This window comes from Aythya marila, assembly GCF_965140915.1.
Source record: "Aythya marila genome assembly, chromosome: 18".
Lineage (NCBI taxonomy): Eukaryota > Metazoa > Chordata > Aves > Anseriformes > Anatidae > Aythya > Aythya marila.
This window is the reverse complement of record NC_139059.1, coordinates 1,458,571-1,598,388: the sequence shown is the minus strand read 5'-3', so window position 1 is coordinate 1,598,388 and position 139,818 is coordinate 1,458,571. Positions and strand designations below refer to the sequence as shown.

The window sequence follows — 139,818 nt, the reverse complement described above, 5'->3', positions numbered from 1 at the left end:
AGGGAGAGCTGTGCCCATCGAGCTCCCCAGCTGCTGCCCTCGCTGGGCACCCATCTCCCCACCCTGCCTCTTGGATATCTCCTCGGCGCATCCCCTCTGGGGTTTTGCTACCCACCCCACGGCCCCACTGCCACACAAACATGCTCTCATTCAGCCCCCAGGCTGCAAGAGCCACCCCAAACCCCACAGCTTCACTCCGCAGAGGTTATCTTCATTTACTGAGCCAACCATCGGGTGCGGAGGCCTTGCCAAAATCCCAGCCGGCCTCGGCATAGGTGTCATTAAAACTCCTTCGGCTAGGGGAAGCGAAGCGGGCGCGCTGTTCCCATGCCGCCCTTTTCTGGGAAGGCGTTAATAAATAACCACATCCCAGACAGGTGCTGTCAGCTTTGTAGCAGAGCTGCTGCTCGCCTGCCCGTGAGTCACTGCCCTGACACCCTGCGCGGCGCCCTGAATCACGGGCACAGGGTGCCTGTACCCAAACACAGCTCGCCCCTTTTGGGCGCTCCACCCTGCCCCCGGGAGGGGGATGCTCGGTGCAGCAATGGGGTCAGGCTGCAGGAGACCCCCCCTCTTTGCTCCTGGCTACGTACCCCAAAGGAATTGAAGGGTATTCGTTGCTTAGATCCCCTTAGATCTTAGATTTATTGCTGTAAGATCCAACACCCCCAAAAATCTCACAACATTGGGGTGCAGCAGCCCCGGCTTGCAGAGCGCACCCTGCACCCGTTCCCAGCACTGTGACCTGGTCCCAAATCAGGGAAAGGAAAGGGAAGGGCTGTGATTGCAATGTGTCCCCCAGAATCCAGGTCCCGGACAGCCACTGCTCTTTGCCAGCTGGGTAGGGAGGTGCTCAGCCCCCCGGGATGCTCTCAGCACCACCGGGAGCACCGGGGCCACGGGGGCTCCATCCCTGGCTCTCCCTGGCAACTTTTCCCCTCCCTCCCAGCAATTCTTTCTTTAAGGCAGTCGAATTGTCACGCTGAGACTGACAGGAGGCTGAAAGCACGCAGCGAGTCCGATTCTCCTGCATTTTGGAAGCACAAAACGCCGTCAGGGCTCGGAAAGCACCAGCTCCCGGGGGAGGCTGGAGGCAGGTTTCACGCAGGCTCTGGCACCCGCTGACAGTTCTGGCTCCTTTATTAAAAGCATCCCCAAAGTGATAACCCTCTGACAGATGGATTGATGGGCCTAAGCAGCAACACGATGTTCTCCGAGCGTGAACTCTGTTCACCTCCCTGCATTTTCGCTTCTGCTGCCGGCACACCGGCAGTCCCCCACGGCAGGCAGGAGCCGAGCAGATGCCAAGGAGCTGCCTTTGGGCTCTGCTGCCCACGGGAGCCCCCGATGATCCCACCCATCCCTGGGCTCTCCTCAGAGCAAGCTCTCCACCCGCTGCATGCTCCTGCGGAGGAGCAGCAGGGACTGCAATTGAGGCCCCGGTGCATAAATGCCAGGATTAGACCCCATCCCAAAGCCCTGGGGCTCATTAGGGGCGTCTGGTCCACGTGATGGAAAGCAGGAGCTCTCCGGGCCGTGCAGACAGCTCTGAGCACCTCGGATCCGAGCCTGAGCACCCAGGGGACCTCACAGTCCTCACAGCGGGGTCAGGATGTTTTCTGGAAAGCTTCACAGCAGGGAGCGTCCCCAGACAAGGGTGCCAAAGCACCCACACTCCCGTCCTGCCCTCGCTGGAGGCAGGATCCGTCCCGCCAGCTCCTGCTCTCTGCCACCTGCCCCGCCGGGGAGAGCAGGGAAGGGAAAACCACCGGGCTGCACATTTATTATGCAGCCTTGAGCTGATTTCCATCCCCGGGGATTACCAATTTAAGCAGTGTTTTTTCCTGTGCTGACCCTAAGCTGATTAATTCCCTTCTCCCCAGCTCCCCCCTTCCCTTTGTGTGCGCAGACAGGCGTATCGAACGCCGGCAAAGCGTGCCAAGGCAGGGCCGGGGGGGCCGGGGGACAGAAGGACCACAGCCCCCAGGACAGACACACAGCCACAGCCCCCCTGCCAAGCACCAGTGCTGAGCAGGGCGAGGAGACAAAGGACATTCGTGGAGACGCAGCCAGGAGCGAGGGAACCTGCCCTGGCACGATCCAGCCCTCGCCTCCTCTCTCCGGCACCGGCGCTCGCGGTGGCGCACAGCCCAGCACGATGCCCGGCACCAGGCTGAGCTCCGAGCCAGAAATTGGGGGGTTCAGGGGGCTGTGAACGCTGCAGGGAGCCTCCAGGGGCTGAGAGGGGCTGAGAGGTGACACGGAGCTCAGGGAAAAGCGAGGAGAGCCCTCACCACCCGGCTGCAGCAGGCAGGGAAAAGCCACGCAGGCGCCTGGTCCATCAAGGAGACGGGTCCCCGGCGGGGCTGCCCCAGCTCCTGGCAACCCTCTCCCAAAAAAAATAAACCATGCTGGGGTTAGCTTTGGCTCCTGGAGTGGTGAGAGCTTCACTCCTTGCCACCCGATGGCAGCTCTACAGCCACTCATCCGTCCCCACCACGGCTGGCCCCGTGCCCGCGGCCCCGCTCTGCCCTCCCGCTCCTCCTCGCCGTCCCTTCCCCTCCACCAGAAAATTTCCCAGAAAATGAAGCTCCAGTGATTGCCGCAGCAGGAGGCAGCTGTGCCAAAATCACTGCTCCCACGCACGCAGACACGGGCACGGCCGGCCCCGGAGTACAGCGGGACAGCCCCGAGCACACCCAGCCCTGTAAAAAGGTAATTATCCCATGCGTGGCGGTAAATTAGCGCAGCAAAACACCGCTTAATTCTCACAATGGACTTCCACGCCGGATCAAGAGGTAAAATTACCTCTCCGCTGCAGGGAGACAGGCCCCCGGGTCAGGATTAGGGGTTGCTGCTGAGACGGGGTGGGAGGTTTGGGGGAAGTGTCCTCAGCCAAAATGTGGCTTTGGGGGAAGTTGGGCAGTTTGTCCCTCCTGGATGCTTAGCACAAAGCTGGAGAGGAACAACAAAAATGCTGTAGGTGCATAAATCAGCGCAGAAGTCAGAGCCATGGGCACGCTGGTCTTTTGTTTTCACGTGGTAAGGCGTAAAAATTGGGGATTTTTTTTTAACTGCTTAATTTAAATGACTTCCCCGCAAGAGGAACAAAAAATGGCCATAAAACAACTGGGCCTTGCAGTCCCTTCCACCCCAAGGACACTCAGCCGAAGGAACAAAATAGCCCCTGCTCCAAGGGGCTTGAGATGAAATGGAAGAAGTTTAAGGAGTCCTTTGTATCTTTAAATTCAAATTTGCTGAAGGCGAAGGGAAAAATAAAAGCAACCTTTTCAAAATTAATGTTGATACACTTCCAAAAAACTAATTTTTTTTTAGTCCAAAAGCCCCCGACTGAGCCAAACCCATCGCTGATCATTCTGTAAGTGACACTGAGCCATGCGTGGTGGGGTTTGGGGCTGTCTGGCCTCGACACCCCCATCACACCACGTTTCCCATGGGTTATGGGATGTGGTGGGGGCCCCACACGGCCGCCTGCACACCGAGGCTCCCCCAGCCCTGGGCATGGGACGGCAGCCGTGTAGGGCTGGCAAGGAGCTGGGTCTTTCCCTTCACTCTCCACAACTCAGTCCTGGGGTTTGGAAGGTTTAAGGCACACGTGGTGACCCCCAGGATTCGTGTCAAGGCCCCTGGGCACGTTCCCAGCAGAAAGGGAAGGGAGCAGTGCGCTCCACCAGAGCCTCAGCGGTGACCTGGAGAAAGGGCAGGCGGCGCCGTGCTCAGCCCAGCCTTTCCTAGAACCAGGCAGGGATTTTTCTGAAACCTTTTCCCGCTGGAAAGCGCCGACCGCTCGAAACTTTACGCAGGATTATAGAAATGTAGGTCAGGCAAAAAGTGGCCGAGTGAAAAGCTCCTTGTTCTGCGCCCGACCCCACCACGCTGCTCCTTGGGCACCAGGCTCGGCGAGGGCTGGGCTCCAGGGTGATGAGCACCACAGAGCACCCTGATCTGATCACCAGGACGAAACCAGGCTGGTATTTCCAACCTGATCTGGTGCAAGGCAGGGAGAGGAGAGCCAAAAGGCACCAAAAGCCGAGGTTTGAGCGCCAAGCAGTGCTACCAGCACCCTGACAGCATCCCGGTATTTCACCACAACAACGAGTGCCACGTGCCCTGCTAAGGAGTCCAAAAGCAATGCAGAGCTTTGGTTTTAGTCCATAAATGTGAGGACGTTGCCCTGGCAGGGGGGGTGCTGAGCAGACCCTTGGGATGCGCCCTCAGCTCCCAACCTGCTCCCTTCTCCCTGGGGGGATCCCGGCAGCACCAAGCCCTGCGCCATGAAGAGGGACGCAGGTCTGCATGCCCTGGGAAATATTTCCAGGCACAATGAAGACTGTGCATAAAAGACAGCCAGAAACTAAAACCAAGGCTGGATAAAAAGAGCTGCTATGCTCGCACGGCCAAGAAGCCACGGAGCCTAAGCAGCAACATCTCCCCTTCTTGCTGGCCAACGTCACAGACACATAAAGGCAGGTTTTCAAGGAAAATCACCTTCCAGAATGGCTGAGTGCCCCTGCCAGAGGAGCCCAGGCTGCCCTCTCGAGCTGTGGGATAACTGATTCCTTTTCAACACCTCCCCGTATCGCGGCTGTAATTTACGGGGCTCGTTTAAGCGCACGCGGCCGTGCCTGAGCTCGGCGCCCACGGCGCAGGCACCAGCACCGGGCTCGGAGCTCACGGCCCCCCCGCAGCCACGGCCACGCTCTGCAGTGGGGTTTTTTGTTTGCTTTAATTGAGAAAGGACCAGGGGAAAAAAGAAAAAAAAAAAAAAAAAAGAGAGAGAAACCCTTCTCCCAACCCCTCGGTTTCGTTTTTCAGGTGCCATGATTTATTGATTGGCTCATTCCCTTTTAATAGGCTCTCCCCACCGGAGCCAGGGCGATTCCTGCAGATTTTTTTTTTTCAAAGCTACTCCCATTTGGTGCTGCTTTAAAATCCAACCCAGGGTGCAGGCGGGCCCCTTACCCCCGCTGCTTACCCCATCCTCCCGTTGTGCCCCACGGTGGAAGGCACCCAGCTGGGCTTCGAGGGGATCCCAAAAGCAGAACGACTTCGTCTTGGCCCCATCCCCGGGGCAGGGAAGGGGAGCAGACGCCCCCCAGGCAGACCAGAGCCAGAGGAAGGCGAGAGGAGCCCAGGCTGTGCACCACTGCCCGGCCTTCCTCCCTGCCCTCCTCCTCCTCCTCCCCTGCTCCCACGCCTTGGCCACGATCCAGGGCACGGTGCCCACGGGGACAATTCCCAGCAGATGAGATCGATGTCTCCTTTCATTAAATTTTCCCTTTTAGGTCAAAATAAGAGGACTCAGGGCTGGAGGATGCACGAAAACCCATCCTTTACTGATGGTGATAAGCCTACAACCCAGCTGAGCCATCCCGTGCTGGGAAGGGCTCGATGAAGCAGGTTGTGTGGGGTCAGACCCCGTGGCTTCCCAGCTTTCTGGTCTCTGCTCTCCAGTTTATCCCCAAAAATCTAGTTTGGGACCAGGCAGTCATTAAGGAGACAGACTCCCCACCCCATTACCAAGAGGAGCCAAAAACCACATCGCAACGCACCTCAAGCAACAAGAGTAAGGGGGAAACTGCAAATCCATCCCCTCCTGCATCCCTTCACCACGCCCTGTAAGAAAAGGGACAGCCAGCCCAGTCTCCAGCCATTCAAACCCCCTTAAAGCCCTCCTTGGGACGATGCTAAACCCCTTTGGATACCAGAGCAAGGCTCTCGAGGAGCAGAGAGGGCACGGAGAAGGGCTGCGTCCCCCCACTCCCTCCTGCCCCCTGGCCCAGCTCCACCGGTTCAGCCTGGGTAAAACTGCTCGAAGCCACGTTTTTCATCAGCACGGCAAGCAGGCTTGGCCTGGCGACAAGCAGGGCTCTTTTAAATAATATATATACCAGCCTCGCTCCGCCGCTGGCTGAGCCCCAGCTGACTGCAACCGGGGCCAATCCCCAGGATAAACACAGCCTACCTGGGTTTGGAAGTGCCAGAAGCATGTAGGCACCGTGCGCGAGCTCTTATATAAACAGCGCTGCAAAAACAGCCCTGAGCGCTGTAGGAACACTTGTAGTACGCACTGTACACAAGATGAAGTGTTTGGGAACATTACTGCAACGGGTCCCCCGGGGGGGAGACGCTTTCCCTCCCGCCCGCCTGCCCCACGCTTCAGCCTTAAAGGCAACCCCGAGCTCGGCACGGTGTTCTCCTGCCGGCCTGGGCACGCTGCTCGGTGCTGGGGGATTGATGTCCTGCAGCCCGGGGTGCTCATAGCCAAAGGGGTGCCAGGTTGGGTGCTGGGAGCAGTCCCCATGCTTTTGGGGTGGGGGCGGATGGCGCAAATGGTGCTGGGCGGCCAGCACGGCGAGGAGCAGTCCGTAACATGGATAGGCAAGGGGCAAAGGTGAAGAAAAAGCTAGGAGATGCCCGAGAGCGAGGGGAAACATGGCACTGAGCCCACACGAGGGGCAGCAGCTCGGTGCCCCACTCGTGGAGCAAACCCTCCTGGCTGCTCTGAGCGCTCCCACGGGGCTGCAGCCACGCGGAGAGGTGCCAAAAAGAGCGAGGAGAGGTTCCTGCAGAAACTCCGCAGGCAGGTGCAACGATGGGGGCAGCACCAGTCTTGTCCCTGAGCTATTTCGAAGACCCGTACATCCCCACCCTCCCTCCCTCTACCCGCATTTTCCCTCTAAGCCCGGGTTTCCAAGCAGCTTCCAGGGGGTTAAAAAGGTGTGCGCGCCCGCGGGGCTCCGCTCCCCTCCCTCCACGCCCCCCGCCCCGCTCTTCCCGGCATGGACTTGGAGTCCGGGGGCTCTCCAGATTTAATCTCCAAGACAAACATACCGGAGCTGGAGCCTGCTCCATTTGCACTTCGACCGCAGATATTAACCAGCAGCAGGCAGGCTCACACCTCTGCCCACCTCGCCCCCCTCCCCGGCAGCCCCCTGGCCCCCTCCTCGTCTCCTCCACACACACGGTGACAGCAAATTGCCATCAGTTTTGCAATGAATCCGCGATGGGTGCTTTGCTGGTGTGAGCTGGGAATAAAGCAGTACCCAACACGTGGAATAAAAGCCACCCGGGGGTCCCCTCCGCCCATCCTGAGCCACCAGCGTGGCTGGAAAGATGCAACGAAAGAGGAAAGGGGGGGGGAAAGCAGCACCCAGCAGCATCCCCGGTGCCCCCATGCACTCCAGGAGGAGGTACAGGAGCTGCCGGGATGACTCCATCCAAGCCAGTGGCTGGTACCTCGTGCAAAGGTTCAAAATCATTCAGGCAAAGGTGAAAATCTCATTTCAGAGCAGGATGTGCTAGGCAGCGTCTCAGAGAGGCGGTTAACACCTGGACGGCCTTGTTCAGAGAGGAGGAAGGAAAGGGTCTCCAGGCTATTTGGCAGCCGGAGCCTTCGGTAAACACTTATCTCACATCTTACGTTTCAGTCGGAAGCGGAGAGATTTGCTTCGTTTTCCACAGGGAACAGGAGAGCCGAGCCTGGCAGCAGGGGAGCTGCCGTGCCCCCAAGCCGTGCCGCAGGACGGTGGGAGCAGGAGATACAAAGAGGGACCTTCTGCCCTGCCCTACAGCCTGTAGGTTAAATAAAACCTACTTTCCTCGAAGCCAGCCTGGTCCACAGCCCGCGCTGAGCTCCAGCTTGCTGGATATTCAGCTTCTTTCACCCCTGGGAAATGTGTTTTCATGTGGCACAGGGGGACGCGCGAAGGGAAGCAACTGCGCTCTGTGCTAACGCACCCCCCTCCCGAGCTCACAGCCCTCAGGGAGGTGGAATTGGCTCAAAAAGGGCTGAAAAGCACGAGATCAGCCCAGCCCCACAGCCAAAGGGCCCCACAGCAGCCGGGAACCCAACGGGCAGTGCCCGAAACCCAGCTGTAAAATCGCTTTCTGAAGATGATGCCTGGCTTAATCCCCCACACATCCACGCCGAATTTCTCATGAAAAAGGTTATTATACAACATTTTCGGGAGCAATAAAAATATAAATAGGCCTAAAGGCACCGCAAAATGATGCCATTTTAAGTGCATTTATTTTTTTCCTTTAAATCTGCGGGGTGGTATTTAAAGATGAAGGGAAGGGGGGGGAGGAATACGTGCTGCTCTGTCCCGGTGCCAAACACCCTACAAAGCTCTGGTGGTCTCCCGAAGCCAGCCAGGGGCTCCAGGTCCCTGCTTTAACGACCTCTCCACACCTTTTATGTGCCACCCCGCTGGAATCCATCAAGTATTTCATCGTGGCTGCAGCCTGCAAGCGGTGGCTACCAGCGCCTGAGGAGTGCCCAGCCCTCGGGCTCCCCCCCCTGCAGGAGGGTTTCTCAATATTTGCCCTCGCCGTATCAAAAGGTGGCCGCAGCCCGAGTCCTGCGGTCGCCGGCAGCTCGCTGGTGGTCCCTAAATAAGCCTCCAGCTGATCTCACCCCAAACATCCTCAGGTCCTTGCGGGCTGCCCACAGAAACCTTCAAACGAGCCCCGTGAACAGGAGAGCCACAGTTCCCTCCAGCCACCCTCCTGCTCCGCCAGGGTCCACCCAGGCGGACGGTTCTCAAAGTAAACTCAGTGTTCTTGGGGTTTGCCCAAAATACGAGCCAGCCAGGACAGACAGACGCTGGAAAGGCAACCGAGAGGGAAAGAAGGAGAAGCCGCAAGCCCCGCCGCGCCGGCCAAGTCACGAGCCTGGTGAGCTCCCCGTGGCTCCATGAAGGGGAAGAGGATTTTTCCTGGATTGTACAACTCTCAGTTAACAGCCTCCAGGGACTGAGGGGGCGGACAAAGGTGACAGTGTCCCTCGCTCCCCCATCTCCTTCCATGCCAGGAAAGGTGGGACAAACCCCAGCACAAGCCGGGCTCCCTGGTGAGATGCCTGGCAAACGCTTTCCAGCAGCCTGCAGCAGGTTTGGGGACAGCAGCGGGGTGCCCTCCTGGGGACGTGTGGCTTCATGGACCAAGGTGCCAGGAGAAACAGAGTCTGCTGTCACCTCTGTCCCACGAGGAGGGGCAGTGAAGGTGTCTCAGGACGGTGCCACCTCCTGTCCTTCAGCTTGGGACGCACGGGGGAGCAGGCTGCGCTGTCACTGGGTTGTGGTCCTTCAGAAAGAGCCAAATCAAAGCCCTGCAGGGTTAGCACCGTGCTTTAGGGGGTGCAACAAGCATCTCTCTTACCCACTGCTTTGATTCCTTCTGTAACACTCAGTGCAGCCTCCTGCCCTGGTGGGGTCTCTGCACCTTCCTCCGCTCTCACCAAATTCCCTGGGTTTTCCATAGGGTGAGGGAGGAAGCTCCAGCTCCCCTCTTGCTTTACAAGGCAGCGGTGTCCACCTCCACGTTACGCAGATGGGGAAACCGAGGCCGGCACGGGCCGGGGCCGAGCTGTGCTGTAGGGCTGGAAGCGCCACGGCATGCGCCAGCCCCACGCGATGGCTTTGTTTGGCCCCAGCTCCCGGGAGAGCTCCGCTTACCAAAGCAAACAGCTTCACCTAATCCCACCCAGCAGCAACAACAACGGCTTGTTAATTAAACAGCTTCCCTGCTGCAGCCGCAGCGCTCGCCCAGGAGCCGTGCTGGCTCCACGCACGCCCCGGGTGCCCTCGGACACTGCTCCTGCTCCTTGCCATGGCCGTGCCCTTTCCCAGCCACTCTGCTCTGTCATTTTGTGCCTGGGAGCGCTGCAGCAGCGCCAATCCCCAGGTGACAGCAGGGCAGAAGTCCCTCCTGCCTCCCCTGGGCTCCTCTGACAGCGGGCTGGGGTGACTGTCCCCGTGCAGGACCGACAAGGAATAAAATAAAACCTCGTGCAACCGGGGGGCATTCACCAGCTGCTCAAGCTGGAGGCTTTTTTTTATTATTATTTTTTTTTTAAGGCCAAGAGAGCGCAAGAACAAGCTGCTTTTTTTTTTTTTTTTTTCCATCTGAAGCCTCGGGAGCTGATGAGCCGGGAAACAAGAGTTGCTGCACCAGGCGGAGGGGACAGCGCTGCGGTCTTTAAACATCTGGTTTGCAGCACCCGGGAGCCTGCGTTGGCTGCCAGCCGCACGGCCGGAGCACAGGGGGGTCTTAAAGGCGCTGCAGCCTCCCGTGCTGGGCTGGGCTGGCAGCACTGCTCGGCTCCAGCAGCCCCCAAACCCCACAACTCCATCCTGCCCCAGCTCGGGGAGCCCTAGGGGTGCCCCGGATCAGCAGCGGGAGGTGTTTGTGTCCCCCAGCTTCTCCTCCATCCCCGCCGGAGCCTCCAGCGCCCCGAGCTGCTGATGCTCAGCGAGATTTGCCGCCCTGCTGCCCAATATTCCTCGCTGAAATAAGCTGTCATCACTCAGGGCTTAGCGAGAACTCCAGCCCATGGGGCAGGAGGACACCCGAGAGCCATATCCCTGAGTTTAGGCCCCACGGCAGCCAAAATGAGCCCAGACCTGATTCCCCTGAAAGGGCACAAGGGCCCTGACCCAGGCAGCCAGACTCAGGCAGCCCAGCTCCACATCCCTGCTGCCAGCCCAGGGACAGGGACGCACCGAGCTCCTCTGCTCCCGAGAGAGAAATATTGGGACAGACATCACCAGACAGGACCCAGAAGGCAAAAATGCCCGTGTTGCTTTCCCCACTGCTCCCGGACGCACGGAGGCTTCCCAGCTCCGTGCACACCCACACGGCCAGGGGCCGGTGGTCAGCAGGGACCCCCGAGCATCCTGCACCCCTCAGGTATCCAAGTTTTGGTCTTGCTCCTTCCTGGCCCGGGGACAGAGCGGAGCTGGATCCGCGGATCCAGGCACTTTCCCTCCTCACCTCAGGGAACACGCATGAATTTGAGAATTTCCTTGCCAAGTATCAATTGTGCAGATGTTGAATTCTTGGCAAGCACCACCAGCGTGCTCCCTGAGGTAAGAAGGAAAACTCTCCAGAGCACAGGCTCTGGCTAAACACATTTCTGGAGCCCTGTACCCACACACCGGGCTTCCAGAGGGGTCCCTGTAAGCCAAACCATGCCTGGGAGCAACCCCATAGCACGAGGCAGGGCAGATCCGTGCCATCTGTGGGATTTCCACCTTGTACTTTGTTTCCCAAAGGTGTGCGCCTGCGAATTATTTTGGTCCTGGCCCCACACGAGCAGGGATGATCCCGAGCCAGAGCATCACCTCCGGGGCTCCTGAGATGAGTCACGGGCAGCTTCCCAACAGCACCCATGGGGAAAGCACACGCACGTGAACGCATCCCCCTCCTGCTGCACGGTGAACCCAGCTGAGATTTCGGACCAGCAGGAAAAATAAGAGGAGAAGCACCCTGCAGTAAAACAACCTGCTTGGCCGGGTGATTTAGCACACATGGGAGCAGCTGATTTTCTTGAAAAAGCACGGAAAACAAGAGAAACCCCACAAAAACAAGAGGGCAGAGGTAACACGGGTGAGCTGCACCCCGCGGCGGTGCCCGCCAGGTCCTCCCGGAGCCGGCACACCGCAGAGCCCCGCAGCCATCCGTCGGAAGGGCAGAACACGATCCTCTCGTTATGTCAAAGCCTTGGCAAGCTCCCCCCTGCGTCGCATCCTGTTCGCCGCTTCGTATCCGGCTTGGGAATTCCAGGAACATCTGCACGCGCCTCCCGCCCGGCCGCGCAGCTGCGTGCCCGTACCTGCAGCGCGGGCGCGCTCCCCTTCCACCCACCGTGCCACCCCCGCCCGGGGCAGGCAGCCCCAAACCAGCCCTTCCCCTACATCCCGCTGCCCCCCCCCGGTGCTGTTCTGTCCCCCGCCAGCCCTTTCAGTCCGTAAATAAATCAGCTCAGCCGTAACCCTCACTCCCCCTGAAGCACGGCGCACGCATCCGGAGAGGAGCACGGATGTTCACTTTCTTCCCACCCCCCCAAAAAACAGAGCTCGTCCTCCCCAGGTCTGTAACAGGCTGAGATAGGAGCATCGCTCACAAGTCACCAGTGAGGAAGATGAGGGTGGCTGTGGGTGCTGCACACACGCAGCAGATGGGTGTCAGCCCACGGGTGTCACCCTGCCAGGGCGCACGGGGTGCTCGCAGCCCCTGCCCCACGCAGGTTTTTCAAAGGGCAGCTGGAAAACGCAACAGACCCCGCGCTGAGCACCCCGTGGTGCTGGGCAGAGCAGCAGGGCTCTGCAGGTCACCTGCTGCCACGGCTGGAAAATCCTCCAAGGGCACCTGCCCTCCCGTCCTGCCCCTTTTCCAAGAGCTCCAGCAGCTTTCGAGGTGGGACAAAGCTCCCCGTGGAGATGCTGATGGAAAAGGGGCCGGAGGAGAACAAACGGCCCCCCTCCGACCCTCGCCCGCAGCAGACGGAGCTGGCAGGGCCGTGTTTTCCTGAGTTTTATGAGGATCAGAGCTTACCTGGCATGTGCAGGCTGAATAATAACCCCTTGTGGCGGTCTGCTGCTGGGTGGGACCATGGGGGAGGCAGGTCCCAAACCCCACAGCCAGACACGTGCAGACACCACCGGGACCACCAGGCAGTGGTTGCCCCGTGGAGGGGTTCGGTGGCCCACACTGGTCCTGTTTGGAGCTCAGGGCTGGCTTCACCAGTCTTCCCCCCACAGGGACAGATGCCCCTCTGCACACACTTCCATTCCCCTAAGGCGCACGCCTGCCCCAAAAACCTGACACTGTGTTTTCTATTCTCTTTACACAGCAGCTGAGAGCGGCTCCATGCGAGCAGCAGTTACCCCGTGTTTATTTTAGCGCTGCAGCAAAGCTCAGTTTTTAAAGGACGGGCTGGTTTTGGTGGCTCTGACTTGAAATTCTGTTTAGCCGAAAAGAAGGGGAAAAAAAAATGAGGGAAGAGGGGGGAAGAAGAAGGTTGGGGTGAAATTTAAGAAGCCCCGTAAACTTTGCTGAGCCCTGCTGAACATCCCCTAAAGCCCTGTGCTCCCAAAGAGGCAAACAGACCCTGGTGTTATTGGGCACGGTCAAGCTCTGTGAAAACCTCCACTTGCAAAGTGCAAGGGCTCAGCCGGGCACCACAGCCTCATCCTGCCCCAAAACTCCCCAGCAATGGGACAGGCTGCCAGGACAGCACCTACAGCCTCCCTGGAAGGAGCTGGGTGAAGCTGTGGGGACTGACACGAGGACAGCAGGCAGCCCAGGACGGGGCACGCGTGAAATGCCTCCGAGCTCCTTCCCAAAGAAATCCTCCTGGAGCAGCTCAGCACAGCGGTGCTGAAGCCATCCACATCCCCACCATGTCCCACTCCTCGCGTGGACCACCGAGCGTCGGGCAGGATGCAGCACCTCCAGTGAGGATGCCAGGGGTGGGGGAACAAAAGGTGAGAGAAACTTTGCTTAATTGAGAAACTGCCTCCAGGCCACGCTTGCCTGAGGTCATACAGAGGAAAGCAAGGTTCCTTTACAGCGTGCTCATTCACCTGAAACGAAAGCAAATAGAGAGGGCTCCAAGGCAGGAGAGGAAAGGAAAAATAAGGATTCAGATGACCTTGGCTGGAGCTGGGATATGATGACTGCCCAAAAACCAGAGCGGGTGCAGACTCCTGCCCCATCGCCAGAGCAGCCTCACTCGGTCTGCTCAGCCCAAAGCCTCGACCCCAGGCACAAACCCTCCTTGGTCAGCAGCACCGAGCTGCTCGGGGAGGAGCAGCAGGAGCCGTGTGGGCACCTCCTGGGCAGGTCAGGACAGCCACATCGTCTCCCAGCTGCTTCTCCTTAACTCCCCTCGTTCACGGCTGGGGACGCGCGGCGCACAGGCTTGGTGCGCTTGGGGACACCAAATCCCGCAACCCCTGCGCCACATCCCCCCGGAGCAGCTGGGCTCTTGGCTCCTCCTTTAGCACACAAGCTCCCAAGGAAATCGGTGAGCTGCAAGGAGCCCAGATCCTTCTGTGGATCTTGGCTTTAGCAGTGGTTCTCCTGGCTGGGATTTGCAGGCACGAGGCCCTGCGCCCTGGTGGGGAGGGCAGCGCCGCGCAGCATCCCCCAGCTGCCAGCCCCTTCCCGTGCCCCCGCCTGCCCCCCAGGGCTTCCCGGCAGCAAGGGGAAGCGACCCCAGGCTGCTGTGCTGCAGGACATGCCCTGAACATCCAAAAATGCCTTTTGCTCCTCGACCTCCTGCCCTTTCATCAAGCACAGCCTCCAAAGCTGCCTGCTGAGACACGGTCTGGGGCTTCAGGTGATGCTAGGAGGGAGGGAGGGGGAGCACGCCACGGGACTGCGTTTTGCTGCCGTTCACCTGCCCTCTGTGCTACCGAAAGCCCCTTTGGGTCCGTGTAAGCACATCTGCAGAGATTTCCCTCCTGATAAACTGCCTCGACACCAGCAAGACTCCAGTGCCGAAGGCAGGGTGAGGGCTCTGCCACTCAACCCTTCTGCGCCCTTCCTCGTATTTCAAATCCGCCTTTTTCCTCCAGGAAAAAAAAAAAAATCTTCAAAGAGCAAGGACAAATCTGGCCGTGCACTCCAGCACCAGGAGGGAGGGAAGGAGGGAGCAGCACACGGGACAGCATGAAGGAGCAGCAGCACACGGCGAAAGCTCCAGGGCTGCTGGGTTTGGAAACGCAGCACAGCAAAGCCCATCAGCATTTGGCACTTGGTGCCCTGTGGTGAAAACAGACTGGTTTGGGTTTTTTTTTGCAAGTTTTATTCTCCTCAGAGGGCGGAAGGAAGCTCTTTCTGTGCTCAGAGCAGCACAAGGGCATCAGTAGCAGTCAGTGCGAGGTCCCTCCCGTCCCATCTGGATTTAGCTCCTCTCCTCAGCTCTCGGAAAAAAAAATGCAGAATTGTCCCTAAAAACAGCAGCTGCCCAGCCACATTTCGGGGCAATGCAAGCCCCAGTGTGGAAGCGAAGCCCGTTGGAGACCCTTTTCCCTACCATTGGCCACACTGCACCGCCGCACATCTCCCTCGAACGCCACCTGCACCGGGATAAAGGCGCTTTGTGCACCGCCGATCTCTCAGCACGTTTCCATACAGGTCGCAATCACGCTGGACTTATCTGAACAGGGCTTTGAAACCCTCCACCCCTCAGCTCCCAGCACGACCGCAGGTGTCAGCGTGACATTAACGGGAGGCTGGCACCCGGGCACGGCAAAGGACGGGCACCCATGGGTGGGAGCGGAGCAATGCGCACAGAGCTCAGCCCGAGCTCAGCCCTCAAGGCTGCAAAAAAGCAGCAGGACAGGGGCCTGGGGTGGCACACAGCCCCTCTGCAAATCTCAGAGGTGGCAGAGCAAGGAGGCTGCTCCCACCCGCACTCACACCCCTTCCCCACCTCCCGAGGGAGCGGGATGGCGGCCCGATGCGTGCGGTCCCCGTGGCGCTCACTCGCCGGAATATAAGGTTAAAGGACAGAAAGAGAAAGCAAGCGCGGGTCTGTCCAAGAGCAACACAATTTGGAACCTTGTTTGGAAAAATTAATCATTCTGCAACATTTCAAGAGAACGGAGGTGGATGGAGAGAGAGAGAAAAGGCAGTCTGGAAACACAGAAACTCCCGTCAGCTTTCTATCCACAATCAGAAGCGAGGCCGGGAAATACAGAAACACAACATGTTGTTGATGACTTTTCCATTAAATACGAACATTTAAACCCCCTCTTTGTATTCAGGCCTTTGCTCGCAGCCTCAGCAGGCCCCACTTCTTTTTCCCTTCCCTCCCTCCTTTTTAATAATAATAATAATAAAAAAAAAAAAAAAAAAAAAGTTATATGACTTTAATTAAATGCACTTATTAAAAGGGTGAAATATTTGGAGAGGCTGTTTTTACGCTGGAGGCACATTTTCCAGCATGCTGCAGAGTGTCTGCATCCGCCCGCCCCAGGCAATTTTTAATGCACAAATAAATCCCCACCTGAAGTGCTGACAGGTTATTATGCAGCGTGGCAGCCAACTAAAGTAAACACAGGGGCAGAGTTTTAACCTCTTGCAGGCGCGGAGCCTCTCCCCCGCCGAGGCGGGCTCAGGTGTAAATGACCAGCAGCAAAGCCCTCTTCCTGCAGCTCCTCCCCGTGCTCCCGACGCCTCCGTCCCCGACCCCTTTGCCACCCGTTGGGGACGAGGTGTGCTGGCACCAGAGCATCGTCCCGGGCAGCCTGTTCCTGCCTCTCCAAGCGTTTTTGGCTGGCACATCCAGCAGAGCTGCCCGCATCCAGCAGTGGCCACGGCGCTGCAGCCTCCCAGTGGTGCTGGGCACGTTGCAGGGGTCTGGGGACAGCTGGGGACCCTTCCCCTAAGCCATTTGCCTCTTGCTCAGCACCACAGCAGCCGTCCCCAGCCACGCTGCAGAGGAGAGGACGGGCGATGCCCATCCAAGCACCCCAGGACGAGCCACAGAGGCAGCGTTTTCAAATTAGCTGCATCCGATTTGCATTGATGTTTCCAAAGGCAAGCCCAGGGTTTGCAGGTGCCCTTATCAGCACGAAAGATCGAGCAGATAATCACCAAACTGCAAACAAATAATCCTCCGAATGGGAAGGGGATGGACAGAAAGACCCAGGGAGGGCGGGTGCCAAACCTCAGTCAAATTGCTGCTTTTTTGTTAAGATGACACCAGGGACACCAGGCAGCTCCCCCAGACGCAGCCAGCAGCCCTGCCGGGCTCTTGCCACATTTGGGAATTAAATCCAAGCGTCCCCATCCAGGCACCCAAACGTGCTCAGGTCGCAAGCCTCCCACCACAATTAACAGCAACTAAGAACCGTGCGCTCGAGCCCTGCGAAAGCCAAACCCTCGGGGTGTCTTCAAAGCTGAACTGCCAAAAAAAAAAAAAAAGGAAAAAAAAGGAAAAAAAAGGCAACCCTCAGAGGCAGCGGCTACCTCTTCAAGTTGATGCACTGAGCTCTTCTCTTCCAAGGCTGGCAAGGTGCTGCACCAACCCGCTCCTACAGGTCACAGCTTCAGGACACTGGCACAAAGAGCCGCATCCCAATCTCTGGCACGTCCCCGCGTGAGGGACCCTCTGCCAAAATAATTGATTTACGCAGAAGAGCGCGAGCTGGAGAGAGACCAAGAGGCAGGTCAGCCACCTGCAAGGCTTCGTCCCATCGTCACACAGCCCAACAGCAGCGACTCCTCTTCCCTGGGCAGGCTGAAGGACCTCAGCACCATCCTGCCCGTGGTTCCCGCACGGGTCACTTGGCCAGCCCGCGACGGAGACAGGCTGGAACAGAAACGTCTCCCTTGTCTTAAAAAATTAAGGCTTCGGCTTTGCTTCCACATCTGACAAGACGCCGCATGCTTTGCTAATCCTTGGAGGAGATTAACTTTTTATTTAGAATTCTTTCCTCTAAATGTGGCAATTATGAAGGTGTTTTTTTCTTTTTTTTTTCTTTAAGCTCTTGGCAAAGAGAACACTTTCTCCGAGTTGGCTGCAACAGTTTAGTTAAACGGGGATCCTGGTCTTCATTTCCCTTCCCGAGCAAACCCTTCTTGTGCAAGGGATGCTTGCTTAGGGTTAGCTTGTGGGACAGGGGCACCAAACGCCTCCATCGGCGGGGCTGCACGCAGGGCGCATCTCCACTGGGGGGGGTCAGGTTCAGGTAGGGGAAGCCCCCATCCCCAGGAAGGTGCCCACCCCATCACAGGGGATCGAGGAGCCCCCCGTCCCCCTGCCAGCCTGCACACACGAATCCACAGCTGTGCTCTGCATTTGTGAGGGGAATGAAGATGCCAATGCCCGGTGGAGATGAGGAGGCAGAAATGTGCACAGCCCCCAGGAGATCGCTCTGCTGCTAAAAAGAGGAGCATCCATGGAGACGAAAGGTGTCTTCTGCTGCAGGGAATCCCCAAATCCCACAGTCACATCGAAGAGAACAGCTCTGCTGAGCCTGGGGACAGCCCTCGCCTCTCCATGGGCTCAGGAAGGACGCAGAAGCAACCTCCTCACCACAGGGGATGCAGAGGAGCTGGGAAACACGGCTTTTATCAGCTGTACATAAAGTCCCAGTTCTCATAGATGGTTTTCGGGGCCTGGCATCACAGATTCAGCACTGACAGCTGCTCAGAAGGCGCCTCAATGCAGCACCTCTAACACAGGGAGACCCCTGGGTGCAGGGAGCGTTTGGACACATGGGGCTCTTCAGGACTCAGCCCGCACGTCGATTTCAAACAACAAAAAAATCAACGCAGCCCCCTTAGGCCATATACATTTATACGTGCACATAAACCTAAAACCCATGAGAGCGGCTCCAGCAGCGGCAGAGCAGTTCCCATGAAACTGGAGGAAGGATGCCCCGAACACAGCCCAGGCAACGCTCGCTGTATACAGACACCAAAAAAAAAACTGTATCGGGCGCCTGTAAGCTGTCAGAAAGCATTTCTGCAGCTTTGGCAAGACAGACACAACCAATTTAGCGCGGCCTCGCGGAGGTGTATTAAGCTGTCAGTCTGGATGATCTGAATTTAATCACTCGGAGCAGATCAAAGCGCCGCAGCACTATCGGTGGCGGGTCGGACACGCGGGGATCAGCGGAGGACGAGCGCGCACCGGCAGCGTGCGGGAGCACCAGGAGCCTCTGCACAGGGTGCAAACACCCCGGTGCGCTCCCGGGATGCCCCCTGCCCACGGGGACCCTCCCTCCATGGGGCACCGGAGCTCCCTGAGCTCCCCTGGGGGGCACAACGGATGGCCGGGCACCGCCGTGATTGATCCCAGCTCCCAGGTTAACCATGTAAGCTGCCCTCTGCCAGGGAGCACGGACACCCCAGGAGCACGGACACCCCAGGAGCATGGACACCCCAGGAGCAGCTGCAAACAGGCAGAATTTGTCCCCCTGTGGGCTCAGCAGGTGGGTGTTCTCCTGGAGGAGACCTGCTATTTCCAGACCTGCCCTGATCTGCGCCCCCGAGGGTCTCACCAAGCTCCCACCTCCTCACCAAGCTGCCCGGGGGGGGGGAAGCACCACTTCCACGAGGATTTCCCCGTGGTGCCGCTCTCTGCAGCCCGCTGAGGTTTGCAGCTCCCCACCCAGCACACCGCAGGCTCAGGATGAAGCAGGACGCCCCTCGCTGCATCCCCAATTTGTGCCCACGTGCCCAGCCAGACCTGCAAGCTGCACGAGTGTCTCTGCCCCTCAGACCTCAGAAAGCTGCCCCTGGATGGGGGGTCCCAGCAGGACCCCACTCGTGGCTGGGAACAGAGCCACCAACCAAGGGGTGCCACCTGTGGGACTGCTCGTGGGCACGTAGCGGCACACGGGGCAGCGCCCGGGGGATTTCAATCAACCCAGCAGCAGGAGGAGAAGCTGGTGGGACAGCTGCCTGCCCCCCAGCACACGGCCAGGAGCAGCAGCATCTGCCCTGCCCATGGAAACGGCACCGGTGACAGCAGGAGAGAATCAGGGACGTCTCCAGTTGCAGCAAAAAAACAGAAAGCAGCAGCAGCGTGACAGCACGGCGCTCATTCCCGGTGCTGGCAGCGGTGCTGTGCAGTGCCACCGACTTTTTGGAAGGTGCAGAAGCTCAGCCCAAGCTCCGGCAGCCACCCGGGGCTGCAGCGAGCTTCCCACCCAGCTCCAGGCCAGCCCTTTACATAAACCTAATTAGCAGGGCTCCGCTTTCCGCGCGCCAAATGGCTCCGCTAATCCTGGATTTGTTCTCCTGGAAACTAATTTAAGCGCACGGTGCCAGCCAGGCCGCTCACGTGGCGCGGGGCGAGAGCAGCCCCCAAATCTCTCTGCCCCCAGGAAGGAGCCGGTGGAGGTAGGGCAGCCTCGCGCACGGCACTGCCCGTACGCATGGGTGGCACACACTTGGGATCCTAATCCCCTAAAATGGCTCCAGAAAGATCTGCTGCTAAAAAAAAATATAAGAATCTGAAGAGATTTGGGGAGAAAGGCAGCCCTCTGCTCCTCGCCCTCCTAGCAGCCAGGTCGTCACCAGCACTGGAGCACGGTGACACGAAACTGGTTTGTAAGAAATAAAAAGTCCCCAAAATTGACCATACAGGCAGTTGTGTTTACACTCCTCTGCATTTGTTGGTGGCTTTTGGAAATTCAGGGCTGCGTTTTCAAGCCTGACTCTGCACAGAAAAGGGCTACAGTCGCTGAAAAAAAGTGAGACTACAATGAATTGACTCCGGTGTCTCCAATTTTAAGAACAAATAAGCATCTCCAAGCTTCTGCTAAACATACAGGTCCAGAAATTGGGGTCACTGGGGCTTTCCTCACTGGGGCTTGGAAGGATGCGGGGTGTCTCACGCCCACCCGGGAAGCCTGGCGGTGCCCTTGGGGTTAACCAAAGCCCTTGGACCCCCTCGCTCCCCCCTGCTGCTGATTTCGGAGGCAGGGAGCTGAGCCTGGGCTCTTTGGCAGCCCGGTCACGGAGCGGCGTGCCGGGTGCTGGCCCAACACCCCCGGCTTTCATTTCCTCCTCTCATTTCTCTGTAGTGTCCATTGAGGCGCCCTGAAGGAGAGCCTTTGAGCCAGCTCGAGAGGTAACACAAGCCCCAGGAAGGAGAGACAAAAGGGATCCCGTCCGGTCAGCAACTTCATTTCAAGTGCACGGGCTGGGGGGGGGGCCAGGAAGGGCCCCCTGGAGATCTGGTGCCCCCCCGGGATGCACCGTGCCAACCTTCATCCCCAGCCCCTTACCGAGGGCATAAATCTCACCAAAAGCTGAGCTGTGAGAGCAAAGCCCCATGAGCAAAGCCCCGTAGCCAGGCTCCAAAGCTCAGCACATGTAATTATGGGCTAATTATCTCACGGGAGGAGGAAGGGGGGTGTTCAACCTCCCAGTTCCTCGCAGCTGGGGAAGGGATAGGGGAGCACAGGGTCACCGTGCGCATCTGAGCGGCTCCTTTGGAGACAGGAGCAAAGCTGCTCCAAATCCTAAAGGCATGGCTCTGGCATTACAGGACAGACCTCAATAACACAATGCAGAAATTGATTTTAACTGAAAAATCAGCAGCTCGGGAGAGAGAGGTGGTCTTAGAGGGAAGCAGCCCCTCCAGCACTGCTCTGATTTACCCGCAGACCCCAGCCTTAAGAGCTGCGCACAGCAGCTCCAGCCTGGGGCAAACCCCTCCGGAGCAAATCCAGCCCTGCCAGGGCTCAGGATCCAGCCCCAGCATCACCCAGAGCTGCCACCAGCCCTGCACACGAGGAGGGTCCCGGTTCCTCGGACTGGACCCTCTCGGAGGTCAGCCCCAGCGCCGCCCCCGTGCCTACGTGATGGGTTTCACAGGGCACCAGCTCGCTGCTCGGCGTTTCTCGAGCCAAGTGCGAACGTTTTCTTTCCTCCTCTGCGGAAAGGTGAAGCAAGGACAGCTGCAGCCAAGCGTCATCCAGCCTCGGAGAGCTCTGGCAGCGGCGCTCAGTTCTGCAGCAATTTTTAATTTATAACCGCGCTCACGGTAACCTCGGAGAAAGGCAGAAATTGGACTCCTAATCCCCCAAATTAAAGAGGATCCAGAAACCATCATTTGGGAGCTTTCTTCCTTCTGAGCTTTCCACTAGAGGACTTTGTTTCTGGCTAAGGAAGGTTGGCTTTCCCAGACAGCCTGAAATAAGTGTTAAATCCAACACTTCTACGCGGCTCAGCATCCCAGAAGGATCCCGAAGGCCTCTGTGAGGGAAAACCCCACCTCCTGGGCAGGCTGTCTGCGTCTCCTGGGATATTTCAGATCTTTCAGACCCGCCTTGCCCATTCCCTTGAAGCAGCAGCAGCTCTGCAAGCCTCCTCCCGCTGCCCGAGCACGAAGCCATCCGGCACCGGGGCGTTTCCAACAGACCCAGGGGCACCCGAGCCCCGCCACGGGCTCCCAAGGATGCGCTCTGAGGATGCTCCCTGCTCCTGGAGCCGTGCCTTATCGGCGGCGGCACAGCAAACGGGCAATAAACGGGCCCCCGCGGTGCCTCTGGTGCGCCACAGCTCTCACCCATCGCCGCTGCCCTCCCCGGGTGCACCCCGGGCAGGTCGGCTCGCTTTCATCCAGCGGCACCGGGTTTTGCTGAAAGCCTGGCGAGGGCTCAGGAGCGGTGGCAGAAGTGCAGGTTCAGGAGGTGCTTGGGAACTTTTCGCTCCCCAGCATCCTCCTGTTGGGCACGGGAAGGACAAGGTGGGTTTTCCGCACGTGCTCCACCCTCGCTGTCCTTCCAAATGGAATTACGATGGCTGTCAGACCCCATCACCAGTTCTCCCAGGTTCGACCAGACCAAAATTTCCAGCACGGGCTCTGCAGGGCGCTGGGAAGTCAGGACAGGGGGGGCTCAGCCCTGGCTCCGGGTGTGGAGGTGTTTCACATGGATGGAGACCACCTACCCGTAACTGCTCCCCCGTGACACGCACGGGGCCAGGTTCACCACCCGTGGCCACTCCAGGAGCTGCAGCAGAGCCCCACACATCATCACCTTGACCCTGGTGGGTGCTGGGCTCTGCTTCCTCCACCCAGAGCCACCCACCAGAGCTCTCAGGGGACACGGGTGCCAGCTCTCCCCTCTCCAAGCAAGCAGCGACCCCCAGGAAAAAAAATAAGCCAAAATAATTAAACAGCTTGGAACAAATCAAGAAAAAAGAGAAGGAAATCAGAACCTCCTCTCACGGCCAGACCTTTTCCTTGACCAAAGTTTCTGAGGACGCAGCAGCATTTAACCCATTAGGCTGTCCCCAAGGGCCACCTCTGCCACCAGCGTCACCCCCTGGGCCGGTCGCACGCCCTGGCTGGGCAGGGGCTGCCCGCGTCCTTGGTGCGCACAGAGCAAGCAGCGGGTTATCTGCCCTCAGCAAACAACCAGGCCGTTAAGCACCGGGGCTGAGACAATATTTAATTACCCCGACCGTGGGAAGGGGGCAGCGAGGGGGAGGCAGAAACTGCAGGGGAAATTCCACGGCCGGAGATTAACCGGAGCTGAGAGCCAGCGCTGACAGGCTGGCAGACGGGTACGGTGCCAGCGCTGCTCGGTTAACCCGGAGAGCTCCCCGGCAGCCCCGAGGAAGGCCGGGTGCCTGCCACATCCCAAACGCCAGTAGGTGGAGAGCACAGCACCAAAACCAGCACGGGACAGTGGGGTGCTCCTCCTGCGTGGGGCTGGATCCTATTTCCCAGGAGGGCAGAGCTGCTCTGTGCCTTCTCCTGCCCTGCTGGGGGGGCTGGAGCTGTTCCTACAACACCAACCTTCAGCTCTGGATCCCCACAGCTCCATAGGGCCAGCCCAGACTTCCCCCAGACCTGCCCTTTGTCTGTGGACACCCCAAAACCTCTCCCAGTATCTCCTCCATCCCCAGCAGGCAGACAGCCTCCCCGGGCTGTCCTGCCCCACTACCAGCCCTTGTGGGGTCCCCGGGGGAATTTGGCAGCCCCGGCTCACCCGAGCGATTAGGAGAGACAGCAACAAGGTTGCATCAGACAGACAGGAATGTGCTGTGAAGGGCAGCGAGCACAGACATCAGCTGAAGGTGTTAAAGAGCCCGGCAGGTTGTTTATAACCCGCCGCCAGCGACCCATTACCCATTAATCCCCTGCCAACGCTGCTCGTTATGAGCCAGGGCTCCCACAGCCGGGTCTGAAGGGAGACCCCAAAGCATGGGGAAACCCAAGGATCCCGGTGGCACTGCCCTCTCCTCACCCCCAGAGAGGCCAAGCAGCCCTGGTCAGGTCATGGAGACCCCAAAGAGAGCTGAGGGACCACGTCCAGGGGAGGAACCCACAGCAGGATCCCGCTCCGAGGGGACCTCCTGGTGAAATCCGGGTGCTCCGTCCCAGGTCCCACCCTGGCCAGGCTCAGGACGATGCAGAGACCCACGCAGCCTCCTCCACCACCCCTGTTAGGATGCTCTCGGCAGGCCCCAACACGTTTTAAGATCAAGGTTAGATGCATTATAGAAGCAGCTCTGCCCACATTTCGGGTTGCAGGGGAGCAGCGGGAGGCTCTGCTCCTTCCTGCGCCCTACGGATGGTGCTGAGCCCCCGGGGCAGGGCTGCAGCAGGAGGGGGGGAAGCCCCCCAGCCACCGCGCCCTGTCGCCTTGCTAACTCTCACACCTCCCAGAAGCAGCCAAAACCTCCTGGGACAGGTTTGGGGAGCTGCAGAGAGCAGGTTTTATTTTACGAGCATCCGGATGAGCGCGGGCCAAGAAGGGGAGGTCAGCGCCGAGCTCGCTCCACCTGTACTGACATCACAGCATCCCTCGTCTGCCAAAAAACATGGAAACAAAACACAGCCCTTACAGGGACACCCTGAGCGTGTCTGGGGCTGGGAGATGCCCCTGCAATGCTGCTGCTCAGCACCCTCCTGCCTGCATGCTGTGCTTTGGTTTCACCCCATAGCCCACAGTTACTCGCCAGATATTCGGTTCCCCTGCTGCCAGCACCAGCTGCTTCCCCTCAGCCAGTCCCAGCATGAGGCCACACACACAAAAAAAGCCAGATCTGCCTCAGCAGCGATGAGCTGAGCATTTTCAGCCCCCTCTGAAACTGCCCAAGCATTTTTGGGCATTTGCTTCTCACCCCCAGCGCACCGCTTCCAGCCAGGACTGATTCACCTCTGCCCAGCTCAGCCCCCAGGCAAACATCAGGGAAGGAGGAAAAAGGACAAAGCCTCGCCAGGTGGAAGTCAGGGAGGAGAAAGGGATGCTCTGAAAGGAAATGTCTTAACGGATTTGTAGTCATTGTGGTGCTTTTCTGTTCTCCTGAGGAGCCTGGATGTTCCGGATTGTCCTAAGACCCGAGCCCGATGCGTTGCAGCCACAAGTTTTACACGGGGGCTCTTGAGCAACTTCTGTGACTTGCGAGTCCCAGGCTTCTTAACCAGGAGGCTTTAGGAAATCCCACCTCTAATCCCTGTGCTGCACTAGCTGCCTTTCCCTTCTGTAAAAAGGGGCTAACGCCTTCCTGCCCCACAGCACCGTTGTTAACCCAGGTTTGGAGCCGCAGGTTTGGAGACGAGCCCTGCAGCACCCAGAGCTCTGGGACTGCTGCACGAGCAGCTGCTCCCCCTCTGCTTCCTTGGCATCCTCTGCCTGAGCAAACACAGGGTTCCCAGCTCTTGAGAAGGGGAAAATCACATCCAGAGACACCTGCAGGCACCGAGAGCAGGGTCAGGGCTCTGCCCGTCCTGGCCACGGCGCAGGAGGAGCAGCGCAGTCGGCTCGGGCGCCCGGCCAGACCTCGGAGGGGGCAGCTACCCGAGAAGCCTGCAGCTGCTGCAGAAGTTTTGCATTTTTATCTTTTCCTTCTCTATTTGCCATGGGAAATAAAGGCCCAACCTCCAGCTCCCACTGTTTCCATCCCCAGGTGGGAACCCAGGGAGCAAACCGCCCCGCCAGCACGTGGGCACGGAGCAGCCGCGCCGCTCCCCCAGCTGATAAAGCCCTGGGGTCCTGCAGGGCACCCCCCAAGTGGGTTTTTGTGCTCCCTGGGACTTTGTGCTCTGCTCCTGGTTCCCTCCATGCCTTTGGAGAAGTTGCTTCATCCTGCAGAGCCTCCGTTTCCTCTCTTGAAGAACAAAACAGAGCCAGCCGCCGCCGTACCTGCCTGCCCAGAGGGGTTACCAGGCTGCCAGGGCTTTACAAAACTCTGAAACCGTGACACAGAAAGCGTGAGAAAAGCACAGCACGAGGTTGTTTTTACGATTAAGAAACTCGGGCTGACTCACAGAGTCGAGGCGGCGTATTCCCAGAGCCCAGAGCACACATGGGGCACCCACCAGAGCAGGTCCCAAAGCAGGCACGGGGTAACGGGGACCCCGGCACCTTGAGGTTCCCATTGGCACACCCCAAAGCATCCCCTGCAAGGGGGGCAATCAGGGGAGCAGCACCCCTCTGCACATAGCAGCCCCACAGCTGAACATTCCCAGCCACATCCACAAAATGAGTTATTTTATCTCCTACAGAAAGATATCCTCAAAGCCCAGCTCGTCCTTTAGCATCTGGGGAGCGCGCCGAATTTTCCTTGCCCTTTAAATCACTTCTTCTGCCTCCCCTCCTGCCCACACCCACTCATTCAGCGCTATTTATTATTGCTACTGATTTCCTAATCTCTAGCACATGATGCAAGAACAGGGCTCGGGACAATGTTACACATTAAGACCCAGGCACAAAGCAGCGATGTGGGAAAGCTCCGCTCTGCACAATAAATAACTCGGAGAAGCAGGAGCGGGGCAGCAGGTCGCCCTCCCCCAGACAGGGGCATTTGCAGCAGGCACAGCCCAGATGGGGATGGGGAAGATGCTGGGGGTAAAACCCACATTGCTTCTCCCTGCTCCTCTGGGACCATCTCGCATTTTCCTAATGCCCATGGCAGGGGGAGCAGCCAAGTTGGACACCTCAGGGGGATCTGAGGCAAGCTGGAGCTTTCTGCCCCTCCACAAAAAGGATTTTTACCTAAAATTTAGAGGATGGTGGGACAGATAAAGGGCTTGCTGCATGCAGGCGAGTCCAGCTCTGCAGCAGCAGCCCCAGGCTCCAGCTCAGACACCAGCCCAGCACCCTTTAGTTTTATATTTATTTTATTTTGGTTTTGTCATTTACCAAAATTTGGTCCAAACCCCAACCTGCCCAGGAGCAGAGAAAAGCCTGAAAGTAAAGCAAAGGACCTGCAGAAGACGAGGTCAATAAAAGGACCTGCAGAGCCCTGGTGCCGTTCCTGCAAATCCAGCAAAGCTTCAAAAGGGACAGCGAGCCACAGAGCTTGGTGGCCAAAAGACAACGACAACAAAACCCCTGGAAGAAGCCAGGCACGGCATGATGAAGGAAAACAAAGCAGAAAGAACAGAGGGAGGGAGAGGGCAAGGGCACAGGATGGAAAAGGAGAGCAGGCTCTGCTTGGAGCACGCTCTGCAGCCCGCTGCTGAAACTTCCCGCTTGTGTGCCAGGCACTCACGAATACTAATCAGAACTGAAAAAATACCAAACAATTAGGAAGGAAAGTCTCTTGGCAGGGTTTCTCCTGGAGACGTCGGGCTGGTTTTGTTTATGAGCTAGAGGAAGTGGTAACCGCTCCTGTTTGTTCTTCTGAAGAAAAGAGAAAGCTTCAGTGCTTTAATTTCTCTGCTGAAAACCCTGGAGATTTCGCCTTAAACGGATCGGAATGGCCGATCTAGATTCGCCCTCCGCCTTTTGTTACGAGCAAATATTTTAGTCATTTTCTCCCTCCCCTTCTGCGTGGGGAAAGAAAGGGACGGCGGGCACAAAGCAGGCAATTTTGCTCCCGGAAAATATCAATGAAAAGAGCATCCCAGGGGCCGAGGGCGCAGCGCAGTCCCGAGGAGATGCCCTGGGCAGATGCACCCCGAGGAAGGGCAAATATATACACCCCAAACCCCCTCTGCATTATAAAGGCATGCGAGGGAAGGCACGGAGAGCCGAGATAAAGGTTGCAAAGAGGCGCAGAGCAAGGCCAGGAGGGTGCCAGGACGGATTTACCCCAGGGCACAGCTTCCAGCTCAGCCACTGCAGGGTGCCCACACAACCACTTCATTTAGGTCTCAAGAAAGTCACATCAGGAGGGTTTGAGCTCGCGTCTGGGCAGATTAAAGCGGGTTTATCGCGGTTTGTAACAGCAAGCAGAAGGCACGAGGCGTGCAGGGAAGGAGCACGGCGTGGTGGGCAGAGGTAGGTCCTGCCTTGAGGAAAAGCAGGTCCCAGGACAGAGCCACAGCCTGGCCTCGTGCCTTCCTCACCCAGAGGCAGAGGGGTGCTGGAGCCCACGGCAGCGTGAGAACAAAGCTCGTGAGCCTGTCCCCAGGGGCATCGGCTGTCAGGGGCCTTGAAAGCCTCTGCTCGGCGGCCAGGGGACTGCTGAGCATCACAGCACCACAGGCAAGCTGTGAAACCCGGGGCACAAAAAGCCCAGAGCTTTTGGGAAGTTGGGTGCAGCACCAAAGCGCGCTCGCCATGGAAACCCAGCCCTGGGGCCAGTGGCACCGCTGGAATTCGCCTGTGGAGGAGGCAGCCCCGACAGCAAAACCTTTCGGTGTGAATGGTGCCCACCCAGCAGTCTGTCACTGCTCTGGAAGTGCTTTTCCAGAGCCAAAATGTGCGGGTTTGTCCAGCAATAACTCACCCATTTCCAGAGAGCATGATGTGGAAGTGCAGGGCCAGGCAGGGCTCCCCACCCCTCTTTTCCTGGGGAGCTGGAGAAGGCAGGGGAGGGAAGATGAGGAGGGGAGAGGCAGAGCAGGAACCTTTTCAGTGGGTTTTCTCTGGGGGACGCAGTATATCAGGCCATCCCTGTGTCAGCAGCACAGCTCCAGGGATGCTGTGCATGGTCAAACCAGGTTGGGGTGGCCGATGCCTCCGCATCATACCCCAAATTTGCTCATTACCCAAGCAACAGCCGCTTGCTGTCCCGGTGCCCTCCTGCCCTGATGCCCTGACCCAATTCCCAGGGCCATGCCCCGGGGAAAATCCCAAGTTACCACGCAAGGTGTCCTCAGGACCAGCCCTGCCCTCGGCACCCACTTTTCCAGGTCTCACTCAGGGATCTGAAGCTTTTCAGACAAGAAACCTGTTAAGCTGGATGTGCCAAGAGGTTTTGACTAAAGCCAGATTCACAGGGTCACGCTCACAGCCCCAGAATTTTTTGCTCCCCAGCCTCATCCCTCATTGCCCTGACACCCTGCTCTCCGTGTACTGGACATGAACAAGCACCCCTGAGGTTAGGAACTGCTGGTTGCCCCCCGAGCTTTAGGCAATGAGGCACAGGGGTCCCTACATGGCCCTGCAGAGCCCCATTTGGGCACCCACAGTCACTGGAGAAGCGCTCTTGAAAGATTTACTTTGGGTCTCAAAGCACCACCAAGCAATCCCAGCAGCTGCCCACCACCCATCACACCCTGCAGCACAGTGCAAGGAGGATGCTCCCGGCCCGCAGTCCCCTTTCCCTTATGCCCTGCCTCGAAAAAATAATAATAATAATAATAATAAATAAAAAAAACTTTTCCACCCCAAACCAGGCTCCCGGGGCAGCCTCGCTCCCAGCGGCGGAGCCACAGTGCCACCCAGCGGCAGCGCCGCCCTCCTGCTGCGCTCCGGGCACGGCAGGGGTGGGGGGCACCTCGCTGAGACCCCCCCGGGCCGGCCCCGTCCCTGGCTGGAGCAGCCCCGACACCCCCCGGCGCGGGGATGCTGCGCGCCCCCGGGGGCGCACAAGGGAACGAGGGCGCACGGGGTAGGGAGCAGAGGTGGCCCCTGGTAGGGGTTGGGGGTGTCGTTTTTCCTGCCCTAATAACCCCCACACATCTTACAGTCTGCCCTGCTTCTTGCTCTGAGCATCCGGGAGGAGCTGGGGCGATAAAATCACCCCTCGAATATGCACCAGGGGTGCGGGGAGCCCCTCCGGGCAGAAAATGCCCTCTCCCCCAGACCAAACCCCCCGAGTTACTGCAGATATTTACAGGAGGGGACAAAAAGCCGAAGAGGGAAGGACCAGGACTGCCCCAAAGACGTTCTGCAGCCACCCAGGGTGATCCCAGCTGGGGCTGGCTGTGTGCAGCCCTCCCCGAGTTTGGGCATTCAGCACCTGCAGCTCTTGGGGCCCAGCAAACAGCCCTGCCCCAGCAGAGCCAAACCAACCTCCCGAGGCAGAAGGAGAGATCGCAGGAAGGGGAACACGAGAAGAAGTTCTCCCACCTCCCAGTCAAGCACCAGTTAGCATCAGACACAAGAAGCCTTGCTCACACTTTCTCCTAACCTCCGTTTTGTTTGCGTGGGTTTTGTACGCATTTATTTTTTTCTTGGAGGTTTTTTGTGGTTTGGTTTGTTTGCTTCGGGTATTTTGTTTGATATTCGGGTTTATTTCTTTGGGGGGCTTTTTGTTTGTTTCGAGCAGAGATTCACCTTAGAAAGCTGCTGGATGGAATTAAATCCATGCTGTTGTTCCCTTAACATGATCACGTTTGACCGGGGTGAGCATGCTGTGGTCACCTCCTCCTTCCTCCCACCCTCTGAAGTGCCTAAAATTGACCAAACCTCCTGAGAACCCCACATAACCCACCTCAGATAACAACCCCAGGCCCACACCCCACTCATTCCCTCTCCCCTTTCTCCTCCGACCCCCCAGCACCGCACCACCCACAGCAGCAGAACCCAAAGGGGGGGCACAGTGAGGGTGCTGCTGTCCTACAGCCCACCCTGGGAGCCACACAGCCGGGGGGGGCTGCAGAATCTGACCCTTTCCGAGTCTGGGACTGAGGTTTCCGAGCCCCGTGCGGGGGGGGGATGCTCGGGGGGTCCCTGCCCTGCGCTCCGCCACCGGCAGGCGGCAGCGCGCACCCGAGCGCAGCGCCACGGGACGGGTCCGGAGCCCGCTTGTCCCGGGATGTGCTGGCCCCGGAGGAGGAGAAAGGTGAGGAAGTGTCCCCCCCCCACCAAGGGACAGGCCACGGGTCAGTGTGCGTGGTGGGGTGTTGTGATTTAGGTCACGCTAAAGGGTTTGTGCTGCTTGGAGCTGGAGGAAGGGATTGCTGGAGTAGGATTCCCATCTGTCCTAGGGGATCCAGAATGTGCAGAGCCAAAACAGGGCCAGATACCACCATGAGAGCCATGAGGACATCACCAGCGGCCTCCCAGGATGGTGACAGCTCCCCAGGGCAGCCACACTCCCAGCAGAGCCAGCAGGACTCGGTGCAGTCACTGTGCACTGAGGAGAGCCACCGAGCTGACAGCCGGGGCACTCATTCACATTCATCCCTCAAACAGAAGAAGATGCCACAGCAAGGCGAAGCACCGAGCTGCTTTGTGCTGGTTTGGGGTGGAAATCTCCACCTCACCTTAGCCCAGGGAGCTCAGCACTACCAGCAAGAGGGCGTGCGTGCTCATCCCTCCTCCCCGTGCTTCCAAAGCAGGGATGCAAGCAAGAGCTTGGTACTTTCAGATGCTCGACAAGGGAAAACTCACAGTCCCAAGGGCCTGTGGGGAGGCTGAGATGTGTAACAGCTCCACTCAGACCCAAGGGAAATTGATTTGAACAGCCCAGCCCCGTTCAGCTAGCTGGGAGGTCGCAGTGCTAAACAAATCAGCCACTTGCCTCCTCCGGTGTGCGTTTTCCTTCTCCATCCATCCTGACAAGCACCCAGCTGGCAGAGCCGTCTCTGGGGAAGGCTCAAGCACATCCTCTGGGGTTCCCACTCAGCAAGAGGGAAGATCAGCACCTCTACACCTCCGCTGCTCCCTTTAACCACCCCGGCACAGATCACTGCTCGGGTGCTGCAGGACACAGCCACAGCCACACCGCCCCTGAACGGAGCCCAGCACAGACCCCACAGCCCTGCCAGCCCCCACCAGGCTCTTTTTGGGCTGATCAAACACCAGCAAGCAGGAACACAGGAGCCCTAGCCCAAAACAGAATTGTGCTTTAAAAAGTCTGCTTTAAAAGTCTTCCACAGCAGGAATTTTCCTCTTGTTCATCACATTTCTCAGCCTCATTACCCCAGGCCAACCCCCCCTCCAGGAAAACACACCAGAAAGCAGGCCAGGCAGGGCAAGCCACAGCAAATCCCCAAGAAAGTCACCCTAAGAAAGCCATTTCTGCTCTGTGCTCCAGAAATCAGCAGACCCTGAGGCTGGAGCCATCCCTCCAGGATAACACCAGAGGGAGAGGTGCTTTGGGGCGCAAACCCCCAAGAAAACACCAAACTGCACCCGCAGTGCCCCCCAGGACAGGACAACCTCCCTCTTCCCCAGTTCATTCTCCACCCAAGAGAGAAATGACCACACTTATTCTTCATCCTCCCAGGCTAACACAGAGCCACAGCTACTCCACAGAGCCCCTGGGGCATGATGCTGAGAGGTGTGCCCACAGCATCAGTGCAGATGCAAGCCCCCCCCCCTCCAAAAACATAAGCTCTGGCATCATTTTCCAGCAGTCCCCTGCCTTCCCCAGCATTTTTGGTTTCAGGGAGGCTCACAGCTCCCCTCCACGGGGAGCGTGGCCACTTCCAGCTCATCCCCTGCACCAGCTCAGGACCGGGATCCCCCCCAGTACCCCTGAGACAGGCTGCACATTGTTCCCAGTAAGCCTCACAAACGGCAGCTCCCCTGCATGGCCCAGCACCGGTGGCTTCAACAGGCTTTAAAGTGCAGAAAAGCAGCGGGGTGCCTCCGCTCTGGGGAAGGAAAGAAAGAAAAACCTGCTTGTGGGCTGCCCCACTTCAACTCCCTTGTCCATCAGTAACTCCAGGGAGAAAGCTCTCATTTGGGATGAGATTCTCTTATTTGGGATGAGATTTCAGGCTTTAGATGGGGCTAAAAATTGGTGGCTTGATTGAAATAGGAGGGAAAAGCCAAATCAAGCTTCCAGAGCTATCCCCTACCTCCTCCCCTGTTTACCCTCAAGCAGCAGGTAACTGGATTTGGCATTTTCCCAAATGTGGGGAAAAATACACCTTAAAGAAGCCAGCTTTAGCTCCACAGGAAGGCTTTTTTCCCCTTAAAAAAGAAATAAAGAAAAGCAGGTATTCTTCACTCACCTAAGACCAGCGGGACTTGTCCTACACAGGTGCACGGACTCCATCCTCCTCCAAAGAGCCACGATGCTGAAGGAAGCAGCCCAAAAAAAAAAAAAAAGAGAGGGGGCTCTGAGCCCTGGGCTGGAGCTGCTGCTTCCCCACATCTGGGCAGTTTCATGCAACAAAAGCAGCTCCACGAGATCCACAAAAACCGCCGCACCAGCAGGACGATGCCAAGAGCAATAATCCACCAGATTTGGGGAGAAGCAGGTGTCCGTGGCCTTCAGGCAGCAAGGCTCGCTCCCAGACGGAGGCAGAAGGGAGCATCCAAACCCCTCCACAGTCCACGAGGGCTCCAGACTCTTGAGATCCCAAAGAGAAAACATCCCAGGGCAAATCCTCCTGCTCAGGACTGTCTGCTTGGTCGAGGAAAGTCCCAAGCCTGCACGTGGTCAGGCTGATTGCTCCTTCTCACTTCTAGGCACGAAGACACTCCAGCAGCTATTGCATCTGCCCCTTTCAGCAGCAGAAAGGTGCCAAAACGTGCAGAGAAACAAGTGTCAGGACAAGGGAACGGCTCAGCCAGCCTGCACCTTGTCCTCCAGGCGTGCTGCCAGCTGCAGGAGCAGGGGGGCACCGAGCACATCCCACGCACAGCCGAAATATTCCCAAATTCAGTGTTCAGAGGGGCACAGCACAGGACTTCCCGTGGTGGAGAGCAGCTCCATCAGACGATTCTCAGCTCATTTTCCTGTCCCAGTTCTCCCAGTAGCCATGCTGGTTTGACCTTCAGCCGAAATCCACGCGCAGGAGGGGACATCGCATCCTCGCAGGGCACCCCATCTCCATGGCACAGCAGGGCAGGGAGACGAATCCTCCAGTGCTGCTAGGATTTCCTAATTAAATTAAATAAGCACCTGCAGCCGGGAACCAGCCCGCAGCAGCTGTGCTGAGCTCTCCTGAAGGTCAGCTGGAAACCAGGAGCCCTTGGAAAGCAGGAGGTGGCTGAGCACAGCCCCCCACTGTGCCTCACCTCTCCAAAAAGGGAACCAAAAAAAAAAACACCAAAACACCATCCCAGTGACCAGCAGGCATGCAGGATGGGGAATGCTCTTTAGGATATATTCTGATTTACAGCTCGTGCACCAGGTCCAGGCTCGCCCAGCGCCGCCTGCGCGCTCACAGCCCCATTAGGGCCGCGTCAGCCCCGCTCCGTTTAGGGCGCTGCTGCTCGCCGGCACAAAGTCCGTATTTGTTTCCCCCGCAGGGGTGGAAATAAAGGGGGTTTTGTGTTTTCTTCCTCTTCTCTTTGCAGGCTGGAGTGAGTTTATTTGACACTCCGGCACTCTTTGTGAGCTGAGTGCCCGGGGATAAATGCTACCCTTAAGAGTTACTTGGCGTTAGACAGAGGGACCCTCTTCAGAGGAGAATGGGGGCTTGTTGGGATGGGGCGGGGGGGGCGCGGGGAGGGGGCCTATGGAGCCCTCATAGAAGGGTCTCTGTCCTGGGCCACAATAGAGCGAATTCTTAAAGATACCGGGAGCTGAAAGGAAGGAAGGAACTCTCCTCCCTTTTAAAAAGGATTTTCAGGAACAATTGAAGAAGCTGTAAGAAGGGGGGCATTATTCCCCATCCAGGCTGCCCGGCTGGCCAGCCCCCCTCCCCCTGTGACACGGGGACACCCAGGAGGCAGTGCCACTGCCACCACCACGACCCCAGAGATGTGACCCCAAGCCAGGGGCCAGGAGCAGGACACCACTGTGCTGCCAGCAAATGCTGCTGGGGAGCTGCAGCTTGGCACCAAGCGACCCCAAACACTTTCAGTGACCAATTCCAGCTCTTTCTACCCCATTTCTGCTCCAAAGCACAGCTGGGCAGGATGCTCATGTACATTGCAGCACCCCTGGCATCTCACAGCAGCAACCACAGCCCTTGGAGGCCACCCTCCAAGGCTGCTTTCGGTGGAGGTGGCAGCACTCGGCCACAGGTCCCACCTGGGACACCCAGCGAGAGCCGAGCAGGGTTTTTCTTGTCTCAGAAGCACCAAAAAAGCAGCTGCCAGCTTTAATTCCTGGAGCTTACTTCCAGACCTGTTGTATCAGAGGCAGGCATTTGGCCACACCACCAGGGAACGAGCCCGATGGCCTCTTGGTGTCACTGGCACCCCAGGTCCCAGCCGCTGGCAGCGGGTTCCTCCCCAGCAGTGCCACCTACCCAGAGGTGAGCAGGGGGGTGCCACCTGCCAAAAAAAAAAAAAAAAAAAACCACAATCCTAAACCCACAGATCCTAAAGGAGAGGTCCCTGCACCCCCTGGCGTGAGCCCACGCACAAGTGACTTTTCCCCCATCAGCTTAGGAAAAGGTTTCCAGAATTGAGACCCACTCAGCTTCAGCTGGGAGACCTGAAGGGGACTCCGGTGCCACCCAGGCAGGAAGGGATGCTGCCACCCCAGAGCAGCCTCCTCCTGACCCGACACATTCAAACCATTCACAGCAGCACTGCAAAGCTGGACCAAAGCCCTCAGACACCAACGTGCACCATGCAGCCACCTTTTGGCCCTGAGGGCCCACTGGTGTTGCCTTAGGGGTTGTCTTGGAGTGCAGTGGGAACAGAGCCACTGCTGTGCGCTCCCTTTGCGATACCACGGGTGTTGCAGCTGTACCAGACACGGCTCCCATCCCCTTCCAGGGAGAAGAGCTGGGAAAATAAAAAAAACTGCAGGAGGAGCAGGAGGAAGCCTGGCTAGGTAACATTTGCTCCTGATCTGAAACCCATTCCAGGCTTCATTTTTGCAGGAAAGCTGCACAGCCACCCAGGGATCCAAGAGATTTATTTAAAGGCTTAGGTTTTAGCCCTCCAAAAACCATCTGTGGCTTGGCAGCCAGGGCCAGCCAACTGCAGGAGAAGCGTTACCTCCCTGGCATGGGGCTGGGGTCCTCAGCATCAGCTCTGCCTGGGAGAAGCCACTGGTGGATAACCCAGGAGCAAGAACCACCCCAGCCCCATCCATCCCAGCCCCTTTTCCTCTTGCAGGCAGCTCTGCCTGCAATTCAGCTGCTGCCACAGGGGGGAAAAAACCCAAAAGGAAGACAGGAGAACCCTGCAGCTCCGAAACCAGGCTACGGAGCAGGACACGAAGCCAGGCTCTGTCCCCGGGGACTAATAAGGCACCGCGCTGTAAACCCTCATCTCCTGTTAAGAGTTTTCATCAAAACCGAGCAGAATTTATTAGGGAGCTACAGGACATCATAAAAGTGTTTTCACGCCATGTTTACACCATCACAGGGGGCTTTATGCTGCCATTTGCCCCTTCATTACTTTTTTTTTTTTTTTAAATACATCTTTCTGATGAAATAAGCTGTCCCGAACAAGGCTGCCCTTTGTGAGGCAGTTATAACTTTCTGGCCAGCCTCGGTAACTGGCAAAACCTTGTGCTTTTCTTGCCCTCTCTTTTGTTGCTTCTCCCTCCTGTTCGGAGTTCAAACAAACAAAAAAAAAAAACACAGCAAGCTGCATTGTGCCACTGGCATTATCCCCACATTGTCTGGGGCGACGGGAGCTAGAGGGAGGGGGAGCCCTTGTGGCCAAAGACATTTGATCTCCTAAAATTTAAGGCTCTCATCATTCCCGTTACAGAAGAACTCCTAGACAGAGAAGCTGGAGTCTAAAACCCTCCGCAGGCCAGATAAACCAGCCGCTGCTGGAGAAGCCCCATCAGCAAGGAGAAGCGATGCTGCTGCACTAAATAGATTTGAAGCCAGGCACAGGAGGAATGCACACCAGGGTCCAGCCCGCAGAGGAGGCAGGGCCGAGCCCAGGCTTCCAGATTTCCCAGCTGCACTTCACAGCAGACAGCAGCATTGGCTTCGGAAAGGCTCAGGACCCAGCACCAGTCCACAGCACCCCCCAGTCCCAGTTCTGCAGCGCGCTGAGCCCCAAGTCGGGCACATACAGATGAGACGGGTACCCAAGCCTTTCAGGGACTACCCCTAAAAACCCCACAGCACGCAGTTGAATTTAGAGCTGTTTTCTAACAGCTTGTGATGCCCACTGCCATGCCTGTGACCGCCAGCCCTCCCTGTCCCAGGGCATCCCTCCTCTCCCAGCCCCTAAGGAGCGATTCCACCTTCCCCAGCCCACAGCTCCCGCACGGGGTCCTGCACTGGGGGCAGCCCCAGCTGGTTGGGTGAGCCTGGGGGCTAGGAATTAGGTCCTGGCAAAGCCCAGAAGACTTGGGGTCGGATCATTAGGTCACCTCTCCCACATCCCCATCGCTGCAGGCAGGCAGAGCCGTGCCAGACCCACCAGCACCCATTTACTGGAGGCTCAGAGGTGGCCACCAGTGACACCAGCATCCCAGCACCTGAGCCCTGCAGAGAAACAGGAGGACACAGACCCCATCCCAAAAGCTGGGGGCTTCCCCGCGCCCCCCAGCGAGCTGGTGCCGTGCAGAGACCAAACGCCCAGGAGACACCAGGAGAGGAATGCTGCCGGAGATAACAGAGTTCACTTCCTCCTGCCCGTGAAAGGAGGGGATTGTACTCCTCTCCGCGGCTGTTAGGCTCGCAAAGTGCCTTTGCACTTTCGGTTCCACACCCTCAGCCCAGCAGAAAGCCATCTCCCCATCACCGGGGGGCTGCAGAGCCCCCGCCAGAGGAGCTCAGCCTCACCGCCAGCTGGGAGCACCCCACAAAAGGCTGCCTCTGACACCCCAAATTAAATATATGGGGGTGCCACATCTCAGGCTGCTTCCCATTTTACACAACTGCCTTTAAGTGAAGGGCAAAACCAAACAGTTTCAGCTCTTTTTGCAGCAAACCCTTTGAAAGAGGAGAGCACAAGTGTTGCAACACCCCCCTCACCCCACAGCTCTGCCCGGTCAGCACAGGTGGGACCCCACAGCTGCGGGGGGGTTGAGGTGAACAGGGGAAACAGGTGAAGGTTTTTCCCACCCATCCCTTATTTTTTGAGGGAACTGAGAACACTGATAACCCAAAAACATCACCCCGAAACATCACCTGCCTGGCAGCAGGCAATGAATTTGGGGAGGAAGGGGTCCCCAGATGGTTTTTCAGCCTCTGGGAGTTAATTTCCCCTGGGAATTGCCCCCAGAGGCACAGCTCCCTCCTTCCCAAGTCCTGAGCCACCACACACAGCCCTCTCCCCCTGCTTTCATCCCCCCCAGCTGTGACCGTGCTTATTAAAAGATGTCTCAATTAGCAAGGGAGCCGGGCAGCCCCTCCGCTCTCCAAACCCTTCTCAGGGAGCGCGCTCCAAGCCGGCAGCGAGCAACCCCAAAAACATCTGGGCACCAAAAGCACCTCCCGGTTATACCAAACCTCAAACATCCTTCCCCAAAAGGAGCATCCCTCCTCAGGGCAGCGCTGTCCTCCCCGTGCCGGGTCCCCAGGAGCAGACAGCACCGATTTCTGTCTCACCTAGTGGGGTCTTTTTGTTGTAGCAAGCAAAATTATTATGTGTTTTTTTTTTTTTTTTTTTTTTTCATATTTTTTCCAGTGTTTTCACCAAAGTGCTGTTGTGCATCACAGGTATCTCACATCACCACCCCCCAGGCAAGTGTTCCCCGCTCAGGGCAGGCAGCTCCAGAGGCTGGGGAGACCCCCAGGGACCCCCGCTAGGACTGGGGAAGGGGCTGTGCGCCCCCAGGACCCCCCCCCCCCTTTTACACCTCCAGGCACCTGCCCGCAGCGCGCCCAGGGCGCGGAGCCGCCGGGAGCCTTTCTAAGGAGGGTTTCCAAGGAGAGGAGAAGGGGGAAAAAAATCATAAAAAAAAAATAAATAAAATCGGGAAAATCACCACCCGCACGGCTTCTCTTCGAGAAAACACAACCCCCACCCCCACCCCCCCAAATCCTCCGCGATCGTCCCCGAGGAGCAGCGGGCGGGGAGGGGGCGATGGGGGGATGCTGGGGGGGGACCGGCACAACGGGGGGGACCCCTAGCCTGGCTCAGCCCCCCCCACACCCGATAACAGCCCCTGGGGGGTGCTCCGAGAGGCTGCCGATACCCAACCGGACCCCCCCCCCCGACCCCCCCATGCCGAACCTACCTCCTGCGGGCCGAGCCTCCCGGCATCGCCATCCTCATCTTCATCATCCTCATCTTCATCCGTACCCACAGCCCCCGGGGGGTCCCGCTTCCACCTCCCTCGATAGCGGGGGGGCTCTGGGGTTATATTGGAGGGGGGGGGGGGGGAAGGAAACCAAGCAGGGACCCGGGGATGCTCCGACTGCTGCGGCCGGGCCATTGCCCCCCTTATAAAGCCCGGCAGCGGGCGGCGCGGCTCCACGGGACTTGTAGTTCCTCCCCCCGGGCTGGGAGCCGCCCCCCTCCCTCCCCCTGGCCCTCCCCCTGGCTGTCCGTCCGTCTGTCCGTCTGTCCGAACCGGGGGGGTGCCCGTCCTGCACGGGTGTTGGGGTCCCGACCCCAAAGCCTGAGGGTTTTGGGGGGTGCCGGGGGTCGCATCCAGCCCGACCCCCCCCAGGTTATCCAAGCCCTCGTGGGCAGGATTTGGCCCCAACCCGCTGGGTAAATGAGTAACCCCCCCCCCGGGGGCTTAGCACTGAGCCCAAGCGTTATTGCTCCGTTTTTGCTCCAAGTTATTGCTCCGTTTAATTATTGTCCCAATTATTAATTTGACTTAATCATTAACCCGCCCGCGGAGCGAAGGGGGCAATTAACCGCGCCGCTGTGACATCCAGGCTCATTTAGGGCCCCTTCTCGCAGGCAAAGTCACCTGAAGGTCCCCAAGGGCTGGGTCCTTCCCTGGGCTCTTCCCTGCAGCCCCATTTCGCAGCCCCAATTTTGTAGGGTGCAGGAAAATGCCCCAAAGGAGACCCCATGCAGGTGGCAGCAGGAGGGCGAACACCTCCGTGCCCGGTGCCGGATGACTTTTGGTTAGGGTGAAGGGTACAGAAGGTGCTGGGGGGGTGACCCCACACTCCCCTCATCCCAGGGGTTTCAATTTGGCTCAGAAATCCCCCATTTGGCTGCAGGATCCCAGCACCTTCCCACCTGCACCAAGCTGGGATTTTTCCTCCCACCCGCAGGAGTGAAAACCCCAGGAGTTTTCTAGGACAAGGGGGCTGCGGGAGAAGGAAGGCGAGAGAAGGGAGGAAAAAAAAAAAAAAAAAAAAGTCCTCCTGGCAGGTTTTCAGCCGGAGTGGAAATGCTTCCCTTCCCTAAATTGCTTCGAGGCCAGATGAATTTCTTGAAGAAACCACAGCCCAAAAGGCTGCACAAGTCCCATTGTTGTGCTTGTGCTGGCTGCGCGCTGAAGGAGGGAAAAGGTCATCGTTTGTGGTATATTAAAAAGGGGGAAAAAATATTATTTTGGTGCTGTGGAGGGGGCTGTGCTGTTTTTTCGTCCCCCCCTGTTCTGCAAATTCAAACCTGTTTGGTGAGCACCCGGCTGCAACAACGCTGGGAAAAGGGCTTGTGCGTGGCTCTGCTGCAGCCCCCACGTCCCCCCCAAGTGTCCCCAAGTGTCCCCAAGCCCCCTCGTGTCCCCTTGTGTCCCCCAGCCCTTCTCTGGCCCCGTTCGTGGGGTGCAGCCGGTGCCGAGGAGCGGCTCCGGGTCCCGGTGCCGTGGGCGAGCGCGGCGCTGCGCCTCGGCAAGTCCCTGCAGATTCGGGGCCGAGCGGGCGAAGCGTTGTCTGCCTGGCGGTGGGATGGCTCCAGAGCTCACTGCTCTTAGCCAAGCACGGGATCTGGGAGCTCTTTCCAGCAGGCAGGGTCCGGCCGTGCTGTCACTCAGCTGTCCCCGCTGGTAATTCGCCCCAAAAAGCAGCTCGGGGCAGAAAGGGCTGGAGAGTGGATGGACAGACGGACACACGGACCCACAACCAGCCCTGATGATCCGTAGCGAAGACACGTCCTGCTGGGGAGGATGGGCTGGGAGTGCTGGTAAGGATGAGACCCAGAGCTCCTGAAGGAGATGGAAAGGCTCCTGCTGACCCCACAGAACTGGAATGGGGTTTTTACAGAGCCACTATCAGCCGGACAGGCTGCACAGAGACAGTTTTTGGATGGCTCTTGGCAGCACAGAGACAGTTTTTGGATGGCCTCGCATTTCTCAAGGCAAATCACCCTTTTGGTGACTTCACTGGGCAGCTTTGCTTCCTTCCCTGCCGCCGCTGCCCTCAGAGCCACGCGCAGAGGACGCAGCCCCGTGAGGCATCGCTGGCATCCTAAAGGACGGCCACAAGCCCTTAGAGCAGCTTCTGCTGCTGGAAAGGAGGGTGAGAAATGCCCCGGTGCCCCGGTTCCCCCAGCCAGGAGCTGGCCTTTGATTTACGGGAGGATCCCTACCCGGTTTTGCAAGAGCATGACGTGAGCGCGAAAGGTTTTCAAAGCTGCTGAACTCCGCGGTGCCGCTGCCAGGTGAGCCAGCACGCGAGCACGAGCCGGGGCTGGAGCCTGCAACACTTGGGCACGGCCTTGCGTGACTGCAGCAGACACAAAGACATTGTTTTTCGGGGGGCGGCCACCTCCCCTCCGAGGCTCCTTGCGAGAGGACAGCATTCCTGCCTCGCATTCCTCAGCCTCCGCTGAGCTGGGGAGGGGAAAAGAGCGAGAGGGGGGGGAGCGAGCACCGAGCTTTAATTAGCAGAGTGGTGGTGGCGGTGGGTGGCGTGGGCAGGGAGCAGGAACAGAGTCGCCCATAAAGCAAGATAAAGTGCACGCCGATCAGGTAATAAGGGTAATTACCCGAGAGCCTGTAGACTTAAGAATGTCAACCAGATGTTTCCAAGTCGCTGCAAATCGGCGGTTTCCCGACAGATCCATTTAGGGCAGCTGAAAGCATCCTTTATCCTGCGGGGGCAGGGGCTTTGGGGCACCTGGTGAGAGGAGGACAGGGGAGCTTGGTCCGACGCCTGGGTGAAAATGCTCCGCAGCCCCCGGCCACGCTGCCTCCGAGAGCTTTGTGAAAGCTTTTACGCAGAGGAAATCCTCCCTGCAAGGGCACGTGGAGAGGGGAGGGATTTGGGGGAGGAGATGTGAAAAATCCTCACCAAAAAAAATAAATAAATTGTGCTCTGTGATGGGCACCAGCATGGATAAAATGAGAGAGAGGTAAAGAGATGGGAAGGGAGAGGTGGGAATGAGTTCCCGCAGGGTGCCTGCTCTCCAGGCCTGGTCAGCACAGAAACCTCTGAAAGTCCTCTGACCTCCAAATACCCTCCCCAAACCGGCTAAATATATATAAATGTAGTGAAATACGGAAACAAAAAGCTTTTTATTCCATTCGCTGAGAGTGCCAAATGGCTGCAGGAGCCAATAAAGAGCTGTTGCTCCAGGGAACGGGGAGCCACGTCTCAGGTAAAACAAAAAATGACCTGAATCTTTGCCCAAACCTTGAACTAATCCCAAAGTTCAAAAAAAAAAATAAAAAAATTGAGGTTTTGTAAAAAGGGAGGAAAAACATGGTGACATATTTTGGTTTTCTCCCCGTTTCTGGACAGCAGCCTGGACCACAAGCGGAGCATCGCTGCCTCCCTGGAAGAGCTGCCTGGGGAAACAGCGAGCGAGACGGGAAAGCTCCTCGGAGGGGGGTGCAGGGAGCCTGTCCCTAGCAGCAGCTGCAAGGGGGGGCCCCTATCTTCTCTTATCACCCTGGGAGAGGCTCCTTCCCCTCTGCTCCACCACTGACAGGACAAGTGAGATTTGCCGTGGCTCCGGCAGCATTTCGTGGTCTGGGGACCCCGGTCCGTGGGGTGGCTGCCCCCAGGCCAGCAAACACACATCAGGTCCTCCAAGGTGCACGGCTGCCCGTGTTAAACTCAAAGGCTGACGGAAATCCACGTAGCCAGAGAATTTAGGGACCACTGAGAGGGTTTCAAGGCACCCAGGGGCGATTCGGTGCCGTGCTCCTGCGCCTCGCTGTGCGCTCATGCCCCCTCCACCCTCTCCAACCCTTCTGGCACAGCGGGCACGAGAAAGCCGCTGCCCTGGTGGCTGCGTGGCCAAGGACACGGCCGTCACCTGCCTGTGCAGTGACAGCAGCAAAGCAGGGACACGAGGAGGTCCCAGTGCCATTGCCAGGGGCACGCAGGAGCCCTGGGGCACAGCAGAGGCAGGACCCGCTCGCACGTGGTCCTCGACCTCCCACCCGGGGAGCCCAGCGAGGACAAAACGCCCTGACCCAGCCTGATTTGGGGGGGTGATAAAGCCCCAAATGTCTCCGTGGGGCAAAGGCGCTGGAAGGGCACAGGTAAAACTACAAACCCCGAGTGCCAAATCTGCTCCGCGCGGGGACTGGGAGGAAGAAAATCCACCCTCATGTGACTCCAGCCCCATGCCGGTGAATATATGGGCTGTGTGTTTTATGCTGAAGTTACTTAAAAAGAACTTTATAGCTGAAACGCTGCTAAAAGCACATGGAGCGCTCCGCTGCGAAGATAAATTCATGATTTAGACTCGAAAAGGTGACTCATCTAACATCTATTATAAAGAGGACTAAAACCACACACACACTGAGCAAGATTTTCAAGGAGCCCAATGATTTAGTGTCTCTTTCTTTCTTTCCCCACACTTTTTGCCTCCTGCACAAGGATCTATTGAGAAGCTGCAGAACAAACGTTCCCTTATGCAGCTCCAAAAAAGTCTCCGTCAGTTTGTCTGAGACAGCTGCCTCCAAGCACGCTATGGTTACTCATTAACCGGGTCTCCCAGGGCAGGGGAAGAAGGAGTAAACTTAATAGACCCTAAACCAGAAGGAAAAAAAAATAAATAAAAGAAAATAAATAAATCAGGTGTCCTGGAAAAGAGAGGGGAGAAAACAGGTGGCACCGTGAGCACCTCGGCGGGCAAACGCCGAGGGTCCCGAGCTACCGAGCAGGAGGGAGCAATGGCATCGAGAGCAAACGTATGGGGACAAAAGAGCAAGATTATTAAAGGGAACGAGAAGAAAGAGAGGGGACAGAGAGGCACTTGTGCTCCGCGGTGCTTTATATGCTCCGGGTGCCGGGGGAGGATTACTTCATTGCGGCACAGCCGCCCGTCTCCGCTCCCCAGTGGCCGGACCCCTTCCCTCCCCCTCGTGCTCTCTGCATGCGAATGAGGGGCTGCGAGGGCTGGGGGTGCTCCCCAAAGTCCCCGTGCTCCGAGGTGCCCCAGCTGCCAGCAGCACTCGCACCAGCCCCGTGGCAAAGCCTCCTCCTGCTCCTGCGTCCCCAGTGCGCCCACGCTGCCTTGGTACTACCGGTGTTGCAGAGGGACTGCTGCTCCTCGTGCTGGGGGCTCACCCAGCACAATTTTGGGCCAGATCCTGCCCCGTCCATGCCAGGGTGCTGCCCTGGCTGTCACCAACCCCTTCAGCCCTGCCCTGATGCCCTGTGCAGGCACCATTTCCCCGGGGTGGAGGAGGGCAGCCTGCACCCCGGGGGCTGCCGCACCTTGCGGCCTCATTTTCCACAGCCCCCCGATTCTGGGGAGGAAAGCAGCAAGGGGAACACATCCCAAAAACACGGCCCCGTGAATTTGGTGGCTCTGCAGCAGGGCAGCATCGCTGGGGACAGCTCGGGAGCATCGCCACCCCTGTGCCCCTGGGGAGCCAAGGCCACGAAGAGCACCGGGAGCCGCTCTGCCCTCTGCACCCGGCAGTGGGAAGCACGGTGCCAGCCTGACGTCTCCGCCAGATCCTGATGGGGAACGATAATTAGAGATGCAATAAAACGCCGAATATAGCTGCGAAGAGCGGCAGTAAATCAGCCCTTCCTGCCATTCGCAGCCTGGGCCACGGAGCCCCGGTCACCACTGCCAGAATTAATTCCCCGCGCTTTATTTGCCCAACATGCTCTCCCCGGAGATAAGGGGAGGCAATTGACTGTAATTATCTCCCTCTATTTTGTCATGTGATTTTTTTTTTTGAAACAATTAAGGGATTGCAGTCAAAGGAATGGGGTGGGGATGGAGCAGAGCCAGGCAATCGCTCTCCCGCAGGACCGTGGCCCTCGGGGCTGCACAGGATCTGCCCCAGCACCCGGTCCTGCACCCCAGTGCTCCCAGTACAGCCCCCAGTATGGAATCTTCCAGCTCCCTACAGCACGCACTGCTCTGCCCAAGGCATTATCTCCCACCCAAGGGTGCCCAATTCCCTCGAGCAGGGGGCACAGGCATGGAGCAGGCATTGCACGGCCCCTTGGCACCCTCCGGCACCGCCGCTGCGCCCGTAGCCACGAGCCCACTGGGCAGAGCTGCTCTCATCCAGCTCTGCCCAGCCCCTGCACCCCCCAGCAGCTCAGCACCAGCAAACCCCAGGGCTCTGCGGGGTTGGGATCTGCCGGCAGCTGCTTGGGAAAGGCAGGAGAAGGCTGCGAGGCGGCTCTCCCCCAGCCAGGTCAGCTGGTGCGCCAGCGGAACAGGTACCTTACGATTAGATTTTTGTGAAATGCTAAACATCTGGAGCCCCGCGTTACAAGGCAGCCTTTGTGCAGCTGGTGAATTATCGGCAATAAAACAGCACTTGTTTCTGAGAGCTTCAAGGAGAGGGGGAGGGAAAGGGAGAAGGGAGGGAAACCACCCCCGCCGGAGGAGGAACCGCGGCCACTTCTCCGCTCTCACCAGGGTTTTCCACGCCGTGCAGGGTGCGGGCAGCTCGCTGCAGCCATGGCCAAGACCTTGCCGAGACCTGTCTGCGTCTTAACCCTTGGAAAGGAGCAGCTCCCACCCTGCTTGGAGTGGGGGCTTTTGCTGGATTGCGCTCAGGGTGTCCGATTCCAGCACGGGCTGGGAGCCCGGCTCCTGCGGCACAGCTCTGCGGGAGAAACGAGCCCACGCAGCTCCCCGCACAGCCAGCCCTAAAACAGCGACCCGAAAGGTTTTTGGAGAATTAGTGGTGCTCCTCTGAGTGCGGTGATTTGTCACCCCCTGAACGCCCTGCTGAGAACCGGGGGCTAGCAAAGTTTGCCCCAGATCCTGGGTGGGAGATGGGAGAGGCTCGGGGAGCTGCGTCAGGAGCAGGGCTTCACCTCTCCGCCTGGGGCAGAGCAAAAAACTGACCCCAGGAGAGAAATGCCAGGCTGCAAAAGCAGCTCCACAGGCAGCGCTGAGCACATCCAACCCCACTGCACAGTAAAGATAAGGCTCCTTGTCACAGCGCTGAGCACTTTCCTCTGGTATTGCTACGAGAGAGCCCAAAGCTCCTGGGCACAGCGCAGCTCCCCAACCTGGTCTCCAGCCCAGCTCCCACGGGACGAGCTGGGGAAGGTGCTGAGCTGGTGGCTGGAGAGGGGAACAGCCTCAGAGCTCAGCTGCCCCACTTCTTGCACCTTTTTCCAGCCCTTCAGAGCAGGGACCCCACGTCTCCTTAGGCACGGAGCCCGGAGAAGGCTCCTGCTCCCACTCGCAGCTCGCCAAGGCTGATTGCAGCGCGGCGCCTTATCAGCTTGTCATCTCGTCTAAACACGGCGTTGTCGAACGCTGCGAAGGAAGAGGCAGCTCGGTTTGGGAATTTTGCATCTTTCCTTGGAAAGCTGCCGCCGCTGCTCCTCCCAGGTCACGCTCGCCGAGGTGCAGCGGGCAGGGAGGCTCCCGCGCCACCTCGGCGGTGACGCTGGGCTGGGGCAAAGGGCTCGGGGCAGAAGTTCAGAGCTCCAACCTCCTCCCGGGAGCAAGGCAGCAAAGCTGACAAGCGCAGCAGCCCCGCTCCGCTTCCCTCTGGAGTCACGGAGGGTTGAGAGCCACCTCTGCAAAGAGCAGCAGGGAAAAAGCTTTGCGCAAGGAAGAAAAAAAAAAATCCCCTTCACTCAGCCTCTTCTGCAGCTCTGCAAGGAGCGAGGCCAAGGATGGTGTCAGAGGCAGGGAAACCCCTCGGGGGTGGAAGCCAGGGTCCGGTTAAAGGAGTGAAGCTCTCCAGGCCTGAGCATCACTTGGGGCTTCCAGCTGCCCGGGTGGCCGAGTCCCCAGGTGCCCCAGGAAGCCCAACCTGGAGCTGGGAAGGGGGAGAGGAGGCAAAAATCCCCCCCTGGCTCCTCGGCTCCCTTCCACCCACCAGCGCTGCCTTCACTCAGCAATTACAGAGGCCCCCCGGGGGCTTTCACACCCAGTCACCTGGGCCTCCTTGTTCTAAACAACTTAATTTGTTTAATGACTCGGGAGGCCCCGGGGGGGGGGGGGGGGGGGCTCCCTTGTTGTTGGAGACGTTTCCCTGGTCTCGGGAGGGTTTTTGCGCAGCGGCACAGCCACCACCACCCAGGAACAGAGGGCAAAGAGGGGCTGCTGTGAAACCTGCACCAAGACAAGAGCTCCCCAGCTCCCCAGGACGGATCCCCAGCTCCCCAGGACGGATGGATGGACGGATCTATCCATCCATCCATCCGTCCGTCCATCCATCCATCTATCCGTCCACCAGGCCCCCAGCAGCACCTCCCTCCTTTGTTCCCCAGCACGCCCTTTTCCCTATGAGCTAATCTTCCCTTGGCTCTCAGAGGTACTTTTATGGCAGGGAAATTGTTCTGCAGCAACAGGGAAGCAGATCCAGGCCGTTCTCTCCCATAATATTTCCATCCACGTTTTGTGTTCTGCTTCAGGCGCAGCAGAAGGATTGCACGAGATGAGATGGGGAGAGAGCGTGTGTCAGGCTCTGTAATAGCTTCATTGTTCGTGTAAGAACACGAGAATGCAACAGGCCGAGAGAGATTTAGGCAATTCCCACATGCAAACCAGCTCTGGACACAAAAGCTTTTTAGTTATCATCAGCATTTTGCAAGATTATATTAAAATAACCCCCCGGGCTCAGCTTCCTGCTCTCAAGAGCCCCCTCACAGGATTGCAAAGCACAGAAACAGAGCCCAGAAATCTTAACCAAAGACATCCTGAGAGCCTGACAAATAGGCTCTCCATCCTCGCCCAGATGGCTTTCCCTTGGTGCCATAAAAGCCTTGAGTTAGGGGAAGGGACGCTAAGGACGGAGCCACACACAGGTCCCACGCTGCCCCAATTTCTCTCTATTTCCATTAGGAACAACTTCCATTAGGAGGCTTTGCAACAGAGACAGACTTGGGCCGATGTCACTTTACCCTGATTTCGCTCTCTGACCCCTCAGACACCTGCAGGGAGCAGGAGGCAGAGGGTCCCCTTCCCACACAGCCACCACCGTGCCGCTGGCTCGCTGCCGTGAGGACTTTCAGCAACCCCAGCTGGAAAAGGCACCCAGGGAAATATCCGAGAGCTACAGCCCGGCACGGACTAGGGGCAGAGTTTTTCTAGGGCTGGGTGACCACGCAAGACTAAACACACACCCCTAGAGCGTGGCACTACATACCTAAAAGGGAGACTGGCATTAGCTCAGCAAACCCCAGCTGGAACCCGGTGACCCCAGAATATTTGCCCTAGGGAAAGGGCAGCTTGGGACCTAAGTTCTCTTCTTCCCTCTCCTTCCTGAGGCTCAGGGGTCTGCGTTGGGTGGAGAGATGCAAGGCAATGCTGCACGGATGGGCCAGAGATGGGTTTGGGGTGCCCGAGCAAACTGGAAGCAGGAAGACAAACCCTGCACTCGCTCCAGAGTTTGGAGCCAGGAGCCTGCGTGTGTGCGCACAGGAGAGAGTCTCACTTTTAATTGCAGCCCCGTTGCCAAGTACAACAAAGTCCGCACACAAAGAATAGAAGTCATTCTGTTGGAAGGTTTGAATTGTTTCTTTCCTACGGGGAGGGGAAGGGAGGGAGGTGAAATCCACTCCTTTATAAGCAATGACTCAGGTGCTGCGATCTACCCCGGGCGCGCATCTCGCAAGCCCGAGTAATGCCCTGTGCCGTGTTTTGTTTTACGGCACGGGCCCTAAGAATGGGATTATTGTTCGCTTGCGTGCAAAGCCCTTGCTTGGGGTTTGCCGTCCCCGCCCAGCCCTGCAAACCGCAGCCGCCTTCGGGTTCGCCTTCACCCTCCCCAGCACCCGGCGAGCACCCGGTGCCCACGCGGGGGCCACCCCCCGCAGCCCCGCGCACCATTCCTGCGCCCTGACTCAGCGTGAGCTGGACCCGTTGGGGTGAGCCGTGCTTCCCCTGCCCTGCCCCGCCTGCAAAACCCTCCCCGAGCAGCAGGAAGAGCAGTGACCGAGGCCGTCCTGCGTTCCCCGCTGCTTTCGTGGTTGTGCATCGCTGGGGAAGGGTCCCTGGGGTGCTGGGAGCTGCAGGGAGCAAGGGGGGAGCTCTCCGAGCAGAGCCCAGCGCCTTCTCCTTGCACCCTGGCTCCAGGCAGGATGGAGCAGCCCCAAACCAAGGGGACAAGTCCAACACACAGCCTTTGGACCGGCCACACCAAACCCAAGCTAAAGCCACCAATTTCCCAGCTGCTGCGGGACGAATCGCCTCCGCTGTCCCAGGGTGGGTTGGCACATCCCCGAGTGTGCCAAAACCCTTTTCAAAAGCCCTTTTCAAAGCCCTAACCCCAAGACAACCGCGTGTAGCGCCACACACCTGAGCGCCCGGCAGCCTCCCCGTGCCCCCTGCAACCACGAGCACAAGGCAGTGATTGTCTCAGGGCAGGGCTGGGGTTTGCAGAGGAGATCCCCAAGAACTCGTACGCCGTCTCCTTGCGAGTCAGTCACCGGCATTATTGCACAACGTGGGACGGCCATCCCGCAGCCCTGCGTCTGTTTGCTCCAGCCTCTGGAAGAAAAACCCAAGAAAAGCAGGAAAATACACCCAGGGCAGCACTGCCGAGCTTTTTCTGCGGCAATGCAGCTTGGAGAAGGTCTCCGAGCAGGAGCTCCGCAAGGTGTGCCTGCACCCGCGCCTTCCTCGTGCTCAGAGCCTCACCTGCTGCCAAACGCACCCACCTGGGGCGCTGGGAGGATTTGGGGATTTCTGCTTTCTTAGCTCAATGGTCGGGCTGCTCGTCTTCATCAGCACAGTTTGCAAAACCCCTCCAGGAAGCAGGCCACAGACTTACACGAGGTATTTTTAAACCCGAAGGCAAGAGGACATACACGGGCTGTTTAGGACCGGATCTTTGGCTTTACCTTTTGGGGTTTGGGGCACAGAGTGGGATCACACTTCATGTTTTTCTCCAGCCAGAGCAAAAAGCCATTACTGCTCTAAGACAAACCCCAAGGATCTAAGGTTTTTGTATGCATGAGGCTTTACTGAAGTCATCAGATCCTCTCACTGCTCGAAACCCAGGGAGGGGAGCAGCTGGCAGCAAACCCCAACCCAAGCACTCGCTGCTGCCCTGCCAAGCGTGCCTCTGGGGCTGGGCTCACGACACTGAACTCGGAGCAGAGGCTCGGTGCTGAACCCCAGCCTCCCGAAACGAGGCTTGCTTGGAGCTGTGGTTCCTCCCCAAAATACAAAGTCACAGCCCCCAGCCCAGGGTTGCACCCTCCTGGGTCAGAGCCTGATGCAAAGTGTCTGGAGGCTGGGCTGGCAGCTGGCAAAGGCACCCCGAGTGGCACTCACAGGGCTCAGCTGTAGAAACAGCAAGAAATCTGAAAGCCAAACACTGCTGAGGTTGTTCAGGGCGGGCTGAGGCTGTTCAGAGCAGGCTGAGGTTGTTTTGGGCAGGATTTGTCTTTGCCAGCTACCGCAGACAAAGCCCTGGGGGCTGTTCTTCCACTTTGGTGCCCTGGCTGGTCCGAGTGACACCACAGCGTCCTGAAGCAAAGGAATAGAGAGAAAGAAAAATAAAAAACCAGCGTGCCCCACACATTAGGTGAGCTGGAGTCACTCGGAGTGGGATGGTTTTCTCTCCATTTCACCAGACACGAGGCAGAGATGCGGGGCATTTACCAAAGGGACCCCGGGATGGGGAGGGACCCCCTCTGCCCTCATCCCCAGACACAAAACCATCACCAGGCTGCTGAGCCCCCAGGACCCCTCCTACACCCCAACAAGGGCACAACTTTCCCCTCTTTTCCCTTGCCAGAGCCACTCCTGCTGCTGCAGCCCCAGCACCTCTCCGTGCCACGCAGCTCCTGGCCGTGCGCTTATATTGCATTTGCTCCCAGCTCCACCTGGTCGCTGACAGCTATTGTTTCCACCTGTAATTCCAGGGCTGGCCCCCAGCCAGCTTTTCAGTCGCCGGTGAGAAGCAGAGAGATAATTTCATTCCCCTCCGGGGTACAAACAGAAAAGGAGGGATTTTCAGCCGTGTTTTCGGCATCGCCCTCCTGCCCTCCCCGCTGGCTTCCTACGGGTCCAATGTACATAATTACCTCGGCTGGCTACATCTAAGCAGGATTAAGTGCATTACGCGATATTATCTCCCAGCAATCTGATTACGAGGCTGCCTTTAAACGCATAATGTGTTTTTCGTACCGACTTACGCCACACGCCAAAAATCAAACAAGAAAACGCGGCTTGCAAACAAGTCCGGGAGAAATCCCCACCCGCGGACGCCCGCGAGGCTTTCAAGCCTCTCGGGAAGGATTTTTGGGCTGAATGTGGCAGGCTGGAGCCTTCCAAAAACATCGAGTGGCCAGGACGAGGTGGGCAGGGGTGGTGATGGTGATTCCCTTCAGCTCTGCCTGGCCCTGGGCGAGCGCTCCCGTCCCCGTGCCCGCTGCTCCTCCACCGGGGACCCGGCAGCCACAGCTGTTTTTAACAGGATTTTTTTTTTCTTTTTATTTTTTCCTCGAGGGATTTGTTGTGGTTGGGTTTTTCTGAGTCACAAAGCTCCAGCCGGGGTCGGGAGCTGGGGCTGGGCTGCAAAACCCCCGCGAAACACACCCGTGGGTGCCTGGGCACAGATGCCTTTCTTCATCTTTTTCTTCATTTTTTCCCTTCTCCATGCTTGCCTTCTGGTCGAGAAGCAGGACCTTTGAGAAGCTGAGAACCATTAAATTAAAGAAAAGCAGCCGAACGCAGGGAGGAGAAGACAAAGCAGGGATTTACTGCGTTGAAATAAATCAGTGCAAACTCAGAATTTCCCATTTATTGAAACCAATCACAGTAAAAAGGTCAAATCCATTGGCAAACAGTAGTTTTGTATCATCCAGAGTGACATACAAACGAAGTACAAATGAAACCCAACCGAAACGACGAACTGAACAGAAATGCATGGCTCTGACCGAGTTTTCTCCAGCCTCTTCCCCCGGCTGCCCTCGTGCAGCCTCTCCAGCAGGACCCGCGCTGGCTGGCACCCCCTGTGCCCACAGGTACGGCCGCAGAGGGGCTGAGATGCAAGCAGCAGCCAAGAGATCCAGTTATGCTGCTGAAAAATCTCATTAACCCCTTTTTCCTGAAAATTTCCCGAAAAATGAAGCAGCCTTGGTGGAGGGCGAGGCGTGCCTTGCACCGCCCCACTCCTGCATTTCGCTCTCTACTTGAGCATGAAGCAGGTTCAGCCGTGGCACGGCACGGGGAGGGGACAGGAGATGCTCCAGAGGAAGACAGCAAAGAGGCAGCCACATTAATGAGTGTTTAATTAGGGTAATTAGCTCCCACTGATGAGCTATCGCATCCCGATGCTGCTCGGGAGGACGAGAGTTTCTGGCACCCTGGGGTCCTCGGGGAGGTTAACTCAGCACCGAGCTGGGCAGAGGGGGCTGAAGAGCCCCCAGGGCCACCTCCGGGGGCTGCAGGAGATTGTCGGGGAGCTGTCACCGATTTGAAAGAGCAGCCAGAAAAAAGCAAATTCAGTAATGCCCCACGGCCGTGGGCCCGCGTGGAAATGCGTCCTGCTGCACGACAGGCACGGAGCACACCACGGGGACCCACACCTTGCCTTGTCACCGAGTGCCTGCTAGAAAACACAGAGGTTCTCCTCTCCTTATTTTTTTTTTTTCCCCAGAAAACCCTCTGGGTATCGGACAAGCCACAATGCACTGGAACAAAGCCCTGCTTAGGAAATAAATTTAGGAAAAATCAGTATTTTCCTCTAGCAGAGATACCAAGAAAATTCGTTTTTATTTGCTTGGACTACTTGCATCCATCAGAACAACGAAAGCCCTAAAACATTGCCCAGGCCCAGCGGGATGTGTCAGACCTGCTGCCCCACAGGGTGCTGCACGTGTTGTCCTAGCCCTAATTCTTCCCCCTGCCTTCCAGGACCAGGGGTGGAAATTGAGGAGTTTACCTCATTATATGCCTTGGGACGCAACCCTAGAGCAGCTTAAGCATGCGACGGTGAATTCCTGCCCTTCTGCAGACCAAGGATGATCAAAACCCACCTGACTCAGAGAAAACACCCCAGAGCTGAAGGAAAAGTCAAGCAGGACTTGCAGCCCGGCCGATGTGTCTCAGCCCTCTGGGGGAAACAGAAAATCTGGTGGCGAAAGGAAAGCAGGACCTGCACCGAACCCCCCGCGTTTGTGCTTTGAAAACCATCGACGTGACGTTGGGGGGAGCAGACAGACCAAATCAGAGGGAATTAACAGCAAACCGGATCCAAAAAAAAATAGTCATGTACAAAAAAAAAAAATAATAAAAAATCGAAGAGGCTAAGGCGTGCCCAGTCCCCAATGCCACCACGGCCGCTGGTGAGAAGCCTTCCCGCGGGGAGCAGCGAGCTGCCCTACCCCAGGCCGACGTCCAGGGACATCATCACCACGAAGCCGAGCACGGAGGTCCAGGAAGCCAGCTTCCCGTTGCCACTGCAGGGAAAAAAACGAAGGGGTGAGCTCCTGGGGTGCTTGTAGGGTGGGTAAAGCACAGCTCGGAGCCTCGTCGGGGAAGGGAAGGGGTCTCCCGGAGCCCTCGGTACCTCCCCGTGCCGATTGGGGGCTCACCTGGTCTGCGCCTCGGGGATGATATCGTCCATCACCACGTAGACCATTGCTCCGGCTGCGAAGCCCAGGGCGTAGGGGAGGAGAGGCTCTGCCACCACCACGGCGAAGGCACCGAAGACGCCAGCCAAGGGCTCCACCATGCCGCTCAGCTGCCCGTACCTGCAAGGCAACGAGCCTGAAAGGTGCCACGCACCCCGGGAAGCCCCCCACGGGGGGCACGGAGGGGTTGCAGCAGGGGGCACGGGGTCCTCCCCGGTGCCACCGTGTCCAGGAGGAGGTCAGACGCTGTCCTGCACAGACCAAGCCCCCTGGGTCACTCTCGACAGGGGATGATGAGAGTGATTTGAGCAAACCCCGCTGATTTTTCCAGGCTGGGAATTGAGGCACCATCCGGTTCCTTCCCCCCCCAAAACATCTCTGCGGGGTTTGGGGATCCAGGTCGCAAGCAGGACTGTGTCAGCGAGGAAAAATTTGCAACCAGCACAGCTCAGTCCCCAAAAGGACACCTGGCCACAGCCTCGCCGCTCTCCCCCCTCCTCGTTTTCTTTCCTTCTGGGGCTGTTTTAATGAACGAAGCTCCCCCAGCCCAGGGGAGCTCCCTTCCAGCAGCAGCCCTGGTGCAAGTCCCAGCCCTGGCTGCGTTGGCCGAAATGGAGGGGGGTGGGAGGGAAAGAAAACAAAGCCCCCCCCCTGCCCTCCCATCCATCACCCGGCCGAGCACACGTGCACGGGCAGGAACGCGGCCCTGCGCCTGCAGAGTTCATGCCCTCGGCTTTTTCACCTCAGGGGAAAAGGAGAAAAACAAAGTGGGTTTGAAACGCAGCCCAGAGCAAAGTGAGAGAAAAACCCAAACCAAAACAAAACCCCCCAAAAAAAAAATAAAAATAAAAATAAAGACTTTTGGGGGCAGGATCTGGGAGCTGAGCGCAGGCACTGCTCAGCCGGCCGAGCTGGGCTGGAGCAAAACCACGGGGACCAGGGCGAGCTGGGGGCTCGGGGCTGAGCTGGGGGGCACCGGGCAGCACCCCCTGCTCCCCTCCCAGGCTGCTGGCAGGTCTGCAGCTCAACATCAGCCCCAGAAAACCCTCCACGTTGAGCACAAAGACCATGGGAAGAGGCTCTTGGCCAACACAAACCCATCCCGAGGGCACCCCCAGGCAGATGATGAGGGGGAGCTGCTCGCAGGGTGCTGGTCCCGTGGGCTGGGGGCAGCTCTGCCTACCAGAACGCTTTCCAGGTGGAAAATCCCGCGCCACGTAAAGGCAGGCTGACGGCGAGGCCTTCGGGGAAGTTCTGGATGCCGATCCCGATCGCCAGGTTCCTGCCAAACAAAAGAGCACGCGTGGGGACCCGCAGCCCCCTCGGGTGGAAAGGACGGGCTGGGAACTGGAAAGAGAAAGGTGTGGTGAAAGATGTGCCTCTCTAATGCAAGCACAGCTCGCCCTGGGGCTGCTCGGGTGAATATTTAAGGTGAGCACTGCAGTGCACGGGGCCGATTCTGGGTGCGGAGCGGACTGCTGAAATAAGGCGAGCTCTCCAAACGATGCTGGAGGGGTTGGGGGCAGCAGGGAGGCACCCCAACAGCAGCCAGACCCCAACACGGTTGGGAAAGGGAGAGGGGAGAGGTCTGTCCGTCCGTAACGTAACCCAGGCTGCTGTGAGGACCAGTCCTAAGGCACAAAAGATAAAAAAGCCCGATAAAGGGGCTTACACGGGGAGGCACGGCAAACTTGAACTGCTGCATTTAGAGCCCCGCAGCCCCAGGGGCAGAAAACACGGGTCTTGGAGGGTTTGAAACCCAAGGGCAGCCAGGAGAGGTTTGGATGCTGGATGAGGATTTGTCCCTGGGGACCCCGAACTCGACCACCCCGGGGGGGCTCGGGCTGGGAGCCTCAAGGAGCCCCCGGCCCCTACCCGGCCCCAGCGGCGCCCTGCGAGGTCGGCGATTCCTCATCCAGCAGCTGAGAGCTCCCTTTGCTGCCCCAAACACTTGTTTCCCATTAGTAAAATAAGACTGGTGAGAAAAAGCTCTCCGGGTTGTTTAAACTTCTACCACGGTTTACAGAAGAGGGGAGGGGAAGGCGGGGGGGGGGGAGAGGCTGTGGGTTTCCCTAAGCAGGACAGGCTACTACAATCAAAAACATTATTCAAGGCAAAGAGAGAGGGAACGGAGGGGGAAAAACATCCCTTTTAGAAAACACTGGGGCCGCTGTCTGTGTGCTGGTGTGCTTTTTTTTTTTTGCTTTTTTTTTTTTTTTTCCCTCCTCCTTCCCTCGCCTTCACACAAAGCAGCTATTACCAGCCCCAACCACAACAAATTAATGGGGTGGGAGAGGGAAGTGTGAATGGAGGGGTCTGTACGGGAAGCAGCCCCGAGCTCCCCCCTCGCTGACCCCTTTGCTGTGGGGCTGCCCGGGCAGAGAGGCAGCCCCCAGGGGCACGAGGGAGGGAATTTAACCCAGGGGGAGACCCAGCAGGAGAAACGCAGCCGGGTGGGCTCGCCCCTGCCCTCCTCCTCCCCTCTCTGCCATGCACACCCCTTGGCGAACCCATGGGGGCTCCCTGAAAGCAGGAGCCAGCCCCAGCCCATGGCAGCACCGATGCCCACGGGGTCTGGGGCATCCTGGGGGAGTGGGCTCGGGGGTCATGGGCCTGCCTGGGGGAGGTAGAGGTGCTGGCAGGGAGGAAGGCTCGGGGAGAGAGGTGCTGCACCCACGGGGAGCAATGGTCACGCACCGCGGGTGCTCCGACCCCAAAAGGGACATGCCAGGGCCAGGTCACCCCCTTCCACCACCCCTCTGCGGGAAGCAGCCACGTGTCCCCTGCTCCAGGCCAGGTTTTAACCTGTTTTCCCAAAGAACATGGGTTTTCCCAAGGAATACAGGTGCAAAAACCCAAGGAACAGGGGGTGCAGGCATCGTGCCACAAGGGTGCCAGCCGTCGGGCGCAGACACAGCTCAAGCACGAGGCACTGCAGGAGGCAAAGGCCACCGGAGCCCCAACACCTTGCCCTGGGACATCCATGGGGGAGAAAGGACCTTCTGGGCTCAGCTTCAGGGTGACACTGTCCCCATGATGGCACCGAGCCCCTCAGAAGGGCTCCTGCTCCCCCAACCCACGCTCCCCACGTGTCCCAGCCCCGCGTTCCTCCAGCGCTTCCTAGCACCGCAGCTCTGCCTGAGCGCTTCGTGGGTTTTCGGGCTCCCTGAGCCTTTCCCAGAGAGGCTAATCCCATCAGGATGAGAAGGGCTCCGTGACAACACGGGGGCCAGGAACACACAACCCTTCCTATTTGCTCTGCCTCGGTTCGCTGCACCAAGGGCACCTCCGCTCGCCGCTCCGGGGCCACCTCTGTTTGCGCAGCGCGGCGGCTCGGAGATGTCCGGGTGCTCGGGCGAAGAAACCCAGCTCTGATGCCTCAAGCTGCGAACAAAACCCATCCCAGGAGACGTTCCTCTGGCCCTCGGCCGCCGATCCGCACACACCTCACACCTCGGCAGCTCCCGGCTACGCGCTGGGGAAGAAAGCGAGGGAGTCGCATAAAGCTGCATTGTGCGCGGGGAAAACAAAGGCGTCCTTATGACGGAAATAGGTGGGGATTCTTGGAAGGCTTCCCCCTGCTGCAAAGAAACACATTGTAAAACAGATGCACAAAGGCAGCCTGCAGCAGGAGGGCCGGGGGCCGTGCCTCCGGGTGCCCACGGGGCAGCGGGACGCAGAGGAGGTGGCGAGGAGATGAGGAGCTTTAGCCCAGGGGGCAGGCACAAAATGTTTAGGGACATTGGGGTGTCTAAAAGTGGGGCAGGGGGGAATAACTGGCACTGGGGTGCATGAAGCTGACCCTATTTTGTCTGATGGGTTGCCCGTGGCCAGCTAAAAGACGTTGTGCAGATGGGGAGGATAACCTTTAATGTACAAAGCGCGTTGATCTGAAAATAGAGGAAACCACACCAGACGCTGGGGATGCGCGTGCTCCTCCAGCAGCTCTCCACCAGCCCCCTGGCCAACGCAGAGAAGTCGCTCAGGTGTCTCTGCCACCTAGGGCACCAGGGCCTCAGGTGTCCTTCGAAATACCAAGGAGCAAGGAGCCAAAACGTGTTGGGAACGTTCCCTTTCCCAGTGCTCTGCCCTGAGTTCCCCAGCTGTGAAACGGGGCGAGCCCAGCGACGTGCCCCCTACCCCCTCCACCTGGGAGCAGGAGTGCTGGTCCCACGCACACCTCACACCTCTGCAGATGCCGGCAGAACCCAGCGGGGTAATTTTAAGGAAGAAAAGGTGAAATCTCGGGCACCAAGCTGAGTGTCAGTGAGGACCAGCTCCTCGTGGCAGGAGGGGAGCACCCGCGCCCCCCGGGGCCGTACCCCCGCTGGCTGCCAAGCGCCGCGGCACCACGCTGGGAGGCTCCAAGTTCACTTTCAAAAAAAAAAAAAAAAAAAGTTGGCATCTCCGCATATTTGCAAGGTCAAGGCACAGAAAGCCTTCTATAAGCCTAAACCCTTGTTTTCAAGGGCCTATTCTTTTACAAACTGATTATGAAAGCAGGCTACATATTCTTAACAAGCCCCTTTTCACTCCGGCTTTCAATTCCCTCCAGTGTATAATGTGCATGTGTATTCTTGCATGGCAGGCCCTTACATACTGTTTTGATTGTTATCGTCTTGCCATGAAAGGGCCGATTGTTTTGGGTTCCCGAGATTACATCACGGCTTCCCACTCGGGCTGCCCGTCGAGGTGTTTGATCAGGGCTCGCAGGTGGGAAGGAGCCTGCGGTGAGCGCGGGGCCCTGAGCGTTTCCCCATACCTGCCCTACCTGTTCAACGCAGCTGCCTCGGCACGCAAGCTCTGCCTGGGCTTTCCTGGCGCCTCTCACGCGAGGCAGGGATGCGGCGCTGAACCCATCCGACACCGGGAACCCGGGAGCCCTGAGCTGTCCTCCTGGGCAGCACGGAGACGGTCGGGCTGGCAGCCGCTGCGTAATTTGCCGGTTGCGCAGAGATACGGGAAGGTTGGGAGTTATACGGGGGTGAAAGGTGGAAAAAATAAGTGCCCTGGTTTTAATTTGGAAGTCATCGGCGGAGCTCTCAGCCGACCCGTGCAAGGAGCCTCGCAAATGGCACCGAGGACGGGCAGCGAAGCTGAAAGGAAGCGAAGGGAAGGGAGAAGTGGCAGGGAATAATTTGGGGCACAAACCAGTGCAAGAGGTGCAGAGCTCAGGAGGCAGGAAAGGGCAGGACGGGCGCACGGACGAATATCTCAAACTAAAACCACAAAAGCACAAGAAAACAGGCCTGATTTTGATGGGTTACGGAGGTTTTGTGCAAACCACCCTGCCAAGCTCATCGTGGGGCTCTGCTCCAGCACCCACGGGGCTCCCGGGGCTGCTCGCAGCCACCTCAGCACAAACACCTGCGAGATGATTTCCCTCCTCGGAGGGTCAAGGAAGGGCTTTCACCACCCCGTGCGTGCACCCAGGGCAGTGACAGGCACAGCCCCGGCCCTGCTGGGTTTGTGACCCCCCCGTGCCACTTCTTGCCCCTCTTCCAAGCCCCCAGCCGGGGCTGTGCCGCACGGGCTGCGTCCCATCTGCTCGCCTGGCCCCCGGCCAGCCTTCAATACCCAGGGCTTCAATACCCGGCAAACATTTACAATTTTAGGAAATTTTTACCCTTAATTCATCCCCAAGGCACGCACGCCAAGTTCAAAGCCGTAAAACCCGCTCGCTCTCCTCCGAGCGCGCCAACCGGGACGTGAACTTGAGCTGAAGAGCACGAAATTCCTCGGCTTCCACGGGGCAAATCCCTGGTGTCAGGCAGAAAAGGGGAGGCAGGCGAAGGAGCAGGGCTGCAGGGAGGGGATACGGATGCCACCACCATCCCCTCTTGCAAAACGCCCGCTCACAGCAGGCTCGGGGACCCCCCGTGCCCCCCACGTGGCCGTATCCTGCAGACCTGGGATGTTCGAGGTCAAAGAGCTCAGAGCCAGCCCAAAGCTTTTTCTGCTTGGTTATGGTCGGCTCGCATCCACAGCCCGATTACACCGGGGGGGTCCTGTTGTCTCGGGGCCGTTTATTCCCCTGGGGGTTGAGAATCTGTGCTCTTATCTGCCCGCTTATTTACGTCCCTGTTTGATTTATGAGTCAGCCTCACGCACGGGGTAAAAGTTCACGTCTCCCCCTACCCGCGGCGCACAAAGCCGTGGCTCACGGCTCCGTGCCTTCCTGCTCTCCTCTCTTTCGCTGGGTTTTGACCCCAGCAGGGGGTGAAAACAGCTCAGGGAGGCTCGACCTGCACCCAGCTCCCCTCAGAGCCCCTGTAAACCACACCTGATTGCTCAGGATCCTGCCCACAGAACCAAACCTGACCTGGCTGCGGCTGCGTGCTGGCAAAGCGAGCAGGAGATGGACCTGGGCTCACAATTGCACTAATTCTGCTCATCCTGGAGGCGTGTAATGAAACTCAGGACCCAGCACAGCCTGCACCACGGACAAATCTCCATTTGCACAGTTGGGATCTACCTAGATAAAAAGTTAAAGGATGTTTGTGAGCAGCTCAGAGCGTAACTCCCCGGAACGCCACCGCGGCGCTGCCGGGCGCAGCGTTGGCAACTTTCACCCTGAGGTGCTCTCTTGTGCACGGAATGATGTTACACCTTTGTACAGGGAAATGCCAGAAATAACCTGAGCTCGGCTCCCTGCTCCGCTGTGCTTTGGGAAAAGCAAAATTTGGAGTGTTTTACGGTTGCCCTTTCACACGCTGGGTGCTCTGAGCAAAGAAATAAATGCTTAAGATCACCAAATGCTCGCTTCAAAGTGAGCAATCTGTTCTCAAATATGTTCTTTTCCAAAATCTCCCTTTGAGATTGAAGGAAAAGCATAAAGAAAAAGAAATTCAGCCCCAGGAAAGGCAGAAGGAGGCTTGGGGCAGGCTGGGCTGCAGAGGACATTGCAGCATCGGCTGCCTTGGGGCACCGCAGCTGCCCTGGCTCCCTAAATCCATGCTCCTTGCCATCAGCACCCTGTGGCACCCAGCTCATCGTGTGGCACCCCGCTGGGGATTTTAGCCAAACGTCACCAGTTACCAAATGGTGTCCAGCCAGATGTGTCCATGTGTCAGTTTGGGAAGGGCTGCAGAGCACCAGAGGACGCAGCACCCATGGGATCACCGTCCCGCAGCCTAGGGATGGTGCCTGCAAGCAGGGGGTGCTCTGGGGGTGGGTGGTGAGGACAGCCTGGGGCAGAGCAGAGCAGGAACAGGGCTCTGGGCATCCTGGCTCACCCCGAGCTCGTCCCCACCTGGGTTAGGGCTCTGCAGGGTCCTGGCCATGCCCCGGCTGCACCCCGTTAGCAGCCTCATGGAGCCGTTTGGCCCCAAAAATTGAAAAACCATCACCTTGGGGCAGAAATCCTCATTGCTCTTCCCATCCCCGTGTCCCTGCTGCCACCCCACAGCCAGCACCCAGCACCCACATGCACTGATCCAGCTCCACAGCACCCTAAGGATGGGAATTGTGCTTGAATCTGACCCCCAGCTGACCGCAACGTGAGCCAGGGCCCCTTCCTCCACCTCAAAATGTTTGGTTTGGGGCTATTTTTAAATACCCTAAGAAGACCCCAACACAAGACCTCATTAACTCTGTTTCACATAGCTCAGAGCTGCAGAAATGCCCACCCAAATTTGATTTTTTTTTTAAATATTCATATAAGCACGCCCATAAATAAAGCGAATTTAATGATGTGGCTGCACTGATCGCGGGTAGGGCTAGAGATGGAGGGAGATACAGACCCTTATAAAGGCTCTTAAAATATTTTTAAAAATTGAACACGCAGAAGCCGGGTGGTCCGAAAGCAGGGCTGGGATTAGGGCCCACCTATAAAAATTCCCCATAACACCTGCCAGTTAACATTTACAGCTTCATACAAACCCGCCAACCCTCTCCCTTTTGTACAATTCCTTAAACCATCAGCACATCAAAAATGTGACATGGTGTAGAGATCTCAGCACAGAGCAACAGCTGGGGTGGCAGAAGCATTTGGGGGAATTATTTAATTTTTATCTTTGCTCTGTTCTCCAGTTCCCGTGCACAACAGGCTCGGCAGCCAGCGGCACGCACGGCCCCGATCGCTTACGGGGAACAAAAGCCTCGAGCACGGCGAGGAAGGGCGGACAAATTGGGTGAATAAAGACCCGATTCTTCCCCGCTGAGAGATGCCAAAGCCCAGCTCTGCAGAGGTAGGCACGGAGCTGGGTTTGTATCTCGCTCCTCGTCTCCTGGCCACCTGAAGCGGCGCCGGGACGGAGCTCGGTCCCTGGATGCGGCTGGGAACAGGCAAAGGGATGACAGACGGACAGACGGATGGATGGATGAGCTGGGCTGGGGGCAACGGGACCCCAAGGGTGCTGCCACCCACTGCAGGAGGCTCCTCGGCTGCTGGCTGCCCCGCTGGGGCTGTGGGGGAAATGGGGGATGGCCGGGGGATGGATGAGCACCGGGGGATGGATGAGCAGCAGAGGATGGATGAGCACCAGTGGGTAGATGAGCACCAAGGGAATGGATGAGCATCATGTGTCCGTGCTTCCACGCTGCTGAGGATCAGCACCAGAAGCTAAGAGCAAAATTAAAAGCAGGGGCACGTTTTCTCCTCTCCCCTCCCCTGCAACATCGCCGCTAAAATGCACCGGGGGGGGGGAGAGTGTGGAAAAGCCCCAGCGCGGCTCCTTTATGCAGCCCCAAAACCTGGAACTAAACAATTTACTAACAGATGTAGCCATAAAAGGCCCCATTATCGCATCTTGTACAGTAACAATGTCTTCATTCAAGTCGCTTCCCCTCCTCTGAGGGTTTATTTTTAAACCGTGCTGCTAAAGAGAGGAGCAGGCCACTGCGGAGGCAAAGCGCGAGCCTCTCGCTCAAAGTGAGCCTTGTTTGGCATTATCTTGATAAGATAAACAGGGATAATGGCTTTTTCTTCCCCTGCTCTTTTCTTTGCCCTCTCTCGTGTATTTTAACGCGAGCAGGAACTGAACCAGAGCGCTTTGCAGATCAAAGCTGGGCAGAGCCCTTCGCGGGAAGGGGCAGGAGAGCACCAGGTTTCCAGGCTTGAACCTGGGTTTGGGGTGGGAGTGGGGCCCTGACACCCACCCAGGGCCCCCCTGGGAGCAGGCAGCAGCTCCTGGCATGGCCCCAAAGCCGAGCATCCTCCGAGGGGCACCCCAAAGGAGAGGGCACCCCCTCGGTCCCAAAGCGGGGCCGGGAAGCGCAGCGGAGCAGGTGGCGAGGCTCCCCGGTGGCGCTGGGGATTTGCTCTGTCAGGAGCCCCCGACTCCTCCCCAGGGCGAATTTTTGGGGAGTGAGTCCAGGCATCAAACAAGCCCTCCAGGCACAGCTTATGCAAGAGAAGATGACTCAGAGTGGCGGGGTATGAACACCTGGAGGGCAGGGACAAAAAGCACCGGGAGGCTGCGGGGAAGAGGAGGAAGGGAGGAAGCTGCCGGGAAAGGGAACAGATACAAAGGAGCCCCCAGGTCTCCAGAGATAGCAAGGATGATAGCAAAGGACACAAAGGTCCGTGTCATCCCTCAGGATCTGCTCCCACAGTGCCCACCAGGGGAGGAGAGGCAGGCAGCCACTGCACAGACCAACAAATACGGGTTGCAGAAGGCACCCGGCCCCACGAGCATCCTTCACAAGCAAACCCAGCCTCCGGGCTTTTGAAGGACCAGGAAAATGTTTGCGCTTTGCTCCCAATGCAAGGACTGCAAAATGAGGTCTCTGCTCCATCCCTGCACCTCTTTGCATCACAGACTGAGCAGCAAAGCTCAGTGAGACCCCGGCTTTAACGTCCTGGCCCTGCAATGAACTGGAAAGCAGAAGGAGCAGTGTGGGGAGCAGCTCCAGCAGCCCAAGCTGCGGCGCTCCAGTTACCCCAGTCAGGCACCAGCTGGGACCAGCACTGCCCAGGTCCATCCACACGACTCCTGACCATCCGGGCACTGCAGAGAACAAATGTTTTCCTGGCACAGAAAACATCTGGTAGCTCTGAAGGCAGCTCAGCGAGAACACCACAGGCCACAGAGGTTTCCCTCTGCAGGTTTGTGCCCTGAGCACCCGTGGAGGTTTCCTTCCCGCTCACCATGCACCATAACGAGGAGCTGCTCTGAGAGAGGCTGAGCGTGTCGGGAATAATCTGCATTATTCGTGCAGATTTCACTTCCCAGGAACAATTTTTCTTGGACGTAGGATTAATCCAGAACACCACGGCCAGTCTGGCTTCTGCTTATCACCGCGAGACCTCGCTGTGCCGCAAACCCAGCGCCTCGAAGTCCTGCAGTGCCTCCAAACAGCAACCGGGAAACTCCATCCCAAAGGACAAAAGCTCCTGTGAAAGGCATGGAGAGGAGCAAGAGAAGGGCGAGACACTGCCTGACACGTTTCACACATATTTGTAAACAGATCACCCTTGGGGAAAGCGACTGGAGCCTGCCTTGTCTTGCTTTCCAGCCAGAGCTCGCTTCCCAGCCAGCCGCTTCCTTCTTCTCATGACCAAGAAGCTCCTTAATATCTGTTTACAACAAAACGCTGTTTTCTGAAGGGCAGAGAGCTAGGAGGATTTTGCAGGAGGGCATTTCTTTATCTGCTCTGCTGCTTGGGCAGGTGAGCGTGGGGCATCTTTCCCGGCACAACCCCAGGAGCAAGGGGAGCGCCCTTTCCGGACACCCATGCCACCTCATTTAATTAAGCTGAGATCTGCTTTGCTGCAAAAAACATGCATTTGTGCTCCCAAAGCACCTTCGCAGAGGTTGGGACATCCTCACCACCAGCACACTGAGCACCTCCCTGCTGCCACTCACAGCACGGGGCAGCAGCTCCCGAGCCCTCGCGGTTAATTAGCAGCGATGAGAATTGCGCCCGAGGAGCCACCAGGCACCCGTGCCTGCTCCAGGGACGCAGGAACGGGCGTCCTGTGTAGACTGAGAGGCTGCAGCAAACATTTTGGGGGTCACCAGCACCTTCCAGGCTTTCCTCTTCCCCAGAGCGACAGAAAGCTCACCCCGTTACGTCTCCGGCCAAGTCGGGAAAGACAAGCTCCCTCGGGACACCACCCCGGGTAGGTAACCACCGCTCAATAATAACCATATCCCTTCAGGACAGGTTCATTAAAAGGTGCTTAATGAGCATCTCGCAACAATTTTGTTTTGTAACCAGAGGCCCCAACGCGGTGCCTGGGGAAGGAGCAGCCCGGCTGGAGAATGCGCATTTGTCTCGGAGCTGGGGGGCCGTGGAATTCCCCTCCCAGCCCCACCTCGCGCTACCAGAGGTGTTTTTTTTTCCCCATTAGGTGTTCCCGTGCACATCCTCCATCTGATAAAGAGGCCAGCAGCGAGGAGCCGACCCCACATTTCGATCCCACCCGAGCTTTCTGAGCTCCACCGCCGATCTGTTCATGAGCAGGAGCCGGAGATCGTGCGTGTGCGAAGGGCAGAGAAACACCCAGCGTGTCTTCTGCTGCCCCAGCCCACAATGATCCCCATTCATCCCAAGAAAACACAGTATTAAATTTTTGCCTGGTTTCAATCTCCGTACATTAATCAAGCCTCAGCTTTTTTTTTTCTCTTTTCTTTTTTTTTCTTTTTCATTTTTTTTTCTTCCCAGCCTGAGAGATGCAGCGTGGGAGGCACGGGGCTGTCCCATGAAATAATATTTTCCAAGCCGCGCTCAAAGCCTGCCCGTCAAACCCGAAGCCTCCTTCTTTCTGGCTGCTTTACCAGAGCTGGACAGGAAACAATCCGCGGGCACAACAGATCGAAACCCGGCCGGCGTTCCCAGCATGGAGCCGATGAATGGGAACCATTGTGCTGCAGGGGAGGGAACATCCCCGTCGGCATCGGGGGAAAACTGCAGCTGTCTGCAGCGCCTGCACACGCACACACGGGCGTCCTGCAGCTGCACGGGAGAGCTCCCGGAGCAGCTCGGTGGCACGGTGTTTCAGCAGCACCACCAGGCACTTCTCCCACTCCTTACGGTGAACCCCGTGGGATTTGTGGGCTCTGGTGCTGCCGAAAAGGAGGGATCGGGACCTTTCCAAGGCGCTTGGGCTCTAACCGAGATGCGCTCCCCAGGTGATGTGGCCACGGGTGCCTTGTCCCCAGGTGGGTCCCAGCCCCGGCAATGCCCAGGGGACACGAGGTGGGGCACCCCGAGCCCTCTCCCAGCACTAAGCTCAGGGCACGAGTCCAAAAAAAGAGGGCTGAGGTTCAGCTGAGCAAACCCACAGCAGAAAGCATCTCCCTGGTTCCTGGAGGTACCCGGCCTCGTCCTAGGGCAGTTTTACCCCAAAACATTTTACCCCTACACCATTTTTAACCTCTCTGACTTCTTTGCATCCCCAGCACCACGTCAGGACCTGGTGTCCGCACCGCACATGCTAATAACAAAATATTTCAACCTATTTTTCACGTTTTTAGCCCTTTATGTACGCACAGGCCTGCAGGAGCTCGGCTGTTACCACCTAGTGCCCAGCAGGAGAGGAGCAGCAACCGCACACAGACGGGGGCAGCTCGGCCACAGCTCTTCCCTGGGGTCCCACGGGGCAAACCCGAGACCCCCTCGCTCTGCCCGCGGGCACCCAGCAGGAACAGGGGCTGAAAAACGCTGCTGTGGTTCAACTTCTCTTCCCTTTTATAAAAAAAAATAATATTTTCTGGCACGAACTGTCCCTTGTGACTGGACTTAGCCCCGGGCCACGACAAAGGCAGCTTTCTTACCGAGTTTGAGGGCTGCAGGGCACCATGGCCCCAGGGCTCCCACGTTGCAGCCCGTGGAAATGGGAAGGAGCCGTGGTGCCGGGCACTCAGCACCAGCCTGCTGCGTGCAGGGGGCAGAGGGAGCCTGGGGAAAACCACAGAGGGCCGAAGAGATGGATGTTGAGGGCAGGGAGAGAAGGCAGCCAGGTAAGGAGCGCAGTGCGCAACGTGTGCCTGCAAAGATCCCAGCACAAAGCTCGCCGCCGTCATCTTTCAGCATCTCCGAGGTTTTCCAGCCTTAATAACCACCTTTCAGCCTATGTTTAAAATCCTACACGCCGACGACAATCAAACAGCACCGGGGCTGGGAGATGAAACGCCCAGAAGCTACGCCCCCGCAGAACGGGAGACGGGGAGGGGGAGCCCCCGGCACCCACGTTCGAGGTGGGAGCAGCGACACCGCCCGTCAGGGCACACAGCATCCCGAGGGATTTTCTCCCCCGGGGATGGGGTGGAGGAAAACCAGCTCCTGGTGCCCATTCCCCAAGGAATTCCCCTCCCTGCCAGCCCCAGCCATTGCTGCAGGCAAAACCCTCATGGGACGGGGGGCTGAGGGACCCCCAGCATCCTTTGGCTTAAAAAAAATAAACGATGGTCACTAAAGCGGGAGGTTTTGTCCTCTAAAATGCACGCCAGGGGCTTGGAGTGAGGGAGACCACCCTGCACCATGATGCCAGTGGATGGAGATGCCAGGAGCAGCCCCGGACCCCCTGGCTGTGACCCTGATACCAGCTGGCACAGCCCCGTGTCCTGCAGCGTGCCCGTGGGGACACAAGGACTCGGCCCATTTTGCTCTGGGTGGCTCCAGCCCCAGCTGGTTCCTTTTAAATCAGCCACACGAGGCGGGGAGGTTTGGTTAGGATTTTTTTTCCCCTCCCTCTGCTTCATGCAAAGAGAAGAGGGAGGGGGGGGAACAGAGGTTTTTTAAGCCCCGGCTGCCCTCCTTTTTACCTTCCTGCCTGGAGGGCAGCCAGGAGCAGCTCGCTCCTCCCTGCGCACATCTGGAGGGGTCGTGTCCCCTGCCCAGGGCTCGCCGTGCTCCCCGGCCACCCAAAACGGGCACAGCTCCTCCTGCACAGACCCTGCTTCGTCCTGAGTGGCTGTGTCCAGCCCTGGGATCATTCACAGCGTGCTTATAACCGCAGGGAATGGGGCCAACCAGCCTGGGGATGCTCTGCAGGGCTCAAAGGGACGGGACATGGAGCGACCCAGCGCGTGCTGAGGACCAAAACGGGTCCTGGCCCCGCAGCACCCGGAGGCTCCTTCACCCTGAGCTTCTCCTGGCATCCCCACACCAGTATCACTGAAAATCTGCCCAGTCCTGGCAGGCCAGCAGCACTCAGATGTTGCTCCAGGCGCCTTACACCCTACCAGCAGCTTAAACATGCTCTGATAAAAGCCCTCGGCGCGCCACCCGTGGGGACGCAGCGGGGACAGGCAACCCCTGCCCAACCACAGGAGCACAGATCTTCGCACACTGATGCAAAAAAAAAGGGGCTTTGCTGCGGAGATGTCTGAGATTCCTGCACAGCCCCTTGTTCTGCAGCCCCTTTCCAAGCAGCTGAGCCCAAGGAGCGGAGCAGGAACGGGCTGCGCACGCCCGGGGGCAGCAGAGCAGCGCGGAGCCGCGGCACCGGGATGCTCCCGAGCCCCCCGAGGAGCTGCGGGGCGTGCAGAAGCCCCAAGAGTGCTCCTGCAGGGACGGGGCAGGACCCCAATGGAGCCTGGTGGCTGAGGCAGGCACCCTGCTTTACCAGCCGCAGCTCCGAGCACGCTGCTCCCACGCAGATCTCGCTCAAGAGATGCCCAAGAGCGCAGAGGAGTGGCACAGCACCTACAGCCTGCTTTTCTTCCCGCTGTGCTTTGCAGAACAGCTGGCACCCTCCCCTTTTTCATAATTCCCTCTCTGCACACACGCTTCTTAAACGCAAAGCTAACAGCTCTGGGAACAGCCCTTGGGGATGCCGCGGGGACGCACATCCCCCGAGCCCTACGGCGAGCTGGAGAGAGCCCAAGCTCCCCGCGAGGTTTCGCCCCGCTGGGGGAGATGCAATCAGTCAGCATCCATCGGTGCCGGCAGCGCTTCCCAGAGCCAGCCAGCATCTCTCCATCCAGCAAGGAAAGTCCTCTGGCAGCACGGGAAGCCACAGGGAGCCTTGGGAACATCCACCCGCCACTGCGTCCCCAGGCGCTTCCGTCCTGGAGGGCTCCGAACGCGTCAGAGCCTTCCAAAACGCTCTCGCACGACCCAAGGTTGGAAGTAATAAACCTTCCTGAAAGGCAGCTCGCATCAGCTGCAGCTCAGGGCGGCAGTAACGCAGTTAGTCACAGCCAAGGGGGGGTAGAAACGACGGCAGAAGGGAGGAGGGAAACTGAGTCACGCATCTGTCTCATCGCGACGCTATTTTTAACGTAATGGACACGAGGGAGGGCATTGCTGTCACGTCCCCACAGTGCCAGGGCTGACCTTGGGCAATTTCCTCTTCAAATGTGTCAGATTTCCCTCCGTTTCTCACGTTAGAGGTGGAATCGTGTTGGGTTTGAGCTGGTTTTTAAGCCCTGTAACGCAGCGGGGCCATCTCACCAGGTTTCCAAGCCGCGATCCCACGCGCTTGGTACTCAAACTGGAACAACTCAAGTGCTGGGCAGAGAGGGGCAAAGCTGGGCTGGGCCAGAGCTGCTCTGCTCTCCTGCAGTTTTGGGGTGCTCACGTCCCTGTCACATCTCTCGTGGCCCCACAGACCCTGGGGCTTTGTCCCCTTTTGTCCCTGGCACCCCGGGGACCCCACACCGCTCGCCTCTCCGAGAGCTGGCGACAACAACTCTTTATTCCTGGATATTCGCAAGCAGCTTCCCGGAGGAGAAGCCACGCGAAGCGACTTTTGTTCTGCCCGCAGCTGACAATGATAGACAGATTGATGGCAAGCAAGTTATTTTGTCTCCTCTCGCAGCTGACAAAATTTGCGCTGGTATTTTCCCGGTCCAGACCCCACCTTTCATCTGACATGATTAATGCTGCTGGAAAGACAGAGAAAGAGCCAGCTGCTTCTGCCTGCTGAGCTTTCGCCGAGCAGCTGAGAAAAAGTGTCCTTTTGTTCCAGCATCTCTGGAGCCTCTGCAGACTTTCTGAGCAGCCTTTTATTGCGAAAGGTTAGGGAAATGTGGCTGCTGGGGCTGGCATATTGTGCCGTGCTCAGCGCAGATCTGGGTGCTCGCCCGGGGCAGCGTGGCCAGCACCAGCCCGTGCCCTCGGTGGGGTCCCCATCCACTGCAGAGGTGCCAGGGGCATAAGCCACATGCTCGCTTTGCTCCTGTCCCTTCCAGGTTCTGCCTCTTTGCTTGGTCTTTGTGAACACGGCAGGGGATGCTGACAGCCTGGGGGGGTGGCTGAGGCTCCCCACGCAGCCCTGGGGTCCCTCAGATCTCACCTGGCAGCACGGAGGTGGCTGACACACAACTGTGCTTCCATCGCCTGCCAGAGGGGCTGGGAAGGGCATTGATCAGGCTGAACACACCGCGTCCCCCCCCGCCGCCCTAAATACATTATAATGCAGGTCTAGGAAACAAGCCTCAGAGATAAAATTCAAAGAGAAAAATAAAAGCACTCGGTGAGAGCGCACGGAGCGCTGTGCGCACCTCCCTGCCTCTCTTTGTGAGGCCAGCAGCCCCTCAGCAGCCCCAAACTCACAGAGAGGCACCCACAGGAGGGTGCTGCATCCAACCCATGGGGTGCCAGCAGCAATTCCAGAGCCAAGCAGCTCCTGCGGCTCCAATTCTCACCAGGCGTCCTCATTTCATCCTTACCTGCACCACCACCGCTCGTCCTTGCTCGCTGTCACCTTTAAACTCTCACTGCTGGCCCTAAGGCACTTGCCCAGCAAACATTTCCCTGCCCCCTCGTGCTGGTTCAGCCCCCAGAAGCAGCAGGAACGGAGCTGCTATAACCTGCCTCCTTTCCATCCCTTTTTCCAGCACCATTTATCCGCCCAGCGATGCAGAAACAAAACCATTTCAGACACCAGGCATCACTGACAGAAGGGTTTTTCCCCACCTGACAAGCACAGAGGCTTCAAAAATTCATCTGCAACGGGAACTCCTCCTGCCCCCTCTGCCCACACGTGTGCATCAGACAGGAGACAACCTCCAGGAGATGAAGACGGGCACAAAACCTCTGACACGTGGTGCAGGAGCGGCGTTGTGCCTTACCTGGCGCTCTGGAAGGTGGCAGATGCTGATTTTCCAACAGCCCCGAATCCAACGCCCACGGCCAGGCCCTCTGAAACGGGAAGGAGAAAAAACACCACGGTCAGATCCTGCAGCAGCCCCAAGGCCGTCCCTCCTCCTGCCCTCAAACGGAGAGCAAAGCAGCACAGGCAGGGGAGCAGAGCCCCGGGTCAGCTCATCACCCCTCTCATTTTAATCCAAGTTCTTTGCAGATCCACCTGATAGCTGTCTGAGCGATGAGGGTGGATCTGCACCACGCCATGGGGGTGCCACAGACCCCAGCACGGTGATGGGAAGCTCTGGGCACGCAGATTCGTGCTCCCACTGTGAACCCGACACAGCGCAGGGGTCTCTTGGGGAGCTCACACAGAGCAGAGATTTCTGTATTTGCATGGGACAGGAAAAAAACACAATGCCCAGCAGCTAAAATGCCATTTTGATAAGGAGCAGAGCAGAGCAAAACACCCACATAAAGGCTGAGGCTGGGCAAAGCCCTCCGCAGAGCCGTGCACAACGCGGTGCCATGAGGGAGCTTTGCAGGAGAGAAAAAAACTTCTCCTTACAGCCCCGGGGGTGATGATCATCCAGGAGCAGGCTCCCAGCAAGAGATTTCTGTGTCCTGTGCCGAAATTTGGGCACGCCGCCTTTACAGACAGTCCAAAAGGCAGGAGGAAACCCAAACTCTGCAAGACATCACAGCCAGCCCCAGAGGAAAGAGCCAGAGGTGGAACCAGGGCACGGGGCAGGGCAAGCCCTCCCCATCCTCCCCGCTCCCTCCTTGCCCTTTCTGCTCCCCCTCTGAAACTTTTCTGACCCTCCTGGTGCTGGAACAGCTCCCTCGAACCTCCCAGAGAACCCCTCCTTCGAAGGAGGTGTCCAAACGCTGCCACGTCTGCCTCTGTTGGAAATTCAGGCTTTGTTCCTGCAGCTTTTCTGGCATCGCTCCCCTCCCAGTCAGGCGGGGGGGAACCAATCCAGGATGAAAAACGAACCCGTTTGCGTGGCTGGATGCTGGAGAGGGCTCGCCAGCCTTCCAGGAGGCAATTACCTGCTCCGACAGCCACGCAGGGGGCAGCAGGGACTGCTCGGAGGCACCTTCAGACAGGTTGAAAGTCCCACGGCGCGTGCCTGTGCGCTCCAGGACGAGGTCTCAGAGGAACAGGCCTGTGTAATGTTTGTGGTCTTCTGGATTTCCAGTTGCCTTGGAAACACCCCACAAAAGGCAGCGCCGACTCTCCTTATCAGCATTTGCATCCTCTGCTCCCGGAGTCACAACGCGCCACAAGCCCCCGGAGCCCAGATCCGAGCTCGGTGCCGAGGCTTAGGATGGAGACGGGGAACACGGCCCCGAGAACCAAAACCCTACGTGCAGGTCCCTAAATCCTGAGCGTCCCTAAAACACCACGGCTGGACGATAACTCCACCAGTAAAACAGCCAGGGCAGCCCAGGCACGTGGTGGTGCCAGGGGAGATGTGTGCTTGTGCAAAGTGCTCGTGCAAAGCACAAACGCAAAGCACAAACGCAAAGTGCTCGTGCAAAGCACAAAGTGCTCGTGCAAAGCCCTCGTGCTCCCCAAAAGCACCCTCCTGGAGGATGCAGGAGCAGCCCCAGAGCCAGGGGCAGGCAGCGAGTGCCAAAAGCTTTGCACCTGCAGCTGGTGATGGTTTTGCACGCTCGGCGTTCACGCGGCGACCTGCAGGAGGGGAGAAGGGGAAGAGCTTTTTCAGGACACTTAATGGCTGCGGTGAGGACACAAAGAAGCTCCGCACGAAGGGAGCTGGCACGGCTCCCCCGCAACATTTCTTCTGAAGTGAGACTCGCCCAGAGAGCAAAATTCAAAAAGGCCGAGAGCGCTAATTTGGGTAAATAACGAGAAAAGCTTAGACGGAGCGGAAAAACCACGGCGGTTCGCCCTGCTGTACGGCGAACCTCGTGGAATAGGCAGCTCAGCAGCACGATGAATGGAAGCACAAATCCCATCTATACGGAAACAAATGACGGGCGGGGAAAATCAACAGATGGCGCGTGGGGAGCCGCCTGCTCGGGGAGGGAGAGGCAGCGATGGTGGGAGCTGCAGCACGGTCGGGAAAGGTGACAGAGCTGTGTCAGGTCCCGGGTTCATCCAGCTCCTGTTTCCCAGGAGAGGGGAAAGAGCTGGGGTAGGACAAATACAGCCAGGAATCACCTAGGGGATGGTGACCCCATGCCGGCACAAGCCGCAGACACGGCACCATCCAGGCTATGGTGGAGAAATTCGCTTTAGCCCAGCCAAGAGGCAGCACAGAGGGGAGCTCAGCAGCTCCGTACGGATCCAGCAGGGACCCCACATGTGGTGTGGGGGCTGATGAGGCTCGGAAAGGCTCCGGGTGCACCCAGCAGGTGCCACGGGGCCCGTGCCGCAGCCGCTTGTTTCAGCCACGGCACTTGGCGCAGCCTGCCAGCATCACACCCTAACTCGGAGGCTTCGGAGCCACAGGGATGGGCTCTCCAAAAAGAAGACGTCAGCCCCGAAGCCTCGTGGAGCAGCCAACCTGCTCACAAAGGAATCGGGGGAAGCCGCCGCGAGGCTCGCTGCCAGCCTGCCCACGCTCGGAGCTCGCGGCAGGCTCAGCCCCCGGCTGCAGCCCCCCTCTCGGGTGTTTTGCACGTCCCCAGATTATAAACAGCCTGAGAGGCTTCCTCGGGGTGGTAAAGGCACAAAAAGGGAGGTCATGATTCTGAATCAACCAGCACGTGGTGGTCGTGTGAATGATTTGAGGGACATCGGGGCGCTGATGTGGCTGGGGGAGAGCCCTCTCGTTACCTGCTGGGAATTCAGCCCTGAGCCCTGCTTTGGGGCTTCATCAGGCTTTAAATATTGCCTGTCCGACTGCTGGGGCAGAGTTCCCGAAGGAAACAGATCCCAGACAATCCCCAATGACCAAGGGACCGCTACTGAGGGACTGCTGCTCCCCGCAGGGTGAGGCAGAAGCCCCTTTGTGGGGTTGCAGAAAGCAGAACCAGAATTGTGACCGATCCCAGCCCAGCAGGAAAATGCTCCCGTTTCAGCTAAACGAGGGGATTTTGCCTCTCTTGGACTTCCTCGGCTTTACCATCCAAGGCGTTTTAACCTGATAAGGCATCTCGCAGGGATCAGAGCCCCCACCCCTCCTCAGCAGGGCGCCGGCACGGCCGCTTGCTGATGCCTGTAGGAGGAAAAAGCCACGGCAGCTTTAAAGTTCAAAGGATTAGCTTGAAAGCGGGATGGCTTACTGCATCCCTCAGACCTCTCCCTTATCATGCATTGCACAAGCCCCTACGAGCTCGGCGAGCTGAAAGAACCGGGGGAAATGAAACCAAGTGCTGCTTTAAATCCTATTCACTGCGGCTTACGAGGTGAAACCGGGACCTGGACCTCTCCTTGCTGCTCCCCGGAGCAGCCCCGTGGTGGCACACGAGCCAGGGCAGCCCCGAGCCTGGTGCCAGCCCAGGGCCACCTCGGGATCTCACTCGGCTCCTGCTGTTTCCAGCTTCGTTTCCAAGCATGAAATGAGCTTCACAGCACCACGGGATGCCAGGTGTAATCCCCAGGGGAAGACCAGCTCACAAAGAGCAAGCAAAAGGTAAAAGTCCTCCGGATCCCCCCAAAACCCAAACTACAGAACAGCGAGCATCTCTCACAGAGCCTCCACAAATCACAGCAGCAAGCAAATTAACCCCAGTTATTTGTTATTCTTACACGCCTTAAAGAGCAGAAAAACAAGCACAGGCTGGAGGTAGGGAGCAATATCCTGTTGCAATGTTTAAAAATTAAAAACCTCCAGTGGACTGAAGGATATTCCTGGTGCACCTTTGTCTCCCAGAGGGCACTGGCCAAGGGACAGGAGGGGCCGGGGACGGGGATGGTTTGCACAAAGCCAAACCTGAGCCTTGCGACTGCTCCAGCCCCCAGCTGCTCGGGACGGGAGCTGCTCCTCTGCCAGGTCTCTGCAGGACAAACACCGCCTAAAAGACTGAAATTTCTTTTTTTTTTTTTTCACAAGGAAACACAAAGCACGGGCTGTGTATTAACATCGCTGCCTTTTCCACTCGTCGTTTCGTGCTGGCACCTGCTTTCTGCTCGCTCCTCCCGTGCCTTCCGCTCCCCGGGAGGATGCGCTCGGCACGGCGCCTTCCGAAAAACACACCTGCAGGAAACTGCCGGGGATGGAGTGCAGAAAACTGCCGGGATGCAGCACGGCCCCCCCAGGAAAGGAGCACGCAGGGAGCTGTGAGAGCTCTCGGACCTCTCCTCCTGCCAGGGCCGGCAAAGAAAATCCTCCCGGGTCGCCGAACGAAGGCGCTTCCCTTCGGAAGGTGCCACGGATGCCAGCACGTCGTCAATTATTCATCTGGCCTTTGAAGAACTGGAAGCTCCTCGTGGAAAATTAATCCTGCTGTAATGAGGTTTGTATTTCTAAGAGAGTTTAAGTGTGTCCCCGTCTCCACTACTCAAACTCTCAGTTTTTCCTCCCATTCCCACTAGAGAACATCTTTTTGCCATTACTGCGAAGGAAAGCGCGGGCATTACCACATTTCAGTCATTTTCACATCTCCACACATTCCCCATCCTCAGAGCAGCGAGCAGGAGGTTAAAGCAGTTTTAGAGAGACTTCTTTCCTTTTTGAACTTGAGCTCGAGAGCAGTGAATCTCCCTTTGCATTTGAGACACCAAGCCTGCAGATGCTGGGAGGCAGCCTCGCCTAGCCCCACGCACGCACACAGCGCTGCTTCCCACCACTCTCACTCCTCAAAATCCGTGCTTTTCCCCCAAAGCCTGGGTTGTCAGAGTGGGCACATCTAGCACAGACCCCAGGGTCCTAACGTGGCTGTCTGAAAAGTGCAGCAGGAAAATCCATGCATGCAAAACACCTCTCCGTGCCCCGGGAGCATGGGGATGCTAAGGCTCCCCGAAAGACCACAGCCCAGATCTCCAGCAGGAAATAATAAAATCAGCATTGCAGGAGCCCGGGATGCACACAGCCACCCTCCAAAGCAGGAATGGACAGGGGAGGGTGAAATAAAAGGGGCAAAAAAAGGGTGGCGTGGTGCAGAAGGGGACAGAGCCGGTCCTCAGCAGGAGAGAAGGATGTGGATGCGGGGGAGCAGTGACTCGGTACCACCCCAGGAGCTGCTCAGACTTTTTGGGAAGCCAACTCTCCTCTTGCTCCTCTTCTGCTCTCGTTAACATCCTTGTGACACCTCCCAGCTGCGGGAGCAGGGACTGCTGCCTTTGGCAAACAGGGAGCTGGACCCCCAGGAGCGAAGCCCCCCACGTTTTGCGTGAGCTGCAAGGAGCTGAAACGCACCCAGAGAGCTCGGTTCCACCACGTGCACGGCACAGGACAAAGCCCAGTGGACAGCTTTGCCTCCAGGGATCCATGGAGAGGTCTGATCCCAGCTGCACATCGCTGGCAAGCAGCAGATGGGTGGCAGGACCGAGCCTCCCCTCACCTGGAAAAACAAACAGCCCAAATCCCCGCTGCTCAGGTGCTCGGCACCAGGGCTGACACCAAGGAAATAAAAGCCGCTGCTGCGCGCGACGCCGCGGAGCCACCCGTCATTAAAGGGGGTTGTAAGCTGCAATCCCATCCCAGCGCCTTATCTGGGGGATGCCAGGCAATTTCACAGGAGTTTTGCGTGGAAAAAAAAAACGCAGAATTGGGTTTTGTAGAGCGTAGCTGTGCCCGCCCGTGTAGAACAGCTCTGGGTGAAGTGTTTGGGTTTAAAGCAGCGGAACCAGAAGGGACCCGGGAGGCTGAGCTCAGAGAAAACCTGGTGGGATGCAACACGGGACAGCCACGGGTGCCTGATGACAACAGATACTGGAAAAAGCAGCCCAAAGTACATTAAATAGGGTCATTAAACAGGGTGAAATTTGGGTAGGATGAGGCAATTCCCCCGTGCCTCCTGTTGAGTTACCCCACAGGAGCCAAACCATCCACATCCCATCTTGCTCCTCTTTTCTCTCCCCTTTCCCCAAAGCAGAACGACTCGGAACAAATCCTGACTGCAAAGCACTGAGCAGCAACAGCTAAAAATGTGCCACCCGCAGCCCAGGGCTTACAAACGAGGGACCTCGTTGGAAAGAATTAACTGCCCGACATCCTAAAGCTCCAGCACAAAGACGTGGCTCTGGGTGAACGAACCCCTTTCCGAGCTAATAACCCAGAACCACCCCAAAAGCAGGGACCGACCACACGCCCTGCCTGGCACCACCAACCCGAATCCATCACTGGTATTTAATGTTTCATTTGCTAGCACGCAAACGATTTCTCGGGCCGCTGCTCACGGATATTTAATGCAACAGCCCTGAAAGATCTGATGGGGATAAGAAAGGAAAAAAAAAAGAGCTTCCACATGCATATTTCTGCACATTTTCATCGCAGCTGGTGAAAGCGCTGTATTTAATTGGCTTTTGTCACCTTTGTGGCTGTTACCTTTTACAAAACGCTGATCGTCGACTGAAAACGATGCCGCAGAGATAAATGTACATTATCATTCTCCGCTGGCTTTCCAGGTGTCTGCCTACAAATGAGTTTTGGAAATATGAGCCGCAGCCAGCGGGGCACCAGCGACCTGCGGCTCGCTGCCACCGTGCCCACACGTCCCCAGCCTTTGGGGCCAGAGCCCCCCTGATCCCCACGGGGCGACGAGCTGCCTCGCAGGCTGCACATCAGGTCTCACCGAGCGTGTCCGTGTAATGCAGGGAATTCCATCAAATTCGGGCTCTTATCCACACGCTGCTTCCCCACGGCACCGTGCTGGTGGCACGTCACCACGCGGGGCACAGCGGGGCACCCCCGGCACCCTGCAGCCCACGAAGAAGCGTAACAGCCCCGATCAAGTGCTTCCCACTCATCGAGGTGCTTGATCCCTGCCAGTGTCAAAGCACGTCTTGGTGAAGCTGCAATTACCGGGGGGTTAATGAAAGGTTCAAGCAACCTTTACCGGAGCGAGCTGTGCGGGATCACAGCTGAGTCACGGCCGTACAACGCCGCGGGTGCCCCCAGCACGTGGCTGTCCCTGCTCTGGGTCCTGCCTCTGCTCTGCTCCCCTCGGCAGAGCTGAGCTCCCCCGAGCTGCTGCAGGCGCAGAGCATGCACGAGGTGCCAGCCGTGCGCACGGGCACCTTCCCTCGGCCTCCCTTTCACCCCATTCTCAGAAATTCAAGCTCTGAGCCAATCTCCCCCTTCTCCTTTTCCTTGCTCAACACAAAACCGAGGTGCTCTGAGAATAATCATCAGGAGGAACATGAGAAGTAGAAGGGACACTGGGAGGCAGCCCACGGTTCGGAGGGATGCGTGCGCAGAGGCTTCCTCCCAGCCTCACGTTCTGCTGAAGCAGGGAGAGCTGCACGTACGTTAAATTCAGCAACCACGACACATTGTCAGTGCCTACAGACCACCAAAAAGCCCTAACGCAAAATGAAGGTTGCAAACTCTTAATGTATCTCAGAATTATCCATATAGATAACCGCGTTTTTTGCTGGTTTAATAATTGAGCTGCGGTACCACACTCACTGCCCCAGCCTCCTCTCCAGAGGCTAAGCTCCTGTCCCAGGAGAGCGAATTCAATCAGGTTTGTTAATGACAGAGTAACCAGCCAGGAAATCCAATTGTCCCAGCCCTCTGACACCCTTCTGACAGCCCAGCACACAACCTCTGTGCAGCCACAGCCACCCACACACCCTCTCCATACCCTCCCCTTCGGCCAAGGGCAATTTGTGTCCTTGCACCCACCCAACATCTGCGTGCGCCCTGACAGAAAACCCCGGCGCTGGTTTGGGTCTGATGAGCTCCAGGTGGATTTTGCTGGGTTGTTTTTAAAGCTGCAGCCCCCAGCACCCTACCTGGCACCCTCCTGTGGACCGCGTCAGACCCGGCCACCGCAAGCAAGGCAGCATCTCGCGCAGGGACACCCAGGATGTGTCACGCCACCCCAGGGGGACACGGGGACAAAGCTCACCGTGAAGCTGCCCGTGGCCGTGCTGCCACTAAGCGGGATGACAGCAGCTCTGCCTGTGCTCGGGGATGAAGCTGCCATGTGCGGTGCTAGCGGCACAGCAGGCGCACAAACGCCCAGCAGCCAAGTACCAGAACCGAAGGGCGCCGTCTGCTCCTCTTCCCCCAGACGGTCATAAAGCAGGAGACACATAAAAGGACGGGGAAAAAACGGCTCAAGCTGTGGGAAGCAGTAAAGAAAAGACAGCGCCCCGAGGCAAAGCGGGCAGCTCTCGCCAGCAGAGCTCTCCCCAGCCAAAGCCCACCTTGCAGAGGGCAGTGGGAGGGTTTCACACTGTCTGGCCTGCAGGCCTTCAGCTGCACCATTCTCCTTCCCAGGTGAAGCTGCAAACGAGGATGCTTCAAATCATTTTGACGTTTACCAGGCCTTTTTGCAGACTTCCCTCCTTCCCCGGTTTCCTCAGGACAAAAACATCTCACTGCCAGCCCCTGCGCCTCCCTCGGGGACAGGCGATGACGCAGAGCAGAGAGCTCCAAAGCCGCGTCCTCTGCTCTGCCCTGGCTGCACCTTCTCTCCGTCATCATCTCACCCCCACCCCAAGCACTGATCTACAAGTTTTGGGGCTAAATCTCCCCTCCTGAGCAGGCAGGGAGAGAGGGACCCCAGGAGCCACTGCCCAAGGACTGCTGTCTGTGCGCAGCCCCTCACCACGCGCAGTCCCAGATGGGAACCAACCTGAACACCACCTCCTGGGGGTGTAAGGAGCCCCCCCGACCCAGTGCAGCTTCCTGGCAGGCTCATTTGTCCTTCTAGATGTCACCACCTGAAAGTTTTTTTTTTTCCATTTAAAATCTCTCCTCTCTCGCCCGCAGCAGTGCCCCGCTGTGCCCCTGAAATAATTCTTCCCTCCTCTCCTCGGTGCCTTCACATTTGTTCCATATTTAGCTCCCACACTTCACTGCTCCTTACACTTCTGTGCTTGCTTTTTTCCTTCCCATCAAATACAAAAAAAAAAAAAAGAAATCCAGCCAGTTAATTGGTTTCTGGTACTGGGAAGTGGAGAAAAACCTTCAGGTGGCTCCACGTGAGGTTTGGGCACCGGGAGGGCGAGCAGGGGACGGCGTCACTGCGGGGCTGCTCCCGCTGCCGCCTCCAATTTGCTTCCTCCCAGACACCTCTGCTTAACTTTGACACTTGAGGCAGAAACATTGCAGAAATCGAATTAGGGAGCAAACACGGGGTGAAGGGACTGCATGCAGAAACGCAAGGTATTTTAGGGCAAAAAGGACGGGGCTGGGGCAAAACTGAACTGGCTCCTCTGGCTCCGCGCGCAGCTCCTTGGGGAGGGACTGGGTGCCCGCACGGTGCCTGCCTGCTGCTCTGGCCCCACAGCATCACCAAAAAAAAAAAGAAAAAAGAAAGAAAGAAAAGAAAAAAAGGAAATTCAGGCTGGGTTTCCTTAGCAACGTCACCCTGGCTGGAAGCCTCCCCTTGTGCGTGCCGATGCCCATTTCCCAAAACGTCGGCGCAAAGTGAGGCGGAGCACCGCTGCGTTTCCACCAGCTGGCAGAGCAAACACCTGCGGCTTCCCCTTCTTCCCCTTGCTGCCCACACGTGCCCGCTGCAAACTTTCAGATGCCCGATGGAAAATGCCTCGGGCTGCAGCTGAAGGCACCAGGGGCACCGTGCACCAGAGACCCCCGCGAGCAACATGGATTTGTGGAATCCGGCTGCAGAGCCTGGCTCGGTCCCATCCATCTCCAACGTCAGGGGCAGGCACGTGGGCTCCTGTGGCGTTTCCACGCTGAGAATCCCTCCAACCCCACGCACTCAGGACATCCCTTTCTGCACGCTGCCATGGCCAGCTCTGAGCAGAGCTGTAGGAAGCCCAGGGGCAGCGCTGAGCCCCTGCTGTAGGACTGCATTCGCCAGGTCCCCACCCGGCTGAGCGCTCGGCGAGTCCTCCGGAATCTGCAGGGCACGTGAAGGATGCATTTCCTGGCAGAGGAGCAAAGCGTGAACACCAGCACGTGCTTTTCTGAGCACCTGCACACACAGCAGAGCTTCCTGGGGTCCCTGTGGAGGTGGCGAGCAGGGCACGCAATGGGCAGAGCCAGCCGAAACAGCCACCGTGCCTCTGAGTGATGCAGAGCGAAGTGAGGAGCCTGCCCTGCACTCGGGACACCCCTGAGGCTCCATCCTGCAGCCTTCCCTCCTCCCTTGGGAGCGAGAGCACAGAGAAAAGAGTTTAAACTCACACCTCGCTAATTGTTATTTGCGATACACCAGTAACATTTCAATTAATTTCGAGTCTTCAGCATAACAAGCACCTAAAGTACAAAGATGAACCAGAATAAACAGGGCTTGATTAAATACATAATTAATGTTCCACTAAAGCTGGCATATATGAATATTAATTAGCAGCAATGTTCTGCAGTTTGGCATCTCTTGTCATTATCAATTTATTCTTTACATCGCCAGCCCCAGCTTTGGAGTGAATTAGCAAACCTTTTGCTTGCCTGCGGAACCCAGCAAACGCAAACCGAACGCAGGAGGCAGCTCCCTCCGTTCAATTACCTCGCCCGCACAGTAACTGGCATCCAGTTTGACTGAAATGAAAGGCAGAGCACTGCCAAAAAGCAAAACGTGTTCACCCCTAACTGGGGCTCGGAGTAAATAAAAACAGCGCTCTGCTGGCCGTGGCAAGGGGGAGCGCGCCCAGCAGTCAGAGCTCAAGGCTGGGCTCCAGCAGGCTCGGATGTGCTCCCAGCCCTGCCCAGTCCCCCTCCAGCACCCCCTGCCCGTGCTGAAGGAGAGCAGCTGATGCCCGGAGCTGGCAGCCACGGCACAAGTCTCACCTCGTGGGCAAAGCCATGGCCGTGGTGCTGGTGCTGGTGCTGAGCCATCTCCACGCTGCGCTGCAGTGGGCAGCGAGACGTCCCGGGGCTCCCCGCGGTGCTGGGGAGCAGGGGGAGATGCGGGGGGGGACCACAACAAATCGCTCAGGGCTTTGGTTTCCCAGCTAACCCCACAGTGCCACAAGGAGCTGCATGCCTTGCTTTTAGCACCCCAAAGTGCTGGCGCCTTCCCAGGGCCAGCCCTTGTCCCTGCGGGAACTTAAACCACAAACGGGGACGTGGCAGGGCTCAGGCTCGGGGGTAAAATGCTGCAGGGGAGCAGCATCCCCCTTCCATCTGTGTCCTCCTCACTGCAGCAACCAGACCATCGCTCAGCCCCGGGGGATTTGCTCTGCAAAGAACTGGGGAGGGCAGAAAACCCTGGGAGCCCTCGGGGGGGGGCAGAGGTGGCAGCATGAGCCTGGCCGGGAGGCACCGAGCATCCCAAATCCTGGGCTCGCACGGAGCAGCTCAGCCCGCGCCCTCCCGGCTCCTCGTGCTGCACAGCCCGACACGTTAAGCACAGTGCCATTACGCTGTGGGAGCCCGCACTAATTATAGTGTCAGCCTCCCCGCTGCTGAGGATGGTAATTGAGGGAGAGCATTACAGTGTTTCCAAACCCCGCGCCGCAGGCAGGGGCCTCAGCGGAGCCGGGGAGTGCTGCCAGGAGCTGGTGGCACCGTGCTGGCAGAGCGAAAGGGCGTTAAGCAAGGGGCTGGTTCTGTCCCACAGGACCCCACAGACCACCCCGAGGCTGAGACCAGCGTCTGGTGCTGCATGCAAGGCAGCCCTGCTGCGCCCCAGACCCCGCTGCGCCCCCGACCCCGTTGTGCCGAGCCCCCCGCGGGACGCAGCAGGTGAAGGACAGGGCTCAGGACCCGGTGCTCACTCAGCACATAAATTTTTAACGCCGTGACCTTTAAGATGCAGGAGCATTTCTGAGGCTCTGCGAGAGTCCGAGGGTGGCTTTGTGCTCCTGCTGGAGACGAAAGGTCAGCGTGGTGCCGCTGCAGCCAGCGGGAGCGCGCTGTCGTTAGCTGCCTGCCGCGGGTGACACTTTTTGCTCGCTCCTCCTCAAAACTTGCTTTTTCCTGCGACAGCGAAAGGAATCCCCAGCCAACACAGCCCCAGGCGGCGCGACGCGCACGCAGCCCGGCTCCTCACCCCGGGCTGCCTGGCACTTCATTTGCAGGATGAAATCCAATTACCGCTCCCTCGGTGCGGGCGCTTTCCCCCTTTTCTGTGTTTGTGTGCGGTTAATTGAAAGCTCCCGAGTTGTCTGCAGCAAGTGCACCGCGGGGCTGTAACTCCTGTAAGAGCCTGGGCAGCACCTGGGCTAAATGAAGGAGGAGCAGGAGCAGCCAGAGGGCTTGGGGACAGGGACACAGCTCGGCACGGGGCTCCTCTGGGTGCTCAGCTCTGCTGCCGAGCCCCCAGCAGCGGCAGCCACTGGTGAGCCCCCCGGGCACCCACCCCATCCCCTCCAGCCTCACACTCAGCCCCAGGATCTCATCACGCCGTGAAAATGAGAACAGGGCCACTCTGCTCTGCTGCTTGCATGGGAAGGGGTGAGCCCTGCTGTGGGCAGGGGCCGAGGGGCTGCCCCGTGTCCACAGATGGCTGAGGTTCTCCTCTGCCGTGCCCCTGCCTCCCCTGGCAATACTGGAGCTGAATTAAGGCAGCTGAGCTATCCACAAATAATTACAAGAGGTTAAGCCTGGAGGTACAGGTGTACCCCGAAATCTCTCCCACAACATCCAGGCAGTGAAAGCCACACGGGCACCCCGAGACAGCACCAAAAGCTCCGGGAAGCGATCGCCGGCTGGAACGAAGCAATTATTGCCAAGAGCCGAGCGAGGCACAGCCAGGCTGGAAGGGACGGCAGCTCCTGAATGCTCAAGGAGAACGAACGCCCACGTTTCTCCCAGCCCTACAGAGCAGGCTGCCTGCTGCGTCTTTGTTTTGATTCCCTGCTGTCACTCCGAGCCGGGGGTGCCCTTGCGAAGGGAAACGCGGAGCTGGGAGTGCAGAGCTGGAGCTGAGCCTTCCCACCGAGGATGGAGCAGGGGAGCTGAGCCTCTGTGGAATTTAAAGCCGGTGCCCTGGCACTGAATAAAAGTCACGCTCGAAATCAGAAAACACGAGGCAGCTGCCACCTTCCCTGCGCTGACGGAGGAGCCAGCCCTGTTCCCGAGCAGCTTGAGCTGATCGCGACAGCAGCCTCTTGGCCAACAAGCCACACGTTCACGCCAGCTAGGAAACCACGGCTTTTTGGAAGGTCCTCACCATCCTTCCCCAAATTTACAGACCCCAGTTATGGACCAAAGCCCCTTCCCCTCCATTCAGGCTACAACCTGAGAGAGACAGAGCTGAGAGGGGAGAAAGAAAGGAGAGGGGAAGAAAGGGAAGGAGAGCAGGAGGGACGGGAGACAAACCCGCAAAAGCATTTGAACAGGCTGCCTGATATTGCTTTCAGCATCACCAAGAGCTAGAAAGCAGCTGAGTGTTCTCAGCTGTTATAAATTTATCTCATCTTGCACTGTTTTTTGTAGCCTCGGAGCCCAGCAGCCCGAGACTCCTGGCTCTGCAGTTTTCCACCTACTGGCACACTCCGTCCCTTGAATACGAAAGCTGCGACTGTGCGTGTTCCCGCAGAGCAGGAGTGCTTTAAAATGCATCTCTTGCTGGTACACAAACCAGAAGAGAAATAACAGACCAGAATTTTATTGTCTTTCGGCATCATCTTTCTCCAAATGCTCTCAGATTTACAGTTCCTGCCCACCCCGGGCTGGCAGCGGAGAGCGAGGCTGCAGATGTTCGGGACGCACCGGCAAGCCCGCAAACCCTTCCCAAAGCCCCTCCTCGCACGGGGTTTTGCTGCCAAAACCCTACATCGCTCCAGCCCCCTGCAAATAGCACAGCTCGATGTGAGAGATCTCGGCAAAAGGCACCCGAGGCACCCCGGTGCCATCTGCAAGCAGTGAGGAGGAGGAGAGAGGAAAGCGAGTGGCACCGTGGCATCCTCCCGGGGTGGCACCAGCTCAGTGCCCCCTCTAGGAAGGGGCTGCAGGGACAGATGGATGAACAGACAGACAGCTGGGCCTCACCTGGGATGTTGTGGATGGTTATAGCGAGGATCATCAGCAGAATTCGCCTCCAGCTGCTGCTGCTGCCCATCGGGGAGCTGTCCTTGGGCACGGGGAACGGCGGGGGGCCGTCGGGTGGGCTGGTCCCTGCGCCCTTCCTCCTCTGGTACGGCTCCCCATTTTCACCTTTGTCTGAGGGTACAGAGAGACAGAGCTGGGTCAGCCGAGAGGGTGACAGACGGACGCCTCCTGCCTCCCCGCCCAAAAGGAAAAAGCACACAGAAGGAAAAACACCCACAGCAGCTGGGCCAAAGGAGCGCGCAAGGTGTCCCCCCGTGCTTTGTGTCAGCTTAGGGCAGGGGGGTTCCCCCCGTGCAGACTGCAGAGCCCACAGGATGGGGGCATTTTGAGATGGAGCACAAATTTCTCCTCTTCTACAGCTCCCCAGCATCACCCAAAGGGCTCACACCCACCTGCAAAACCAGCGGCCCCCATCTCACAGGGACAAGGACGATGGGGACGGAGCCGGCGGGCAGCAGCTGGGGGACCCGCGGTCAGACCACGGTCACACCGTCCCCCTGCCCTGCCACCCCGCTCAGGCTGGCACCTCCATTTCCTCCACGGATAAGGGAGAGCCCCATCCCTTCGTTCTGATTTCACCCTGCTCGCAGAAGGGAGCACTGAGCCACATCCAGGACTATTTATACTGCTACCAAACGCTCTGTCACTGCTGTTCGGGGACATGTCACCACGGGCTGCCAGGCTCCCCAAGACCTCTGCTCCCAGCAGGACAATTACCATCAGCTCCTTTTCAACCAGGTATTTAAACCGGACCCTTAAATCCGAGCCCCAGCCAGGGCTAGGAAGGGTGGAAGCAGCCCCGGGGAGCACTGCAATGAAGCTCATGGAGAACGAGACCCTCACCGCTCACCTGCGGCTTGGAGAGGCGAAGGGAGCCGCGGAACGACACGCACGGGTTCCTGAACCTTACTCAGCACAGCTCCGTGGTAAAGAAGGTTTGACACTCAGACAATGTAATTCCCTCTCTGCGGATTTATGTAATTCCCTTCCCCGACTGCTCCCCTCCTGTCCCTTGACTCACCCACCCCGAGCCTCTTTTCGCAGGCAGGGTGCAAGGAGCTGTCTGAAAGCGTTTTGACTGAGCGCCAACCCCTTCCCGTGCCATTTGCAGGCAGCAGAACGCCCCGCTGTCACCTCGCGCTGTGCAGAGCGTGCTTTGCAGTGCCAATTAAAACCTTAGCGTACGAGCACTCATGCAAATTGACGCGCGGGGTCACCTTGGGGGAGCAGGGGTGGCGGCAGCAACTCGCCGCTCGCCACCTGAAACACAGAAATGGACACTTGAAGGCGTTCTGAAGCGGTCTTCAAAACGCAGAAAACGAAATGCCAAGCTTCAAGCATCCGAGTGTTTATCAATTTTTGGCACTGAGAAAACAGAGCAAAGGCTGAAAAACCCTGGGTCATGGCAGCAGGAGCTGGCGTGGCTGTGCCACGGCACAGCAGACCCCCAGCAAGGGGACAAGCGAGGCTAAAGCCCCTTACGGATAAAATTTCCTTCTTCTGCCAGGCCACGGGTACTTGCATAGCTCGGCACACGTCCCCTGGATCCCACAAGGAGCCTAAAATGCAGTAGAGACCCTGGGGTGAAGGACTTTCCAGGGAGGAGGCAGAATGCTTTGGGTGATGTTTGGGGAAGAGCGCTTACATCCAAGCACCGAAATGCCACCCTTTGCAGGGTTTTCTCTGCATGGGAAGAGGAGGCAGCCAGCACTGGTCGGGGTGCCCAGAAGTGCTCCGTGTCCCCAAGCAGCACGCAAAGCCCCGAGCTGGGGCACAGCTGCCTGGTGCTGCTGCCACAGCCGTCAAAACCGAGCCCTGCAGCACACAGAAATGATGTGCGCCACCACCGAAATCCCCAGTGCCTGCAGCTGGCGGTTTATGGGGCTTTGTGCTGCCTTTCCTCATCCCCGGATTTGATGGGTTCACCACCAAACCGAGCTGTCCCCAAGGACACCCACAGCAAGGCAGAGCAGGGGAACTGCTGGTGCTTCACCGTCACAGCAAAAGCTTTCCAGTCCCCTCTTCCAGGCTTTGATCTCCGCTCCCTGGGTGAATTTTCACAGAGAAAAAAGCAGGTTTTGCTCAACACGTGGCCAGGAGAACTGGAGAGAAGTCAGCAAGAAAGCCAGAAGTCAGCTCTGCTGGGCTTTGCTGGGCTGGGACCCCCAGCAGCGAGAGCAGATGGTTTCATCCCATATCCCCAGGGGCCACAGGGGACCCAGAGCTTTGGGAACACCGACCCCAGGATGCTGCAGCTGCCCCCACGTCCGCAGAGGAGCAGGGCAGGGAGCACATGGCCAGCACGAGGCTCCTCGTGTAGCATCCCTGATAAGGTTTCAGCTATTCCCTCTCCGCTGACAGTTCCCGTCGAGTTCCTTTCTCACCATTATCGAGTTGCCAGAGGAGATTCATTTCACGGCTCTCGCTAATGAAAGCCAACGCCTGGGCCAGCTCCTTCGCTTACCACGAGCCTGCCACCTGCTAAGATACTAATTCATTCCCAGCACAGAGCTATTACTTGCATTAGGCTTTTTTTTTTTTTCCCCACTTGGAAGCAGCCGGCGTGATATTATTGAACGAAAAATAAAATAAAAAGTTGATGGAAAGCAGATTTCGTACATGCACGTTTGGAGTTGGCTGCAAAATGGGCGAGGACCCCGGCCCCTTCCCTCCAGCCAGCAGAGAAAGGCTCTGACCAAGCATCCGGCCCCTTCCTCGCACCAAAACGTGACAAAAATCACACCTGCAAAGGGATCGTGGCCCCAAAGGGCTCGGCAAAGCCACGGTGCCCAACGGGATGCAGTAGAAAAAAAGGGGAAGTTTATGGGAAATAAACAAACCAGAGCCAGCTCCTGCAGGAGAAGCACAGGGGCCAGTTTGCATTCGCCATCTGAGCAGCAAAACGACTCCATGCAAATTATCCGTGCATTAGCCCAGGAAAAGGCAGCGACGCCGCCATCAGGGAGACGACCTGAGCACAATTTTCCCTGCTGATGTGTAACAGCAGGACCGCAGGCTGCATATGGCAGAAACCGTGTTTTGTGTCCAATTGCAGCAGGGAAAAAGGGCTAATTACAGAGGAGCGATGCTCAGAGCGCGGTGCCAGCTCTGCGCCCACGGGTCGGGGAGGCAAAATACGGCACCCCAAGGGCTGCCAGCCTGAAACGCTGCAGCTTGGGCAAGCTCCGGGGAAGGGGAACAAAACAGGAATCGTGGCTAAGCGTGGGCTTGGCTGGAAGTCAGGAAAGCCTCAGCAGCACACTGGAGTAGCGATAAGAGTGGACCAAGGGGGGGGGTTCAAAGAGACACAAAGCTGACACTATCAGATCGGGGTCCTCGCAAGGACGGCGCCAAGACAATTATAAGGCAAATAATTATCTGTGCCACGTCCATTCTAAATCTTGTTCACAAAAACCCCTCTATATATTCTACTCCATTTATCATTATTGAATTTCTTCGTAAAGCCACAGGGCAAAGACTCTGCCAGAAGTTTAATTACGTATGTGCAGCCTGCTGCATTTTTCATATCCTCTGCAGCCAGCACCGGAGCAAGATAAATGGCTTTGAGGACGGCTTAAACTGCTGGCAAAATACAAAATCCAACGGACTCCTTATCAACGTGTGAAACGGATTTTTAGTTTTGATTATTTCTTAATGAAAACTGCTCGCATTAGCGGCGAGCTCAGCTTTGTTGCTCTTGCGAGCGGCGCGCACCCAGACGAGCGCACGACTCGCTCGCCGCACTCAGAAATCTCTTCACTGCACTACTTCAGCTCCTGAATTAAAATCAGAGCCCACGGAGGCAACAGATTCCTCTAGCTTTTCACATCTGCTTTGGAGACCTCCCCTTCTTCCTCCTCTCCAATTAGGCCTGGATGTAGCCGTGCTGCTCTCCTGCCGCAGCTCTCAAATGCTCTGCGCAAAGTTCAGCGCGCCTGAACGAGGGCGGCTGCCCAGAGCCCCCCACTGCCCCATGAGGTTTCTGGGCGAGGAAAACCCATTTTGGTCTCGATTCAGCTGAAAATGAACCTGAAGCCAGGCCCCTGGATGGCCCTGGGTGAGAGGCAGAGTGGCCCCAGGGAGCAGCACCCCCGGGCAGCATATCAGTGCTGCCTTCCTGCTCCCAGCACGAGCTGATGCGCTGGTGGGAACCCAGAGCACTCAGAGCCTCCCTTGGCTGCAGATGCCAGAAGCCAGATCATTTAGAGCACCAAAACCCTCTTCAATCTTTTCCCCATCGATTTCCCCATCAAATTCTTGCAAGGAGACTCTCTGCTTGGCCGGGCAGGGATCTATAGCTGTCAGCAACTGCAGACAAAGGAGGGACGGCTGCGCTTCCACGGCACCGGCACGTCCCTTGCTGGGGGCTCCAGGGGCTTCTGCCTTCGGATTAAACTTGGATGAGATAAATTGGCACCCTCAGCACGGCTCTTTACAAAGATCTGTTAGCTCCCATCTCAAAACCTTGGGAGAAAGGATGGAGAGGCAGAGCCAAGCCCAGGAGAGCCGCAGACTCATTAAAGCCGTGACGAAGTGCCACTCGCAGGCTGTTCACACGAGTTGTTTCATGTTAACCTGCACAGGAACAGGGTGAAGGGAGAAAAGCAGCACAGGAAACACTCATTTCAGAAGCCTTTACCCTGCCACATCTCTCTTGCTGTCTCATCTACTCCTACGAAGCCCAGCACAGCCACACCTGCACGAGCAGCACACATCAGCCCAGCCCGACACCGCGCACCTCTCATCACTTCCAGCTCTTGTTCTGCTGCATGAGCTGGAAACGTGCATTATGTGCTAGAGCGGCTCTGCTAAAACCAGGAGAGATGAGCAAGCTTGTTCTGACCCTTCGTCTGGGGGTGGGCTGGGAAAGAGAGAACAATTTGCTAAAGGAAACGATAACACAAGCAGCTGCCATCCCTTCCCGAGGTGCAGGAAATAACGGCACGTTCAATTCTCTCCCCTAATGGCTGAGATAAATCAGAATTACTCGGAAATTTCGGAGATTCCCAAAGGCCCGGTAGCCAATCCGAGCCCCTCACATGAACGTTTGCCCGTGGAGCCATTAACATCTCTCACTCCCCGAAGCCCAAGCGCTCCCCTTTGCGCCCTCCCCTCGTCTCCGCAAGCCCTGGCTGCTCCATTAACTTCAAGCACTTGTAACGAACGCCTGGCAGCAGTTGTGTTTAATTCTGTGCCATATGGGCTCCATCGACGCTTCCTCCCACACCGAGCAGGTTCAGCCCTGGTTTGCTCGGGCAGAAATGGGAAAAATTCCCGGGGTGCTGGGAGCAGGGCTGCGAGGCACCAGGGCTGTGCCCGTGACCTGCACCCAGCGGAGGGTCCCCAAGGGTGGCACACGGGGGAGCAGGCTGCCCGTGGGCACCCCCAGAAGGCACCCAGGGCTGCTCAGCACCCTCGGCTCGCACCCCACGGGCGAGGACGGGGAGCGCAGAGCCAGGCAGTGCTTCCCGAGGCTGCCCATGAGGTGTCAGCAGCTCGTTAGCAATTAGCAGAAGCAGGTCGGGCTCAGCTCTTGCGCGAGGCGATGCCGGCCAGCACAACCCTTCCTTCCTCCGACTGCCTGCTCCGGGAAGCCCTCGGTGGCTGGTTTCAACCTGGCATCTCCCTTCGGTCCTCGGAGCTGCTGCCCTGCATGGTGTGGCACGGAGTAGGCAGGAGGGCAGCTGAGACAAGGTGGCACACACCTACGCACACCCACACGACACCAGGGACTTGGCACAGGGAGCTCCACCGGGGTGGAGAAGGGCACAGGGATGAAACCACGCTGCAAAATCAACCCCAGATCCCACCTCTTGTGCAACAAAGAGAAACTGAGTGAGGGCCAACAGCAGCAGGAGCGGCTCTGAGGGGTCCCAGGACCACGGAGACCTGCAGCGGGGGGAGCACCGCAGCACAGGAGGCGGGTGGCACAGCCCTCCGCACCGAGCCGCCGGGTGCCAGCCCCTGCTGCCACCCTCCCGCCTGCCTTCCTTCAATTTCTGGCCACGAGGGAGCCCCAGAAGAGAAACCGCATCAAAATTAACAGCCACAGCCCTCGGGAAGCCGAGCCAGACGCACGCTCGGAGCAGCGCCCACGCATCGCTTGCTCGCGGTACAGCGGCGGCACGCTCTGCCTTTCGAGGACACCACCATCAATCTTTTTGCATCTTTTTTTTTTTTTTTTTCCCCATTGTTTCAGGCTCTTTTCGAGGATTGCTGCCAGCACCTGGCTCGGGAGCTGTCAGCCCAGCTGTTCTCCCCGGCACAGAGCGCCCAGCTGATGGGGAACACCAGGACCCGGAGCCCTCCTCGCTCGCCCCGCACCTCTCCGCTCCTGTTCCCCTCTCAGGCTCCTTCTGCAGGAATTTTGGGGAGCCCCGAAGGAGCAGATGGGTGGCAGCGAACAGATGCTCCACGCTGCTCTTATCTGGCACCTCCATAAGAGGTTTTAATTACTGTGAGTAATTAAGCACCGCACCTCTGCTGGGAGGGCTGCTCTCCCTCGTAGGCAGGTACAGGGAGGGCACCGTGCGCCGCAGGCTCCCCGAAAGGCAGAGGGGAGCAGGCAGGGAGCTGAGCCGTGTGTCTGCTCTGATCAGAGCCCGCAGCACGGAGCAGAGGAGCTGGGAATGGAAGTGCAGAGGGAGAAGGCTCTCGTTTAAGGAACGAGTCCCCAAACGCCAGGAAAGCCCAGCTGCTGGGAAGGCTGCACGCAGAACAAAGCCGCTGCACGAGGAGCTCCCTGCAGTTGCCCGTGCTCAGAATAAGGGCGCCTGTTAAAAATATCATTAATTTACCACTAGCAAAAGCAGCAGAGAAGCGCAGGGATCAAACCCACAAAGCAGGCAGGGGAGAGGCTACAGGAGCGCGATGCTCCCCCTGCCACCGTGCTCGGCGAGAAGAAAACACCCCAAGTGCTCAGAGCTGGCAGCGTGGGCTCATTGCCCCACATTCCCCAGCACAAACCAGTGCCATCAGCCCCACCATCGTGCTGGGGACAAAGAGGGCCACCTGTGACACTCATCCGCACACTGCGGTGACTGCGAGCCCAGGCTGCTGGCAGGATCTCACCCCTCTGGTCCCCCCCCTCACATAACAAATTCATTTCCAGTGTTTCTGGCAGATAAAAGAGGTCCCTGCATCTGCTCAGGCTTTCAGCATGGAAGATAAATAGAGAGTGTCATGACTCACTGTCTATTAGGAGCCTTCATTTATCCAAGCGTGCACAGGAGCTTTCATAAAAGGTTGTTTAATTCAGCATGACTGACTACCACTTGCTCTCAGACACACGATTATTGCCGGGATCCGTCTCAAGTTTGGAGTCAGGAGGATGCTGGAGCACGCCAGCCTGCCCTGTGCTGGCACCAGCCCCCGGTCCCACACCTCCAAAGGGCTGCAGCTGCCCAGGAAAAGGAGAGCCTGGAGCCTGCACCCACAAAAAAAAAAGAAAAAGCGCACAGGGAACAACCTGAAAACAGAGCCCAGAGTAATGGGGGAGAAGGGAAGGAAGAGCAGAGGAGATGCTGGCTGGAGCCGCAACCAATGTCATCCCCACACCTTCCCCAATTCCCTTTCCAGGCCCAAAATCACAGAGTGCACTCACTGCTCCCTGGGGACCCGTGGCACAAGTGGCAACCTGGTGCCCGCAGCCGTGCCACCCGTCTCCCTCCCTCCCCAGCCTCCCCCACTTTACCAGGGCCACCTCCATCCCCGCAGCCCTGATCCTGACACAGAAACTTCTCCTCCCTGCAATCCATCACCGGGGATGGGTGAAATTGGATGAAATTACTGCTCTAGCCCTCCGTGCCATCCTTTATCTAGAGCAGCCAGGCGTTACACGGACCTTCCGTGCCGCCCCACTTCATCTCCCACCGCCGGTGATCCTTCAAGCTGCCACGTGCTGCCTGTGCTGGTCCCAGGGAGCTGCTGCTGTGCACTCGGGCACGCTCGAGGACGGGAAAATGAATCCATAATGCGGCTCTTAATTCAGACAAAGAGGCACTTGAGAAATTCAATAAAAAAAAAAAAAGAAAAGGGATGAAACGGCAGAGCTCGTCCCAAGTTTGTCCTGGACAAACCAAGCCTCTGGAAATCTCAACCAGAAGCATACAGACAGCACTTTGCTCCTCCACAGCTGCAAAAATTCACTCCCACCACCCTCAAGCCCCTGTCCGTGGCAGAGGTGATGCCTCAGCAGCTGCTTCCACGAGGAGGTGGAGGACGATGGAGGCGCCCAAGTTTGGAGCAGGGTCCCCAGAGCAGGGGGAGCAGCAGGGAGCGAGCGCCTGGTGTGGGATCAGCCTGGCCCCGTCCCCAAAAACCAGCAGGTATCTCACCAGGACGAGATGCAGCGACGTGGCTGAGCTCATCACGGTGACCCTGCTGCCACTGGAGCCGTGTCCTGGCAAAGCACCGAGCCCCAAGGTGACACGGCACCAGCCAAGCACGGGGTTGAAACCTGCAGTAAGAACGAGGCCGAGGTGTCGCTCGCCCCTCGGGGTGGCACAGCTGACTTCGTGTCAAAATAGAGGAGGAGGAGTGCCAAAAGCCTTGCCACTCGAGGTCTGCGGTGTTTAAAGATTAATTTCGTGGGGAAGAGCAGCGGCACGACGTTCGATGTAATTACATGCACCAGGTCCTTTTAAGCAAACTAATTCATGCTAACTTCCAAGAGCTCTTTAAAGAGTTCCCAGTAGATAAAGCATATTGCTGAATCATTTTATGCTGAATTTTTACACATTCAAGTTAATTTAATCACTCCATTTCAGAGGGCTGAGCTACGTTCAGATCTCCGATCTCTGGCAGGGAACAGCTTCTGATCTTAGCAGGCTCAGGCGTGCCGAATTTCTGAAGTTAGAAGGGAAGGAACCCCGGTACCTGCTTAAAAGGACACCGGGCTCTTATCAGGAAATGAGACGGGACCAGACCACCCTGCAGCGGGCTCAGATGGTGATCACAGAGCTGTGGAGGTGGCAGCAGGATGGGGCTGAGGCTGAGCTCCACCAGCGAGCCCCAGAGGCGCATCTGCAGCCACGGGCTCGCCAGCAGCGCGGCACAACAGCCCTTGCTGGGGGAGCTTTGGCATCACAGAATCAGAGAATTTCTAGGTTGGAAGAGACCTCAAGATCATCGAGTCCAACCTCTGACCTAACGCTAGCAGTCCCCACTAAACCATATCCCTAAGCTCTACATCTAAACTTCTTTTTAAAGACTTCCAGGGATGAAAGGTTTTTGCCCCCTCTCCAGCAACACCAACCCATCGGGCTGCTGGCGGGACGCGACCCCCCCGGCGCACGGGGATGAATTTCGGAGGGCCACATCACGAGGGGGTCGCAGACGAGCCGGGCACCCCCTGGTCCACAGGAACACCTCCCAGAAGAACAATGTTTGTGCAAAAAAAGAAGCAAAATGGGCATGGCGCATGGGACCCCCTTCCTCCAACTCTGAAGAAATCGCTCCTCGCGGGTGGCAATGCCCACAGGAAAGAAAATCCATCAAACTGAGCTTTGTCCAGAGAGCAGGAGACATCTTTCTATGCTGACAGAAGGACCCCAGGCTTTTCCTTCTTTCCCAGCCTACTGTTATCTTCCTGATGTTCCTATTTTACGCAGCCCCTAGGGTGAAACCAGGAAAGCAAAACCAGGGCTTGACCTGCAGCTCATGTCAGGTGGGCAACGGCAGCAAAGCCCTCTCCAAATCTTGTATTAAAAAGGCTCTGAACCACCACCACCACCATATATTATGGGGATTAGCGAGGCTACTTTTCCTTTTACCCTCGAATCCAAAGCAAGTTGACGTGTCCCAGCCTGGGGTGAGGAAGCTGAGGATGACTGCAGACCCACATCGGCCCCCCTTCCTCCCTTCCTCCCTTCCTCCCTTCCTCCCTTCCTCCCTTCCTCCCTTCCTCCCTTCCTCCCTTCCTCCCTTCCTCCCTTCCTCCCTTCCTCCCTTCCTCCCTTCCTCCCTTCCTCCCTTCCTCCCTTCCTCCCTTCCTCCCTTCCTCCCTTCCTCCCTTCCTCCCTTCCTTCCTTCCTTCCTTCCTTCCTTCCTTCCTTCCTTCCTTCCTCTGCTGCAGTGCAGGAATGTAGCTGGGAGGCACACATTGGCAAAAAAAAAATCCTTACATTTCCCTCTAGTATTTCCATAAAGGACCATTTTCAGCAGCTTTTATCTGCATTTCTATAGAAGAAAAAGCAGCACTAAGCAGCCAACTCCTGTTTCAAGCCGAAGGTACTGCTGATTCCTGCATGAAGAGGACTCTGTCGCTATTGAAATTTAAAAGCCAAATTTCTCACACACCCTGCCACGCTCTCACAAAGCTGCTGAGGTCCACCTGGAGAACGAAGCACAACTTTCAAGAATTTCACCCTACAGACTGCGTTTTCCCAGCTCTTTCCCCACCCACGGCAGAGCCAAGGCTGGAGCAGCACCAGGTCACCACCTCCAGGAGTATAAAACTCAGGATGTGGCACAGGGGACAGTCCCCACGTGCACCCAAGAGACACGCCTGGGCAGAAAGAGCCCAGAAAGTGCCTCAATGACTGCTTTTAAACCCAAACTCTGCCTGCATAGATGCCACGAAGTGCCGCCTTCTGCTTGCAGCGAAACCACCCCTCCGCAGCGCCCGGCCGGATCCCCTCGCTAACAAAGAGGAGCCACCCGTTGGCAGCAAAATCAATAAATAAGCAGCACTTTAATTACACGTAATTGCAGATTCAGTGCGATTCCGTAATGACTCCGAGGCGGTTCGCACCATCTGCTGCGGCAGATCCGTGCCGGGGCTTCTGAAGGGGAGCAGCAGCCGCTTGGCTCCGTCGCCGCAGCCGCCCCGGGGCCGAGCGGCACGCACCGAGGGTGCGCAGGGCGCACCGGGGCCGGGGGCGAGCAGCCTGCTGCCGTGCCGAGGCACAGATGGCAACCACCAGGCTGCAGCTCCAGGACTCGCAGAGAAAGACGGTTCAAAAAATAAAAAAAAAAATAAAAAAAATAAGTTTCTTTTGGGCTTGTAAGAAAAAGCGGTGAGAAACCACCAAGCTTTAAGAAAAAAAGGGGGGGGAAAGGTGTTTTTTTTTTCATCCGGAGCTCTCCAGAAGCTGAGTGCCAAAGCCCTGCGGCAGCAAGGGGGAGGTACACGGAGTGCAGAAAATCCAGGAGGGGCGAGCACCAACCCATGGCAAGAAACTGGCTGAAAACATCGCGCGGGGCACAGCTCTGCTGCGCTGCACCAAGCCTGGAAAGCAGCGGGGTAAAATCAGCCAGAAGTAAGAACATCAACATTTTTTTAAATCCGTTTTGTAGGACAAACACTTAAGCCATGGGATTCAGCACCCAAATTGGGATTATCCAGCAAAGAGGGGAGGAGCTGGGGGTGCAGGGGGCTTGGAGGCAGCAGGAGGGGCCGCATCCTGCACCTGCCCGAGCAGCGCCGTGCCTCCCTCGCAGGCAGGGGCTTCTGCTCGAGGTGCTGGGGCTGTTCCAGCTTCCCTCCTGCTTCCGTGGCCCACTGAATAAAAAAATAATAAAGAAATAAAAACAGGAAAAGCATCGCTGGAGCTCTCTGCTGCAGCTCTTTTGCGTGGGAGCGGAGATGGAGAAGTTCAGGGCGCAGTCTCCAAACAGGGGGCTGCGACGCGAGGACAGCACAGCCCCCTCTGCTCTTGCTCTAGCTGCCCCTTCCAGCACCAAGCAGCAGAGGAGACGAAGAAAAACAACCAGGAGGCCAACAATCACCTGCCCAGCCGGGCTGAACGCCGCTTGCACCCCGCACGGGGATGAAATGAAGCCCTCATTTAAAAGAGACCGCTGAGAAGGACATTAGGCGACGGGCAGGGTGGCTGAGCAGCCAACCCATTAGACAGGCACAGCTTGAAACTCGAAGTCATTTCAGCCCAGCAGAGCCCATTTAAAAGCAGAGAGACGCTCTCTAATTGGGGTTATTTATTCGGCAGCTCTCCCGGCACAACAGAACTCCCACACAGACCTGCTCCAGGCTGGGCGAGGACGGGGACGGGGCCACGGCCACGAGGTCGCCCGGGTCCCCTGGGCATCACCAAGCGGCTCCGGGATGGCTCAGGAGGTGTCAGAGAGATCCGAGGCAGGGCGGCTGCTTCAGAGCCATTCTGCCTTTGAAAAGGGGCAAGATGAGAAGGGAAGCTCTGCTGTTAGGGCTCCTCCTTGGCAAAGCACCAGCAGGAGCTCGCTCCCTTCAGCCACCGGCAAATTCAAACGAAACAGAGCCAGGGCAGAGGTCTGGGTGCTGACAAAACCTCAGCCACAGCGCGCACCTTGCCAGGCAGCCGGGGCTCGGCGCAGTGCAGGACCCACAGGAGCACAGCCCCTGCTACCTCTGCCCCTCGCAGAACTTTTTGAATACTTAAAAATCACCCCGTTATGGTGCTGCAGCCCCTGCTCCAGCCCCTCGCCAGGCACCCCTGGGATCAGGGAAACACAGCCGGGGTGGGCACGCACCCGGCCACACGAGGCACTCCTTTCTCAAGGGCAGGGACAAAACAGCTGCAAACCAGCAGCCTGGGATTTTAATGGTAAAAACCACGACATGCAAAGACCCAAATATCTCCTTCCTGCACGGCTCCACAGCCCAGCACCACCCCAGAACCAGCATCCTCCCGTGGCGCAAGGGAGCCCCCAGCACGCCGGGGGCCACTCCGGGTGCGGGTCCCCCAGGAGGAGCTGCTTGCAACGTCGCTTCCCAGGGTAGCCCGCGGAGCCAGCTGTCTCCTCGCCAGCCTGTCGGGATGCACAGGCACTAAAAATAACATCGAAAATATTGATAGTGCTGAAGTCACCCTGATGTCACTGAAGACAGGCGTGCGCAAGGTGATGGCTGCGCTGCAGCAGCTCTGGGATTTGCATAGCATGACTAACATCAGAGTCTTCTGCAAAAAAAACCTTGTTCGAGCGCTCTAATCCTTCAGCTGACATGCATTCAGCTTGTCTCCAAGCATCTTTGTCCAACAAGAGGCTGTGAAAGCCCCTGGTAAATGCTGGCCCACCCCCGCGGTCACCCCGACCCGCTGCCGGGCGGCAGGAAAGCGGAGCTCACGTGGCCGGCCCCAGGAGGGCAGAGCAGCTGCCAGAAGTCTTGAAGAATTCTTCCTCACACCAAACTCTTGAAAGCAGCCTGGCCATCACGTCCCACCTGCCCTTGAGCTATGAAAACAGACAAACAGGTACAGACTGAAGCAGGGGCAGCGGGCATCGCGCAGGTCGTGTGGCTGGGTTGGCCTGGAACCGGTGCCCAACAGTGGGGCTGGCCCTGCCCAGGCTCTGCAAGCCCCTAAATGCATCACCGCAGGCAAAACCTGGCCGCTGTCACCTCCAAATATCTCCAAAAGCAGCATCGCTACTGCTCTCCTCTTGCCCTGCTCGTCTCCCTGCAGAGGGTGACCTTCCCCTGTTAGGGCGCGTGGGGCAGACGGGTCCCTGCCACGAGCTGCTCTGCCTGAAGAAATCCAAAACCCTCCGAGGAGCTGAACAGTCTGAAGATCCAAGCACGTCTGGCACTGCTCGGCTGAACAGCCACGGAGGCTTTTTAGTCCCAAAAATTATGCTTGTAAAAGCACATTAATAATTAAACCTCCATCTAATATATTCATGCAGTTGTTGCATAGCGCAAGTAGTAATTAACATTTAAGTATCAAGTACATGAAAACAGATACGGACAGGTTCAAGATGAAGTTCCATTACAATGGCTTTGAAGCTGTTTTTCCCAGGGCTGCAAGCTAAAAATAAGGAAGCCAGCCAGGTCCGCACGGTGCCCACGCTGTGTGTTTGCATGCAGCACACGCTGCATGTCACAGCTACGCAAACAGATGTACCCATAAAAAATTCCAGCACACGTTTAAGATCCCACCGTCTGCCCTGCTTCACCACCAAACCTCTTTGGTCACCTTCATTTCCCAATTCCCACGTGCGCCTGCGGTGGCTGTTAAAACTCCTCCCCTAGATTCACAAAAAAAAAAAAGGAGGAAGTTGCAGTAATTTTATGGTGCCCTGCACCAGGGCGCTGTGCTCACAGGGTGCACGGCTGTGCCCGGGGATCACACGGTGCCACCACGTGCACAAAGGACACCCCTGATCCCCCTCGGGATCACGGCAGGGCGGGCTCCCCGTGCCTGCAGCCCCATCCCCACAGCCCCATCCCCAGCACCCCCACGCCCCAGGAGCTGCAGGGTGCCCCCAAAGGACACCGGAGATCCAGGGCAGCGCAGTCGCACCTCCGCACGTGGCCATCGGCTGAGACAACTCTACCTGGGCAAACAAACTTCTTTTTTTTTATTATTTTTTTTTGTTTTCTTTTGCTGTTTCTTACGAGCTGAGTGCTCCGAGGTGCAGGATGACTTCTCTGCTGCGCCCTCCCCTGCGAGGCTGCAAAAAATAAAACCCAGGGAGCCAACCCCACGAGGTGCCAACAAGCAGAGGGCTGATTCCACCACCCCGAAGAGCAATTACGGCATAAGCGTGGTGTTTATCAGAGCAATCGATGCTCGTAGCTGGGAAAGCTTCCTGGGGGGGAGGAAACAAGACATCGATTTTTAGCGAAAAGGCATGTTCTGTCATCCTGTGCCATATACCACGTGGAGACGGCTGCACGGAGAGAGCCTGGACGTGAACGACTGTCTCAGGCCACCCTCACCTGAAATGGAAACGTGCTGGAATTGAAATCAGATGGGATGGAAAAAAAAATCAGCACCACAAATCACACGAGGACTGCCATGATTAGGAAACCAAACCCGCTGCCCTCCATAGAAATGCACCAGAGCCTCCCCGTCTGCTCCATGGTGGGGACACCTCGCCGAGAGCTCCTGGCTGCAGCCCGCCAGCTGCAAATCAGAAATGGGGCCAAAACCTTAAATCCCCATGTTTTAGGGTCACGGGTTCAGCCCCACGAAGGCATCCCAGAACCCAATCCCCAGTCTCAGCCAGCATGCGGGGTGCCTGCCGGACCTCTGGGCATCTCTTGGAGGATCAGGACACGCTTGTGCAGCCCTGCAGAGACAAAAAGCCCTGCACGAGTGCCACGAGCTTTTATGCGATAAAAATTCCTCGTGGTTCCCCCGTGCCCCTTTGTGCACCCAGAGAATCATCCCCCTGATTTTGGAGAGGGCTGAGTTTGCTCAGAGCCGGCTTGAAGCAAAGCAGAGAGTGGAAGCGCCCAGCACCAAGCAGCAGGCACAAGAATTAAAAATCCCAAAGCAGCACAGGCTCTCCTATAAATAGACCCCTCCGTGGTCACACCGCGAGGCACGCAGGTCACCCGGAGGTGTAAGAAACACAGATCAGCACACTGTCTATAAATACACACACAAGGGGCTGGGGACTGCCTCAGCTCCTCTCAGGCAGGTTTGGGATTGTCCAAATTCCCACCCCCCCCAGTTACAGACCCCACAACATGCGCTTTTACTCCCTTGAAGACGCATCATCCCTGGTGACGCAGCCGTGCTGTTTTTACACACTTATCCTTAAAATCATTAAGTTTTAATGCAGGGAACAACCCATTTCCTGATGTAATTTATTCCCTTCCCTTCATACGCTCCATGGTACGTGCCCTGCTATTTCTTTTCTCCCTGCATATTGCTGCTGCAACACGCAGCCACTGCTGGGGATCCTGATTTTCATTCCACTCCCCAAAAGCATCCTTAGGGTGAATGAGAATCACGCCTGTCCCCACTCAACTGAAGAACCATATCAAGAAAATAAATGAATTATTGTGCTTATTGAATGAAGACAAAAAAAAAACAACACAAAACATCCACTCCAGAGGCACTGATGCTGATTGCTGGTTCAGTTCAGTTTAATAAAGCTCGAGATTTAAGGGTTTCTTCGAGGCAGCTGCAGGGGAGCGGTGGTGCTCTCCCAAGCCTCACTTGTGCCAACCCCCGTCCAGCCCAAACCAGTGCTGGAGACGTTCCTGAGGGATGTCCCAGTGCCCTGGTACCTCGCTAGGTCAGGAGATTTATAGCTGGAGGACCAGTTACAGCACCAGAGCCCCCGCCAGCACCGCGCTCACGCACGTGTGCGCACGCTGGTCCGAGCTGCCAGAGCTGAATCACCAGGCTGAGGATGGAGATGAGGCTGAATAGCCCATTTTATAGGGATGCAGCATTAAAAATCGAGTGAAAAGAGGTAACAGATTGTCAGGTGTGGCCAGGAAATTAAAGCTCCTTGATAACACTGCATGGAGGTAACGAGGCTCAATTTGGGAAATGACTCCTGTGATTACGAGCCCTAAGCACCACAGAAGCGCCTCTGCTTGCTGACGGGGCTGATCTCAGAGCATGGGTCCTACCCAGCACGTCACTCAGCAGGCTTTAGTAAGTCTCCTGGATTAACAGATCGTGCTCAAACGGAACAAGAGCAGAGCAGCAAGCACGGAGCAGAGGCTGTGCGGTCCCCGGCACTACCTGAAGCCCGAGCAGGGCTGCGCACGCTGCAGCGCCTGAAAACTCCTCGCCTTCAGAGCTGAGACAGCTGGACTGCAGAGCAAACAGCCGAGCAGGAAAGCCACATCCTCGCACTATTCAATCTGTGCCTGTGTTGACACAGGCGGGAGGAGAGGTTGACAGGAAAAGGCACTTCACTGACAAAAGCCTTTCCGTCCTCAGGTAGCAGCTGGCCCCTTCCGAGGCAGCACGGGATGCACGAGGCATTGCGGCACAGCACAAGCTGCAGAGGTACCTGCGGGGCACAAATACCAACAGAGCCAGCCCAAACCTGGTGCCCAGCAAGCTCAATTTGTGCCGTCCTCATCCACCTGCACCACCGCCCTGGAAAACTCAAGGAGGGGTGAGCGCTGCCCCAAAGTCTCACCGAGGAGGCGGTAACGGAGATGACGGAGATAACGCCGTAGTTCTCCAGCAACTCCGGGAGCTGAGCAGACTGGAGCAGAAGCTGGGAGCGAGGCTGAGCCCTTCTGGACATGCTTCACTTGGGAGAACGTTGGCTGCAGCCCAGGAAATGAGGACGTGCCAACGGGGAGCCAGGAAAGGCTCCGTGCGCGAGGAGCGCCGGCAGCGGTGCGAGGTGCCAGGAGCACGGCACACGCAGATGTCTCCTCCGCGGAGAGGGCCGGCTGCTCCCCCTCGGCTCGGCGCTCCTGGCTTGCCAAGCAGCCGTGAAGGCAGCGAGTGCGGAGGCAGTTTGTGCCTCGGCAGGAGGATAAAGCAGCTGTCCGTGCCTGCCAGCATCTCTCACGCACGTTACAGCTCTGCTCACTGGGAGCAAAGCGCAGGACAAAGCTCCCAAGCGCCACCCCAGCCTTACTCGGAGCAGCTGTTCCTCAAGGGCCCAAAACCCTTTGACAACCTTCCAGCTCCAGCTAAAGACTTCTCCGCTTGGAAGGGCAGCTGAGCTCTTTAAAGATCCAGCACCAAACCCAAGAGAACCCAAAAAAAAAATAAAAAAAGGAAACCACCAAGAGGGAATCTGAAAGCTGCTTTGCTGGTGCTGCTGCAGGCTGGTTTTCCTCCTCCCTATTAGTAACTGATAATAATAACTGATAACTAATGGGTAAAAACAGGCTCTGCTCCTCCATAAAGGAGAGCAAGGTTCTGACCAGGATAATAGGGGCACGAGCCCACGTTTGAAGGAGGCTTTTTATCAGGTTGAGGCACTGCGTGCTCCGCATTTTTATAGTTTCGAAGCTCTGTGCGTATAAATCCACATTTAGCCACGACCATAAAACCCAAGCACAGAGCCCAGCCTGACAGGGATGGCCAATAACCGCTCGAAATGCTCCAGAAAGGGGCATTAGGAGGTTTTTAGATCGATACAGACATAGCCAGAGGCGTTCCTCATCAAGGCCAGCTATTAACATGCAGAATTAATTGATGCCTTCGGAGCGCCGCCACTCTCCAGGCCAGGCACGGTGCGAGCGTGTCAACGCTATTACAAATGCAGGGGGATTGCCTAAAACCGGTGGCCATCCCATTTTGCAGAAGGGTCCCCGTGTAGGAGAAGTTGTAACGGCTCCATGAACCTCTCGACGGCACACATGAGACTCCGGCTGAATATTGCTGCCATGAATCACGACGGGCTCCGCGGCCGGAGAGGTTTATACGGCAGCGCTCCTTCACGGCTCCTGCTCTGGGAGAGGGGACAAGGAGGAAAATTACGGGGAATTTACAGCAGCAACCCGCCCCACAAGGGGTACAGGGAGGAGTTCTGCCCCTCGGTGCCAGGGCTGGAGCTTCAGTGTTCAGAAATACCTCGCCACATCCCAAATGGGGTACATGGAGGCTTCCCCGCCGGCTGCGCAGCCCAGAACAGCCCCTAAAGGCAGTGCAAATCGCAGCAGCTGCTGCTCCCCGAGCAAGTGGTGCACAAACCTGCCACAATTTCAGAAGGAACAGGGCAAAGAGGGGATTTTCTGGCTGGAGGGACACAATGAGATGACAGAGGCAAGCAATAGCCGCACTGCTGCCTGCTGCATCGTACAATTCAACAATTCAACTCATGTCCTCTCTTTTTATTGCTCTCTAAGAGGTTTTGGCTCTTCTTTTATCTCAACAGCTCCTCTCCTTCCTTTCATCAGGAGTTTATTACATCATTACGGGATTTTAACTGCCTGTGCCCTGATGAAAGAGACGCGGCACGGACAAGGTCTGCTTCTTCTCTCGTACAGGCGGCAGCAGCCCCGGTACATAATAATTCCCTTTGTAGGGGAAAAAAATGAAACAGAAGTGGGCAAAATGAGAGCCTCAGAAAGGAGGCAGAAAATTAAGAGTAGAGACTGCGTGATGCTACTGAAACGGGCCCAGGAGGGGGGTCTGGGGGCAGTGCTGGGGCTGGCTCTGGTGGTGCCACCAGCACACCCGCCTGTCCTGCCCGAGAGCCTCCCCAGCCAAAACATCACGGGAGCCTTAGCCAGAGGGGCCTGCACAGCTCAAATTTAAGGAAAAAAAATACAAATTATACGTAACAGGGCTTGTCCGTGCTGTCCCCAAACAGCACGGCTCATTAAAGTGAGGAGTTTAATGAAATTTCATTGCTTAAGCACACGATTTCCAACACCAGCTTTTTTTTTCCCCCGACTACTATTCCCATCTGGAGTTACTTACTGCACATCTGGGCAGGAGCACCACAGTGCCATTTCCCAAATCTCACCCTTCCGAAAGCCAGCCAAGTCATTAAAACAAACCCTGCTACCCCTGAATATTTGGGACTGAGCCGTGTTTAGAACCAGATGTGCACCACGTCCGTGCCCCGGAGCGGGCGACGGCTGAGGCCGGTCCCAGCCCCTCGGTGCCATGAGATTTAGCACTCGGCGGCCACTTTGCTGTAACCTCCTCTGCCACAACGCACCTAAAAAGCTATTTTTTGGACACAGGAGATCTCTCACCTGCAGCACAGCAGCAGGGATGTTGAAGCAGGAGCGAAGGAGGCTGGCTGGGAACATCGCCGCCCTCCCACTCGGCTCCGTAATCTGATTTGGAGCGCCGTGAATCATTCCGCACCAGGACGCCGGAGAAGCAGCGCGCCTCGCTGTTCAATATCCAGCTTGTGGAAGAAGCATGAGTCACGGCTCGGATTGCGAGGTGCGATGCCGTATGTAAATCCTTTCTGAGAACTAACCCCAGCACACCACGCACGTAGCTGCGATTTAAGGGGCCAGGCGCAGACTCCCAGCCCTGCAGAATCGCTGAGAAACTGCAACTTCTGGTGACCCTGCTCAAAAAGTTTTCCCCCCCCCGATTTTGCAGACCCAAGCGTGCCGAGATGGCCAAGCTGTGGGTGAGGCTGTGGGGTGGGGGCAGCTCGCAGCACCCCGCTGCAGGCAGCACGGCCCCGTTCCCTCTCTGCGCACCAGCCACAAAAGAAGCACGCAAACAAACCCTCCTCACCTTTATTGCAATCTGTTCCAAGGGTGGGAAAAAGAAATGCAGATTGCATCTGCTTCCTAGCCAGGTATAGCAAAGACAAGGCTGGAATCTCTTAGGTTTTGTGGTAGCTAAAGCCTAGCAGTGACCCCAGTCACTAAACACCGAGTCTAGGCACACATTTTCACTGCAATTCATGCCAAATCTGGCCACACTCTATTTCACATGGACACGCAGAGACGCATCCATTACTCCATACAACTCAGCACCTCCCCTAAAATCCCGTTCGGAGCCACATCAGTGCCTGCAATGGGGTGGGAAGGATGCCCTGCTCTGCCCCGCTGCAGGACAGCATCCCTGGGGAGCCCACGGGAATGGGCAGGAGGAGCAGAGCATCCACAGAGCAGAGGGAGAGAGCAGGAGAGCAGGCTCCCAGCCCAGCCTGGGTGGTGCCGGGCTTCCCCGCTCCCTGCAGCCTGCACACGATGGCAAACCGAGGGACTCGAGTGATGGGGAGGCACGGAGCCACCCCAAACACGCTGCTGAGAAGAAAAGCAGCAGGATTTTATTTTTCCTTTCTCCCAAAAGAATGGGTGAGGGGTAGATCTAGCCATCGGGTTTCCTCCATCTCCCTTTCTGCAGGTCTAACCCAAACCTCCTCGCCTGTTGGTTACCCTCCGCAGCTGCAAGGCTCCCACTAACCAGCCATGACCACGCAGTTGTTTTTGCTCTCACGCAGCCAAGTTCAATCCATCCAAACCTCCTGCAGCAGAGACAGGCAGGGCTCTGGGGAGCTGCGTTTTTACGCTTCCTCCCCTCACTTCAACTGCAGTCCCCCTGCTCCTCTCCTCGCCGCCATCCCCAGAAGACAACCACAAAACAATGCAGCTTTGGGATTTTTTTTTCCCCTGTTTTGTTTTCGCAGCTTTAGCGACTTTAAAACATGTAAATACGAAGCAAGGGTCAATGATTCAACAGTGATTAAGTATGAAACATTCCAGTTAGTGCCCATTAGGCTTGGACGATACCCATTATGTTCCCAAAGCATTCCCAAGAGCGCAGCCAAGCAGAGCCCAGCGCTGGGGAAAGCTGCCTTGTGCCTGATGTGCCTTGTGAAAACACCGACTTCATTTTGGTAAGCAAAAGAATAACAAGAGACAATAAAAGAATTAACATATTGTAGATTCTTAATGCCATTTCCCCGGAGAGAGGAAAAACAAGCGAGCCTAATGGAAATTTTCTGTTCTCAAAACCATTTGCACTGTTGTTGTTTGCAACGATGAGAGAAGAAGAAAACATAAAACCCAGCAGTTTAACTTTCTGAAAAATCGCAGGGCTATCTACTTTTTTTTCTCGAAGAATAAAATTAAATTGCATCTGGGATGTAAAGCTCCACCTTACAAAATCACAAATAACCTGCAACAGCCCTACAGACTGCAGGGCTAGAGCAGTCTTCAAGCTTGAGCTTCTCCCAGGAGCTACGAGATATCACGGACCTGAAGCCCGCTGAGTCTAGCACAAAACTTCCTTCCATCCCTTTGGAAAACTCCAAGCTGATATTTCAGATCCTGAAGAATCCTGAGGATTTGAAACACTTCATGAAGCACGCAATTAAGCAATGCAGTTAAATAACAGCCTGGTTGCACCATTCTTTGTAAGAAGGATCATTTCCTCATCTCAATCTGCTCCCAATCATACTCGAGATATTGTAAACTGCTAGTTTAGCTTTTCTCCAGCCCAGAAAAAGCAGAGGAGCAATAAGATTAATTCACCAAATTATGTTTTCTTTGCCTACTGTTAAGCAGCAGGACGAGAGGCAGGCAGCTGGGCGCAAAGGGGGCCACCACCCTCCCCAGTGCGCACCCTGGAGCTGGGACACCCAACAAGGTGCCACCACCTCGAGCAAGAAGTTCCCTCTTTAAAAGCTACGTGAAGAGGAGATAGCTGCCAATGAGATATTTTATATTCCACGCTTTGGCAGCTACAGTTCTATTAACCTCCAAAAATAAGGAGTGATGACACGATGGCCAGTCCTCATCTACAAGTGGGGAGGGCCCCCGCGGGTCAGCGTTACGGGGCACCTTCAAGGTGGCACCACTCGGAGAGGGCACGGTTAGAGCTCGCTGCACCCACGCTCCAAATCAGCTTATTTCAAGATAAGCTGATGATTTCATTTCCCTGGTGAACGAGATATCTAATTATCAATAATTCACAGGCACAGACAGACGTGCAAGTGGTTTTGAGAACCGGAGGAGAAACAGAAGCAACGATTCCTGGAACGAGAGCCAGCGCAGAGACAGCTCCAGAGAGGGGAGAGGAGGTGCACTCCGCATGCACGTGTCAAAGCCAATCCAATTTCAATCACATACGTTACATCTAGGTGCCAGCTTAGCGGGGGGATTTTCCCCGCGCGCTCTGCGGTTGGTATATGACAGGATGCTTGCCTGGATGGTGCCCAGCTCTACCTATCCGGATGGACAACTCGCTCTCGTAGTCCAGGCGAGAGGCAGGCTCCTGCTCGTATTTCTCTTTCGCCGCTCGCGGGTCGTAGCTCAAGGCAAATGCCGCGTGGGGGGGTCCGCTGAAACCCTGCAAGGCAAGAGACAAATTCAGGCTTTTCCCACGTCTTCCCAGCCCCATCCTCAGGGAGCACCACGAGCAGATGTTACGTGCACAACCACCGTGTTATTTCGGTGGAACTTGGCCAGAGGGGCCCGTGAACTTCAGTGTTGTTTGGAATACGTTCCTGTACCCGTCGTAATCCCAAGAAAATGGAGCGGAACGGCCAAAACCAACACTGCCCAGCTATGTGTAACGTCTGCAGGGAACCGAGCAGCACCCCACAGCGAGAGGCATCCCGTGAGCAATCCCTGCCAGCCTGGACACAGCTCGTGAGAACCTGCTGTGACTTAAGGACATGCCAGAGCCTCCAACTGCATCGGCCAAAGGAAACCTGGAGGACACCAGCTCTGCTCTCCCCATGGCACGGGGACACACAGAGGTAAAATCCAAGGCGCTGGGTGCCCCCAGGCTGCTCAACCCAAATGGAGCCCAAAATTCCCGACCCCTGGAAGGGCTGGGGCTTTTGGAGCAGCACCAGCAGCATGCACAGGATGGATGTTTGGATTGTGCTCGGTGTTACCAGCCGGGAACATTGGCTCAGCTGGCAACAGAACAAACGGACGTGCCCCGAACAGCCAGCGGCAGTAACGGGAGACTCGTCGGGTAAGGTCACATTAAACAAAAATAAAGGTTAAAGATGAATAACTAAACCGTCTCTTCTCCCATCATTTGCATAATATCGTCTGACCAGCACTATTAATACTCATGACGGATCCGCTGCCTGCTCTCTCCTGCAGTTTAATCAGGGTGCTTTCACCTCCTTTAACCCAGCAGCTGCGCGGGGTGCTCGAGGTTGAACCCGCTGGCAGAAGGCAAAGACTGCCCGGGGAGGAACTGCACACAGCTCGTGGAGGAGCTGAAATAGAGAAATACGGGCTTTATCCTGCACAACCTGGATGGCTCGTCACCGAGAGAAAAGATGGGAATTTCAGCAGCACGACCCAACTGGGGTAAGACGGGAAGAGACCAAGAACGCAAGCTCATGGGCATGTCCTGCTGCTGGCACCCCTGCAGCTTGGCCTCCTTGATCCTGAGGAAATACCAACAGCACACCAACCTGAGGAGAAACAAGGACGGGCACCTTATTAAAGAAGCTGCAGGCACCATGGCAGCAGCTTTGCACACTCCATCCCCACCAGATTCGTGCTTCTCCTCCCCCAGCTCCGTGCCGCGCTCTCGGCGCACCACACGGTCACCAATATGATCCCCAAGGATGTGCTTACACCGACACGGAGGCAAACTCGAAGACATTTCGGATTTCTATTGCCAGGTTAAGTCACCTCCCCGTTGGCGGGCACAGACACGCAGCTCCATCAATTTGGAAAAAATATTAGTGACCTTCAGCGAGGCACGCGATCTGTTCCAACCGTGATTGCTCTGAGTCATCCCAGTCCGGTCCCTGCATGAGGCCCTTAATTGGAATGTGTCAGTGGGTTAAAAACACATTAGGAAGAGAAGAGGAAAGTCAACCCGCATTAATTAGTTCATGCCACTAATTAGTATTAACTCAAATAACCACGGGGGCTGATTATTTCGGAAAGCCTGATGCAACGAGAGACTTGGACAGGAAGACTTGGAGAGCTTGGAGGAAAACTATTCTGGGACAGGGGAGTCCCCACTGCGCTCACTTCTGTTTGCGGAGATACAGCAGGAAGGTCATTAGATTTTCATAGCCCCTTTTAAATAAAAAAATAAATAAGTAAGCTCTTTTTCTAAAAAAGCATCCTTGCAGACGGCAAAGAAAACCCCGCCCCACGCAGCACTTGTCTAAATAGGCAGAACGTGCTTTTGTTATCAGAAAGCCAGAGCAATCCTGAATTAATTTGTATGGAGACATGCCCCGTTCCTGTTAGCACCCCGGGTGACGCAGCAGTCACCGGGGAATTGATTTTCTCTGGTCAAACATCCCGGAGCTGCTGTTATCGATGGCGCACCGCCCCGGCACACGGCAAGGATTGCTCACCCGGAGCTTTCATGGCCCTGCCCGCTCCTCCCACGCTGCCTCCGCCCTGCTCTCGGTGAGCTGTGCCGTGATAAATACCCAATAAATCAATCGGGGCATCCATTTCCACCTTGGCACACGATGCCCAGCCCAGGAGATGCTCGAGGTCCCGCAAGGCGCGAGGCAGCGCCGTGCCTCAAACGGCAAATCCAAAGGGTGCCTCGTCCTGCTCCCCAGCCCCAGCCCTACCACTGTACCAGGATTATTTACTGTCCCTCGCACAGACGGGGTGCTTTGACCCCTCTGGGTTTAAATCAGAAGGTTTTTTCCCCTGGGGGAGCAGTCGGTGGGTGCAGGGATCCCCGAGCGAGGTGGAGGCGGCGGAGAACAAAGCGGTGCCGCTGCCCTTGCCGTGCCACAGCCCTACCCCTGCGCCTCGCCTTGATCAAAACCCAGCACGTATCTCTACTTATATGGACAGCAGCACTAAAAAGGGATGCACTTCAAAGCAGGAGCAAAGCAGCCAGCTGTAAAACTGAGATATTTGGGCAAGTGCCTCCCTCTGAAAGACAAGAAACAGGCGTGTGCGCATCTATCGCTGCTAGGGCCGGGCCGGCGCTCCTGCGGGGCTGCACGTAGGGGCTCGGGATGGAGCACAGCAAATCCCATTTATTTGAGTGCCTTCAGCTGCTGGCCCCCAGGGCCAAAAAGCCACTCCAGCTGGAGACCTGAGCGCAGGACTCCTCATTCTCCTGGAAGCAGGCTCTCCGCAAAGCGAACCCGTGCCAAGGACATGTAAATCCCCATCCCAATCCCTGCTGTATGGGACTGGCTTCTCCCCTTTTTCACGTTCTTCCTTCCGCAGGGCAAAGGGATAAATCTGAAAGGAGGAGGCATCAGCTTGCTTTTAGATGAAGCAAGAAAACCCCAGCCCTATCAGCCAAGTCCTTCCCCAAGGATGTGGCGGTGGCTGGAGGAGAGGCAAGGAGCCCCCCAGCCCTCCTTGGATTCCCCTCGCTGCCACGCCGGCCTCCAAAATTTAAACCCAAGGAGGAATGACAAGTGAGTGGCAGCTTTCAGCAATAAGCTGCTCTTCCCCACCCGCCGAGTGAGAATAAATGGATAAGGAGCTCAGGACCACAAGCTCGGATGCTCCGGCTGTGTGTGCATCGCTGAGTGCCCGACGTGAAGGTGCTGCCTGGACCCACAGCTCGGCGAAGGTCGGAGCCACGGGGCTTCTGCTTTGCTTTCGTCCTGGATTTCTGCCCAGCAAGCATCCTGGCAGGCCCCCAGCAGGCTCCACCAAGAGACAAAGCCCACAGCCCGTCGGCTAGCAGCAGAAAGAGTTTCAAGGGGAAAGGGAAATGGAATGAATTGCACTGCCTTATTTAGCAAATAAATAACGCTCCCAACTCGTCCAGGAGCTAGCACAGAGAGGGAAATGAGAGGCAGCAACGAGCCACGCCGTGATGGTGCCCGGAGGCTCTCATTTCACGCTTATTAAAAGAGAGAAAGTGGTAACAGAGCGGAGAGCAGAAAGCGATTAAAGGAGAAGAACAAAGCGGGGCGGGGAGCCAGGAGGGGACGGGGAGACCTGGCACATCTGCGGCCACCACGGACACAGCGTGGTCGCATCCTGCCCACGCCTCGTGCTCGCTCAGCTTTGCTGCTCCCTGCCCCGTGCCAGCAGCACCTGAAAGAAAAAAAAGTGCTTGCAGCCCACTGAAAGCTAACACAGGGTGAATTGCCAGGGGTGGCTGCGCCCCCAGCCCTCCCCTGGCACCCATCGGTGCTCATCCGATGGGAAATGGGCTGCTCACACCGCTCCCAAAGTCATCCCGAGGTGTCCCCGGTGCGTGCCACCTCGGGGCGCAGCACCTGCGGCAGTGCGGCTCACCGCCCATGCTCTGCAGAGCTCTGCTCACTTAAAAATGCATTAAAAAAAATAAATAAGCTGACGGCCACCTGGCTGTATCGATCCCAGAACGTCATTCCAGAACAAACACTGAGCCAGAGCTCCTTGCAAAGCACGACGTGCCCCGTGTGGACCTCAAGTTATTGGGGACGGGCACTGCCTGCAGCTGGGGACGTGCCTGGGGCTGGGATTTGGTGCTGCCAGGAGCCTGCCTGCTTCCAGGAACGGCCCCAAAATGCAGTCAGATGGCCCCAAGATCCCCAGCACAGCCTCGGACGGAGCACAGCATCCCAAAAAACAACCCAGACGAGCCCCTTCTTGAGGGAAATGGAGTTATCACAGTCAGCACTGAGCTGGCACAAGGGGACGGGGCGAGGGGAGCTGCTGGCAGGGACACGGGGAGCTCCTTCCCAAGCCAGGGACCGCTGGCAATCCGCCACCAAAAACACTGAAACCAACAACCCGAGCGCAGCCTTAAATACTCCCTGCCGTGAAAAAAATTAAAAAATAAATAAATAAAAAGCCTTTCTCAACCCTGAAGTGGGTGCAACCGTATTTATCTTTGGTAGCAGCTGACGTGCAGCTTCGGGACATAAGCAAACAGCTCGCCTTCATCGCCTGGCAGCCCCAAACGAGTCGATGCTGCCGTTCTCTGCCACAAAAGCCCCTGTGTTACACCTCAAATCACCAGCTGCTCACTACAGACATTATTTTCCCCCCCCCAAGCCCTTCACCCTGCCTGGCACCCCTCTCCAGGGCACATCGGACGAAGGAGTTTAACAGGGGCCAGGGCATGAAAGAAACCCCCCGGTAACCCCACACCCACAAAGCCCTGCGTAATGAAGACATCTTCAAGGCAAATTTACTTCCTTACACAAGATAAAGGGGCTCTGAGCGTCTCAGGTACGTCTCGCTTTGCATTTTAATTCGGAGACTGCTAACAAGGGACCAGCCATAACGGGACGGACAGAAGGCATTTCTTAGCCAATTCTTCTCAGGTTGCTAACGAGAGCCTGGCCAGCGCTGCCAGCCAGGCTGCAAAGCAGTCAGGTGTCGCAGGATTTCTTCCACTTCTCCCCAGAGTTCAACAAAACCTCGTAAAAACTAAACCAGAGCACGAGCAATCAGGGGCAGGAATCAGAACCGTCCTCGTAAGCCTCCAGGAGGTGCCAAATACAGCGCCAGGAGAATAGGACTGCACTAGAGAAGATAAATGCAAGGGAAAAAAATAATGCAGGGCACATGCTCGCGTGCTCCTGGCAGGCACAGGAGGAGCTTGGGGTCTACAAACGCAGCCCAAAGCCCCCTTCCCAAAAGGATCCTGGCAGGGATCTCCTTTCTCACCTCACCACCAGGGCTGGGAGGGAACGGCTTTCCCCAGAAAAAATCTCACACCGGGGCCAGTTTGGGAGCTGGGCTGTGGGATCAGCTCCGACCCCATCCCCTCTGCCTCGTGCCAGGCTCACCAAAACACCTCCCGGAGCCGCGGCAGCCGGCGCGGGGGGAGGCCCGGGGCTCCCTCTTCCCACGCAGAGCATCTTCCATCTGGCTCCTCCGGCACCGCGTCCTCCCACGGCCCGGCAGCCCGTAGCTATGGCAGCGCTGCTGCGGGAATTGGAAGGGAGAGGTTTGTCCACAGGCACACACACACACACAAAAAAAATAATAATAATAAAAAAAAAAATCAACGTTTTCACATCAGGTTGGCTCCGGGAGCGCCTCGTGGGCTGGTAACACCGAGCTGCAAGGTGCTGCTCTCACGGAGCAGCCGGCAGCAGCGCGACACCCGAACTTTCCCCTAAAAACTGGGAGCCAGGAAGCCAAAGTGAACCCTGAGGGTATGGGTTTATCCGGAACCGATGGAATATCACTGCAAGAACATTTTATTCGCTGCTAATTATCAGCCGCTTTGATAACTCATCGTTCTTCTCGGTTGCAAACAGCAGCTTTAATCACCGGCCTCCGCTGGTGCGCCGCGAGAATCCATCCTCCTCCTCCTCATCCTCCTCTTCCTCCTGTGTCAGCGGGAAGGTGGCGACGGCCAGCACATCCCATGGGGTGGCCCCGCAGCCCCGCAGCCAGGTGGGCTGCCAGCAGTAAAAAAATCAGTAAAACTGATCTCTTTGGCCAAAGAAACGTTTGTATAAAGCCAAGTGGACAGATATTTCCCCGTCGGCACGTCTGGGGCTTCAGGCTTTGCGGGAGGAGGCAGGAATGTTGCTGGCACCCGGCCGGGGAGCAGGGCCGTGCACACCATTCCCAAGCCACCGAGGAAACCCTGGAGGTTCGTTACGAAACTTCTCGTTTTGTAACAGGGATGTTGTGCTTGGCCGAAGGGAGGCGGTTTGGGTAACCTCTGTCGTTACAAAACCAAAAGGCGCGCAAATATTTTTGCTTTTTTCCCGGCGATCTAGCAGAAAATAGCTCGCTAAACAAGCGAGGCCCACCTCTGTGGCAGGAAAAGAAAGGATTCAGGTCACCAATTCCCTGTCCACCGAGGAGCTTAGAAAAACCTTGAACCCCCCCCCAGTAAATTCACCTAGCAGAGGACCGGCTGCACGAGCATGCAAGCCTCAGATGCTGCACGCTCACCTCCTGCCTTGGGACAGTGGAGGGGACAGCTTTGGTAGGGGATGGCATCCCCTCTCTCCTCCCAAACAGACACTTGGAACCAAAAAAATAAAAATAAAACTACAACGATCTGTCCTTGAACTCCTTCAGCTCCAACTGGGTGAGCGCTGCCCACCAAAACCAGTTGGGACGAGCCCACGTTTCCAGTCCCTTGCTGGGAGGAATCTCGCCAAGCAGAGGGAGCCTCGCAGCCAGCCCGAGCAGGAATCTCCCCCGGGAGAAGGAATCTCCCCTCGGGAGCAGGAATTTCCCTCGGGACCAGGAAATTCCCCCCGGGAGCAGGAATCTCCCCCCGGACAGCTCTGCCCACCAGCACCACGCGGACGCGCTCGGCAGGACACAGCAGCGAGGTTCGTGGCACCGAGTCAGCGCTACAATATGAGATTTTAATTGTTGGCAATAAACCTCTATGCCTCCGAGGGGATTAACAAGAGCTTTTTCTCCACATGCTTATTAAAGTCTAATGGAGAGCAGCTTCGCATCCCTTCTCCCTCCCTGCCCCCTCCCCACCTCGCTATCTGTAACGTGGCAACACGGATTTTCGCAGCCCTTATTATGCAAGGCTTTTTGCAACAGTAAGAGAAAAAGCAAACAAAACTTCAATTAACAGCTCATTTTTTACACAATATACTTCTCAGGAGTGATTTGCTAACAGTGCAGATTGAATTAATGGGGGGAAAAGCGAACAAAGAGGGGGAGAGGCTGCTGCTGCTGCTGCGCCTGCGAGGCCAGGAGCCCCGGGAGGGGGGAAGGAAAAGCCAGCCCCACTCCCCCCAACCAACACAAATTGTGGGGTGCCAGCCATCAGCCGAGCCCTGCAGGGCAGTTCTGCCCACAGAGAAACCCACAGGTGAAGAATGAAGGAATTGGGATCCTTTAGGGACCGAGAGGTGCCACGTCCACAGCGTGTCAACGCTGGATGCGCATCAGATGCAGCCGGCAGAGCCCAGGAGAAACGGGGAGGGAGCGCGGCTCAACTCGCTATCGATCACCTCCCCGACAAGGAGAGGCTGTGCAGCACTGCTCGGTTACGCCAGGCTCAAACCCGACCTCCTTTAGGCTCTCAATTACCAGCAGAAATCCCCGGTACAGGGATGGGGAAGTGTCACCCCTCCGACGCGCCCCTTTTCTCCCCGCACCGTCGCGCCCGAGCCCAGCGGCACCGGCGCAGCCTCCAGGGACCGAGCCCGCAGCAGGCTCATTTCCAAGGCCAGGCTTTCTGCTCTGTTTTTCCTTCCACGGGTCTCACACACTGCATAAAACAATTACCAGCATTGCGTGTCTCCTGGGCTTCGCTGCAAACCGCTCCGAGTGCCTGCGGGAGGCCGGGCAGCGCCGGGGGAGCCCGACACACCTTCCTGAAGCACAGCGCAATAAACCCACAGGAGAGGCCCTTCATTCCCTTCAGCTAGTCCAATTAATTTGTTAATTCATTACAGAAGAGAGGCGTAATGAGGGACAAAGCACTTCCTAATTGCCAGCACCGAGGAGCTAACCAATTTCCCTTTCTCGGAGCTCAGGACAAGGCTGGCCCAGCGCTGAGCCCCAGGGCTGCTCCCGGGGGGCACAGCTGAGTTCTGATCCCCACTGATCCCTTTAAACTTGCCACACGAGCAGCTCTCATCCTCTGTGTTCAAGGGTAAGGCGTTCAGGCGCTGGATTCCAACCAAGACAACTTTCAGCCCAGACACCAAGCTCTGAAGCCAGCCCTCTCCCCTCCAAGGCGCTGCTGCCAGCACAGAGCTCACACAGCAGGGCTGGTGCCCAGCATCTCTTCCCTCTGCACTCCCTGCGGATAAATCAGGGCAGAATCCATGCTAGCAGGAGTAGGGACACCATCCCCATCTTCCTTCCTCTATTTATTCTGCCAAAACCCCCAGGACCCACTCCTCAGGCCACCTCGCCCACCCCTGGGCTGTCCAAAACAGAGAAACGCCAGCTCCGCATTTAAAGGAGGGAAACGAAAACGGGCACAGAGCAACTGCGTGAGCCAGGCTTGTTTTTCTAAACCCAATTCCGGGCAAAGCCAGACAAAAGTAGCCCAGAGGAGCAGCCAAAACCACGAGGACGCTCTGAACCTGGAGGCTGCTCATCACCCCGGGCTCTGCCAGCCGTCGGTCGCTCCTTCGCTATCCCCGGCACGCGCGGTCCCGCGGGGACGATCCGGCACACGTGGGTGCCACGCTGCACCACTTGTCAAGGCTGAGCCACCTCCTGTGCTCACACCAAAGGCCAGGGACGGCTTTCAGGAGGGCTGGCACAGGTCGGAGCCCTTGTGCAGGGTGTCACCGAGCCTGGCAGGAGGCAGCACCTCGGCAGAAGTCAGCGCGCTTCCAGCACTGCGCTCCATCGGCAGCCACACCCGGCTGGAAATCCCTGCAGCGCTGCCCCCCTCCTGGCTGCATCTTGTTCCCTGCAATCCAAACGCTCATTAAATATCATTTATTTATACGTCTAGCATTTACCTCACCTATAAAGCCGTGGCAGGCCATAAAGAAAAGCAGGCAGAATGTGAACCAGCAGCAAGGGGCCTTCGCGAGCCTGCAAACCAGGAGCAGACTCCTCCGGTCAGTTCTTCACTTTGCATTAGCTGTGAGGCCCGAGGACACCAGATTAACATCACGTCACCGTCACCATCTCGTTGATAATTAGAGCGTGATAGGAGACAGGAAAACATCATGCAGATTTCCACACCCCAGCAGTAACATCCCAAGGCACCAGCACGTGCACTCCCCGAGCGGCACAGCCGGGGGACAGGGCGCACGGCCCCAGCAGCCTCACAGCCCTCCACAGCCCCTCACTCAGAGAGGAGAGGAGAGACATCCGAGTGGTCAAAACACCACGAGAGGAGCCTCGGACGGGCTGAGCAGAAATAACCAAGCCGTTTTTCCCCCCCCCAGTTCTCCCCTCTTCCCAGTGGGGCCATCAGGTTATTAACAAGGCACGATGCGCCGCCGGATTAGCCACGGACGCCTGTTTGGACGCCTGTTTTACTGCACCGAGCTCCGGGCAGCAGCTTGCAGACAGCAGCCACCCACACACGGCGGCTGGAAGCCAGGAGGAGTGCGTGGTGCCTGGCTGCACCTCTCATCCTGCAGCTTCCAGGCCCCCACCTGAGCTGGATGCAGCCCCAAAGCAGGAGCACGCCGCAAGGCAGCGGCACACCGGCACCCGCGGGCATCGGCCCGGCGGCCTCTCGGGGGAGGCACAGGCAGAAGAGGCACAAAATCGACTCCTGGCAGCTCGTCTCCAAAGCAGGCAGCACGTCAAGTAAATCTGGGTGAGTCACAGTTTACTCTGATAGCAAGCTGACACGGCGCTGCATTTATAGACGTATGCACAGATCTTTTCCACGAGCTGCGTGGAAGCAGCCTTCCTCTCCCTGACAGCTCGCCACCCAACCGATTGTAACCTTCTTCTCCTCTTCTCTGTCGTTTTTAATGGCAGGTTTACATTTCACAGCAGAGGCATTAATTTGGGTTCTGCCAGGAGCATGTTCAAAGGCGGGTTTGAAGATCGAGGAACAGCCGAGGAGCAGCCCGTGGCGCTCGCCGTGCCCGCAGATGAACGGGGCCTCGTTCAGGTGTCTGGAACAAGCACATGAAGGGGACAGGAGCAAGTCCTGCAGGTGATGGAGATGATGCTTCTCTCCATGGTCCCCAAAAAAAGGGGCATGGAGGGTTCCAGCCGCCTTCCCTGAGCCTTCCAGACCCAGTCTGATGGCAAGCAGGGTGCGGAGGGACGGCTTTGTCACAGCAAGGAAAGGAGCTTGAAATTTCTCCAGCATCCCCATCACTTTTTAGAGCCTGGAAAGCTCCATCAGCAGCCCCCAAACCCCTCTTTCTGCACAAGTCTTTTGGCTGAACTGCAAACCGCCCTGGCCCAGCAGCACCCTCTGACACCAATGCCATAAAGCAGTGGCCACAGGACAGCCACAGCACCTCAGTCCCATGCCCCAAAACACATCCCCACACATACGAGCACGTCCTTTGGTTAATAATCAAAAGGAAAAACCTCTCCCTACTACAGCAGTGAGGATGTGCAGCTAATTAGCTTTCTAGGAGTCGCAAACGAACAGGAAAAGGCGCATTAGGAAGGGGAACTTGCGCTGGGCATGTCTCGGAGAAATCAAATTGCATAAGAGGAACTTTTATCCTGATTATAAATTAGCACCGGCAATAAGCCCCAGCACGTTTCCACTGCCTCGTGAGACAATTAACCCGCTAAATTCGGTCTGGGTAAATCAGAGGGGAGAGCTGTGCTGAGAGCTGTGCTACAAGCTGTGCTTTCAGCGTGCTGCAGCCCCTGGGTCTGGGGTCCCCAGCATCCACAGCTGGGCCCCCCACCCTCACAGCTGCTTCCTCTCCATGTATGTGCCACACATGTACCCACTGGCCCAGGAAAGACCCGATCCAGCTGACTTTCAGCCCAAAAAACGGCCATTTTAAGTAACGTGCACCCACGCCTCGAGCACGCACAGAGGTCTTTGCCACCACGTCCACGTCCCGTGGATAGCTGAGCTCCCAAGTCCTTCCCAAGAGCGCTCGCCAAAAATAGCTTCAAATTCTGTGCAAAGTGCCCGATCCCAGACCGCGTTCCAAAAAAAGCTTGTGACCATCTCACTGCTTCGCTGTGTCTGCCCAGGAGGCCAGCAGCACACCCAGACCCCGCCGTGGCCTCCAGTGAATACACGGATGAGGGGCAGGAGCGCAGCACAGCCACGTTTCGAGAGGGTGAGCAGGATCTGGCCCTTACTGCAGCCACGCACCGCCGCCACCTGCTCCACATCAGGCTCCTCAGCCCTCACTGCTGTTAAAACCATGAATGCAGCTGCAAACAAGAGGCTGGAAAGCCTCAAAACAGGTACAAAACACCCAGGTGCTGGGCACAACTCCGCCACGCGGGTCCCCTCCGTGGAGCACCTGCCAGCCTGGGAGAAAGGCTCCAAAAAAGCCCCGGAGATGTTACTTGTGTTAAATCCAAGGAGCAGTCCCCCCATCACGGGCAGCTTCATTGATTTGCTCCGCAGCCAGGAAAAACAAACCCTGCATCTAGCTGACAAGGAAATAAAAAAAAATTGGATGGAGATGGGATTTCCAGGACAGATTTACAGCCCTGGCTCTCCAGACCCTTTTCTCCGATCATCCTTTGCCCTGGAGGCAGCAGCAGGCTCCTGGCTCGGTCACCCGTTAGCTGCTGGCCATCCTGCAGCACTTGCCCAGACCCCCAAAAACTGCCCAGACCCCCCCCATATGGGGCAGGAACCCCCCCCCGCAGCCTGGTCCCAGAGCTGAGCAGATGTTTCCAAGCCCGACAAAGCCTTGAGGTAGAGGAGATGAAGGCAATTAAGCCTCTTTATCCTATTTAGCACAACGATCCCAAAGCAGAGAGGACGTCAGGCAGACGGGGACGGAAGGAATAATGTGGTTATGGGGAATGGTTGTGCACAAGGAGTAACGTGGTTATTGGGAACGGGTGCGCACGTGGGCACACGGCTATGGTGAGGGTTTCATCCCTGTGGGATTTATCTCCTACTGGGGCCAGCTTGCTTCTCTCCCTTATCTTTGCCACCTTCCCTGTGCCACCAGCATCAAGTCTTGGAATTCCTGCTTGCTCCAAGGAGCATTGAAAGGGCAGGGATCCAGAAAAGGCACAAATTAAGGAGTTCCTGCGAGCCACAGCTTTGGCACAGGTGCTGTGCTGTGCCCGGACCCCCGCACCCCACCCAAAGCCCTCTACCTTGGTAGCATCGGAGACCCTCAGACCCAGCTCCCACACGCAGCCCCCCATCGTCTGCCCTTCTCCATCCAGAATCCTCCTGGAAACATCAAAAATTCGCTCTATCGCTAAAAATCAGCCCAGGGAGGAGATGATGCTGCAGCATCAGCAGGGCCAGGGGAGGGAAGAGGCAGACAGGTCGTTTGTCAGCGGTTCGTTAGTGGTTTAAGGTATTCCCTGAGACTACAGCAACATCCTCCAGCAGACCCAGACCTGCCCCCAGCTCCCAAACCACCAAATCCAGCACGGCTGGTAAAAGCTTGGCTGAACAGAAAGGAGATGGCCAGCAAAAGGCAGGAGACACCCACTTTTAAAGCTCCTGACGCTTATTTCTTGCTCTCCAAGCACACCCAAATGCCCGATTCTTTTTTTTTTTTTTAGCCTGGGGCCGAGGACAATTTTAGCATTTAGGTAGAGGACAGGAGAACAGCCCTCCGCCAGCAGCGCTGGGGATGTCTCACACTCTATAAACTCCAAAAAGGATGAGCAAACACGCTAAAGGCTTCCAGCAGGGAAGCCGCGGAAAGATAAAGATGTAATAGATTAAATCTGTCTTTTGTAAGGAATTTAATGACTACAGCTGTTCGGCGTCATTACCCACTTTGTCTTGGAGGTTTAACCCTCCCACCGGCCCCGCTCTGCCGCTCAGCAAACATTTGGGTGCCAGCAGAGCCGCTCGGCTCCTGCCCCTGCTGCCGTAGGAGCAGGGGAGCGAAGCCTTGCTCCAGCCCCAGGAGCAGCCCCGGGGAGATAAGGGCTCATTAAAAGCTTTTACTACCTGTTGCTATATCGCAAAACAATTACGGAGGAGCGCTAACACGGGGAGCAAGAGCAGCCTGTGGGAGCAGATCCCTTCCTCCTGCCCGCCCGGGTGTCAGCGTGCTCTGCGGGCTCCCCGGCGTCCCCTCACCTCACCTGATTTTAAGTGGGGGAAGAAATAAAATGAAAAGGTGAGATTTTAACTGATTTAGAAAGGAGCGAGACTGGTTGGAAGTGAACCGCAGCGGCTTAATCCTCAAACTCCAGGAGCCATCACTGCTGCACCGGGCTGGGGGCGCAGGGTCCCCCGCTCTGACCAAGGACACGCCACCAGCCCGGCACGAGTTACGTGGGGCAGGACCCTTTGCATTCACACAAACTCCTTCAAAGCAGCTCCTGCCCAGCTCGGGGACAGCAGCCCCAGCTCGGGGGCAGCCCCCTCACCGCCTGCAGGCTTACGAGCAGATTTAGGAAGCGTTCCTAACGCACAGGCATTAGGCACGGGGCGTGAATCCTCTCCGCTGCCATCCCTCCTCGCTCCGTCCTGCTCTTTGCAACCCAAGAATTTCACTCCCCACCCGGCACGATTTCCAAATGCACCAGGGGCAGGCAGCAGGAGGAAGAAGCGGGCTGTGTGGTGCAACTCTTTGTCCCTCCTGTTGGGAAAGGGCGGCGTGGGGGCAGCTGATCAAACACACGGCCCCATCCAGCACCTCGGGACGAGGACAAGCGTTGCCACAGCCAGCACGAGACCTCGGGGCTGTGGGGAGCAGCCACCAGAGGCTGCGAGCATCCCCAAAGCTGATGCTGAGAGGTGCTGAGCCCCACAGCTCGGTGAAAGCTTTGGGAGTTTTAGAGGAGCGAGGGAACGGGCAGGGAGCCACCAGCAGCCCGCGGAGGGGGCGCAGGCTTTTAGCAGCCTGACACCGCCGGCGTTTCATTTATTTGTTCTTTGCTTTAATGCATCCATTTACACCGGCGCTGACACACGGCAATATCAGGCCATTTTCTTCCTAACCGAGGACACGTTGGGCTACGCCTCTTCGGAGAGGCTCAGAAAGGCAGGGAGCAGGGAAAATTAACACGGCGGCTCCCCCGGGAACGGGGGTCGCCAGCCCCTGCCCCTCCTCAAACAAAAAGCCTCAGCCCTCCCCCTTGCTCGTAATCCCACCCGCCACTAAAATCAATCAGGAAATTTTAAAAAGTCCTTTGGAAGTTTTGGAAAACATCCCTGCAGACCAAGCTGTTCCGACGCTCTCAGCCGTGGCAGCCCAACAGCTCCAGGTTTTTATTTTTTAATAATACTCTTCGACGGTGGGATGGTTCATTCGATTCTGAGACACTTAAAGGGCTGGCAGCTCCGCAAATTAAACCTCTGGGCTGAAACAGAAGGTCACACCTGAACTGTTTGCAAAGCGTTGCCAGTGAAAAGAACAAAAGCAGAAGTGTGAAAAAAAAAAAAAAAAAGAGAGGAAAAAAAAAAAAAAACAGCGCAGAGCCTGAAGCTGCCTTCGGCACAGGCAGAGCCACGGGGTCTTGGGGGAAAAAAACAGTTTCATTAAGTCTCTGACAGAAACCAATCTGTATCTGGCTCCTGTCACGGCAGAAGCTGAAGGAAGTGGAGAAGAGGCAGCTTTCCAGAGAGCCAAGGTTGAGGTTTGGCTGCTTGGGGCCACCAGCAGGGACATCGGTGCCCAGGAGCCAGCAGAGCAGCACCGGGGCCAGCACCGCTGCCCTGAGCCTCACCCCAAAGGGTCCTGGGCTCCTGGGAATGCCCCGAGTTCCCCAAATCCCACCCCTGCAGGAAAACGAGGACATTTTATGGGGTGGGTCACCTCCAGTGGGCACAGAGCAGGCAGAGACCCGCGCGCACTTACCAGCACCGGGATGAGCAGGTCGGCCCCGTACACAAAAGCTGCTCCCAGAACAAAGCCCACGGCCACGGGGAGGAAGGCAAAAGCTCCAAAAGTGCCGGACTCCTCAGCCATCTCGATAGCCGGGGCCAGCAGGGACCAGTAGGAAGCGGCCAGCATGACCTAGGAGACAAAAGGCGAGAGGTGAGAGCCCGGGGACCGCAGCCACCGGGTGCCGAAAATCCCCGCGCCCACCGGCGTGCTGCCTGCATGGCCTCTGCCACCCAGCGGGGCCACTCACAGCAGCTCCCCGGCCAAAAGAGGCACTGAAGGATGGAGAAGCGACGGTTTTCCATCAGTTTTTTGCAACAAGAGCATTTTTCTTGGCTCCAGCCCGAAGGAGCTGGCAGAGCACACGAGCTCGGCGGGGTGAATTTCTGTGGAATGAGCGCAGCCACGAGCGTCCTTCCGAAGGACAGCAGGAAAACCTCCCTCACCCTGTCTTGTTTTGTATTTTTCCCTACTTGGTTGTGGTTTTTTTTTTTGGTTCTCCTCCCATCCTCAGCTGCAGGACTGGGTCTGTGACCCCCACCTGTTGGGGGTGAAGCAAATCCTCCCACCCTGTGCCCAGCTCCAGGCTTCTCCGCGGAGCAGGAACACACGCAGGCTTCAGCTCATGAAAGAAAATAAAAAATATATCAGGTGATGTGCAGAGCCAAAGAGCCTTTTCCAAGTTAGATAAAGCCAGGCCGGGGCTTTGCCACGAAGATCTCAGCCTGCAGCAGCTCAGCTGCCAGCGTCCCCTGCCCCCCTACCCAAAATCGAGGCAACCACAGCAGAGGGGAGCTGCGAATCCTCTGCCCCTTCACAGCCCCGGGGCACATCCAGCGCCTGGGCACTGCCTGCTGCGGTCACAGCAACCCTGCCAGACCTCCAGGGAGCCAGACACAGCTTTGTACATCACTTACAGCTGGGAGGGAGAAGGAACTACCCCAAAAAAACACAGGAGAAACAGGACATGGGATCTGTGGGGCTTTCCAAGCCAGCCCCAGCTCGGAGCAGGGCAGGTTTCAGCACAGCCGGGTGTCCCTGCAGCTGCGGGAGCTCACCGGGACCAGCTCCAGGACCAGTCCCAACGTCAACTTTTGGGGTGCAGGAGGGTGTGAGATCAGCTCTGGGGGTGCGAGCCCACAGCTGGCAGAGGGAGAGGTGCTGAGGGAGGCTGCTCTCACCCCACGGTGCCCGCAGGAGAGGAGCGTAATGAACCTGCTCGCTTTAAATCGCTGTCAGAGGAGCCAGATGCCGACTGCTGGAGACACCAGTCCCCGAGGGGCTGCGTAACTCTCAGCTCGCTGTGAGTAAGAAGAAAGCAGGCTGTCAAGTTAAACTTAACCACAGCTGTCAAGCTCCGTATTTCAGATGCCACCTCCTCTGAAAAAAAAAAAAAAAAAACAACACCAAAAAACCACATGCCCCAGCGTGGAAACACGAGCAACAGGGAGAATTACAGAACCTGCAGGATTACACCGTCACCTCACGTTAAGAGATCATTTCCCCACGGAAAGCAGAGACCTGGCACCAGCTCCCATTGCCATTAAGTCAGCACCAAAGCCCCCACCGGCTCCGCTGCTCACAGCCCCCAGAGGATGACACAGCTCTGGGTCCCCCCTGAGCCTCGCCAGCTGAAGGAGCAGACATCTCCAGCAGCTTGGTTTGCTGGGGAAGGAGAAATTTATTCCTGCACACCTTGGTTTGGAAGGGAGCGTCCTGACCCTGCTGTTCTGGAGCTCCTGCCCCGTGGCAAAGCCTGCACGGTGACCCCCTGGTCCAGCAGCATCCCTCAGCAGACGATGTTCCCGACGTACCCAGAGGGCTGGGATTCCTGCCAGCGAGCCGACCGAGTGACAAAACCACACTTTAATTACCAAATCCTTATTTGTGCTGAGCTTTGCCACCACTCCTCACCCCGCTGTGGTTGTTCCACACGTGCTAGGAGGTCACAGGGCACCTACAGCCACCCCGGGGATGGCAGTAAAAGGGTTTTGGTGCAAGGGATGTGCAGGTGAGCTCCGTTTCCCCTTCCTCCCTGCAGAAAAAGCCTGCCTGGGTCCTTCCCAGATCAATAAGACACGAAGCCCTTCCAGCAGAGGACACGATCTCCTGCACCAAGCCTTCCCATCGCACTGCAGCGCCCACGCTCTGCTCCCATCAGCCAGGAGCAGGGACCTGCAGAGCCCCGGCTGGCACGGGGCTGGGCTCCTCCTGCCAAATCCCATCCGGGCGGCTCAGCAAAGAGCCTCCGCGCTCCAGAGCCGAGATGCACCACACCGTAAATCCACCAGCTCTGGGAAAACAAACCGCGGTTGAGGAGGGGGAGGAGGAGGCAGCTGGGGGTGGAAAGCATCCCTGGGCTGCAGGGAGCCCAAACCCTTCCCTGGGACACCTCAACATAACCAGAGACGGCCGCTTCTCGTGCCCAGCAGCCAGGAGCAAGCAGCGGATTTGTTTTAATTTCCTGGCTCCACCCTAGCCGAGATTCATGAGGCTGAGCGCGGAGAAGCAGGGGCTCAAAACCCAACTGCCTCGTGCCAGCACAGCCTCACACCACAAAAAATGACCGAACCCAGGGCTGTGTCCCCACACCAATGGGGAACCTGGTGGGGAACCCTCCAAGAGGCACCAGGCAGCACCGCCCAGGTCTCCATCCACCTCCCCTGCACACCAGCGTCTTCTTCCAGGTGAGGACTCGATGCAGACAGGAATTAAAAGAAGATGCTGCTCCCCCTGCCCAACTCCTTAGCTTGACTTCATTAAGCCTCCAACAACGAGAGGCGGCCTCAGCAGACCCCTGGAAATTACCGATGCTGTTTTAAGCAGCCCTGAAAAGGGAATATTTGAGGCAGACTTGCGTGGCGCGGCGCAAGGAGCGTGTCTTTATGATTTTCTGCTTCACCTGGGACAGAGGAAGAAATCAAAGCGTGACCCAAGACAAGGACCAGCCGGGCGAGGCGGCAGGCAGGCTGCAGCCCCTGGATGTTTGGAGGGGAGCACAGCACCCCCAGGATGACACGGAGCTAATGGGGAACATTTTAAAAAAAATCTCATTTAGGAATATCGAGATTTAAGAGAAAAAAAACAGAATTGCACATCAGATGCCCAAGTAAAGGCTTGTCTCCATGGAAACGTCACCTCGGAGGCTCCCGCGTGCCAAACCCGCCACTTCCAGGGAGGGAACCCAGGCAGAGGGGGCTCGGGGCTCACACCCCCGGGCAGAGTTAGGGGGGAAGGAGCCGAGCATCCCCTCCACCCGAGGCACCGTGCCACCAGCCGTGCCGGAGGGATTAAAGAAACGAAGAAAAGTGCAGCTACACCCCAAATCGGGGCACTGCTGCAATTCAACTGTGGTTCCAAGTGGCTCACCCAGAGCTGTCAGCATGCCTGCAGAGCCGAGCTGTGGCTCCCCAAATCCCCAGCACGCCGCACCACCCGCCTCGAGGTCGCTGGTGTCCCCATCCCTTCCCTCCTCTTGGTGGTGCAGAAGTTTTTGGTTCAGTCGGGCGTTATCTTGCTGTGAAAGCTCCCGAAATACAAGCAGGGAATCGTTACCAGCAGTAAATGGACCCATTTCACATGTGAACCTGGCCTAGGAGAGCATCACACACAGCCCTGGGACCAGGGGCTCGCGGGGACCCTGCGCTGAGCACCAACAGCAGAGACACTGCGGGTCCCCGACGCGCCCGGAGGTTTGCTGGCTCCAGGAGAAGTTTAAAGAAACTCCACAGGGCAGATTTCGGAGCTCACATCTCGCAGATAAAGAGGAGGTTCAGTTCTATGCCCCCTACCCCAGAGCTCGGAGAAGCAGCCTGCATTGATGTGCGAGAAACCCACATCAAAGAGACTTGAACAGAAGCGTCCGCGTTGAACAGAAATCCCTTACAGCAGGACAAGCAGCCCCTGATCAGAGCAGCTCCACCGGCCGAGGAAACGCTTTTTACGAGACAGAAAAGAGAGAAAACGGTACAAAGAGCTTTCAAAAGAGGCTGCTCCACATCCTGCCCCCCTCCACGCAGCACGCCGGGTGCCCGCAGCCCCCCAGCACCGGAGGGGCGCAGAACCGCACGGCTCCTGCTGCTCCCTGCCAGGATTTTGGAGTCCAGCACGGCCCCTCTGAGCTTTGCTTGGTTGGGGAAGGCTCCAGCTCCTCCACGGGGCTCTTTGCAAAGGCACCAAACACGCCAGAGGCAGGAAAACGCTTGTTATTAAACCTTTTGGGCAAGGACAAGCTGGAGACGCAGAGCGCAGCAGCACCGGAGGGCCGAGCACAGATTTTGGGACTCCAGTCCCTTATCAGCCAACAGGCAGAGCGCCACGGGCACATCTGGAACAAATCTAGCAAAAAAAAAAAAAAAAAAAGGAAGGCAATTCTTTCTGTTCCACCCTCCAGTGCCTTTGCCACGTCGCTGCTACCCCAGCACTCAGCCCCAGCCCCGTGCCCCCAGGGGCAGTGGCACTGCCACCTCCCTCTGCGAGGGTCCTGGCATCAAAGAGGATTTTCAGAGCCCGTGCTGGGCACAGGCAGCTCCCCCCGACCAGCTTCAGCAGCTCAGGGCTGCAAACGTGACCAAGGAACAGCCCCAAGTCACAGCCCGGGGAGGTTTTCCCCTCCAGACGCCGCAGCGATCCCCCAGAGCTCTCCCTTCCCTTCCCCAGCACGGTGAATACGAGGAAGGAAAGCAAATAAAATGTTTGTAGGACAGCTGCAGGCCACACCTCTGCCACGTGGGGATGAGTCAGGGTCCCCACGGGGCTGCAGGAAGGTGACAGCCCCACACCATGGTCCAGCACCCCACAGCCGTGGGGACAGCGGTGCCACAGCCTGGGCGAGGGGACAGAGGAAGCCCACAGCCCGTGCTGTGCTTGGCAGCACCTCCCTGACCTCGCAGAGGTGGCTCTGACCTGCTCGTAGGGACAAGGGTGCCTCTGGAAGACAGCTCGGAAGGGAAACTGCAAAGGTCCAGAATGGGAAACTCCTAAAATGAGTGATGAATTTCTCAGAGATGAGCTGAGGAGCTGCTGCTGCTGCTGCCTGACTGAATTATTCGTGTCTTCAGCAGGTGACAGCCAGGCTCCAGGAGATCAGTGTTGGGGTTTTGGTGTTTGGGAGCAGGCAGCAAGGAGCCCTGCCTGCACACAGCCCTGCTGCCGGCGGTTAGGGCTCTGTAGGATGGATTTTCCTGCTCCCAGACCAAGGGGCTCTCGGTCTCAGCCTGGAGCCCGGCCGAGTTTCCCCTGCTCCAGGTGCTGGTTGCAGAGCCAGGACCCCGCAGGATCTGGCAGAACCCTTGGGGCCAGGGGCACTGGGAAGGTGCGGGTCAGAGGGAGGAGATGCCAGGCTGGAAAACAAACCTGGAGCTGCCTCCGACCTCTGCTCGGGATCTCACAGCAGGCAGGAGAGGGCTGGCACGCTGAGAAGTCCGGAGAGCCGCAGCCAAGGCGCTCCAGAACCCATCTTTGGGGCCAGCTCCCCTACAAAGCCTCCTGCAGCTGATCGCTGCCCCTGCACGAGGCCAAAAAGCCCTCCTCGGTGCCTCCTGCCCGTCCCAATCGCACCAAGAGAGACGTTTCAGGAGCTGAAGGAGGTGACAAGAGATAAACCCCGAAGCCAAACCCATCCCGGGCAGCTCAGCACCCTCGTGGCTCTCTCCACCTCCACCCTCGCCCACGAGAGGCTCCAAAACGTGGCAGGACGTGGCCAGCCCCGTGCCCCCCCTCTGCCTCCAGCTCGTTTTGTCACCACAAAATGAAAACCCAAGGAGGGACCCCGAGGGAGCACGGAGGAGCAGGAGAGGCGCCGTACTCACCCCCGCAGCAAAGCCCAGGCTCCCATCTAGGATCCGCCTCTGGAACGAGAAGGAAAGCAGAGAGCAGCGCTTAGCGAGGGCACAATGGGAGGGGGCACCCCCAAAATCGTGCTGGGATCCCATCGGGGGGGAAATTCCCTCTCTCCAGAGTCACCTGCGGGGTGTCCCGGCTGCCCCATAACACATCAACCGCCCCAAAACCACCCCTGCTCGCCCCAAAACACCCCAAGAGGGTGCTGAGACTCCCGGCCAGCTGCACCCCATAGCCCCACATCCCCCCCTCGAGGATTTTGTCCCCGCACGCAGCCCGCCCAGCCTCACCCCCGTGGGTTTTGTGTTTTTTTTTTTATTTCTTTTAGCACATCGCCCTCCCCCCCCAAGGAGGAAAAGCGGCGAGCTGCTGAATAAATCATCACAAGGCAGCCAGAAATAATAAACCCAGAGAGGCGGGGAGGGCTCAATTTTGGGACGGGAGAGGAGCTGAAGATCCCCAGCGGGGGCTGACCTGGGGGGTTTGATTTAATCCTGCATGGGAGAGGAGCAGGATTCTTTCCTCTCCCTGCCCCGGGGGGCAAAATCAAGCCCCTGGGGGCCAAAATCAAGCCCCTGGGGGCCAAAACCCACCTGCCCGCTGGAGAAGACGAAGACGAGCGCCGAGCCAGCCGCCGTCAGCCCCCAGGTGAGGAGGGTCCCCAGCACCGACTGCAGCACCGGGCCCTGCCCCGGGAGCATGCTGAGCGCAGCGGGAGCCGCAGCCTAAGAAGAGAGGAGGCTCGTCACGAGGAGATCATCGCATTTGGGGCTTTTTCCCTGAAATTTGGGGGATTTAGGGGCTGCTCAGCGCAGGAGGGGGCCACAGGCAGGTCCTCCAAACAGCCCTCCAAGCCAAGGCATCCTGGTCCCCCCAAAAAAATCCCCAACTCCCCAAAGAGTCCCCAGACCCCCAAAATTGAGTCCCTCAGCCCCCCAGAATGGCCTCCCCCAGTCCCCCAAACCGAGCCCTACAGACCCCCAACCAACTCCCCCAATACCCAGGGCCTCCCAGCCGCCCCATACAGCCCCCAGCCCCCAAACTGGGTCCCCCAGCCCCCAAATTGTGTCCCCAACCCAGATCCTCCCAGCCCCCCAAACAGCCCCCAGGCCCAAATTGGGTCCCCAGCCCCCCAAACCCGGCCCCAAATGGCCCCCAGCCCCCAAACAGGCCCCCAGACCCCCCCCCAAACAGCCCCTAACCCCCCAAATTGGGTCCCCCAGCCCCCCAAACCCAGCCCCAAAGCCCTCCCAAACACCCCCCAGCCCCACAAACAGCCCCTAACCCCCCAAATTGGACCCCGCAGATCCCCCCAAACAGCCCCCAGACCCCAAATTGGGTCCCCAGCCCCCCAAACCCGGCCCCAAACGCCCCCAGCCCCCCCAAACAGACCCCCAGGCCCCCCCAAACAGCCCCTAACCCCCCAAATTGGATCCCCCAGCCCCCCAAACAGCCCCCAGGTCCCAAACTGGGACCCCCAGGCCCCAAACTGGGTCCCCCAGACCCTAAATTGGGATCCCCAGCCCCCAAACCCGGCCCCAACCCCCCCCAAAACGCCCCCAGCCCCCCCAACAGGCCCCCAACCCCCCCAATGGAGTCTCCCAGGCCCCAAACCCGGCCCCCCATCCCCCCAAACCTCCCCCCTCAGCCCCCATCCCCCCCTCCCCCCGCACCCCTGGGCCCGGAGCCACCCCCCCGGGCCCGGCCCCCCCCGCACCTGGTCCCGGCCGCTCCGGCCCCGCCGCCACTTCCGGGTGCGGCCACACGTGGCGCCGCCGCCGCCCCGCCCACCCGGCGGCCGCAGCCAATGGGAGAGAGGCAAGGGGGCGGGCCGGCCCTGCGGCTCTGCGGTTCGGGAGGAGGCGGCGGGGTGGGAGCGGCGCGGGCGGGCGGAAACGGGCGGCGCGGGGCGGGCGGGCGCGGCAAGGGATAGGGATGGCAAAATGAAGGGCACGAAAATAAAATTTAAATTTTAAAATTAATTAATTAATTAATTAATTAATTAATTAATTAAAAACAGTCCCCTCGTGTCCCCAGCACGGAGGTCCTCCCGTCCTGCTTGTTAATGACCCGCTTATTAACAGCCTGCATATTAATGACCCGCCTATTAAAAGCCTGCTTATTAACATATTGCATATTAATTATCTGATTAGTAACATTCGTGATGGCCCGGTTATTAAGATATTGCATATCAATGACCCAGCTATTAATAGGCTGCTTATTAATTGCCATATTATTATTGTCTTGCTTATTAATATCATGCATATTAATTACATGCATATTAATTATATGCATATTAGCCGACAGTTCATCAACACTTTGCGTATTAATGCCCTTCTACATATTAATGAGTCATTTGTTAGCATAATGCATATCAATGACTCAGTTGTTAATATTCTGCTTATTAATTATCAGCTTGTTGACATCCTGCTTAATAATGCCCTGCTTGATAATGAATAATGAATGATTACCCTGCATACTAATTACTTTATTATTAACAGCCTGCTTATTAACGACCCCACTTATCAACATCATACATATTAATGACTTGCTTATTAGCATAGCGTGTATTAATGACCTGGTTATTAACATATTGCAGATCAATGACCCGGTTATTAGCAGTTTGCTTATTAATTACCAGCTCATTAACATCCTGCTCATTAACGACCCACTTAATGCGGGGACACCAGGAGGTCCCTTCCCAAAGGGTGACCCCCAGCAGCCCCCCTCCTGCCCTTTCTGCCCCGAGGGATCCCTTGGGTTGGGACCAGCCGGGCACCCCACTCATTGCGCATTACCCGGAGACCCTAAAACCCGTTTTATGGCACCAAAAGGGGCTCCAACCCCACGCCAGACCCTCGGTGCCAACCGTGTGGATTTAATGCGCCCAGCCCTCCGAAAAGCCGCTCACAGCAGGGAGAGACACCGGGGAGAGGAGAGATTTCAGCCCCTGGCTGCCAAAGGCTCGGGGTTTCTCATTAGGATTCACAATAAACATCTGCAGCCCGGACCCGAGCCCCTCGGTGGGGATCGATAAAGTCATTACGGAGAGAAAAAATGGAAGGGGAAAAGGGGAGAGGAGGAGGGAGGCGAGGAGCCGGCTGCGGGGAGGAGGAGGAAGAGGAGGAGGAAGAAGGAGGAAGGGCGAGGGCAGTGGGGCTGCACGGCCCCGCTGCACACCCTACAAACGGCCTCATTTTGGGTAGGTGAGCAGGGTCCTTCCCTCCACAGCACGGGACGTGCCAGCTGGGGAGGAGAAGGACGAGGTTTGCACCCCCAGGGACCCGTTCAAAAAAAGGGTTTGGCGAGCTGCCCCAGCATTTTTGCCCTCGATTAACAAGAAAAAAAGGAAAAAACCCCAGGAGGGCTCCGGGTAGGGGCACGCCGACTGCTGGCACCGCTGCTGCCTCCCATCCCGGGGGCTCGGCACAACCTCTGCCCCCCTGCCCCATGCCCTGGGGGGGGGTCCCCGCTGCCCTCCCTGCGGATCGGGGCGAGAGGTCGCTTCGCCCTCTCCCTCCGTTGGCAGCCAAACCCTCGGTGCCTCTCCACGCTCGTTTCCAGGCCAGGGGTTGAGAGCACTGTGGGTTTTTTTTGTTTTTTTTTGTTTTTTTTTTTTTACAGAACAGCTGGGAATGGGTGGCAGGAGGCTCGGAGGGGTTTTAGGAGCCGCTTTGTGGTCACCTAATCCCCGTGGCCCCGTCCCAAGGCACTCGGGGTGGTGTGGGAAGGGGCCGTGCGTCTCTCCCCAGCCCGCCCCTGCCACTAAATGGCTTTTCAGCACCGTGGATGCTTCCCAAACCGAGGGACAAAGAGGAGTTGATCTGCCAGCCCCGAACCAGCTGCAGCGTCTCTCCAAACCAGGGACCACCCAGGGGTACGGCGCAGACCCTACACCAGGCTCAACCTCAAGGCTAAATCGAGGCGGATTCAAAAAAAAAATAAGACCTCCAGCAGCCCCCAGCACGGCTTCCTGATTCAGTTAGCTGCTGCCACACGCCTCGCTAGACAGATCCCAGCTCCGGGCAGCTCCTCGGTGCAGACTGGCCCTTCACTTCATTAGTCGGTGGTTTTTTGCTGTTTGTTTTGCCTTTTTTTTTGTTTTTTCTTAATGATCAGGTCTGGTTTTTAGCCGAGGGAGCTGGGTGGATTAATTCACGCAACTGCCCGGCTCCTGCCTCCAGAGCCAGAGCAGAGGGGTCGGGAAGCAGAGAGGAGCCGCGGGGACATGGGGCGAGGGTGCTGAGGCCGTGGTGCTTGGAGGAACCCCGGGGACAACCCCGCTCGGAGGCAACCCCAAAATCTGCCCCCTCGCTCAGCCCCAGCCCTCCCACCTGGGCACAGAGGGAAGGGCACGGCCAGGACATCCCTCCTGGGCACGCAAAGCAGCGGGGAGAAAACAACCCTGAAAAGGTCACGAGGCGTCAAAGCCCTCTCCTGTGCCACGCCAGGGCTCTGCGCTCCCTGCTCCTGGGTGCCGGGGAGCATCCCTGCTCTGCCTGCACCTCTCCTGGGGAAGGGCACGGCTGGGGGCACACAGGGACACTCATCAGGGGGCAACGAGGGGCTGGCAACCCCCAGGGAGCTGCCCTCGGTGGCACACCGGGACCCCAAAACCCCAAGGGGAGCACCCCACGGAGACCCCCCCGCCCATCGCACCCGCCGGGCCGTCTCTCCACATCCTCCCTCCTTCCACGCTTTCACTGGGACATTAATTTCCACGTTATTTATTCTGGTGGGAGCTCTTTCCAGCCTCCGAAAGATTTACGAGGCCGATAATGATTCTTGCTCTTGCTCCAAGACCCTGTGCCTTCGGATCCACCTCTGGAAGCGGGTGGCTAAGTGCAAGTGAGACCCCCCCAGCCCCTCGTGCCGCAATCAGCAGCCTTGCTCCCGGCTCTTTGTTTTAAGTCACTCTTAATTTCCTGCTCTCTATTTTCCCTGTGATAAATGATGGAAAGATGCGGAGGGGGGAAGGAATCGCTATTATTTAATTGCTTTCAAACCTCAAACAAACCAGAGCAGGGGTTATCTCACCCCGAGCTCTCTCGTTGGCCTTCCTCCTCCAGCCGTCGTTACTGGGTAACTGCAGCGGGGCAGGCTGTGGCAGCCACCACCTGCACTGCACGAGCCCCAGTTTCCATGCGGAGCCCCCAGAGCCGTGGCTGGTCCTCGCCCACCTCTCCCAGGCCAGCTGGGAGCTGCCTCCCCTCCCCTTTGGTCGCAAGGTGCAAAATCGTGGGGCAAAGACACTCCTGGCACCCCAAGGGACACGGGGACTACATGCCCTTGGTGTGGCATGATTTCAGTGAGGTGACAACGTGGCCATCACCCTGTCCCTCCCTCCCAGTGCCCCTGGGGGTGCTGAGTCCCCTGCACCACCATCAAGAACCAGCTCCTGGAGCAGACGCAGGGCACGGAGCTCGCCGGCTTTGGGCACCCTTCACCGTGCCAGCAGCGATCAGAGGAGCAAAACCCGGCCCGGCCCGGCCGGGAGCATTTCTGGGAGGGGGCTGCAGCACCCAGAGCCGTGGAAAGCTGCGGTGGCATCGCGGGGCTGGTAGGGCAGGGGGGGCGCAGCAGGGTGGGCGCAGCACCGGGCAACCTCGAGCATCACCGGGCAGCACCCGAGCAGCACCGGGTAACACCGGGAAGCGTGGGCAGGGTGAGCATCCCCGGATAGCACCGAGCATCCTCGAGCATCCCCGGGCAGCACCGGGCAGGGCTGTCCCCGCCCCGGCCCCACGGAGCCGCCCCACGCGGGGCGGGGCGCAGCCGGTGCGCTGGGTCCGGCGGCGGAGCCGCACCGGGAAAGGCTGCGCGGAGCCGAGCGCTGCGGAGCGGAGCGGAGCCCATCGGGGTGCGGAGCGCTGCGGAGCGCTGCGGAGCGGAGGGCGCTGCCGGTGCCTCCCCGGTGCCCCCCCCCGGGCCGGGGCAGGGCGGCGGGGAGGAGGTGAGAGGAGAGGGGAGAGCCTCGCCGCCCCCTCCACCGGGTACCCCCTGGCACGGTACCGGGGAGGTGGTCGCCCCCCGGCTCAGCACCCCGAGGCTCAGCACCCCCCTTGGGTGGCTGCAGAGGCAGGGAGCCGGCGGGCGATGCGCGGAGCCGCGGCTGGGAGCGGAGGGAGCGCGGTGCGGGGCTGGGGCTGCGGTTGGGGCATCCCCGCACCCCCGAGCGCAGCCTCCCCGGGGGCTGCCGGGGCTCGGTTCCCCCTCCCCGGGTTGCGGTGGGGCTGGATCCTCCTCGGCTCCTGCCTAAGAGGAAGGTTTTTTTTTTATCCCCCCCGTCGCCCCGCGTTGGGCAGCGGCTCCACGCCCCCGGGGCGCAGCAGCCGTATTTTAGGGGTCGGGAGGAGTCCGGAGCCGCTGGGGTGAGGAGGAGCCGCGGTGTGCCCCGGGCAGAGCCCTCGGTGCCGCACGGGCGCCGGGGGGGAGGAGAGGTGGGGGAGCCCGGCTGGGGAAAGCTCCTCCGGGGAGCATCTCTCGGCAGCGGGATGGGCGCATCCTCCCCAGGAATCCCTTCATTTGCACTTCTTCCCTCCTTTCTAGAATCTTCTCCTTAATCCCCAAAGGGAAGGGGTGATGCCATCTGGGCTCCTCTGAGCCACCCGCGCCCGGCGGAGCCATGGAGCTGGAATTCGAGCTGCCCAACGCCACCGCCTTCTGGTTCTCCCCGGCCTCCCCGTTCGACAACTTCTCGGTGGAGGCGCCCGCCAACGCCTCGCAGAACGCCACCGGCCAGCACTTCGACCTGACCAGCAACGCCATCCTCACCTTCATCTACTTCGTGGTCTGCATCGTGGGGCTGTGCGGCAACACGCTGGTGATATACGTCATCCTCCGCTACGCCAAGATGAAGACCATCACCAACATCTACATCCTCAACCTGGCCATCGCCGACGAGCTCTTCATGCTGGGGCTGCCCTTCCTGGCCATGCAGGTGGCCCTGGTGCACTGGCCCTTTGGCAAAGCCATCTGCAGGGTGGTCATGACGGTGGACGGGATCAACCAGTTCACCAGTATCTTCTGCCTGACGGTGATGAGCGTCGACCGGTACCTGGCCGTTGTCCATCCCATTAAATCGGCCAAGTGGAGGCGGCCCAGGACAGCCAAAATGATCAACGTGGCCGTCTGGGGTGTGTCCCTGCTGGTGATCATGCCCATCATGATTTATGCCGGGGTGCAGCACAACCACGGCAGGAGTAGCTGCACCATCATCTGGCCGGGGGAGTCGGGCGCCTGGTACACGGGCTTCATCATCTACGCCTTCATCCTGGGCTTCCTGGTGCCTCTCACCATCATCTGCCTTTGCTACTTGTTCATCATCATCAAAGTCAAGTCCTCGGGCATCAGAGTGGGCTCCTCCAAGAGGAAAAAGTCCGAGAAGAAAGTCACCAGGATGGTCTCCATCGTGGTCGCCGTCTTCATCTTCTGCTGGCTCCCCTTCTACATCTTCAACGTCTCCTCCGTCTCCGTCCTCATCGTGCCCACGCCCGTCCTCAAGGGCATGTTCGACTTCGTCGTGGTCCTCAGCTATGCCAACAGCTGCGCCAACCCCATCCTTTACGCCTTCCTCTCCGACAACTTCAAGAAGAGCTTTCAGAACGTCCTCTGCCTGGTGAAGGTCAGCGGCATGGACGACGCCGACCGCAGCGACAGCAAGCAGGACAAGTCCAGGCTCAACGAGACCACGGAAACCCAAAGGACCCTGCTCAACGGTGACCTGCAGACGAGCATCTGAGGGGCCGGCGGCGTTGTCCTCTGCTGGCTCTCCTCTCCCCACTTGCTCCCAGCTGCAGCAGGGCAGCGGCACGCAGGGAGTCAGGGGGTGGCAGCGCGCACGCCGGAGGGCCGGGCGTCCTCCCGAGCTGCTGGCGGGCTGGCTCGTCGGGGCTGGGAAGGATTCGGTTCTGAGGAGCTGCCTCGCCAGGAGCACAAAGACAACTCGCAGCAATCCCCACGGGGCAGCGCGCGTTTCAACACCGAAGTGCCACCGCGGGGCCGCAGCCATCGCGGGGGTGGCTCCGCCGGCTCCTCCTCTGGCGTGACCCTCGGGGCTGAAGCCACCTCTGGGTGCTGTGCCCCGGGACGGGTGCTTGCACGTGGACACACACCCTGCAGCCTGGCCGGGCTGAGCCCTGCGTGCACAGGGGGGGGTGACCCGAGGAGGTGCCACCGCGTGGATGCGCCGAGACCCGGCGGGAGCTGCGTGGGCGTGCTGCGCTCCTGCGGTCCCCGAGGAGAGGAGGATGTTTGGGGTTGCACTTTGCCCAGCTTATCACTCACTCAGCCGCGTCCCCCGAAGCCTCCCTGCTGCCGTTTGACTGCGTCTTTTGCAGAAGGGGTCCTGCAGGACGGAGGCAGCCGCCCCGAGGGACACAGCCACCCCGAGGGATGCAGCCGCCCTGTGCCCCCCGCTGCAGGACAGCCCCTGCCCTCCTCCCTGCCATGACGTCGCCTTCCCGCAGGTTTTCTCCTGGGATGGAGGATTTCCCCTTTTTTCCCTCATTTCACCTGGAGCCGTTCGCATCAGCCTCTTGCTGCACCACCGGCCCAAAACCGCCGCTGTCCCCGGTGCGCCCTGGGCAGGGTGGCTGGGTAGGAAATCCTCGGCGAAGCACCGGGGGGGTTGGAGAGCCCTGCTGCAGGCTGCTGTTCGTCCCCATCCCGCTGCTGATGGCTTCTGGGGCTTGTCCTGCTGCTGCCGCCGTGGCTCCGGGGGCTGGGGACACCGCCCCTGCTCCTCCCAGGCACATCAGGAAGGAGGAGGGGGTGATGGAGACTGATGGAGAAGACGGGCGACAGGTCAGGGGGCGCTGGGGACTCAACCCAAACCTTCAGCCGAGCCGAAGGGAGCGGCAGAGCAGGTGACACGGAGCTGAAGGAGAAAACCCTGGAGGAGAGCCCCCAGCCTGTCCCCTCCAAACACGGGGTGGCTGCTCCTGTCCCCGTGCCCCAGGGGTGACAGCAAGGACCCACGTCGCTGCCAGGTGCACATCCTGCAGGTAACTGCACGGGGAGGGGGACAGCAGCTTCCCCGGGGGGGCTTCCAGCACAAAGCCCTGAGGAGGAGCAGGGTGCAGGGTGAGGGGGTGGCGGGTCTGGGCTGGGTGCTCGGGGTAGAGCCAGCCCCAGCCCACCACCACGTGTCCCCCCCCACGGCAGGGGGACCCGGGGGTCCCAAAGGCTCCGCTCAGGCACCGAAGCAGCAATTAGAGCCCAGCGCCTGCTGAGTTTAGCTGCTCAGGAATGTCCCGGAGCAGCCGCTCTGCCCCTGCCCACGCCTGGGGTCAGCACGCAGAGCCCTGCAGAGCCCCAGCAGGAGGGAAGGTGCTGGGATAACCTCAGCACCTGGGAACGCAGCCATTTAGGAGGAAGGAACCCTCCAGTCCCACACCCCCTGCCTGTGGGACCCAGGAGCCCCCACCTCATGCTACAGACAAGCAGGGCAGGGGGACAGGGGGCAAGGAGGAGCATTCCCACCAGGTGCCGCCTGTTTTGGGGTGCCACCTTGCTCGGTGCACACCCCCAGGCCATGCTCCAGCAGTGCCAGCTCCAAATTTTCCTCTTTCTTTCCCCCTGCAGCGAGTCCCCCCCCATGGAGCATCGCCCCCATCCTGCAGGGCCACCCCGCCGCCCTTCAGCATCCCCCCAAAACCCCCCAGGAGCTCCGTGCTCTGCAGGGCACAAAGCAGTGCCTCGTCAGCATTTATTTGCTCCTAACCCTTCACCTCCTGCTCCCAGGGACACGCAGAGGCTCTGCGTGGGCTCGGCGCTGAGCAGGCGCCGGCGCTGGGCTGCTGGCAGCCGCTCCCGTCCCTGCCACGGCTCCCTTAGGGCGTGTGGAAAGCCACAGCGAGAGCCAGGCTGCCCCTGTGGGATTAAAAGCAGCAGCATGGCATCAGAAAATACGGGATCGGGATCGCCGGGGCTGGGCGCAGCCGCTGGCAGGATGAGGCTTTAGTGGCAGAGCATCGTCCCCAGGTGAGACGTGGAGAGGATGCTTTGTGCCCAGGGCAGCTCTGCCCTGGCGCACACCCACCCCAGCAGCAGCTCGGAGCTGTGGAAATGGGGCTTGAGCTGCTGCTTGTGCTCAGGTCTGCCCTGCACGAGGGAGCTGCAATACCCCAGTTCCCTCCTTGGCACCCAGGGGACCTCGTGGGATGGGGGTAACGGGGCAACAGGCGAGGAGTAAGGGACACGGGACACTGCCGTGGGCTCCCCAGAGGTCACCCCAGGTGGGCTGCGTGGGGCAGAGCACGAGGAACCTCCCGGGCACTGCTGGGGCCCCAGGGCTCGAGCAGGGGTAAACACAAAGCAAAACAAGCCCGTGTTGGCAGCGAGAGCAGGAGAGGGAGCCGCAGGCGCTGCCCAGCACTCACAGTAAAAGCAGGTGAATAAAAGCTGCTGCTGGGTCCTCACCGGCTAACCACCAGCGGCACCGCTATCGAAGTTTTCCTTCTCAGCCACTTGAATTTAGTGGGAACTTGACCTCGTATCGGATCTGTTGAGAACAGCCTCGCAGGGCTGCCAGCGGCGTGGGGAGAGATCTCTGCTGGTTCAGTTTCGGAGCGGAGAGGTTGCTCCTGTGAGTGCTGGAGCAGCCCCGCTGCCCCTTCACGCGCAGATTGCCCCCAGGCAAGCGAGATTAATTATGGCTCTGAGCTTTATCCCAGACTGGAGGCGTTGGGAAACAGAGTCCCCTGTGTCCTGTGGTGCCTCTGTGTGTCCTAGTGTCCTGTAGTGCACCCAGGGGACCAAAATCTCGGTGCTGTGGCTGTGCCCAGCATCGCCCAGGGTGCTCGCTGGGACAGATCCTGGCTCCTTGCACCACGATGGGCAGTTCTCCCCGCTGCTTTCCAGCCAGCTCCAGGCAGGGAGAGGCTGCCTGCAGACCTGCAGCCTTCCTTTGGCATCGCTACGGCTCCTGACACCAGCACCAAAGCTGCCCTGGACTTCTTTGCTGGGAACACCGACAGCATTTGCTCCCCAAACTTGTGCCAGAAGGACGCGGGGTTCAACGCAAGAGGCCGGCCGCAGCCCCCGGGGCTGTGGGAGGGGGGCACTGGGGGGTCCTGCAGCCCTGATGGCCCCTGCACAGGCCTGAGACGCAGCTCGTGCTTTGCTCCCGAGGTCGTTTCAGCTCTCGCTGTGAGCAAGCTGACTTCAGACTGCTCAGGGGGAGCCTGCATCCTGCCCCCCGACCGCAATCCCTGCCCCGGGCTGCGCACAGGGAGATCACCGGCAAGGCTACAGCAAAGGGGCACTGCAGACCCCAACCGTGACCACCACCCTCCAGCCCTAGGTCTGAAAAGCAAGCTGCTGCTCGTGGTCCTGAGACATCTCTGCCCTTCTCTGCCTGCCTGCGGTCCCCAGCTCGTGCCTCCTGCTGGATTTCCCCCTGCTGGCTCCGGGACTGCAAAAAGGACGAGCAGGAGGACACGGCTGGGATCGGGGGAACCTGCTCGGTCTGACCACGAGGGACACAAAGCCTGGACACCCAGCCCACGCTGCGTGGTCGGGAGGGAAGGGCCGGGTGACTGTACATATGTGTATATAGCAGACACGCCAGCAGAGCGTTTTGATATCACTGATGCTGTAGAGACGCTCCGCAACCCCCTTCTGCTGTGTGTGCCACCACCAGCATCCAGCAGAGAGTCAGACCGAGCCCTTTGGGGTTCCCTGGCTCCTCGGTGGGCTTCCTTCAGCCTGCACCAAGCAGAAGGGCCTGTGGAAGCTGCTGCCGTGCTGAGAGGCGACACCAGCAAGGAAAAGAGCTTCACCCCTTGCTAAATGCGGGGCCTTTCCCTGCCAAGCTGGGGCTCCAGCGATGGGGAGCGTCCCCCCGCAGCGCTGTGCTGCCCACGTCCTGTACATAACCCCCCCCTTGTACCTATATCTGTGCTCTGTGTGGTGTGCGTGGGTCTGGTGTAAGACATTGCGACTGGAACATGATGGAGAGCGGGTCTGCTTTGAGCCTTTTTCTTCCCAGTAATGTGCTTGGAGCTGAGCCTTCGCGCTGTCAGTCTCATGGGGAAGGAGACGCTGAGGGGGGTGGGAGGGAAGTAAAGGTTTTCCTACGGTTTCTGAATTTCTGTGCGTGTGTCAGAGCTGGGTGGGAGCCGTGTAGGTATAGGGGGGCTTGGAATCCTCCCTGGAGGACGAAAGGCACCAAACCTGGAGCCTCACCAAGGGACTGTGCACCCGCAGACCCCTCCAGCTGCCCCCCACACCCGTTGTGCTCCAACACCCCCAGCAGGAGAGCTGGGTTTGCCCCAAAAGCTCAGGATCGCTCCAGGTCAGCACAAACTCAGAGCACCTGAGGTGCAGACACGTCTGTGCCAGCACCAGCCACTAAACCCGACGGGTCACAGGCGGAGAGTGAGGACAAAGAGCTGCGAGGGCAGCGGGTGGCAGCAGCTCGCTGGGAACGGCTGAAAGGCAGAAACGGGTCTGCGAGGTGGCAGCAGCCCC

At 57.8% G+C, this 139,818-nt stretch overlaps 2 protein-coding genes and 1 long non-coding RNA gene across 4 annotated transcripts in view; 1 reads left to right on the top strand and 2 right to left on the bottom strand.

Annotated features, from left to right (window-relative positions):
* The window catches only part of LOC309885209, a 43,911-nt gene extending 5,355 nt beyond the window's left edge, over window positions 1-38,556 (bottom strand). The window contains exons 1-2 of the long non-coding RNA XR_014318742.1: window positions 38,425-38,556; window positions 32,375-33,249 (exon numbers count right to left, since the gene is read on the bottom strand). This is a non-coding gene — a long non-coding RNA (uncharacterized lncRNA). The remainder of the gene's footprint in view (window positions 1-32,374; window positions 33,250-38,424) is intronic.
* A 12,670-nt stretch (window positions 38,557-51,226) lies between these two features.
* Window positions 51,227-129,096, bottom strand: SLC39A11 (solute carrier family 39 member 11). Of its 2 annotated transcripts, none has more exons than XM_082775177.1 (10): window positions 129,062-129,096; window positions 127,938-128,069; window positions 127,314-127,352; window positions 121,477-121,635; window positions 106,397-106,541; window positions 84,055-84,225; window positions 70,048-70,117; window positions 54,264-54,362; window positions 53,042-53,200; window positions 51,227-52,906 (listed from the first exon to the last, which is right to left on the bottom strand). In XM_082775177.1, the coding sequence occupies exons 2-10, from the start codon at window positions 128,043-128,045 to the stop codon at window positions 52,828-52,830; spliced, it is 1,029 nt and encodes a 342-aa protein (XP_082631303.1). In that variant the 5' UTR covers window positions 128,046-128,069; window positions 129,062-129,096; the 3' UTR covers window positions 51,227-52,827. The 2 variants fall into 2 exon arrangements, with proteins under 2 accessions (XP_082631303.1, XP_082631304.1); XM_082775178.1 differs by having other exon boundaries at window positions 106,418-106,541.
* A 4,837-nt stretch (window positions 129,097-133,933) lies between these two features.
* On the top strand, window positions 133,934-135,406 carry SSTR2 (somatostatin receptor 2). The gene has a single exon (XM_082774772.1). It carries the CDS (start codon window positions 133,970-133,972, stop codon window positions 135,083-135,085), a length of 1,116 nt encoding a protein of 371 aa, XP_082630898.1. The 5' UTR covers window positions 133,934-133,969; the 3' UTR covers window positions 135,086-135,406.
* The last annotated feature ends 4,412 nt before the right edge of the window (window positions 135,407-139,818 follow it).

Coding starts and splice junctions, on each gene's coding strand:
- SLC39A11 (XM_082775177.1), bottom strand. CDS start 128,045: ATGCTCCCGGGGCAGGGCCCGGTGCTGCAGTCGGTGCTGGGGACCCTC. Junction 84,226..106,396: donor TAGAGCTGGGCACCATCCAG/GCAAGCATCCTG, acceptor CTGTACCCTCAG/ACAAAGGTGAAAATGGGGAG. Junction 54,363..70,047: donor GCCACCTTCCAGAGCGCCAG/GTAAGGCACAAC, acceptor TTTGTTTGGCAG/GAACCTGGCGATCGGGATCG.
- SSTR2 (XM_082774772.1), top strand. CDS start 133,970: ATGGAGCTGGAATTCGAGCTGCCCAACGCCACCGCCTTCTGGTTCTCC.